The sequence below is a fragment of the Peromyscus maniculatus genome, chromosome 19, assembly GCF_049852395.1.
Source record: "Peromyscus maniculatus bairdii isolate BWxNUB_F1_BW_parent chromosome 19, HU_Pman_BW_mat_3.1, whole genome shotgun sequence".
Classification (NCBI taxonomy): Eukaryota; Metazoa; Chordata; class Mammalia; order Rodentia; family Cricetidae; genus Peromyscus; species Peromyscus maniculatus.
In genome coordinates this window covers 25,627,879-25,746,983 of record NC_134870.1, presented here as the reverse complement: position 1 = coordinate 25,746,983, position 119,105 = coordinate 25,627,879, and the positions used below count along the sequence as shown (strand labels likewise).

Here is a 119,105-nt window from a genome sequence, read left to right as displayed (position 1 = left end):
TTTTTTTTTTTTTTTTTTTTTTTGACAAGGACACACAGCAAATGGCAAAGTTGATCACCTCTCCTCGTGGACCCCAAAAAGAAAATTGTAGCCAGTCACCCAGACCCTATATGTTAGAGGTTCTGAATGATGGGGGAACGTTCTGTAGGCCCAGGTCTTTGTGAAATGGAATGAAAGAGGCACAAGAATGCCTCCAGGTCAGAATTTTATTTATTTTTTCTCAATGATAACATTCTTGTACATACAAAGCAATGTGGGAGCTGTGGACAGCTCAGCCGGTAATGGTGCTTGCCCCCAGGCCTGCTGACCTGAATTGGATCTCTGAGGTTACATGGAGGAAGGAGAGAAGCTACTCCCAAGTTATCCTGTGACCTCCACCCACGCACAGGTATACATACAGGCACATACTTACACAAATGTAAGTTTGAAAAAGTAAATAGCATGTATTTAACTGATTCCATTTGGGGAGATATTCTAAAAAGCTGTTTCCTGGTGCTGGAGAGATTGCTCAATGGTTGAGTACACACTACTCTTAGAGAGGACCAGAGTTTGGTTCCCAGCACCCACGTCAGAATCCCAATGACCTGTGATTCCAGCCCCAAGGGACCCAACACCTCTGGCTTCTCCACTCATGTACACACTCTTCCCCCAGAGAGATGTATACATAAAAATAAAATACTTTTTTTTTTTGTGATATATATTTTTTATTTTACAATACCATTCAGTTCTACATATCAGCCATGGGTTCCCCTATTCTCCCCCCTCCCACGCCCTCCCCTTACCCCCAGCCCACCCTCCATTCCCACCTCCTCCAGGACAAGTCCTCCCCCCAGGACTGTGATCAACCTGGTAGACTCAGTCCAGGGAGGTCCAGTCCCTTCCTCCCAGACTAAGCCAAGTGTCCCTGCATAAGTTCCTGGTTTCAAACAGCCAACTCATGCAATGAGCACAGGACTTGGTCCCACTGCCTAGTTGCCTCCCAAACTGATCAAGCCAATCAACTGTCTCACCTATTCAGAGGGCCTGATCCAGCTGGGAGCCCCTCAGCCTTTGGTTCATAGTTCATGTGTTTCCATTCATTTGGCTATTTTTTTTCAATAATTGAGTAAAACTGAAATTGATTATATGCCACAGTCATCCTAGGGAATAAAATACTTTTTAAAGAGCTGTTTCCAAAAAAAGGTTTTAAGCTCTTCCCAACTTTTACAATTAAAAATAAGGGTGTATGGGCTGGAGAGCTGGTTAAGTCAGTGCACTGGATGACTACAAAGAAAACAGTGTCTTAGGGATGCAGCTGCACATAGGAACTCATAGTGTTTATGACAGCATACACTATACCTGAGCAAGCTCAGATGGATCAAATCCCAGCATAGAAAGAGGAATTGGGGGCCTGGAGAGATAACTCAGTGGTTGACTGAGTGGTTAACTCAGTGTTAACTCAGTGGTTAACAGCACTGGCTGCTCTTCTGGAGGACACAGGTTTGGTTCCCAGCACCCACATGGCAGCTCACAACTGTCTGTGACTTCAGCTCTAAGGGATCCAACATCTCACACAGAAATACATGCAGGCAAAACACCAATGCACATAGAATTAAGCAGCAGTTCAGCTGAGAGCCATTGGGATGAGGACACAGAAGCTTCCAGTCTGAGAAAACAGGACCAGCTGAGGGATTGGCAAGGTGAGATAGCTGTGGCTTGTTCTGTCTCTGATTACCAGCATTGACCCCAATAACTCGCCTCAGGTTTGATTTTATTAATAAGAACTTTGAAGATTCATGCTATATCTGGCGCCCAACGTTCGTGTTACGAATTCATGAAAAAGCTGTTTGCCTGTGACCTTGTGAGCCCCAGCTCAGGCCCAAGCTACACTCAGCCGGTAGGATTTACTGAAGGAGACAGAGGCAGTAGGATCCTGAGTTTGAGGCCGGCCTAGGAGGCTTGGGAGAAGCTTTGGCCAGGACTGAACCACAAACAGTGGTGGGACCATGGAAGCAGTGGCTACTGCTCCACGTTGCCAGCTCCTTCTCATCGTGTTGGTGACTGCGGTGATGCTGCTACCTGCGATGAAGGGTTTAATGCTGCTGGTTCAGAGAAGAATTGCCAGGACCATCGTGTTACAAGAAAGCATCGGCAAAGGTCAGTTTGGAAAAGTTTGGCAAGACAAATGGTGGGGAAAATTGCTGTGAAGATTTTCTGTTCTAGGGAAGAATGTTCATGGTTCTGAGAGTCAGACATTTATCAGACTGTGATTGCTCCAAACCACAGAGGAGGCAAAAAATAAAAAAGTCTGCAGGAAACCATGACCATGCCTAACAGTGACTTTGAAATCTTCAAAAAGATGACAGGATCCTACAACGATGATTCCACATGGACTATGATAAAGCCATTAAGCCGATTAACACCATGGAAAAAACGACTTTGGACTACAAACTGGTCAGGACAATTTCGAGAGGACTAGTTGAGATGGTCCAGCCTGACAGACTACTCGAACAAGGACTTGAAACAAGCCCTGAACTTTCCTATTATGCAGAGACTGGACAAATGATACAGGACTTGACGATTAACCCAAAAATTTTCCTTTCAAGATTCCCTAAAGATATCTTCACCACTAGAAAGCAAAAAGAAAAAGAGAATATAGATATGAGATAGATCATCAAATCTACTCTGAGAAAAAAGATAAATAATAGGATAAATAGGTAGATCACTGAATCTACACTGAAGAAAAAGGGGGAGATATAAAAATGACAAAAGGTAGACTACTGAATCTATTATGAAAAGAAAAAGAATATGGATGATAAGATAAAAAGGGAGATTATGGAATCTACTTTTTAAAAGGCACTACTTGTTTTAAATAAGTAATGAAAATTTTTTGGTCTGAGTTTATCAAATGTTACTGGACTGGACATTATATATATATATATATATATATATATATATATATATATATATATATATAAAATGGAGTTTTTTGTCTTAATCTGTCAAATGTTAATGGACTAGACATTGTTAATGTAATCTTGACTGTATATTGCATATACTTATTGGAGATAGTTTTTCTTGTATTAGTTATAAGTTTTTTTAAATTTTAGATAAAAAGAGCCGGGCGGTGGTGGCGCACGCCTTTAATCCCAGCACTCGGGAGGCAGAGGCAGGCGGATCTCTGTGAGTTCGAGGCCAGCCTGGTCTACCAAGTGAGTTCCAGGAAAGGCGCAAAGCTACACAGAGAAACCCTGTCTCGAAAAAACAAAAAAAAAAAAAACAAAAAACAAAACAAAAAAAAAAAAAAATTTTAGATAAAAAGAGAGGAAATGTGGTGGTATTGTGTTCCCCAAAATATTGTGTACCCTAGTAAATTTATCTGGGGTCAGAGAACAGACAGCTACTAGATACAAAGGCTAGAAAATGGTGGCACTCACACCTTTAATCCTAGCATTCCAGAGGCAGAAATCCATCTGGGATCTCTGTGAGTTCAAGGCCACCTTGGAAACAGCCAGGCATGGTGACTCATGCCTTTAATCCCAGGAAGCAAGCCTTTAATCCTAGGGAGTGATGGTTGAAAGCAGAAAGGTATATAAGGCGTGAGGACCAGAAACTAGAAGCATTTGGCTGGTCAACCATTTGGCTGGTTAAGCATTTTGGCCTGGTTAAGCATTTGACTGGTTAAGCTTTCAGGCTTTGGAGCAACACAGTTCAGCTGAGATTCATTCTGGATGAGGACTCAGAGGCTTCCAACCTGAGGAAACGGGACCAGCTGAGGAATTGGCAAGGTGAGATAGCTGTGGCTTGTTCTGTCTCTCTGATCTTCTACTGTTCACCCCAATACCTGGCTCAGGTTTGATTTTATTAATAAGAACCTTTAAGATTCATGCTACATCATAGAAGTGAATAAACAAACAAACAAATAAATAAAGGAATTGGGCACAAAATTCCACCCTTAGCTGTGGAGCTATTGGCAATTGTCCGCTGAGAGGAGAGGATGGCCCCTGGCAAGTCAATCACCTTCCAGTGGAAGATCACATTTCACATCCAAGAATATTTGGGCAGCACAAATTTTTCTTTTCTTTTTTTTCGAGACAAGGTTTTGTTGTTGGGGTTTTTTTGGCTCTCTTTTGTGGGGGCCGCCACCCAGCTCCCAAGTAAATCACACATGGAGGCTTATTCTCAATTATAAATGCCTGGCCTTAGCTTGGCTTAGTTTCTAGCCGGCCTTCCTTAACTTTAAATTATCCTGTCTACTACCTTTTGTCTCTGGGCTTTTCCTGTTCTCTTACTTCTGTAAATCTTACTCTTACTCCATGGCTTGCTGTGTAGCTGTGTAGCTGGCCCCGGGGTCTACCTCCTTCTCTGGCTGCTAGATCTTAAAATTCCTTCTCCCAGATTTCTCCTTCTATTTATTCTCTCTGCCTGCCAGCCCCACCTATCCTTTCTCCTGCCTCGCTGTTGGCCATTCAGAGCTTCATTAGACCATCAGGTGTTTTACACAGGCACAGTAACACAGCTTCACAGAGTTAAACAAATGCAACATAAACAAAAGTAACACACCTTAAAATAATATTCTACAACAGGGTTTCTCTGTGTAGCCTTGAAGCCTGTCCTGGAACTCACTCTGTAGACCAGGCTGGCCTTGAACTCACAGAGATTCTCTTGCCTCTGCCTCCCAAGTGCTGGGATTAAAGGTGTGAGCCACCATATTCATTTAATTTTGAAAAAATATTTTATGTTTATGAGTGTTTTTCCTGAACGTATATCTGTGTACCAAAAGCATGCCTAGTGCCTGTGCCTAGTGCCCAAAGAGGTCAGAATAGGGTGTCCAGTCCCCTAGAACTGGAGTTACAGATGGTTGTGAGCTGCCATTGAAGTGCTGGAAATTGAAGGTCCTCTGGAAGAACGTCAGAATTTTTAACTGCTGAGCCATTTCCCCAGCCCTTATTTTACTTACATATTTATTTTTATATTTGAGACATCTTCTCACTCTGTAATCCAGGTTGGCCTTGAACTCACAGAGATGTACCTGCCTCTGCCCACTGAGTGCTGGGATTAAAGGTGTGGTGTGTGTGTGTGTGTGTGTGTGTGTGTGTGTGTGTGTATGTGTGTATGTGGTGTGTATATGTGTGTGCGGTGTGTATATGTGTGTGCGTGTGCGTGTGCGTGTGCGTGTGTGTGTGTGTGTGTGTGTGTGTGTGTGTGTGTGTGTACAAAGCCAGAGGAGGACATCAGGTATCCTGCTCTATCTCTACCTTATTTCCTTGTGACAATGAACCTGCCACTCCTCATTTTTTGGCTAGTCTGGATGGACAAGGCCCAAGAGATTGGCCTGTCCATTCCCCCAGTGCCGGGTTACAGGCAAATATGGCCATATCCAACCATTATAAAGGTCTTTTTAAAAAAAGAATTTATTATTATTTTTTTTTTTATTTTATGTGATTTGGTATTTTGCCTTGCATGTATGTCTGTGTACTACTTACGTGCCTGGTGCCTGTAAGCCAGAATAGGATGTCAAAGTCCCTGGAACTCAAAGTACAAATGTTTCTGAGCCACCATGTGGGTGCTGGGAACTGAACCTAGGTTCTCTGTAAGAACAATAAGTGGAGCTGGGCGGTGGTGGCGCACACCTTTGATCCCAGCACTCAGGAGGCAGAGGCAGGTGGATCTCTGTGAGTTCGAGGCCAGCCTGGTCTACAGAGTGAGTTCTAGGAAAGGCACCAAAACTACACAGAGAAACCCTGTCTCAAAAAACCAACCAACCAACCAAACAAACAAACAAACAAAAAGAATAATAAGTGTAATAAGTGCTCTTCTTCACTGAGCCATCTCTCTGACCTCTTGCCCAACTTTTACATGGATTCGGAGGATTTGAACTCAAGTCCTATGCTTATATAGCAAATACTCTTACACACTGAATGATATCCCCTGACCCTGTTTTTGTTTTCTCCCCCCTTTTTCTTGGGGGGGGGCAAGTTATCACAGTGTTACTGGAAAATTTTTGGAGCCTCACCTCACCTGTTACCTTGGAAATTGGGATCCCCTTATGGGGGTCTTGGGATCCTGGTCTTGCCTTTCAATTTTTTTTAGATTTATTTATTTTATTTTATTTTATATGCATAAGTGTTTTGCCTACATGTGTATATGCATCATGTGCTTGCCTGGTGCCCAAAGAGGCCGGAAAGGGTATCAGATCGCCTGGAACTGGAGCTAAGGTTTGTGAGCTACACTGGGACTTGAACCCAGTCCTCTGAGACACCAAGTGCTCTAAGCCCCTGAGCCATTTCTCTGGTTTTGTTTAAAAAGGATTTTTTTTGTTTGTTTTTTTTTTGTTTGTTTGTTTTTCAAGACAGGGTTTCTCTGTGTAGCTTTGTGCCTCTCCTGGGACTCACTTGGTAGCCCAGGCTGGCCTCGAACTCACAGAGATCCGCCTGGCTCTGCCTCCCGAGTGCTGGGATTAAAGGCGTGCGCCACCACCGCCCGGCCTTGTTTAAAAAGGAATTTAATGAGGGACTCAGAAAAAAAAAAGCTTGAGAACAATTTTATTAGAGCTTAAAACAAAAACCCAGGGCAGGAAAGACATGAACTGGAGCAGGTGCCCAGAGGGCGATTAGAAGGAAAAGAAAAAGCGGGGCCACGGAGTTAGGGCGGCACCGAGGTCAACCACGCGGCAAGAGAGGCGCTTTAGAGGAAGGCTGAAGCCGGTGTCAGGGAAAGCCTGCTTAGAAAGGGAACTCTGCCTGCCTGTGGCTCTGAAAATGACTTCATCGGGGCTGGGCTTTCTGGGAAGGAAAAGTGCATTACCTCCCTGAAGGTATAATTATTCTTCCTATCTCTTTAGCCTGGCTTACAGAAACTCTATCTTCCTGAGGGCAGTCCCTTAATCAGGTGATTGCTTAGCCTAACTGGAATGCTAGGTCTCCAAGTGAACCCGAAAATCCATTTTCTTGACCAAGAGGAATGAATGAGTTTTCCTTCAGTGGGCCTTCAAGGCTACCATAAAACCACCAGGTGGCCCAGACTTGCCTCAAACTCCTGACACTCCTCCTGAAATTACAGGAGATTGCCCCTTTACCTGTCATTCACTCACACACCGTTCCCTGAAGACAGGGTCCCCTCGAGCAGCCCAGGTGGGTCCTCGAACTCATGATCTTCTTGTGTCAGCCTTCATGGTGCTGTGACTGTGGGTGTCACAGGCCACTGCAGCAGCAGAGCCTCCAGGGTGACGGTCGGTCGTGTTGCTACTGTCCTTCTTCACTTTGTTGTTGTTGTTTGTTTTTCGAGACAGGATTTCTCTGTGTAGTTTTGTGCCTTTCCTGGAACTCACTCTGTAGACCAGGTTGGCCTCAAACTCACAGAGATCCGCCTGCCTCTGCCTCCCGAGTGCTGGGATTAAAGGTGTGCACCATCACCGCCCGGCCCCATTTTTATTAGCATATATTGTGCAAACAACGCATTTCTTTGTGGAATGTCCATGCGAACATGCAGCGCACTTTGACCACCTGACCCTCTCTCATTCTCCCCCGCCTGAGTCCATCCTTTTCCCTAACAGCCTCCCTTTAGCCCTAACAACATTTTTTGAGACTCCACATACAAGAGAAAAAGACGACACTTCTCCTCTTCCTGAGTCTAGCTTATCTCCTTTAAAACAATGGTCTCCAGTGTCCTCGACTGTTCTTCGAGAGACACGACTGGTTCCTTCTTCCTGGTTGAGTAATATTTCATGTTGTGATTCTTACAGAACTTCAACAAAAGACCAATCAGCTTCTGCACAAGCCACTCATGTATCATTGTGGGTTTGTGAGATAAATCCCTCTTGCAAATCAATTTCAGTTCCTTTCACTGGGGTATCAGTTCATGTATTTGAGTGTTCAAGTAGTGTACAAAGGTCTTCTTTCTTTAGTGTTCATTTATTTATTTTTGTTTGTTTGTTTGTTTGAAGCAGTGTCTCTCCATGTAGTCCTGGCTTACCTGAAACTCACTCTGTAGACCAGGCTGGCCTTCAATTCACAGAGATCTGCCTGCTCCTGAGTGTGGACTAAAAGCCTATCACCACATTCAGTCAGAGGTCTTTTTTTTTTTTTTTTAAAGTTTTTATTTATTTTTTTTTTTATCATGTATACAGTGTTCTCCCTGCGTGCCAGAAGAGGGCACCAGATCTCATTATAGATGGCTGTGAGTCACCATGTGGTTGCTGGGAATTGAACTCAGGACCTCTGGAAGAGCAGCCAGTGCTCTTAACCTCTGAGCCACCTCTCCAGCCCCCAGAAGTCATTTTGTTTCATTTTGTTTTGTTTTTTTGAGACAGGGTTCCTCTGTGTAGCCTTGGAGCCTTTCCTGGAACTCACTCTGTAGACCAGGCTGGCCTCGAACTCACAGAGATCCGCCTGGCTCTGCCTCCCGAGTGCTGGGATTTAAGGTGTGCACCACCACCGCTGGCCGGAAGTCATTCTTAAGGATGCCTGCAGTTCTTTCTTTTTCACCTGGATCCAGAGACCTCTGTCGGAGTTTGTGGGGCAGCAGTGAGGCCTAAGCAAGGGGCTGGGCCTTGAAGTCCTCCCTCATATGCCCAGGTGTTCTCTGCGGGCACTGGGGGCATGGAAAGGGGTAGGATTACATCCGGGCCTGGATTTGGAATGTAGCTTTTCCTAACCTGCCCACCTTCTACCACCAACCTTGCTCCCCTCCCCATTTCTGGAGTCGCTGACTCCCAGAGAGGGAGGCCTGAGAGCTGTAGGGGGCTTTTTGGGAGCTTAATCATCATTACAAAGGCCTTCCTGACTAGGGTGGCAGGATCCCTGGAGGTTTGAACAGGCTTCCTCCTCTGGGGTCTTCAGGCCCTCTTTGATCTCAGTCCACCCTGAGGCAGGGCCTCCAGAGGTGGCTGGGTATTGAATAACCCTGGTCCTCTGGCCTAGCTTTTACCTCATTCTGGATTACTTTGTGACCCCAGTGGTTGTTCACACCAGCGGCTTAGGAGGAAGATTCTGGTACAAAGGAGAGCAGGCTGCAGGTCCTTAACTGCTCCAAGCACCTGGCCTGCAGCCTGCAGCTCCGCCTTAACCCTGTGTCCCGTTTGCCCAGCCCCTCAGAGTTTCTCCTTTATCTCATCTCTAGTTACCAGCTCCATACCCTTCATCATCAATCCTTGTCTCTCTCATAATTCATGACACCCCTGAGGTCCCAAAAGGATGGTTTTCTTTTCTTTTTCTCTTTTCTGAGACAGGGTTTCTCTCTACGTAACGGCTCTGGCTGTCCTGGAACTCCCTTTGTAGACCAGGCTGGCCTTGAACTCACAGAAATCCACCTGCCTCTGCCTCCCGAGTGCTGGGATTCAAGACGTGTGCCACTACGGCCCGGCTGAGGATTGTTTTCTTATTCTCTTTTTTTTTGGGGGGGGAGTGGCGGGGGTTGAGACAAGAGTTTTTCTCTGTAGCTTTGGAGCCTGTCCTGGAACTTGCTCTGTAGACCAGGCTGGCCTCAAACCCACAAAGATAGCCCTGTCTCTAACTCCTGAATGCTGGGATCAAAGGCGTATGCCACCACCACCTGGCTTTATTCCCCCTCAATTCAGCCAGCTCTCTATCCTTTCTGGTACTGCTATTAGCCAGCTTTGACCTTCAAGGGAAGGTCAAAGGTCATCATTGCTGTGAAAGAGATCTAGCAATGCTTTCTTAGTTCTGGCCACAGAATTGGCCTATTCTCACGTTTCGAATCCTCTTTTGTCAGGTTCTGCCTTCCAGGGTGTCCAGATCTGGATCTGACCCAAACAACCCATTCTGGTAGAGCTGTGGGTAGGAACAAACAGGACTTGGCCCCACCATTTGCAAGTTATTTGACTATGGCAAAATCTGGTAAACTTTTTCCGCCTCAGTCTCCTTATCCATAAGTTGGGAATAAAGATAACACCCATCTCTGCATCCTTCGGTGAGAATGAAATTAGGTAAAGACATACATGCCTAAAAGCCGGTGCTGGGAGGGAGGGATGGTTCCCTGGTGCAAAACATTTCCCTGTTCTGCTGATGAATCCCCAGGGAGGCCTTGGGTGCCAGGGTCAGTCAGCATTCAGGGAAACCTGCTTACATGGCTGGCGAATCCCATGGTTATTTTCTAGTTTCCTCTCTCCAGGCTCCCTAGGAATACTGTCCAGGCTGGCTACTTCCTGCTCACCCCTCTCTACCTCCCACTAGTTTATCTCCTCCCTAACACATACGCTTAGGAGGCCCATCTGCAGTTCCTTCTCCCAGCATTAGATGCCAGAGGAAATTCCAATATCTTGGAGACTGTTGTTCCAATAATCTGATAGCCAAGGAAACACAAATGTCTCTTTAGAATATCTTTAGTCCCGCCAGGATGGCTTCAAGGTCACATCTTGTTCTCATGGTTGACTTTATCCCCTCCACTAGACCGCAAGGGAGGTCTGCCCAAGTCTGCCTGTCTGGTTCACATGTTGCTGAGTACTGGAGAAGGGCTGCGATAGTGGAGAAGGACGTCTACATTCTGTGTCCCTCGCCTCGATGAGTTTAGCCTGTGACAAGGGCCCTTCCAGGAAAAAAAGACGGCACCGTGGCAAATCAGTATCTGTGTGTGCGTGTGTAACTGTGACGACCATTTAACACAGACCACCCAGGCGGGATGTATGTTACCATGTAAGGGAGAAAAGCGGGCTAAAATGTAAAAGGAAAATAGCAAAAAAATAGCAAATATAAGGCAATGTACCCTATGTTAGGGGATCAGTCTTTGGGTGTGAATTTGTTAAACTAATATCAACATAAATAATAAACACTGCAGCATCCTGGCAGAAAACTTTGGTGTACCGTTTCTCTGTTATGAGAACCTGAAAACAAGCCCAGTGGAGTGGAGACTTCGATGATTTGGAAGGACACTGGCATGGCATGGGCACAGTAGATTACTTACAGGTTGGTATCACTGGGCTCTAGACTCAGTCCTTGTGGGGTCTGTGTGCTTAGGTGCTCCATCAGCCTGCATTGCCTATATCTGGCTGGCCTGATGTTAATCTTCTTCTGGTTTTCAGGGCACCAGAAGACAGCACCCAAGGGCACCCATTTCCACAATTGGACATGCTTAGTAAATGAGTTTGCAGCAATTGCCTGAGAGAGCCTGCAAGTCAGTTTTCCCAGGATACCTGACTCAGTCCCATCCTCGGAGAGAGCCTCGTCAAAGCCTGAACACCCTAGGGAAGTGCATGTTACTTTTCTCCTTCATTCTTTCCCAGTATCCCAGATAACAGCTCTCCAACCACCTTGCACTGACCACCCTACGCAGATATAGTACCTTTAATTCCTAAAAGTAGGCTCTTAGCTCAGTGACAGAGCACAGGATGTGAGAGGCCCTGGGTTTAATCCCAAGTACACATTCAAAAACAGAACACTAAAATAGCAATGAACTACACTTGATGCCTAAGTGTATGTTGAAAAAGCAGAAGATAGAAAAGAAGGTTTTTTTTTTTTTTTTTTGAGCAACCCCTTAAATTGTACATATGCCACTGTGAGCCTCTTAAGCATGATTCTCCCCATGTTGTGTCTTATCCTTGCCCCAGCACCGCTCTATTGAATCCATGCCAACATAAAAAAATCTCTTCTTTCTGGACAGTGGTGGCGCACACCTTTAATCCCACTACTCAGGAGGCAGAGGCAGGCAGATCTCTGAGTTTGAGGCCTGCCTGGTCTACAAAGTGAGTTCCAGGACAGCCAGGGTAACACAGAGAAACTCTATCTTAAAACAAAACAAAACAAGCAAACAAACAAAAAACTTCTGGATAGGAGATAGCTCAGAGATTAAGAGCACTGGCTGCTCTCCCAGAGATCCTGAGTTCAATTCCCAGCACCCACATGGTGGCTCACAACCATACATAATACATAAATACATCTTCAGTGTTCTGTTTGCATGTATCCCTGCAGGCCAGAAGAGGGAGCCAGATCTCATCACAGATGGTTGTGAGCCACCATGGAATTGAACTCAGGACCTCTGGAAGAACAGCCAGTGTTCTTAACCTCTGAGTCATCTCTCCAGCCCCCATAAATAAATCTTAAAAAAAAAAAAATTGATATGAAGCAGAAGTGGTGGCCAGGAATTGAACTCATGACCTCTGGGAAAACAGGTAGTGCTCTTAACCTCTGAGTCATCTCTCCAGCGCCCCTGAAATCCTTTTTGACAGCGATGTTAAGAATCTTGGCTTCTGGGGCTGGAGAGATGGCTCAGCAGTTACACTTATTGCTCTCTAAGAGGAATGAAGTTTTGTTCTCAGCACTCACATCAGGAAGTTCACTGAAGCCTATAGCTCCAACTCCAGAGTATTCAACACCTTCTGAGAGTCTTAGGAACCTGATCACAGGTGCTCTCTCTCTCTCTCTCTCTCTCTCTCTCTCTCTCTCTCTCTCTCTCTCTCCACACACACACACACACACACACACGGGGGGGGGGGGGGAGAGAGAGAGAGAGAGAGAGAGAGAGAGAGAGAGAGAGAGAGAGAGAGAGAGAGAATCTGAATCCCATCTTCTGACAGGCAAGGTGGCCAGCACATCTTTGATTCTAACACTTGGGAGGCAGAATCAGGCAGGCCTCTGTGAGTACCAGACCAGTCAGAGTTACACAGTGAGACTCTGTTTAAAATAATAATAATAATAATAAAATAAAATCTTAGAGTGTAGGTCTCTGAACTCATGGGCCAAAGAGACAGTTCATGGTAAAGTCCTTGCTGAGCAAGCATGGGGACCTGGGTTTTGATCCTCAGCACCTAGTAAAATTGGGTCAACCTCAGAGCTGGGGCAGAGAAAGACAGATGTCAGCAGGTCTTAATGGCCCCCTCGTCCAGCTGAAATGGCAAGTTCCGGTTTAAATGAGACATCCCCATCTCAATTAAGATGAGAAGCTGGAGAGATTGTTCAGTGGTTAGGAACACATCTTGCTGTTTCAAAGAGTCGGAGTTCAGTTCCTTATCCTCAAGGCGGTGGCTCACGCTTGGTTGTAACTGTAACTTCAGAGGGACTCAATGTCTCTGGCTTCTGCAGGCATCTGCACCCATGTGCACATACTAAATAAGACAAAGAGCGATAGGCGACACCCGAAGTCGACCTCTGGCTTCTATATGTGCACATACAGGTAAGTAGTGTGCACACATCAGTATCACACACCACCACCACCACCACCACCACCACCACCACCACCACCACCACCACCACCACCACCTCAGGCTGCTGCGTGGGGCAGCCCCATGCCCTACCACCATTAACAGTATTTTAAGACAGTTTTATTTATTTCCATCTCATTTTAAGTTAAACCAAAGCACTGGAAGACAGTCTCCTCGAGTCACAGCTGGAGAATGTCCGCCAGGGCCGACTGGACTCGGTGTCCTCAGGAAAGAGCTCCGAGACTAGTCTGAAACAGGACAACAGACTCCACGGCTGCGTCTGCCTGCTTGTCCATTTGAGGATAAATGCTCCCAAGGATGCGGTATGAAGCCCAGGCTCTTGATCTGGACGCCAGAGGGAAGTGTGGAAAAGCAGATGCATGAGCTGGGAGCAGCCACCAGTGATCCCAGCCGAGATGGTGCAGGGTGACCGCCCTGGTACCAGCTGAGAGCTACAGCCGGCGAAGAGCAGCGCCATCTAGCGAAGCCCAGGAGTCAGCACCGAGCCGATGAGGTCACTCCCGGGAGGCATGCCGGGAAGGCGAGCCGTGAGCACAATTTACCAAAGGGCAGAGGGAGGGATAAACAGTTTCGGGGACTCCACCTACCTGGGTAATGTCCTTTAGGGAACTCTGACCACACCAAGTGTAGAGCCTCCCAAATTGGGGTATTGGACGTCCAACAGGATGTTACCAAGAACCTTGCAGTACCATCCTCATCATCCAGTGTCCTCTGGCAATTGCCTGGATCACCGTGATGGGTGTCGTTCAGCTAGCAATCGGGTTCGCTTCGCTATTTCTTGCCCAGCAGCAGGAGGAGAAATCTTTGTAAAGATTCTGTTGTTCTTGGGAACAACGCTCTGGGAGTCTCCTGTGATACAAAGATCAAACATCTACGTCAGACCTCCCAGCTTTTCACCACCAGGCCCCTGGAACTCACATCCCATCTCTCCTTCAATTTGTGGACGCGCCTTCACTTGCACCAAACTCACTATTGGGGGTTGTTAAGTGTGCAGGTTCTGGGTCGCTAACCCACACCCACCAAACATGTTTGCAAACAGGTTGCCATGGTGCAGAGCCTTTTGTGGGGGCTTGAGAACACCAAGGCTCTCCTAACTGTGTGCAGGTTGCCTTTTCCAAAGGACACAGCTGTTCCTTTAAATTGAGTTGAAAGGTCAGCCCCATCCTGCTCTCTTGAAGTCCTGGGCTTGCTCCTAGAGCAGTGCTCAGTAGGTAAAATTTTATCTGTCAGCTTTTCTGCCCAACTAGAATGTGCACTCTTTTTTTTTATTCAATAACTATATTTATGATATTCATTAATTACATTAATTGTATTGATTTATTACATTAATGATATTATGTCCTGATACTACTATCAGTTTGTGGGGCTTTTCCATCACACAAAACAGAGATTCTGTACTTAGGAAATCATTGCTCTATATTCCTTTCTTCTCCATCTTGAGATAACGTCTAATCTTCCTGTCTCTAGAATGTACACTCTTAATGGCGGCACTGGGATTGTCTTGTATACAGAGTGAGGTGCCTGCCACAGAGAAGGGATTCAATAAATCCTTGTTGAGATGGAATGAATGATTATCTGGGCATATTCTAAGCTTAAAGCTGTACATATGAGGACCTGGTCCCAGAGGTGAGAAAGTGATTTGTGGATAATGGACTCTCAACAGTTTCCTCAGCTGTCATTCACAGGGGTCTAGTTTGGGGAGACACTTCCTTCCAAGGATGCCTAGGACAGCTTAGGTCCACGATTCCATTCTCTTCTCCGTGACATCAACGCTTTATCCTTCTGTACTAGGGGTTTGGAGTCCAGGCAATTGGTGATGGTTTCTTTGTACTCCAGCAGCACCTTGTCTCTGGTTTTTGATCTATCAGAGAAAAATCAAACCTAGTCCAGATAAATCACTCAGTATAGCCTGGCAGAATGAAAGCTAAAAGCCAGGCTCAGGTACGAGCCAGAATCTGCCCAGCCCATAGGGCTGTTGCCAAGAGTAACAAGTCCGTAGATGCTGCGTGAAGTTAAGACAGACTACTGCTATGTCCTCAGCCTTCCTTCACCTGTCTTTAAGGATGTCACCATTTAGTTGAGGATTATGGGCAAGATTTGAATTGGGCCTTAAAGAGGACAACAATACCAGTAACAGGGTTGTTTGTTATTTTTGTTTTTGGGAAGCAAGATCTCATGTAGCCTAGGCTAGCCTTGAATTTCCTATGTAGCCAAGGATAACCTTAAATTTCTGGTCCTCCTATCTCCATCTCTCAAATCCTGGGATTATAGTGTAGCACTGCCACACCCTGGTGGTTGAACCCAGGGCTTCACGCATGCTGGGAGAGCACTCTACCAACTGAGCTACCTCCCCAGCCAGCCTCCCCACCCCCATCTTAATATTTTGAGAGAGGGTCTCACTCTGTAGCCCAGTCCAGGCCATCCTGGAACTCACTCCATAGCCCAGGCTGGTCTTGAGCTTGTGGCAACAATTCTCTTACCTCAGCTCTTCAAGTGCTGGGTAGTTACAGATCATACAAGATGTTTATCGTGTACCAAACACTTTTCTCAGCACTTGGCATTTAGTTGCTTACACATTTCCAACAATCCTTTGTGGTCAAGGACACGGTTCTGAGAGGGCAAACCAGTCCACACCCTTGGAGAGATGTCTATAAAGCAGAGTGTTTGGGAAGGGGATGTAGGTGGGTTGAGTGAGGATCCACACTCAGTTCAGGGCAGACAATAGTTGTTTGGTAGAAGGGCCGGGGTGTGCTTCGGAGTTCACGGTAGATGTAACACCTCCGGCCTGGCAGGCCAAGAGGCCTTGCTTGTTCCTCTGGGCTCTTGTTGTCTGTGTTTCTGTCCTAGGGACTCAAATGCTACGGCTCAAGGAACTAGTCCTGGGAACCCTGACTCTGAGGCAGTCTGGCTGTGGAAAGTTAAGTTTCTGCCTTCTCTGAGCTTCAGAGCCCTCTCTTCTTCCTCCTTTCCTCCCTCCCCTCCTCTTGCCCCCCCCCCCACTTCCTTTGGTGAGGACTCATGCATGCTGAGCACAAACCCTATGACAGAACTACACCCCAGAGTCTCCTTCTGGAAGGAGCATTGCTCAGGCATTCCCATCCCAACCCACTGGGCTCTATTCATAGCTCCCGGGCGTGATTGAGCCCAGAGGCAGGTGCAGCTTTAATTAACTCGTCCTTTCCTGAAATAGCTCTTTGCCCGGCCTCACAGGTGTCCCTGGAGCACAGGACAGGCACAGAACAGGGACAGGAGGCTCCCCTCTGTGCTCATGCTGAGCAGGTGAACTGTCTGGCCCTTCGTGGAGTCCTGATTGGTCCCCTGGTGGGCCTCCAGCATGTGGACACAGCACCTCCTCCTCGCTACCGTCTATGTTCACTCCTTCTTTTACCCCTCAAAAGAGAGGGTCTTCTCTATGCCAGACATTACCAGGTCCTGAGGTACAAACCTGACCAGCTGGCTTTTAATTTAACTGGCCACCAGGTGTCACTAGTGCCGGTCACATGGCATCTCAGACCTTGGAAAGAGGCAGGCAGATGGGGACATGGGAACTGGACCAGCCCTGTTCCACCAGCCCGAATCAGAAGCAAGTGGCTGGAGTGGAAAAAAAAACAACACCCGTTCCCCTCCTCCCACGACTAAGACACCCTTGTGACTTCCTTAACTGCCCAGCTGGCCCGGGGCGGCAGGGATGCAGCAGCTCAGGTTGGTTTGGAATCTTTCTGCAGCCTCGGCCTCACAGAGCTCACCAGGCTTCCTGCAAACCCTTTGTCACTGCCTCTTGCTCTCTCAGCCAAGGCAGCGGATGTGATCAGAAGCATTTCCTAACATCCAGCCCAAGTTTGACACTCACTTTAGCCTCTCTTAGGCATGCTCTCCAGGGTCACAGGGGAAAATTCTTCTAATGTTTAGAGAGATTCCTGGGCTACACGGAGTTTACTTGTCACCAGTTTATGACTAAAGACACTGCGTGTCGGCTTTGGGACCACACTGGCGAGTGAACAGGTTAAGTTCTCTCCTCCTATGGCTTATGGTCTGTCCAAAAAGCCAAGGACCGGTGGGCATGGTGAGCCATACTTATAACGAGCATTTAGGAGGTTGAAGCTGGAAGAATAAATTTGAGGCCATCCTGGGTCACAGAGTGAGGCCCTGCCTAAAACAAAGAGGAACTGAAGGACAGTTCAGTGATTGAGCATTTGAGCTCTGTTCCCAGCACCCAAATCAGGGACCTCATAACCTTCTATAACTCCAGCTCCAGGGGACTCATTGCCTCTGACCTCCTCAGGCACCAGAACTCATGTGAACATATCCATGTGCAGATATGCACATCTACACATAACTAAAAATAATAAAAAATAACCTTTTTTTTTTTTTTTTTTTTTTTTTAATGGCAGGCAGTGGTGGCACATGCCTTTAATCCCAGCATTTGGGAGGCAAAGGTAAGTGATTCTGAGTTTGAGGCCAGCATGGTCTACTAAGGGAGTCCCAGGACAGCCAGGGCTACAGACAGAAACCCTGACTCAAAAAACAAAACAAAAAAAAACTCAAGAAACAATCAAAGCCTGCTATGATGGCTCATACCTGTTGTCCCAGAACGTGGGAGGCTGAGGCAGGAGAATAAGGAATTCAAGACTAGCCTGGGTTACAGACTGAATCTTAGTACAGTTTGGGCTACATGAAAACTTGTCAAAACAAGCAAACAAAACCCTAATAAGCCAGGATGGTGGTATACTCCATTAATCCTAGCACTGTGGGCGCAGACACAGGGGGATCTCTGTGAGTTCAAGGGCAGCCAAGACTATATAGTGGCCCTTCTCAAAACAAAAACAAAAGTCACATCAAAACAGAACAAACCCCAGAAGGGAGTTGGAAAGATGGCTCAGTGGTTAAGAGTGTCGCTGCACAGCCATGGGCACCTGATGTTCAGGTCTTAGCATCCATGTAACAAGCCAGGCACGGTCGCTCACGTGCCTACAACACCAATGTTTGGGGGACAGATATGGGAGGATCTATGGGACTTTCTGGATGCCAGATTAGGTGAAAATGTGAGCTATGAATCCATTTCTTGGAAGGAATGAGGCAGAAAGTGATAGAGGATGTCAGATGTCCTCATTTGGACTTTGTACACAGGCATATTCACACGGGCATATCACCCCCCCACACCCACACACCCACACACACACACCATAAAAACAAGTTGGGTGTGGTGGTGCAAGCCTGTTACCCCAGCATTTGGGAGGTAGAGGCAAGAAGCCTGGGGGGTGCTTCTTGGGGAAAATCTCTCTGTAGACAGATCATGGAAAGTTTGTTGTTATAGAAAAAAAAATGTGGCAGACAGGCTCCATCTCAACAGGCTAAGTCACTTTATTGGAACAGTGAGGGGCCTCAGCCTTCCTGCAGGATGAAGGTGGAGTTCATTTAGAGGACCTGAGAGGCAGGTGTATACACATACACACATACAATGAGTAGTTACCAGGAAGTTACAGCTATTTTTTTTGTGTGTGTGTGTGTGATTTCACTAGGAGCAGGGTGGTTTCTTTTCCACGTGGTCATATTGTTTGTACAGGTAGAGCAGAACAATCAGGCTGGGGCTAATCCGTTCTTTATGGCTAGGGGCTATTGCCCTGCATAGCCTGACTCAGTTCCTCATGACCTAAGGCTGTTACCCAACATCAACACTGAGTTCCATACCCGGCCTTTTTTTACTTTGGATTTTGAGATTGTCTCCCTAGGTTGCCCAGGCTGGCCTTGAACTCACTCTGTAGTTCTGACTGACCTGGAACCTGAGCTTCTCCTGCTTTAGCCTTCTAAGTAGCTGGGGTTGTAGGTCTGCACCTCTAGGCCTCAAATGTATGAGTGTGTGTATGTGTATATATATGTATAAATATTTACTTATATACATTAAAACCATATATAGTTTTTTCTACCTCCTGGAGATTTTTAAAATTAAATTTAGGCCGGGCAGCGGTGGCGCACGCCTTTAATCACAGCACTCGGGAGGCAGAGCCAGGCGGATCTCTGTGAGTTCGAGGCCAGCCTGGTCTACAGATTGAGATCCAGGACAGGCACCAAAACTACACAGAGAAACTCTGTCTTGAGAAACAAAAACAAACAAAAAAAAATTAAAATTAGCAATTACATTATTTATCTATTAGGGTGTGTGTGCACACAGGTGTGGAGGTCAGAGGACAACTTTTGGGAATCAGTTCTCTCCTTCCACATGTAGGGTCTGAGATCAAACTCAGGACTCAGGCTGTCAGGCTTAGTAACAAGCTCCTTTATATACTGAGACATCTTTATGCCCTCTCCTGCACTGAGACAGGAGCTCAGGAAGTCCAGGCTTTTCTGGAACTTACCATGTAGCCAAGGATGACCTTGGACTTCTGATTCTGGCACCTGAATCAGAAATAATAAATGTAAATGTGGGTTAAAATCATTAAAAGCAAATAAAAACTCCAAAAAACTAGAAAGGAGACCAAGAGTGGGTAGAGGTACTGAGGAAGTGTGGGGGGAAGGGCAAAAGGAGCCTTGTGAAGGGTGAAGTGAAACCAGAAAGGAGAATGAGGGGCAGTTACAGGAAAGGGTAGGAAGAGGGAGGGGGGAGATGAGGATGCAGAAATTTGCTAAAATACACACATTTTGTTTGACAATGCTGTAAGGAAACCTGCTAAGGGCATTCACTGGGGAAGACTACTCAGACATGGGTTCAAGCCAATAGCAAGTCCCAAAGCAGCCCCCAGCTTTTCCCAGGGTGAGTTTTTAAGAAAGAAAGAAAGAAAGAAAGAAAGAAAGAAAGAAAGAAAGGAAGGAAGGAAGGAAGGAAGGAAGGAAGGAAGGAAGGAAGAAAGAAAGAAAGCCATATCCTGAGTTGACACACTTCAATTAACAAGGACAGTTAGCCAGAAGCAGAACTACAGAAGTCATAAAGATTTAGAGACTTTTCTAGAACTATGGAGTTTGATAGATTGGGTCTTTGTTTTCATTTTGACTGGTGGAGTCACATGCTGAGTTTTATGGCCTGAATGGTACTTCCATCATGGAATCAGTTGTGCTAACGTCTGGGGTCCTGACCTTATACACACACATACATACATACATACATACATACATACATACATATTACATATATATAGTGATAACTCAAAAAAATTAAAATTAAAAACAAGCAAATATCACATGGTCTGAAAAGAACATCTAGAAAAGGCAGAAGTTAGAGGTTAGAGGATAATTTAGAGATCAGCAGGAGCTGAAGGAAGAGAGGAATAGAGAATTATTACTCAATGGGTATCATGCTTCTGTCTGGGGTGATGAAAAAACAATTACTAACAGTGGTGATGACTCAATCATACCACAAATGTAATTTTTCTTGGTTTTTTTTTTCCTTTGTTTTTTGAGATAGTGTTTCTCTGTGTAAACCAGTCTGGCCTGGAACTCACAGAGATCCACCTGCCTCTGCCTCCTGAGTGCTGGGATTAAAGGTGTGCGCCACCACCCGACTCCACAAATGTATTTTATGCTGCTATCACTTCTTGGTCTTTTGGCTAAGGTCAAGAATAATTATGCTATTTAATTATGCTTTGTAGTCGAGTCTCACTGTCTTCCAGCCCCAGCCTCCTAAATGTTGGAATTAGGACATAACATAATTACACCTGGCAAAGGCCACACAGCTAGAAGACAGAATCACAAGAAGTCAGGCTGGATCACAGGTCCCACAGGGTCACTGGTATTAAAACTTCCCGAATGTTGATATCCTACTAGGATTAAGAGATGCTGAGATTGTATGGGCCAGAGTGGCTCTGAGAGGCCAGAGGCCACCAGGATGTTCACACTGTGTCAAAACAAAGCTTCCTCTGAATGGGTAAATGAGGTTATTTTTCTTCCAAGAATATCAATGGTGAGTGTCAGAGAAGACAGAAAAACTGGCCTGGAAGCCAGACGGTGGTGGCGCACGCCTTTAATCCCAGCACTCGGGAGGCAGAGCCAGGCGGATCTCTGTGAGTTCGAGGCCAGCCTGGGCTACCAAGTGAGTTCTAGGAAAGGTGCAAAGCTACAGAGAAACCCTGAAAAAACAAAAACAAAAACAAAAAAACACTTGAAAGTAGCAGCCTGGATGCTAGACAGCAACTTGAAACCAACTTTCCTCCGTGGCCTTCCTCTTGTTGAAACCAACTTTCCTCTGTGGCCTTCCTCTTGGCTGATGAGATAGTCAGTCTTGGACAAATACAAACTCCTTGCCTGTCTATATGTTGAGGATAGTTACATGCAAGCCCTGTCTCTCAGGCCTGGCCTCAGGATCCTACTCAAGTCTCCAGGCTTCCTGTATTTATCATTGGACCAGGTTAGGGATTTGATTGTATCCCCAAGGAGATGTGCTAAAGTCACATCCTCCAGTATGTATGTCTGTGTCTGTTTTTGGTTGTTAAGGGCACAGTACAAACTGGGAGATTTCAAAGAAAACAGGTTTATTTTCAGTTTGAAGTTCTGGTCCAAGGTTAAAGGCCCTCACTCAGTATTAACTTTCTTGCTGGCAAAATAGCCAGACAGGACATTATGGGGCCAAAGACAGGAGACATGTATTTATTTATTTGGTTTGGATTTGTGAGACAGGTTCTTATTCAGTCCAGGCTGTCCTAAAACTCACTTATATAGCCAAGGGTGACTGTGAACTTCCTGCTTCCACTCTTCAAGGAGTATACCACAACGTCTGGCTGAGACAAGAGACAATGTGTATCTCCACTGGCCTTTTTTTCTTATAAACCCAGCAATTTTAAATAATAGATGCTCCACCCTAATGATCTTCTCTAACCCTAATCACCCCTGAAATGCCTCATCTTTATACATCGTGGTTAGACTAAGTCCCCACCCCCTTAGTACCTTACAATGGGGATGGAATTCCAACCCTAGAAAATACCTATTAAGGTAGTGCAGCCTTCGATGGACTATTTTAAAGGAACTGATTTTTTTTTTTTTTTGTTTGTTTGTTTGTTTTTCGAGACAGGGTTTCCAAGTGTAACAGTCCTGGCTGTCCTGGAACTCACTATGTAGACCAGCCTGGCCTCAAACTCACTGAGATCCGCCTACCTCTGCCTCCCAAGTGCTGGGACTAAAGGCGTGTGCCACCACCGACCTGCAAAACTAAAATTGTAATGTGTTTGAATTTGTAAAGACTGCGGGACTTTTAAAGTTATTTAAGATCATGGGGATGAGTAAGAAAGGAAGGGTTGTGGTTTAATAGTGATGTGTTTGCGTGTGGTTGACAAGGAAGGAATCAGTTGTATGGGTGGTTTTGTATGTCAACTTGACACAAGCTAGAGTAATCAGAGAGGAAGGAGCCTCGGCTGAGGAAATGCCTCTGTGAGATCCGGCTGTAAGGCATTTTCTCATTCAGTGATCAGTGGGGGTGGGGGCAGCCCATGGTGGGTGGTGCCATGCCTGGGCTGCTGGTCCTGGGTTCTATAAGAAAGCAGGCTAAGCAAGTCATGGGGAGCAAACCAGTAAGCAGCACTCCTCCATGGCCTCTGCATCAGCCCCTGCCTCCAGGATCCTGCCCTGTTTGAGTTCCTGTCCTGACTTCCTCCGATGATGAACAGCAATGCTGAAGGGTAAGCCGAATAAACCCTTTCCTCCCCAACTTGCTCTTTGGCCACGGTGTTTGGTCCCAGCAATAGAACCTGACTAAGACACTTGGTCTCCAGTACTCCTTGCTCCTGACTACCAGGCACATCTAACTGTTCCTAAGGAACCTGGTTCAGTACCTTCCGTGGCACGCATGTACTCCATTGCCCAGAATAATGGATGAGTACAGGGGGACGGAGCAAGTAGAAAACAGTGCCCAGATGGAGGCAATGTCAAGAAGTTTTCTTCTAACTGGATATTAAAAACAAAACAAACAACAAGCATATCTATTTGTCTATTTATTTACTTACTTAGTGTGTATGGTATTTTGCCTGCATGTATGTATATCTGTACCACTTTCATGACAGGTACCTGAATAGACCAGAAGAGGCATCTAGTCCCCGGAAAACGGAGTTAGAGATGGTTGTGAACCACTGTGTAGGTACTGAGAATCTACCTTAGGTCCTCTGGAAGAGCAGCCAGGACTCTTCACTTCTGAGCATCTCTCCATCCCATCCTTGATGAATACTTTGTTGTTACTGCTCACGATGTAGACTAGGCTTTCCTGAAACTCAGTGCAATCTTCCTACCTCAGCCTCCTTGGTGCTGGGATTATAGGCATACACCACCACACACACCCCCTTCTGTGCTATTGCATACAGTTGGCATAATACAAATAATGTTCTTCGTTCCACGTAGTGAATGAAGGGAAAACAGAGTAAAAATCACCTAGATTCCTACTGCAAGGAGTCATCACGCCTCTCCTGCTGTCATCTACCATTTTTATGTCTTTATGTAAGCTAACTGTGGAAGGGAAAATGTAGGGGGTTCCCTGCAGGTCAAGGAACTTCTTTTAAAAATCCAGAGACTTTCCAGGAAGCCAAAGTGTTCCTGGGAGGCAAGGGGCATCTTTGAGTGTCTGTCTTTCCCTGTGTCTGCTTGTGATGTGGGGAGGACCCAGGAGAGGACTTTCTTGCCTGGGAAGGAATGAATGTTTGTCTAGGGGTGGCAGCAGCCAGATTCTCCCTGTGCCAGGGAAACTACATGAGTCACGGTCCTGGCATTTTTCATCTGCAACTCACGGGCTTCAAGGGCTCACTCGCTTGGGTAAAGTTATTGTCCCTCTCTGAGCTCAGATCACCCTCATGTAAAAGGAGGATAAAGAGCTGGCTGGATGGCTAGCAGGGAAGAATTGCTTCCTGTTGAGCCTAAGGATGTGTTAGATCCCTGGTACCCACATGGTTAAAGGAGAGAATGAATAATTGTTTTAGTCCCCCCGCCCCCAACAATAAATAAATAGCTGTAGTTGTAAAAACAAACAAAAAATCAGGAGAGAATTAGAGCCACCTGCCTGGGGACCAGGGGGAACTGAGTGAAACAGGATTCAGAATCTAGAGTGCTCAGGTACCGCCCACTCTGCCATTCTGAGCTAAGTTACAGGCACGTCATTTCCCAGAACTGAGCACCCCTCCTCTTCCAGGCTTCTTACACCAAATTCTGCTCAGAGCCGGTTGGTTTCAGGAAGTAACATGCCATTTACCCTACCCCCTCAACCTCTCCTGCTCCACCCCTCCCCTCCCAATATCCCAGGCCTTAGTAATATCGGGTTTATGGGCATCTGGAAATCCGGTGGGGTTGTGTGGAGTCCTGCAGGGTGTCCACTGGAGTGCGTTACATCCTGGGAGTTTAAGAGGAACCCAGAGTGGTAAGTGACTTTCTGCACGCCCTAAGTTTGGGGGTTCAGCAAGGTCACCGGAGGGGCTGTCTCGTTTCCTCTCCTATAGTCAGACCTGGTTTATTAAGGCTGTCAGGGTTGGGTGGGGGAGGTGCTTTGACAGGAAACACACTTCTCCCTAGAGTACCCAAAACTGTGATCTCGTAAGGGACCGGGGCTGCGGTTTTACTGAGGAAGCTGCAGTTGTTTTTAACATTTCATTTTTAGTCTACACTTCAGGAGGCCACTTGCCAGTAGCTACTGTACGGCTCTTCCCTGTCTCCCCTGCTCCAGGAACACCTCAGTCTAGGAGGCTGAAGGTAGGGTTAGAAATGCGGCAGTACTACCCTGGTACTCCACAGGGGAGCAACCCTGGGTGGGCAGGCTGACATAGGACACTTTAAGGTCTACGTCTTGGGTTGTCACTTTTTTCTTTATCACACCGGTGGGCTCAGTAGGGGCATGCATGCATGCATGGGTTCTGTTTACAATATACCCTTCCTAGACTGGTGCTGTGGAATGCTATGCACCCAGGACATCTCCTAGAGGTGTCTCCAAGAGTGGCCTGTGGGCATAGCCGGGAATCAAGGGATGGGAGACCTCGGGAGGTGACCAGTCTGGACCTCAGTCTGTGAAGGGCAGGAGAGGACCAGAAACAGAGATGTGGATTTCTTGATGCCCACAGATGCCATATTCCAGCCTGCATCCATCCATCCCACGTCCCAGAGGTCACCGATCCAAACAGGCAGCCTTGTTCTTGCTGGTGGTCAGCCTCATGATCCTTTGGGGGCTTGGGGATCCCCCAAATCACACACTCCGGTACCTGGTGCTCCACCTAACCTCCCTGCAACTTGGACTACTGTTGAAAGAGGTCTGCTGTCTGGCTGAAGAGCTGTGCCATGTCCACTCCAGGTGACCCTCTGCAGTCCCCATGGAGACTGGGTACCCAACAAGTATCACACCCTTGACTCCTAACTTTGGCCTTCCCTGAACCTCATTGGCTGAGTTGGGCTGGGATTTGAGGCTGGGCTGTGCTCTGCAGGTATCAGGGCAAATACTGGAAGGCTGTACGCGCTTGCCTGGGCTGTCCCATCCGCCGCACGGCCCTGCTGTTCCTGTCCTTCTATTTCTACTGTTCCCTCCCAAATACTACTGGCCCGCATCTCTGTTGGATGTTTGCCCTCCTGGGACTCTCACAGTCCCTCAACATCCTTCTAGGCTTCCAGGTAGGACCCAGAAGAGGTGGGTGGTTTGGGTAGATGGGACCGTGACTAGCGTTGACCTGTCTGAGCTCAGTGCTGGGATTGAGACTAAAGATTGGAGGAGCTGGGTGTAGAGCTGTGAGACATGGGCTGGTGGGTTCAATAGCAGCACTGAGAACAAGTGGGCAGCAGATTGGGAAAGCTTCCTGCAAGAGAAGGGCTCTGGCGGTCCTGTCCCTCTCGGAAGTCCCTCAGGCTCTTCCCGCTGTCTATAGAGCCTGGCCCCAGCGGAAATCTCTGCCATCTGTGAAGAAAAGGGCTTCAATGTTGCCCAAGGGCTAGCCTGGTCGTACTACATTGGGTACCTGCGGCTGATCTTGCCAGGTAGGCCAACGTCTGCATCTTCATTTTTAGATAAGACACACGGCTTCTGCTATACTTTTTGCTATGCTTTTTGAAGCATTTCCTTGTCTACCAAAAAATAATTATTCCTAAAGCATCCCCATCCATGTGAAGGGCATTATAGAATTCTAGTGTGATCTTTGAGACAGATGTTTTAAAGTCCTGGGTGTTTTAAGACACCCTATGTACTGAGCTGGTGGTGCACTGGGAGGCAGAGGCAGGTGGATCTCTGTGAGTTTGAGGCCAGGCTGGTCTACAGACCGAGTTCCAGGACAGCCAGGACTGTTAACACCAAAACCAAAACCAAAATAAAAAACACAAAAACAAAAAACACCCTATGTGTTTGAAGATGAGCTTGAATTTCTGATCCTTCTGCATCTACCTCCCAAGTCCTGGGATTACAGGTGTGAGCAGTGCACTACACTTGGCTTATTATTATTGTTTTGTAATTAATTAATTTATTGTCTTGAGGATTGGATATGGGGCCTTACACATGCTTAGTAAGCACTCTACCACTGTGTTGTAAGATATTTGTACACTGTGTGAAGATGTATTGCTGTGATTGGTGTAATAAAAAGCTGAATGGCCAATAGCTAGACAAGAGAGATAGGTGGGACTTTTGGGCAGAAATAAACCATAACACTTCTGGCAACATGATAAAATATAGATTAATGGGGCTGGAGGGATGGCCCAGTGGTTAAGAGCACTGACTGCTCTTCCAGAGGTTCTGAATTCAATTCCTAGCAACCACATGGTGGCTTACAACCATCTGTAATGAGATCTGGTGCCCTCTTCTGACCTGGAGAAAGAGCACTGTACACATAAAAAAAAAAAAAAAAAAAAAAAAAAAAAAAAAAAAAAAAAAAACTTAAAAAACAAGAACTTAATAAAAAAGGATGTAGATGAATATAAATGGGTTAATTTAAGTTATAAGAGCTATTTGGGAACAAGCCTATGCTTAAGGCCAAACTTTCATAATTAATAAGTCTCTGTGTCATTTTTTTGTGAGCTGGCTGCCCCCCAAAAATCCGAGTACACCTCTGAGCTACACTACCAGCCCCAGGGTATCATTATTATGCCTGGTGTATAGTAAATCAAATTGTGATAAAAGCTAGTCAGTGCTTTGCCTGAGGTCATGTACAAATGCTTGCCTTCTTCTTCCTTCCCTTAGAGTTTTTTCTTTTGTGTGTGTGTGAGTGCGGGTGTGTGCACAGAGGTCAAAGGGCAACACTTAGAGTCTGTTCTCTCCCTCCACCTTCTCCAGGCAGTCTCTTCCTTTTCTTCTCTTTTCCTTTTAAATATTCTTTTTTTTTTTTTAAGTTTTATTGATTTACTTTATATATGAGTGCTCTGTCTGCATGCACGCCTTTATGCCAGAAGAGGGCATCAGATCCCACTAGAGATGGTTGTAAGTCACCACGTGGTTGCTGGGAATTGAACTCAGGACCTCTCTGTTTTTTTGTCATGTTCCCCCCCCCCCCCCCCCCCCCCCGGCCCAGACAGGGTTTCTTTGTGTAGCTTTGCACCTTTCCTGGAGCTCACTTGGTAGCCCAGGCTGGCCTCGAACTCACAGAGATCCGCCTGGCTCTGCCTCCCGAGTGCTGGGATTAAAGGCGTGCGCCACCAAATCCCCGGCAAGGCAGGGTCTTTCTTGTTTCTGGGGCTGCATAGCCAACTCCCCTGTCATTGCCTCTGATCTCTCGATTGGAGTGCTGGGATTATAACACTCTGCCACATTCTGGCCTTTACATGGGTTCTGGGGATCCAATTCACAGTGTCAGCCTTTGTAGCAACTTTTACCTGCTGACAGCCTGGTCTTCTTTCTTTTTTTAAAGATTTATTTATTTAGGTTTTTTTTTCCCTTAAAGATAGGGTTTCTTTGTGTAGCCCAGGTTGTCCTGGAACTCACTCTGTAGACCAGGCTGGCCTCGAACTCAGAGATCCACCTGCCTCTGTCTCTCGAGTGCTGGGATCAAAGGCGTGCACCATCACCACCTGGCAAAGATTTATTTGTTGTAACTTGTGTCTGTGAGTGTGTGTCTATGTGAATTTTGTGTGCTATGTGCTTGTAGGTGCACTATGTAGCCCAGGTAGTCCTTAGACTGGTAATTCTCCCCCTGCCTTAGTCTAAAAGCTAGGATTATAGGTGTGTGCCACTACAGCCAGTTTCCTGTATCATTCCCTTCCCTTTTCTTCTTTTTGTCTTTTGAAACAGAAACTTGCTAGTATCCCTGGCTGGCCTGGAACTCATGTGTAAACCAGGCTGGCCTTGAACTTGTGATCCTTCTGACTCAAGTACTGGGATGACAGACATGTGCCACCACACTTGGCTTTCCATGAATGCTTTTTTGTTTTTTAAAATTTACTTGTATAGGTGTTTTGCCTGCTTGTATGTCTGGGTACCATGTGAGTGCCTGGTGCCTGCAGAGGCCAGAAAAGGCCATTCATTGGCTCTCCTGGAACTGGAGTAACAGATGGTTAGCAATCATGAGCCCAGGTCCTCTAGAAGAGCAGCAAGGGGGCTGGAGAGATGGCTCAGCAGTTAAGAGCACTGGCTGTTCTGCCAGAGGTCCTGGGTTCAATTCCCAGCACCCACATGGCAGCTTACAACTGTCTGTAACTCCAAGATCTAACACCCTCACACAGACATACATGAAGGCAAAATACCAATGCATATAAAATAAAAATAAATGAATTCTTTAGAAGAGCAGTAAGTACTCTTAACTGCTGAGCCAACTCTCCAGCCCCCATGAATGCTTTTGAAAAATATTTATAACATGCCAGATCTCTCTAATGTTCCTTTTCTCTTTTAACTCATATACTACATGGGGTCATTATCATTCACATTTCATTTTAATCTTATTTTATTAAAGATTTATTTTATTATCTATTTGTTTAATTTATTAAAGTATATTTTTATGCACATGGGCATTTTGAATGCATGTTTGTCTGTGTGCAATGTGTGTGTGTGTGCCTAGTAGGCCAGAAGAGGGCATCAGAGTCCTTGTAACTGGAACTACAGATGAGTGGCCACTACATGGGTGTTGGAAATTGAACCCAGGTCCTCTGGAAGAGCAATCAGTGCTCTTAACCACTGGCTGGGTCTGACCTGGGTCTCAGTTCTAGATTAGGTGAGAGACAAAGTTAATGAGATGATTTCTTGGGCTTCTCCATGGCAGGACTCCAGGACCGGATCCGAACGTTCAATCGGCTACATAACAACATGCTACAGGGGGCACAGAGCCGAAGGCTATATATTCTCTTCCCCTTGGACTGTGGGGTGCCTGATGACCTGAGTGTGGCTGACCCCAACATTCGCTTCCGAGACATGCTGCCCCAGCAAAGCCTAGACCGGGCTGGCATCAAGAATCGGGTTTATTCCAACAGTGTCTATGAGCTTCTGGAGAATGGGCAGCCAGTAAGTGTACAGAACTGGGCTTGGGGAAAAGGCCCATCTCCCTAGAACCCTGGATCCCTAGCCACACACTGGTAAGAACTCATAACTCTTTTCTGAGCCTGGCTGCACAGCTGGTCCAGGACAAGGCAAGATTCAGTTATGAACTACATTGAAGAGTAATATTTATGGAGCATTTACTGTATACCAGAAGCTAGTCTGTGTGCACCAAATAGCCACCTCATTTAAGCCTACCACCAACCTGTGTGTGGTGATATTGTGTTCCCCAAGATATTGTGCACCCTAATAAACTTATCTGGGGTCAGAGAACAGAACAGCTACTAGACATAGAGGCCAGAAAACAGTGGCACACACGCCTTTAATCCTAGCATTCCAGAGGCAGAGATCCATTGGATCTCTGTGAGTTCAAGGCCACACTGGAAACAGCCAGGCATGGTGACTCACGCCTTTAATCACGGGAAGTGATGGCAGAAAGCAGAAAGATATATAAGGTATGAAAATCAGGAACTAGAGCCTGGTTAAGCTTTTAGGCTTTTGAGCAACAGTTCAGCTGAGATTCATTCCGGATGAGGACACAGAGGTTTCCATTCTGAGGAAACAGGACCAGCTGAGGAACTGGCAAGGTGAGGTGGCTGTGGCTTGTTCTGTTTCTCTGATCTACCAGCGTTCACCCCAATACCTGGACCCGAGGTTTTTTTTTTTTTATTAATAAGACCTTCTAAGATTCGTGCTACACCTGTGGGGCAGGGAATGCTGTGATCCCTACTTCTACAACGAAGGAAAGTGGGGCTCAGGGACACAACAATCAAAGTGTGAAATGTGGGAGCATTTGAAGAACTGAGTTGGGTGTGGGAAAGCCCAGAGCAAAGCCCAGCCCCAGAGCACTCCCCCAGACTCCGTTTTCATCCAGATTACCATGCTCTAGGATCATGGGGGAAGGATCTGTGAAGAGTGTTTAGGGTACCCCAGGCCTTTGGCTAGGAAGGGGGCAGTCATGTCCCAGGACTCTTGTTCTGCAGACTGAGGGAGTGGAGGGCCATAGCTCATGGCATCAGGCCCACAATTCGTCTGTCAGGGTCCTGGCTCAGTCTAATGTTGTTCTCACCTCCTCCAGGCAGGCACCTGTATCCTGGAGTATGCTACCCCCTTGCAGACCTTGTTTGCCATGTCACAGGATGGGAAAGCTGGCTTTAGTCGGGAAGATCGGCTTGAGCAGGCCAAACTCTTCTGCCGGACACTTGAAGACATCCTGGCCAACGTCCCTGAATCTAGAAACAACTGCCGCCTCATTGCCTACCAAGGTGAGAGACTGATAGGCTTGGAGGGCAGAAATCAGGAATTCCAGTACCTCACAGTGGATCAGAGAGCAAGGAAGCAGAGTTTTCTGGACTTTGCCACGTGGTCAGGAGTCGTGCATGCCCATTTCCTCCCCTGGTAGACATCTTTTGCCACCCAAATGTGGCCAGCCTTGCCTGTGCCACTCCCTGGCTAAGTGGCCTTTAGGCAGGTCTTTCAGAACATCATTTCTAAAAGCAGGAAGGTGGGCATCTATGACCTTGACAACCACTCCCAGCTCTGGGTCCCCCCCAGAAGCTGTGGGGTAGATCGGGAGAGGGTAAGGAGGCTGAAGGATCGCCCTAGCAGTTCCTAAGGGTACATGCATCCTTGTTGGGAGTGTGTAAGGTCCCCACCTAACCCCCACCCTACATTCCCTGTTCCAGAACCCAAAGATGGAAACAGTTTCTCACTGTCTCAGGAGGTTCTCCGGCACATTCGTCAGGAAGAAAGGGAAGAAGTTACCATGAGTGGCCCCCAGACTTCAGAGGTGTCTCGTTCCTCTGTGCTGTCCCAAGAGCCAAGACTCCTCATCAGTGATATGGAGCAGCCTCTCCCGCTCCGAACTGACCTCATCTGAGGCACAAGACAGCCTGGTCTGAGCTGCTGCTGATCCTTCAGCCTCCTTACAGTGGTTTCCCTCAATGGCTGGAGGACCTCACAGAGATTTCACATCTCCAGATGAGTCCCATGTTCCTGGGCAGGCCATTTTGCCTCTCTGAGCCTCAGCCTACTCCCCTGTTGAATGGGATTATAATGGGTGCCCTGCCTATTTCACAGGGTTTTTGTGAGGACTAACCATGTAGAAATTTAGTGTCAATTGCCAGGTAAACTTAAGAGTTAGGTCAAAGGCCCAGCGAGACAGTTGTGTAGGTTGATCTGCTTATGAGGCCCCCTGACAGTAGGATCAGGATCCACCCCTGGTCCATGAGCTGGCTTTTTGGAGCCCAGTGGCTGCGGTGGGACACCTCGCACAGCCTTGAGGCAGGGGGAGGGGCTTGGACCTGCTTCTATTGAATGGACCAGGCTCTGCTGACTTCCCATGGGAGGCCTTACCTTCTTGTAGGAGGGGATGGGGTGTGGGGGGGCTGGAGGGGTGGGAGGAGGGAAGAGGGGGATCTGTGATTGGTATGCAAAATAAATAAAAAAAATTTCTTAATAAAAAGAGAGAGAGAGATAGGCCAAGTATTTCCCGTGGATGCTCCAGCATTCTCTGTTCCTTGTTGACCTGTCTGGGTGGGATCAGCAGACCAGCTTCTGGTCATGTGTGTTCAGCGGGAGCTTCAGTAGATGAATGGAGGGAGGGAGGAGGGCAAGTCAGGAGCATTTGTGCTGTTAATTATATGCAGTCGCAGTGGGCCGTCCAGCCAGACCGCCTTTTCTGTGACCGTATCTAGTTTTTGGGAAGGGTCCCTTCTCCTTTCCCCAGCCCCGGTATCTGTGTGACGCTGGCTTACTTACTCTCTGTGGTCTCTTTTATATCCTGTCCCTTGTACGTGGTCCTCTGAAAGACACTCCTCGTACTACCCAGTTTGAGCACACCGTCTTTGTGCGGCCAGGCTTCGATGGCTGAGGCCCGGGAGTGCATCACCTCTGACACCCACGTGTGGCTGCGTACGCTTTCTGCACGCCTCCTCATCCTGCTACTGGGGAATCGCGGACAGGTGTCATTTCAATCCAGACAGAGCCCACCGGTCACACTGAGGGCACACCCCACCTTTGCTTTCAATGGCCTTGCCTCCAATGGCAGGCAGGAGGAGCCGGGCTGAGTGGAGTTAGCACACCGATCTCACAAGTGCTGCACAGCTGTGTCTCGGGGAAGGGACCTTCCAGAGAAGCAGAGGCCACTGGACAGATGTTCACAGATGAGAAAGTTGTGAAAGGATCAGTGAGTAGCTAGGACGTTCCCTGGGGACACTGGATGACAGTCACCTAGCCTACCTTATGCCATTGTAACAGCATTGTGGTGGCGCTGTCACCCCCATCTGGGAGGGCAGACAGTTCATCTTACCAGCTCCACCCAGGCTTCCCACATGGCCGCTCTCTACCTTTGTTTCCATCACCAGGGCTCAGGATGCCACTATGTAGTTGTTTTTGTTTGTTTTATGTGTATGTGTTTTCTCCAGTACCGAGGATCAAATCTGCAGGCTTGTTCACATAGGCAAGCACTCTACCTAGGCCCTCATCTGTTTCTCAAGTGTCACTTTGGAGAAATCATACACACATGTCAGAGGAGGCCAGTCGCTCTGAGGACGGCAGAGCCAGGAGAATCAAGTGGCCCGGGGTGGGGGTGGGGGGTGAGCAGTCCCTTCCCTTTCTGACTGTCATGCCATCTTGACCCCAACACTGAGGAGTCTCTATCACACACAGTGTTGACTCCTTCTCTAGCAACCAGCCCAGAATCAAGGGCCTCCCTAGCTTGACTATGTTCAACCCACCAGTCCCCAGGGTGGTTCCTAGGCCGGTGTAGCTCAAGTTCAAATCCTGGCCTCATTGCTTGGTACCTCCTGTGTCCACCATGGTTGGTGGGTTGTCCTTTTTTGTTTTGTTTTAGACAGTTTCTCTGTGTAGCCCAGGGAGTCCTGGAACTCACTCTGTAGACCAGGCTAGCCTTGAACTCATAGAGATCAGCCTGCCTCTGCCTCCTGAGTGCTGGGATTAAGGTGTGTGCCATTACCTCCGGGCTCACAGCTGCCTCTTAAGCAGTGAGAAGGAGGTGAGTTCATTCTCTGTACAGATTTTGACCCCACTCTGCTCCTCCCCCACTTCCCTGATTCCCAGCCTCTCTCCTTCTGTGGGGTTCCCCTGAGGCCAGGGCCTTAAGGTTGACTTCTCCTTAAGATCTTCCCCAAGGGTCAAGCAGCGTAGGTGTCTTCATAAATGTCTTCAATTTTTTTTTTTTTAAGAAAGAGCCTCATTATGTAGCCCAGGCTAGCAGGCTAGCCTAGAATTCTTGAATTCAGAGATGCATCTGCCTCTGCCTCCTGAGTACTGGGATTAAAGGCATTCACCAGCACAACTAACCACCACCCCCCCTTTTCATTTTTTTTAACTTTATTTTAATTTTATGTGCACTGATGTTTTGCCTGCATGTAATGTGTGAAGGTTGCCAGATCCACTGGGACTGGAGTTACAGACAGTTGTGAGCTGCCATGTGGGTGCTGGGAATTGAACCATGGTCCTCTGGAAGAGCAGTCATTTGCTCTTAACCACTGAGCGGTGTCTTCAGTACCCTGCCTCTTTTCTTAATAAACAGGGTATCATATAGTCTAGGCTAGCCCTCAAACTTGCTGTGTCATTGAGAATGACCTTGAACTTCTGTCTCCACCTCTCAAGTACTAGATTAAAAAGCTGTGCCACTGCCCAGTTTATGTGGTTTATGTTTGTAACTGCACACGAATGAGGTGCTGAGGTATCAGAGAAAAGGGTGCCTTTCCCGAGAGTCACCAGGAAGCCCGGCTTAGTTTTCCTGGCCCCAGCCCACATTTTCCTGGCTCCAGGATGAACTATGCTACTTCCCAACAGTGATGGACCCCTTCACGCCCCCTCCTTTCCCAAACAAGTTCCATAGCGTTCATTTTCTTTTCCTGTTTCCCCACTAGCTGGAAAATTCTGGATCTGGAAGTGATTTATAATGAATTTTAGGCTTGTTCCAACAGGCCCACCCTTACTCAGAAAATAAGAGGTAATAAGAGCTCACAACCCGCCCCCCTTCCCCATCACTCTCAAGGATGTCAAGGCAGAGTTGGGGGACAAATCAAGGCCAGTCTTGGAACTCTTACATGGAGATTAAGGATTCCAAGGGCTTTGGATGTCATCAACAAGGCCTAGGCTAACAGCCAAGGTGCCCTCCAAAGGCTGGAAGGTAACAGAGGTGCCTCTTTTGACAAGTCCCCAGTGTCTCAGAGAAGACACCCCACAGTTCCTCTCGCCTTAGCTCTCCCTGGATCGGCAGTGCGGACGCAGGGCCTTCTCTGTAGACCTCTGATATTCCTGCTCAGGGATGGAATCTTCACTTTGCTCCAAAAGGGATGAAGATGAGAGGTACGGGAAGGGAACAGGAACTCTGAGGAGGATCTGGAGATCCCTGAGGGGAAACTTTGTAAGGGTGGCCTTGGCACCATGTGTGTGGGCAAGGTCCTCAGGGTGGTTTTCACTTCTCTTATTGCCGTGGAGCTTTCTGAGGGTTGCTCTAGCCAAGTCCAGAGGCCTGTCTGCAGCTCTGACATCCAGGTTCCACTTCACATTCCAGTTTCTTGTTCTGAGACCAGTCAGGCTAACTGCATATCACCCTCCTACAGATACGTGATTTCATCAATGCTGGGCCTGTGCCCACCTAGGACAAGGCCAGAGCGAGGAATAGGAAGTCCCTGCTGGGTTTCTCTGCGACTGTCCTGGAGGTCTAGCAGCCGCCAGTGGATGAGGTAAATGCCGTTCTCTGGCTTTAGGGCTGGAGGCTCTGTAGGGAGGGTGGCATGGCCCTGGTGCAAGGCCGGCCCGAAGTGAACTGCCAGGACGATGCAGATCGCTAGTAGGACAAAGGCAGTGATGATGACCGAGAGCAGTGGCAGTCCGTCCCCTCGAGGCGGTTCCCAGACCTCACCTAGCATCTCCGGGAGCTGCTTTTGAGGCTCCTGTTCCAATGAACCATTCACCGGCGGCGGAGAAGGCTGGGGATAGTGGGCATCCTGGGGGAAGAGGAGAGATGGCAGAAGTTGGCATGGGCATCGACATACAGAAAAAGGACAGAGGAGACGAAGTGATCTGAGAGACAGAAATCCCCAGAGACAGTGACAGAGGGGAGAGAGGACGAGAGAGGCTTAAACACACTCAAGAACAATAAACTGAAAGACAAAGAGGGCGAGCTATGGGGGCGGGGTGGGGGGGTGGAGAAGTAAAGACAGACAGAAATGAAGACAGACAGAATGACAGAAAAACTGACCCCTTAAGAGACAGGGTGTTAAAATCATTCAGAAAGGGCAAAGGGAGAGGCTTTGTTATAGTCTGGCATACTAACTACAGTTTGCCCCCAAAGGTCTCCTCTCATTGCTCCCTCTTCCCAGGTCTCCGGCAAGAGTCACAGATAGATCTGGGGTTGCACTGGAAATCTGAGTACTCTTTGGGCTGCTGCCCCCCATCCTGGGCAGTGGGCAGTGAGCAGCAGCTGCTTTGAGATGTTCTGGGAAAAGGCAGTCATTGTCTAGTCTCGGAGGCTCCCCTATTCCAAGTCACTGGGAAGCAGAAGAGTGGTACCCTGAGCAGGGGGATAGAAAGAGAAGACGTGAACCCCAGAAACTTGGTGTGAGGTGGGATGTATACCCATACCTCCATCCCATAAGTATGTCTCATTCCCCCTGGGGCTTGGGGCCAAGTTCTAGAGGCCTAGATAGGGCTGGAGTCTGGTGTAGATTCCTGGTTATGCTCAGGATGGGTTGAGATCCTGCACCAGTCTACCCTTGCCAGGACCTCTGAGTCTCTCTACCGTTATGCCCTCTATGTGGAGGACTAACCCATGTCATTAGTGTGCCCCTACCCTGCTGGATATTGAGTAGGGACGAGGGATCTCAGTGAAGGAAGGGAAGCCCAGGGTCAGTGAGGTGGCCCTCCCTCCAGCCATCATTCTATAATACACTGGGAGTTGGGGGCCCCTCTAACTCTGAGCCTTCGGCCTGGCCCACTCTGCAGAAGGCAGCTGGAGCCACGAGAGGCCGATCAGACAAAACTCTCTCCTTTAGTCCCTCTGTCACACTGTCCCTAGATCCCAACTCAGTACTTCTGCCCACGCAGGGGACGAGCTGGGGGGCTTGGGGGAGGGGCTATCATAGGCCTCCAGGCAAGGACAGGAAAGCAACTCCAGGTGCCCAGAGCGGGAAGGAAGCTTAGGTTGGGAAAGGTGTAGGGCCCTGTAAGGGAGTCAGGCCAGGCTGGCGGGAAGGGGCGAGGAAAGGGTCTACCTGGTGCATTGTCCGGGGCTGGAGCAGCGTTCCCTTGGGACTGGATAGCAGCTGGGCAAAGGAAAAGAGCTCACTGCCCTGGTTCAGTCCCTACCCGGAGTTGCCACGTCTGCCGCGCTCCTGGGCACACACCCTCTGCACACACCCTCACCGTGCTTTCCCGCACCTGTGCTTACAGGAACTTCTAGGCTACCCAGGGCCAGCCTCCAGCTCTGAGAGTACCTTGATCTTCCTCCCAGGCACTTCCTTTTATGCCTCCTGCTGCTCAGGAGCCTAACTTGCCCTGCCCACTTCTCCTCCAGGTTTCCAGACACCTGGCCGTCATCTGCTCCCTCCCTAGCACCTGCCCGCTCTCGTTTCCTGAAGCTAAGGTCCTTTGCTCTTGTTCTATGTACAACATTTCAAGCATGACAGTATAGACCACATACCCTACACAACATACTGGATATCATGCCTCTAAGTCTCTGTAGTCCAACAGCTCTGCCCATCCTTTTTTTTTTTTGCTTTACCACATTTCTTTCTCTTTCTTTCTTTCTTTCTTTCTTTCTTTCTTTCTTTCTTTCTTTCTTTCTTTCTTCCTTCCTTCCTTCCTTCCTTCCTTTTTCTTTCTTTCTTTCTTTCTTTCTTTCTTTCTTTCTTTCTTTCTTTCTTTCTTTCTTTCTTTCTTTTTTTTTTTGGTTTTTCGAGACAGGGTTTCTCTGTGTAGCTTTGTGCCTTTCCTGGATCCTGCTCTGTAGACCAGGCTGGCCTCAAACTCACAGAGATCCACCTGCCTCTGCCTCCCGAGTGCTGGGATTAAAGGCGTGCGCTGCTGCTGCCGCCGCCGCCACCACCACCACCACCACCACCACCGCCCGGCATTATTTCTAAAATGTTAAGAACTAAAATAGTTTTCTGAATGTATTTCTTGTGTGAGTGTGTATGTGCAGATGCATGGTGTGTGTGTGGGCACCTGTGTCATGTGTGTGTGGAGGTCAAAGGACAACTTTGTGGAGCTGGCTCTTTCCACCTTTATGTTGGTTCGGCCAGGCTTGCACAGTAAGCATCTTTATTTGCTAAGTCAGCCATTACTGTTGTTGTTTTGAGACAGGATCTCTCTGTGTAGTCCTGGCTGTCCTGGAACTCAGCCTGTAGACCAGGCTGTCCTTGACCTCAGAGATCCTACCTGCCTCTGCCTCCTGAGTGCTGAGATTAAAGGCATGTGCCAGCACCCCCTGGCAAAGCCATCTTTTTTAAATTTTATTTTATTTATTTTAACATTGTGCATTTTGTAGAGTCTTATCTAGATTTATTTGTCTTATTTTGTGTATATAAGTATGTGCATGTATGTCTGTACACCATGCATATATCTGTTGGCTGAGGAGCTCAGAAGAGGGCATCAGATCCCCTGGAACTAGAGTTACTGATGGTTGTGAGCCACTGTGTGGGTACTTCAAACAGAACCCCAGTCCTCAGCAAGACAGACAAGTGCTCGAAACCACGGATTCATCATCTCTCTAGCCCTGATTTTTAGCCAACACATAGTCATTGTATGTACATATGGAATAATGTAGGCGTCCTCCTCCCGTCCTTTGAGACAGGGTCTTACTGTGAGGACCTGGCTGACCTGGGACTCCTGCTCCTTCTGCCTGCAGAGTGCTGAGATTGTAGGTCTAGGCCACTGTGCAGCCAGTGGGACGTTAATGCAGAACACAGATACGGAAACCCCGGCTGACAGGGGTAGCTGCTACGTCTATCACTGCAGGCGTCTCTTTTGCAAGGGTGGAGAGGTGGAGTAGTGGAGTGGGTAGGGGTCTCTCCGGGATAAACCACAAACCTGCTAGACAAAATTCTAGAAGAGCTGGATCACTTCACTGTAAAGATTTGTCCTTTCTCTGTGCTGACAACAAGGACCTGAAACGTCCCCAGGGAAACAGAAGTCCCAGGCTGGTGATACGGCTCCTCTGATAAAGGTGCTTGCTCCCGACACTGATGACCTGAGCTCGGTCTCAGGATCCACATGGTGGCAGAAGAGATCCTGACTCATGCAAGTGTCCTCTGACCTACACACACTATGGAATGCACCCCCTCCCAGTACACACCAAAAATAAATGTTTTATAACATATAATAATATCTACTAGAGATCCGCACTTCCTTACCTCACCACACATTTTTTTTTTACCTTATGATAACCAACCAAACATGTTCCTTTGCAAGGCACTCTTTCCTTTCTTTTTTTAAAAAAGATTTATTTATTTATTTTTTGTATATGAGTGCTCTATCTGCACATATACCTTTGTGGCAATGAAGACAACAGATCCCACTAGAGATGGTCGTGAGCCACCATGCGGTTGCTGGGAATTGAAGTCAGGACCTCTGGAAGAACAGCCAGTGTTCTTAACCACTGAGCCATCTCTCCAACCCCTTCTCTCTGGGTTCTGTTTGCTTTGTTTTATTTTTGTTCTTTGTTTGTTTTTTGAGACAGGGTTTCTCTGTGTAGCTTTGTGCCTTTCCTAGAACTCACTTGGTAGCCCAGGCTGGCCTCGAACTCACAGAGATCCGCCTGCCTCTGCCTCTCGAGTGCTGGGATTAAAGGCGTGTGCCACCACTGCCCGGTGTTCTTTTGTTTTTTTGAGACAGGGTTTCTTTCTGTATCCCTGGCTGTCCTGGAACTCACTTCATAGACCAGGCTAGCCTGGAACTCACAGAGATCTGCCTGTCTCTGCCTCCAGAGTGCTGGGATTAAAGGCGTGCGCCACCACAGCAAGGCACCTCTCTAATTTTTTAAATTAATTAATTTGTTTTTGAGATAGGGTTTCATGTAGGTTAGATTGGTCTTAAACTCATTATGTAGCTAAGAATGACCTTAAACCCCCAATCTGCCTGCCTCCACATCACTCAGTGCTAAGATGGTAGGCATATACCACCATAACCAGTGTTCTGTGTTTTGTTTGAAACAGTCTCACTAAGTAGCCCAGGCTGACCTCAAACTCAATATTCTCCTGCCTCAGACTCCTGAGTACTGGAATTACAGATGTGCACTACCCCTCCTGGCCTAGTTTTTCCAAGGTAATTTTTGGTCCCAATTTGCTGCCCATAACCAGCCATTCCTCATCCTGCCGCTGGAGGCAAACTGACCTCTATTCACATGGAGACCAGTAGACTCCCAGAGGATCCCCTCACCTACTGACTCGAAGCAGTAAGTATTAGCTTTTTGGTTTCTTGTCTCTTAGCCAAGCTGCCCACACCCTGTCACCTCCACTGAGTCCAGGGCGATTGACCTGACCCTCAGACTACCGAGGCCTCTTGCTGGTGAGTCATGAAATCTACGGATCATTTCCCAGAGCAATTGAAGGTTCTGGTGATCTACTTCCTACTTTGGTCCTCTTGGATCTTAGCCAGAGGGAATCTGGACTCTGCCCCAAGTCAAGACTTTCACTTCTGAGCTTGGGAGAGGAAGAGTGTGGACTTTCTGGCCCCGGGCTTCTCCATCATTTTCCCGTGTCCATACTCACCATTACAACTACCCCTCTCCCCCTGCTGTCTAAGCCTAATCATCTGGCCTCATTAGTTGGGCATCACCCCTTCCTGGAACGTATTCTTCAGCTCCTGAGGCCGGAATAACCTTTCTTTTCCTTGAACTCGATACAAGTGTGTTTCTTACCTGTTACTAACATGTGCTTTTCCTTGTGTATCTCCGTGTATATGATGTGTGTGGACTTTTGTGGGTGTGCATGTTCATGTGTGTGAGTGTGGGCATGTATGTGGAGACAGAGACAACCTCGGGTGTCAGGCTCACCTCCCACCTTGTTAGAGGCATCTCTGTTGCTCACTGTGGCATATGCCAGGCTCACTGGCCTGAAGGTTCCGGGGAACTCTGCTTCCCATCTCACCTAGGAGCACTGGGTATAGAACCCCACCACCGCACCCAGCTTTACATGAGTTCTGGGGATTCGAACCCAGGTCCCCACTGTTTCTAACACTGTCAAACGTCATCTGAGACAGGACGTTTGAGGCCATCCTGGGCTCTAGAGTAAGAGTCTGTCTCCAAACAACAAAGTAAAATAAACGAAGCCACAAATGTACATAAAGTAACAATAATATTTAGAGAGGAAGAGGTCGTGAGTTTGAGAAGGAGCAGGAGAATACCGGAGGAGCGGGGAGGAAGAGGAAGGGCGGGAACGATGTAAATACAGTACTCACCTATGAAATTCTCAAAAACAAATTTTTAAATAAACAAAACAAAAAATACAGGGTTTTGAGAGATGGCTCAGCAGCTTAAAGTTCTTGCTGCTCTTTCAAAGGATCCATGTTCAGTTCCCAGCAGTCACATGTCAGCTATCATCTGTAACTCTAGTTCCCGAAGATCTGACGCCCTCTTCTGGCCTGAAAGTGCACTCCATGCATGTGGAATACTATACATGCAGGCAAAACACCCATACACATTAAAAACACAAATAAATAAATCTTTAAGAGAAAAAAACAGATAAGAAACAAACAAAACCAAAACCAAAACCAGGGTTTTGAGAGAAGGCTCATCAGTTAAGAGCACTTGCCGCCCTTCCAGAGGACCTGAGTTTGGTTTCCATCACTCATATCAGGTGGCTCTCAACTACCTCTAACTTGGCTCCAGGGAAAGTGATACCTTTTCCTGGCCTCCATGGACACCCATATACATGTGACACACACAGACACACACAAATACACATCAGTGACAATAAAATCTTTAATTTTTTTAAATTCGAATTCAATTTTATGTGATGGGGGTTTGCCTGTGTAGCACGCACATGCCTGATGCCTAGCCTTGGATTCCCCAAAACTGGAGTTAGAGATGGCTGTGAGCCGCCATATGCATGCTGAGAATTGAACCTGGGTCTTCTGCAAGGGAAATCACTGCTCTTAGCTACCATGCCATATTTCCAGGCCCTAAAAAGCACTTAGGAGGCAGAGGCAGGTGGATCTCTGTGAGTTTGAGGCCAGCCTGATCTACATAGTGAGTTCTAGGACAGCCAGAGCTGTTATACAGAGAATCCTGTCTTGAAAAACCAAAAAGAAAAGAAAAAAGAAAGAAAGAGAAAAAACAGACCTCTCTCAAACAAGGGCCAGGATGTAGTTCACTGGAAGTGTGCTTACCTCTCTTGTACATGGCCCTGAACCTCCAACATCATGAAATAAATACATAAATAAATAAGAAAGCCAGGTATTGTGACCCACACGTGTGATCTCAGCACTTGGGAAGTGGAGGCAGGAGGGTTAGGAACTCATGGGTGGCATCATCCCCGAAGTGAGTTACAGACCAGGCTGAATTATACCAGGTCCTGCTGTGGAATAATCCCTCTGTACACTGTGAACATGTATTACTCTCATTGGTTAATAAAAAAGCTGCCTGGCCGATAACAAGGCAGAATAAAGCTAGGCAGGAGATCCAAACTGAAAATGCTGGGGGGAAGAAGGGTGGGGTCAGAGAGACTCAAGCCAGCCACCGAGGAAGCAAGACATGTAGAGGAAGGTAAAGCCATGAGCCACGTGGCAATACATAGATTAACAGAAAAGGGTTAATTGAAATGTAAGAGCTAGTTAATAATAAACCCGAGCTATTGGCCGAGCATTTGTAATTACTACAAGCCTCCATGTGTTTATTTGACACCAGGTGGTCAGAACAGGAAAACTCTGCCTACAAGGTTCTGCCTAAAAATCAATCATCAGTCAGTCATAGGCAGGGAAGGCATGATGTTGTATGCCTTTAATCCCAGCACTTGGGAGGCAGAGGCTGGAGGATCTGAGTTTGAGGCCAGCCTGGTCTAAAAGGTGAGGTTCAGGACAGTCAGGGCCACACAGAGAAAAAACTTAAATAAATAAATAAATGGAAGTAGTATTGTATGTCAAATATCTCTGTTCTTCATTTTTTCTCATACTCTTAAATGTTTTAGACTTAATTCAATAAGTATGTGCCGGGGCCTTGCTATATGGTCAGTTTTGTGTAGCAATACTGCTGGCCTGCAGTCTTCAGGAGAAAGTGAGAGCCTGGGGCATGCTATGGAGGGTAAGGACAAGGCATTGCCCAGGCACAGGGAACACCTAACCTAAGTGGACGAGGGAGGCAAGGGGAATGCCTGGCATGTGATCCTCATGGTGTGTGTGTGTGTGTGTGTGTGTGTGTGTGTGTGTGTGTGTGGTTTGTGGTGTGTGGTGTGGTATGTGTGTATATGTGTGGTGTAGTGTAGTATGTGTGTGTATATGTGTGGTGTGTGTGTATGTGTGGTGTGTGTGTATGTGTGGTGTGGTGTGTGTGTGTGTATATATGTGTGTGTATGTGTGGTGTGTGTGGTGTGTGGTGTGGTGTAGTATGTGTGTGTATATGTGGGGTGTGTGTGTGTGTATGCATGTGTGTGTGTGTGTGTGTGCGCACACCAGTGCAAGTGTCCGTACAAAGACCAAAAGTCAAGCCACAGAGATTGTTCCCCAGGAGCCATCCACTTGTTTTTGAGACAGGGCCTTTCATAGGAACCTGGGGCTTACCAATCAGTCTAGAGGGCCAGTGAGCCCCAGGGGTTCCCCCGGCTCGGCCTCTGCAGTGTTGGAACTACAGGCCAGCCACCTTGTCTGGATTCTTATGAGGGTGTTGGGATGGAATTTCGAGTCTCCAGCTTGCAAGCTAGTTCTTTATCCACTGAGAGCTTTGCCCAGCCCACCTCTTGTTTTTCTACCAGGAATAAGGAGATTGCTTGTAAGGCCTCCCTAAAGGATGCTGGAAGTCCCATCTGGACTGGGAGCCGTGAGTGGGGAGAGGAATGTAGAGAATTCATAGTCTGCAGAGCATGGGCCGCTGGTGGGTCGAGCTTAGGGCTGGGTCCTCGGAGAGGAGAATGTGTCCAGAACAGCAGGCTTGGGGAAAAATTCAGGTGCTGTAGGGGGGGACCTGAGGGATCCCTCAGAGAGGAAGGTGGCACTGGGGGCACACTGCCACCATTGGTCATTGTACACAGCATCCAGGGAGACCAAAGAGGCCCCAGCTAGTGCTCATCATAGCTCTGCGGCTCAGGCTCACATCCTTGTCTGGGCTGTGTGCTCAACTGGGGCCCCTGGAGCCGGTCCCAATCTGTTTCCTTCTATTCTTTGACAGGAAGCTCCTGGAGAGCCAGCCCCCGCCCGCCCCCCATCTCCTCCCAGCACTCTCCCTCTCTTCTCCATTATGGACAGAGAATACACTGAGACGCCTGCCGGCCTCACGCCCAGCTGATATGGGGACCAACGGGGCCATGCGGCTGGGTTCAGCAATCCTCGGTTTACTCCTGCTCCAAGGTAAGAGGCACTTGCTGCTTTTGTCCAGCATCCCACCCCACCCCCCATGTTCCCATCCAGGGCTCTGTCTGAAATAGGGAAATTCCAGAACCTTTCCATAAAGCGGATCAGCTGGCCTGGAGGATGGGAAATACCGCCCTGGTAAAACAGATACTGTTAGCTCAGTTATGATGTTTTCTAGGGTTCCCCCATAGAGTCTGGCCCCTGAAAGGTGGGAAGTGGCTGGCTTGATGCGTGACAGAACCTGGAAAATTCCTTTTAAGGGGTACACAGGCCAGAAGAAGCCTGTGGCTGTCCTGTCAATAAATAGTCTTGACTGATCCGGCCACCACAGTCACCTTCTCTGAAAGGTTCTAGCACAAAACGGTCTGCCCCTTGGACTTCACAGGTGACCTTCTCTTTTATCCTTTCCTGTGAAGAATTACAACCTGTGAATCTGAAATGCTGACTTTAATCTCAAATCACAGCAAGAGGGCTTCTGGTTAGACAGGAAGACCCGTCTACCAAGGAGGGTACACACAACACTGGGACTGGATGAGATGGCCTCCTCCGGCAAGGTGCCCGAAATAAAACCCCTCAGACATGGCTGGTGGTCATGAGTGGGGCCTTGCGGCAGGATCCTCTAATTAGGGAGCCATTGCTGGGAACCATGAGAAGTCCAGGACACGCTGACTCACAGGCAGCATTTCCCTTTGTCACGCCCCCAAGCCCAGTCCTTTGTGGTAGACTCACGAGGCTGCGCTCCACGCAGTGGAAAGATGGCCAGCGTGCTTAGGGGAAAGGGTCTGTGTTCCAGAAAACGTTGCCTGCTGCCGAAGTGAGGCGTTTCTTTACAAGCCCACGGGCTGGGGTCAACGCTGACACCCCTCTGTGCCCACCAACTCCCACGGGATAGAGCCAGAGGTTAATCCTGGGGACCTCTGAGAAATCCCATAGGCCTGGACTCTCTCTAGCCAGGCCACGCGATCTTGCCCACACTCTCCATGCAGGAGCTCACAGCATTTGTCTGCCTCGTTTTGGCCGCTGCCAAGGAACTGTTTGGCGCAGACTCATGCCGACAGTGGGGATGGAAAGAGTCAGCCAGTCTTTAGATTCGGAGAAACCACGAGAACGGTGCAAATTTTAAAATGTGAAGTGCTGATTGGACAAGGGCTGTCAGGAGCTGTGTGTCTCATGTGTATTTTCTCTCCCACCCCAGCAACTTAGGAGGCTCACTGTGTGTGTGTGTGTGTGTGTGTGTGTGTGTGTGTGTGTGTGTGTGTGTGTGTGTGTGTGTATGTGTGTGAATGTGTGTGTGTGTGTGTGTGTGTGTGTGTGTGTGTGTGTGGTGTGTGATGCTGAGGAGCCAATTAATTTAGCGCTTACACAGAATTATACCTCTATCCTCTCTCACTCAGACAGCGAGTGAAGCCAGAACTTCAAATCCCCCCACCCCGACTCTTTTTTTCTTTGTGGTGCTGGGGATTGATCGTAGGGTCTCACACAGGCTAGGTAAGTGCTCTACCACTGAGCTGCATCCCCAGGCCCTGCAAGCCCATGGTTTTCAACACCCTTGACCCTGCGGCTCAGGAAAACAGGGGTGTGGGCGGGGTCAGCCTGGAAGGAAACGAAGCAGGTAGGGATTTAGGAAGCGGAGATCAGGAAAATTAGAGATTCTTGTGGCCATGACTCTTCGGATGTCTGGTGTCCCCTGGTCAGAGGCACTGGCCTTACAGGAACACACATTCCTCGAGTCCCTCCTCTGCTCACAGAAGTCTTTATAGGTGACAGGTTGGGAGGAGCGGGGTAGGAGGCAGAGAGTTCGGACCTTTAAGGCTTGACGCCTGGGTCTTGGGAACGCCTCGAAAACGTGTAGATCATTCTCTAGATAGGTTCAGAAAAACAGGTGCACTCTGACTTCCACTCCTGAGAGGATTCATAGGACTGGAAGCAGCTGTGTTCAGAGACTGGCTGGAAAGGGTTCGCCCAGGCTCATCCCTTGCTAGAAAGGATTCTCTCTAGCCTGGGGTTCCTGTAATATTTACTTCCTTCTGGAACCACTACCCACAAAGGAACAGGGATGTAGGAGATCTTGACCTGGGAGAACACATCCCAGGGCTGGGTAAGCTTTGGCTTGGAAGCAATTCCACACTATCCAAGCGATAGCTCCATGAAGGAAGGTAGTAGCTTAAGGAAAACAAACAGACCAGCAGGCTGCCATAGCCTGGGGGTGGGCCCCTGGAATCCAGCTGCTTCAGTCCATCGGGGCCTGGGCCTGATCCTTCCCTCATGATGAGAGGCCAAGAAGCAGTGGGGCCAGAGCAGCAGCGTCAGTCCCAGCCTGTGTGGAGGGAGCGGCCCCAGATGGGCGGTTCCATTTCCCTATGTTGTTTTCCTTTTTCACATTGTTCAGAGTTTTCAAACATGATTTCATTGTGGAAAGTGAGCAAACATAACCTGACCTTCCAGTCCCCCTACACACACACACACACACACACACACACACACACACACACACACACACACACAAGCATACACATACACATATCTACTCAGAGGCCCACAGACACACATGTGGACAAACAGAATAGCTAACAAGGGCTCCAGCTTTGGCTGCTGGTAACCACCTCCACCCTGTGTTTGGCCCAGAACAACTGTGCCTCTGCCTGTGAGAGTCAACCGGCCCCTCCTGTTAACGCTTCCTCTCCTCCTGGATATACCTCAGAACTTGTTTCCGGTACAGGCCTCTACCTCCGGTGGGGGAGGAGAAAGGGGAGAGAGAGAGAGAGAGAGAGAGAGAGAGAGAGAGAGAGAGAGAGAGAGAGAGAGAGAGAGGCCCCACCCCATCTCATTCACCTTCCCCTCCCCTCCCCTTGGAGTCAAAATGACAGTCTTCACAGGGGAAACCAATGGGCCCCGAAGTGGCATTACCAGAGACCTAGCGTTCTGGGTGTTGGTCCAGACGGGTCGTTAGTTTAAATAACCATCCCTTAGCCTTGTGTCAGGTTGGTGGGATGCCTAGAGAGGATCGAGACATAGTAAAAGACTCTAGGACTCTGAACCATGAGTGATGACGAGTGAGTGATGTGGCCATGATGGTGACAAGCCGTTTTTGTTTAATCCCCTGCCAAGTGTGCTTGCCTTCCAGCAGGGGGGTCTTAGACAGCCAAAAGACCAAGGTTCCCTCGTGAGCTCTGCTTGGCAGAGTTACCAAGGTAGTCTATATATTTGGTTTGATTTTTCCAGACAGGGTTTCTCTACGTAGCCCTGGCTGTTCTGGAACTCACTATGTAGCCCAGGCTGGCCTCGAACTCACAGAGATCTGCCTGCCTCTGCCTCCCGAGTGCTGGGAACAAAGGCTTGGTCACCATGCCCAGTCACAGTCTATGCATCTTTGCTTTCTCTCACAGGCTACAGCTCTCAGCCTACGACAACTCAGACCTCTCAGGGTAAGATTCGTGGGGCCGACCCTAGGTTTGTGCCTAAGAGCTTAGAAAGGTATTAGAGGGGGGAGCTCTGGTCTCTGGTTTTCTTTTCTTTCTTCCTTTCTTTCTTTCTCTTTCTTTCTTTCTTTCTTTCTTTCTTTCTTTCTTTCTTTCTTTCTTTCTTTCTTTCTTTCTTTCTTCCTTCCTTCCTTCCTTCCTTCCTTCCTTTCTTTCTTTCTTTCTTTTTTTTTTTTTTTTAAGACAGGGTTTCTTATGTGGCCCTGGTTGTCCTGGAACTTTCTCTCTGTAGACCAGACTGGGTCAAACTCAGAGACCCACCCTGCCCCAACAGGGCTGGGACGAAAGGCGTGCACCACCAACCACGGGGCCCAGTCTCTTTTTCATTGAACGCAAGTGATGAGATCTTGGGCCACAGGTCTCTGGGGCTCAACTGGCCTCGTCTAACATGGCTTGAAGAGGGCAGAGGTGACCAGTCAGAGGTAGAGGAGGGGAGAAGAAGACAACAAAACAAAACATGAAAACATAGCTTCAGAGAGGAGAAGGGCACAGAACCGTTGAGGGACAGAGGTAACAGACCCTCCATTGATGTGTTTCAGGGCTCTTCAGGAGTCCGAGCCCGCAGACAGTTTCTCTCAGCTCAGGTGAGTGAATGAGTGTGGCTGCTGAGAAGCCCACCTCTACCCTCCCATGCCGGCCCCAGCCATTCGGACGCACTTGGAGCTTGGGGGTTCTCAGATGGGCAAAGGGGTATGACATCACCAGGCCCGCCCCACCTGCCTCCTCTCTCCGTCTGCTTCTGTTCTTGCAGGAGACAAATCTTCCTCAGAGCCTGGCAGCTCAAGGCTTCTCCTGAGCACCGCTACCCCAGGTACTGAGCTGCTGAGACTTCAATAGTGCCTACAAGGGCCTAGGAGGACCCGGGGAAGTGCCAGTCAGCTCTGCAGGAGAATGTAGACTTGTGGCAGGAGGGACAGGCAAACAGGGCCTCACGCTGGTGATCCCAAAGCAGGGCAGCAGGTGTCACGGGACCCACACCAAGGTCAACCCACTTCAGACATCAGCTCTGGGGGGTCCTCCCCACAGGCAGGGGCCTCGAGAACTGACCTGGGAAGGAGGGAGATGAGCAGGTGGAGGCTGTGGGGTGGAAGGTGGGAAGGACGTGTTCCGAGTAGAGCAAACTGCGAAGACCAAGGCTCAGAGGTCTGGCTCCTCCAGAGAATGGCTCCTTCAGAAATTGAAAGCAGGGATGAGAAGGAGGCCTGGGGCTGTAGCTCGGGCACAGGGCTTGCCTAGTGTAAGAGAAGTCTTAGATTTAATCAACACACACACACACACACACACACACACACACACACACACACACACACACACACAGGAACAGAAAGAAAGGAGGATATTTTGGACTAAGGAACCCTCCCTGTGCATATTCTGGCTGATGCTTTGAGGGGGTCATGTGTGCTTCCCAATCCACAGAAATTCTAGAGAAGGCCTCTCAAGGCTCCTTGGGATCCAGTCAGCCTGTAACGCCCAGGTCAAGCACCACGGATCATCACTCCTTTTCCTTGCCCGGCTTGATGTCGTTCCAGCCACAGAAGCACACATTGGGACTTAGTGAGTACCCAGAGCAGGCGGCGGGAGGTGATGGACCCTGGATATGTCTGGATGGGTTCCTTCTCCCTTTAGCCAGGTGGCCTAAGTGCTGGGTGGAGGTTCTTGAGTCTAGAAGCTACATCAGTGGTGCCCTGGTTTGGAAGATTGTAAGAAACCACTGGAAAGAGGTCGAAACAGGAATCTGGGCCTGCTCATAGCCAAGGCTGAACAACCCTACATTTGGGCCTGAGAAAAGAGTGGGCAGGAGAGGGAAATGGGAAGGGGACTCCCAAATACAGGGTTGGGAAAGGGCTAGACCCTTCTCAGGGTATGCTGGGAGGGATGGGGACCCTCCATCTTGGCCATTTGCTTCGGGTGCAGGCACAGGGACCCCAGACAGCAGCAGCAGCAGCAGCAGCAGCAGCAGCAGCAGCAGCAGCAGCAGCAGCAATGTCAATGACACAAGAGAAGGTATGTCCAGTGTGTGTTCCCAGCAAAGAGCCATATCAATGACCCTTTCTTTCTGATCACGTTTGGATCCTTGCACGTTTTAGACTCCAGGCTTAGGCAGGAGGCGAGCAGAGATGAGGAAACAGGACAGCAAACAGGTCTGGAGTTTGTGACTTTGGTTCTCTCCCTCCACCACGTAGGTCCTAGGGATTGAACTCAGGCCGCCAGCCTTGGTGGCAAGCACCTTTACCTGTTGAGCTGTTTAGCCAACCCAGTATCATTGTAAGAGGAGCAGAAACCTACGCCCCTTACCTGGCAACCCTGCTCTTTGGGTCGGTGCCTTCTTTTCCTTCCATCTTCACTGGTTTGCGGAACATAGATGACTCTGCTTTGCCCAGTCTGTCTTCCCTGCTTCCGCAGCATAAATCCTTTCTTTTGGGCACCAAGTGGTGCTGGGAAGCACCTTGGACCTCCTGGAGTCCTCTGAAACCAGCAATGTAAACAGCCGGCAGAACTATTCCTATAGAGAGGAGAGCTCTCCAGCCTCTGTTTTCAGGGGTCGGTCTAGTCGGTGGCAGGAGGTCCTTTTCAATGGGCTGTTAGCCTCTTCAGGCTCTTACCTCAGGGGATGGGGGAGAGGCTGGCTCCCTTTGCCAGTTCCCGCCAGCACCCTTCACTGATGCACCGACACCCACTCTGTTTCAGAAGTGTCTCTGAATGCTACTCCCAGTTCAGGGACCGCAAGCCTGCGGACCGGGGAAGAGGTGACTGTCATGCCCAGCCCCACGTCAGAGTCGGTGCTAACCGTGGCAGCCTTTGGTGAGAGACGGCAGGGAGGATGGGGCGTGAGAGGGGACTCTACCTCAGGACGGACTTAGACTCTGGATAGGAACGCGAGTTCAGATCTCATCCATTCATTCTGGGGTGGACTTGCTGGTGAGCAAGGCCCTCGTGGGAAGAAGTTTTCACTGACCTTCTGGCCAGTTTTTCTTGGATTTAATGGGCTCCATGCTAGGAGTACCGGCTAATAGAGTACTCATTTTCCCCTGAGAAGCAGAATTCACTTGAGAAGCACACACACACACACACACACACACACACACACACACACACACACACACACACTCTACTATACTTACCAGGGAAGGGAACTCTAGACTCACCCTTATTGCCCCACCTCTCCCTCCCTGCTCCCACCTCTTCCCCCTGCTCCCCATCTCTTCCCTGCTCAGGTGTTATCAGCTTCATTGTCATCCTGGTGGTTGTGGTGATCGTCCTCGTCAGTGTGGTCAGTCTAAGGTTCAAGTGTCGGAAGAACAAGGAGTCTGAAGGTAATCGTCTTGACGTGCTGGGTTCCCTTGACCCCTGTGTGGACTGAGCCAGAGCAAGGGGCTCAGGCTGATGCCAGCTGGGCTGGGGGCAGGAATGGCAAGAAGCAGCAGCAGCACTTGATGAGATGGGAAGGCGGGCTCGGGTGGGCTTTGAGGGGAAGGCTGGGCATCTGAGTTAGAGCATCTGACCCTAACCTGTGCCCTTGGGGAAGGCTGGGCATCTGAGTAAGAGCATCTGACCCTAACCTGTGCCCTTGGGGAAGGCTGGGCATCTGAGTAAGAGCATCTGACCCTAACCTGTGCCCTTGGGATTTCACAGATCCACAGAAACCAGGGAGTTCAGGGCTATCTGAAAGGTAAGACTTTAGAAGCCTATGAGAGGACTCTTCTATCTAACCTGAAATCCTCCTCCTGCTTCCCCGCCACATACCACACCCATTCACACCACGTGCAGACATATGCCCCACAATCCTGCGGTCTTCCCTGAAGCTGGGCCAGGTTGGCAGGCTCAGGTGAGCAGAGATAAGGGAGGTTCTTTAGCACCAGGGCTCAGCTTCTGTTGTCTCTTAATGAAAAGTGCAGGAATGCAGATTCTGATGTAAGATACATCCTCTCTAAGCTCAGGAAACTTTGAAAACCTACCGTGAAGCCAGGTGTGGTGGCTCACACCTTTAATCCCAGCACTTAGCAGACAAAGGCAGGCAAATCTCCGAGTTCATGGCCAGCCTGGTCTACAGAGAGAGTTCCAGGACAGCCAGGGCTACTTAAAGAAACCCTGTATTGAGAAAACAATAAAAACAAACTTACTATGTACTGTACACAATGGCATTCAATTTATGATATTGTCTCAAATCTTTACAGTAATGCTTTTTATTTGTTTGTTTGTTTTCAAGACAGAGTCTCACTATGTAGCTCTATCTGTCTGAGAACTCACTATGTAGACCAGGCTGTCCTTAAACTCACAGAGATCCACCTTCTCTACCTTCCAAGTGCTAGGATCAAAGGTGTGTGCCACTATGCCTGGCTTTTTTTTAATTAATTAATTAATTAATTAATTAATTTTATTTTACAATACCATTCAGTTCTACATATCAGCCACGGGTTCCCCTATTCTCCCCCCTCCCACATCCTCCCCTTACCCCCAGCCTACCCCCCATTCCCACCTCCTCCAGGGCAAATCCTCCCCCGAGGACTGTAATCAACCTGGTAGACTCAGTCCAGGCAAGTCCAGTCCCTTCCTCCCAGACTGAGCCAAGTGTCCCTGCATAAGCTCCAGGTTTCAAACAGCCAACTCATGCAATGAGCACAGGACTTGGTCCCACTGCCTAGTTGCCTCCCAAACTGATCAAGCCAATAAACTGTCTCACCTATTCAGAGGGCCTGATCCAGCTGGGGGCCCCCTCAGCCTTTGGTTCATAGTTCATGTGTTTCCATTCATTTATGCCTGGCTTTTATAGCAATTCTTTAAGGGATGTTTGACCTTATTTTATTATTATTTTTTAATCATTTGTTTAATTTTATTTTATGCTCATTGGTGCGAGTGTCAGATCTCCTAGAACTGAAGTTAGAGACAGTTGTGAGCTGTTATGTGTGAGTGCTGGGAATTGAACTCAGGTCCTCTGGAAGAGCAGCCAATGCTCTTAACTGCTGAGCCATCTCTCCAGCCATCAACTTTATTTTATACATTAAAAAGTTGTTGGTGATGGAGAGACAGTTCAGCAGCTAACAGTATGTACTTCTCTTCCAAAGGTTCTAATCTGGGTTCCCAGCACCCACATTGGGCAGCACACAGACTCCTGTAACTCTAGCTCCAGGAAATCCAATGCTTCTGTCCTCCAAGGACACCCATACTCCTGGGTACACCCGCCCCCACCCCACTCAACACACACATACACATACATTTAAAAAATTTTAAATTTAATCTTTTTTAAAAACTGGGGCTGGAGATGTAGCTCAGCTGGTAGAGCGCTTGCCTAGGATACACAAAGTCCTGGGTTCTAGTTCAATTATTGCATAATCCAGACCTGGGGGTACACAGCTGTAATCCCAGTACTTTGGGAAGTAGGAGGCAGGAAGATTGGAAATTCAAGGTCATCAGTGACTACAGATGTAGTTTGAGGCCAGCCTGGGCCATATGAGACCAATCTAAAAATCAAACAGACAAATACCACCCAAATAAAACAAACAAACAAACAAAAAACCCTGAACACAAGACAGGCTGTAACTTTGTCAAGATCAAACAACCAGTAGACAGTAAACACTGTCTTGTTTTGAGGAGAGTCTCACAGGGCCGGGGTTGGCTTTGAACTCACTGTGCAGCTGAGGATGGCACCGAGCTCCTCATTTTCCTATCTCTTACCTGCCAAGTGCTGGCTTTATAGTTGTATACCACCAACCCAACTTGAAAAAGAACAAAAACACTTTAAATACAAGTCCCCTGGATTTCAGTGTACATTCTCATTTTACAATGATCTGTCCCTAAACCCAGTTTTCTGAAACGAAGATTGACGGTACGGTACCCCCAAGTTCCCTTTACTCCCCATTGCTCTGTCCCCTCCTCTCTGTAAACTGGATCCCTTCCCGTCTCAGCTGCTCCACGGCCAATGGAGAGAAAGACAGCATCACCCTCATCTCCATGAAGAACATCAACATGAATAATAGCAAAGGCCGCACCTCAGCAGAAAAGGTACAGTTTTAAATTTTTCTTCCTTCCCCAGATTCACCCGCCTCCACTCCTCCTCTCCCCTCCCACCCCAACCCTATTTTCAGGTTCTGGTTCCTTACCCAGAAAGGCTAACGCCATGATCAAAGACCCAGGCTCTCTCCTCTGCTCTCCTACCTTGCCCCTCCCAAGTTCATCATTCCTCATCGTGTATGTTTTTCAGATTCTTTAAAAGTGACCTTGAGTTGCCATGGGTCCAAGTGTGATGCAGATGCCCACTGACCATGAGGAAGAAGAAGAGATGAGATTGTTGAAGGCAACAGACCACATATAAATTATTTTGTTTCATGTCTGCTCCCAGCTCTAAAGGATATCGAATTCCTCTAGATCCAGAAGCAGCTTACCATATGAGAAACTGTGTCCCATGTGGAAGCCACTCTAGACATTTGGCCTGCTCTCCTTCCTCCTCAGAAACTAAGGAATGAGGAGTCAATAGAGCAAGAGCCAAGTAATAAGGTAGACTGGTCCATTCTACTCACATTAAAATTATTTTTCTGGCCTGGAATCCAATTTCTTTTAAGATCTATGTTGCCCTCTCCCTTCCTTCCTTCCTTCCTTCCTTCCTTCCTTCCTTCCCTCCCTCCCTCCCTCCCTCCCTCCCTCCCTCCCTTCCTCCCTCCCTCTCCCCCCCCATATACATTTCTTAGTAGCATTCTAGCAACTTTGGTGTCTTCTCTCCTAGGCCAGACATGCCTGCGTGTTTCTACCTCTGTAGGTAGCTCTGAAAATTTGTGTGGTAGGGGGAGTTTTTGTTAGGTTTGATTGATACCTGTCTTTTTATTTACTAATTTAATTATTTTCATATGTGTGTATGTGTGTGTTAGGATTAAAACTCAGCATTCTACTGCTAAGATAAATGCTCTGAGATATACTTTATGTTTTGAGACAGTCTCACTGAGTTGTCCAGGCTAGCCTTGAACTTACTCTGAGTTAGGTGGACCTTGAATTTAACAATCTCTGGGTCTTAGCCTCCTGAGTATCCGGGATTACAAACCTGTGCAACCAGGTCCCAGCTTTACTTACCTAGGTAAGGTAGAAGCACTGGGCAGCCACCTCAACAGAAGAAGCAGACTGTAATGGGTGACCAGTTATCCCCAACAGTGAATGGAATCAGCCATAAGATGGCTCCGTGGGTACCGGTGCCTAATGTGGGAGATCTGTACACTGTGTGAGGATGCATTGCTGTGATTGGTGCAATAAAAAGTTGAACGGCCAATAGCTAGGCAGGAGAGATAGGTGGGCCTTCTGGGCAGAGAGAGGACTCTGGGAAGAAGAAGGTGGGGTCGCCAGCCAGACGTGGAGAGGAAACAGGAGGTACAAGATGGAAGAGAGGTAACTCCATGTGGCAGAAGATAGAGTAACATAAATGGGTTAAGTTATAAGAGCTATGGGTTGGCGAGATGGCTCAGCGGTTAAGAGCACTAGCTGTTCTTCCAGAGGTCCTGAGTTCAATTCCCAGCACCCACATGGTGGCTCACAGCCATCTGTAACAAGATCTGGCGCCCTCTTCAGAAAAAAAGAAAAGAAAAAAAAAAGAGCTAGCTGAGACAAGCGTAACTAAAGGCCAAACTTTCATAATTAATAATGTCTCTGTGTCATTATTTTGGGGCTTGCTGTCCTGAAGAGAAAGCTTGCTACAGGTGCCTGCCACCAAGATTGGTGACCTGAGTTTAGCCCCCAGGACCCACAGGTGGAGAGAACCGACTCCTGCAGATTGTTCTCTGACTTCTACAAGTACCCACACATATAAACACACACATTCACAGGCAAGCAAGAAATCCTTTTTAAATTAATTGTTTAAGGGCTGGAGAGATGGCTCAAAGGTTAAGAGCACTGGCTGTTCTTCCAAAGGTCCTGAGTTCAATTCCCAGCAACCACATGGTGGCTCACTACCATCTGTAATGAGATCTGGCGCCCTCTTCTGGCCTGCAGGGATGTGTGTAGGCAGAACCCCGTACACATAATAAATAAATCTTTAAAAAAAAAATTAATTGTTTAAAATTAAAATGTAGGCCGGATGGTGGGGGCGCACACCTTTAATTCCAGCACTTGGGAGACAGAGGCCAGAGGATCTCTGTGAGGTCAAGGCCAGCCTGGTCTACACACTGAGTTCCAAGACAGCCAGGGCTATGTAGAGAGACTCTATATAAAATTAAAAAAAATAATAATAATAAGAAAGAAAGAAAGAGAAAAAGAAAAAAGAAATCTCCAGGAAAAAGAACATGAGAAAGACGCTCATTTTGACAAATGTGCTCAGGGCTGACAAAGACAAGTGTCCTTTGCCTGCCTCAGAGTAACCTGCCATCATTCGGTCCCGGCTATGGGACACTAGAAAGGTTTACAAGGGCAGATAACAGGGCTTCATACACCAAAGACTCACCCGATTTGCCCTGTTCAGCTGATACGTTTGTTTCTTAGAAACAGAATCAAGGATCTCAGGCACACTGTGATATTGATGTAACCAACCGTCTTATTAAATAAGAAACACAGAAACAATGCAAAAGAGAAAGCCGAGAGGTCAGAGCTCAGAGCTAAAATCTCACCCTTTGCCTGCGGTGTCCCAGCTTCCCGAATGAGCGCTCTATTCCTGTCTGTTCGTCTATTTAAAGTATTTTGTTCTGCCTTCTCATTGGTTGTAAACCCAAACACGTGACTGCCTCGTCACTGTCTGAATGTACAGCCCCCTAGGTCTTAAAGGCATATGTCTCCAATGTTGGCTATATCCCTGAACACACAGATATCTATGGGATTAAAGGCGTGTGCCACCACTGCCACACTCTTGCTATGGCTCTAATAGCTCTGACCCCCGGGCAACTTTATTTATTAACATACATTCAAAATCACATTTCAGTACAATTAGATTACCACCACATTTCCCCTTTTCTATTTTAATAAAAAGAAAAAAAGCAAAAGGTTAAACTAACAAAAGAAAAACTATATACAAAAGTACAATAACTATATACAATATATACAAGTAATAAATACCTAAACAGGTATTTGACAAATCAGAGAAAATAATTCCATTATCTATCCTATTTTGGTAATTCCAAGATGTATCTAATGTACTTTCTATCCTAATTAATTTTCAACTATAACTAACTAATCTTCAACCATAACTAACTAATCTTCAACTCCCTCAGAGACCCAAGAAGGGAATAATATTAGCTAACAAAAATAAAAAACAGGAAGTGCATGCAAGCAACTTCCAAAAAATTTGTGAGTTGACAGAAACAGCCAGCTGCCTGGGCAGTCACCTGAGGTTTCTCCACAGTGTTGGGGCATCATCTTCAGCCTATAGGCTTAGTGTATCTGACAGACTCATTTGTGAAGTAGGATGTACACAAGGTCAACAGTTCAATCTCACATTGGGTGAGAGCAGTCCATGTACCAGAAACACCTGAATTCCACTAATGTCCTGTCATGATTCAGGATTTTAAATTCTGGAAATTGTTGACAGTTTTTTAATTCAGCTGTCCATTCTTCTTGGCTGTGTATATATGGCTTCATCTCAGCATCCTCTTCTTCTCCACATCCCTCTATTAAATGCCAGTCTACTTTCGAGAGGCATGAGCTTTCAGCTGCTGTTCCATTGTACAACAGAATCCATCCGCCCTCTGCCTGTTAAGCTGCCTTTGAAGAAAAGGGCACTGTACCTTTTCCGGATGCGAAGGCCACTTCAGGGATGGGGCCATATTGTCCTGGCCTCAGAAGATGCCTTTTGATAAAGCCATAACCACACTTGTTTTGGCAAGAATCAGTAGTCCCTTGTTTCGTGTTCTGTCTGTCCATTTTGTCCTGTTGATTTGAGGATACTTTGTTGTCCAGTGGCTAACTTTTGCCACAAGGAAAGTTGACTCCATATGCAGTTTCTTCAATGCCCATATTTTCTCTGAAGTAGATTAGTACTGCCAGGGGCCGACATGTCTCAAAAAAGAAAAATTTTCTAAGTTATTAAAACATTTTAAATGCCATATTCTGTAGATCTCTGAAGGGTTTGAAGATAACCTGTCTAAAACATCTCTGCTCAATTTTTAAAACATATCTAATATGACTACAATTTCTATTGTAATGTTTAACTACTAACTTTCATTTCTTTATATCCTAATAGTTGGTAATAATAACATTCAAGGATCAGAAATTTGCATTACATTGTTAAATGAATGGTATAAATACAATTAGAAATATACATATAGCATTTTCTAACAATATCAGTTTCAAATTTGTATACAATATAAAACAATCCAATCCAATGTAAAGTATTTAAAATTAGTAATTGTCTTTTTCTTTTCTTTCTTTTTCTTTTTTTTTTTAACAAGAACCTTAAATCTAATCTCCTTTGCTTAGCCTTTTTCCTAACCCTTGACAATAACTTGTAACCAACCCCCCTAAACACTGAAAATCATCCCAGACCCAAAACTCATTAAAAAGACCAAAAAACCACCCACCCCACACCACCTCTTTGGGAATGTGGGCGACGTAGTCTTAAAATTGCTTCCTGCTGGGTATGGGCGAAGTTTTCTTTATCCTGAAAGAAAAATTTTAGGTTAATTGTCAAATTCTAGGAGAGGTAACTATATCCTTCATTATCCAGTCTGTGTATAATGCCAAAGTTCAGGGTTTATCTCAAGTAGTCTTTGAGACTGGATCATCTCAGCTAGTCATCTCAAAATTGCTCTGAGCACCTTGTAGTTCAAAGCTGATCTATGGATGATGTTTGTCAGCTTAATGATATTATTATTGTCCACATGGAATTGTTGTTGTTGTGGGGCCCCATCTTCTTTCTGGAGACTTCAGTTGATGTTAGGCCTGGCCGTGATTTCCTGCAGAAAACTGATAAGAGACTCTAACACAAAAACATATATATGCAGCTAGCCTTTTTTCTAGAATTAGTTAGTACTCTATATGACCATTCATATCTAAACAAAGTTTAAAATGTATATATATATATATATATCTTGTAAATTTTGATATACTTTAAGAAAAGTTTAAAGAATCAGAATAGAATCAAAAGAGTTGAGATTAGTAATAGAATAGTCCCTTAATTAGTTTTGCTTTTGTCCTGTACCATAGCAGAAGATGGCTCTTATTCTGGCATGATACAGGGAGTTTGCATTTTCCTTTTAACAACATGCTTGATTTTAAAGAAGGAGAGAGCCATTCTCCAACTCCAAAGTCAGCTTTAAATTTTAATTGAACTGGGACTGTTAGAAAACCAATAGTGTTAAATCTTTAGAGAAAAGCAGAAACAAACATTTAGGAAGACATAAAATTTTTTTAGATAATATATACCCATACACCGTTTCACTCTGTTTCTTGGGATAGATGATTTGTCCCATTTCTTCAGTTGTCTCATTTGTCCAGTGTTCTTCAAATTCCTTAACCTTCATTCTCCTAAAAGACAAAAACAAAAACCTTTCCCCAAGACTAATTTTGGGGATGTTTCCTTTTGACAAGTTATTATCTGATTAAATGAAAAGGCATGTGTTATTGATACCAGTTAGTTTAAATTGGATGTTCATGCTGGTTGATGAACTATCACCTCCTCTAATTAAGAGGTCTCTCTTGTTCAAATCGAACCTTTATCAATTTTGATGGTACCCACAGCTTATCTTCTCCTGTAGAAACAAAAGCAAAACCTCGTCCCCAATGTAATACATACCCTGGTTTCCATTCTGAGGTCAGCACATCCTTAAAGTATATAGGCTGATTTAATTCTGTAGTTTTTTCTATTATCCAATGTCTCTCTGCAGCTGTTGTTCCTTTCTCATTGGCATTCAGAAAATTCATACACCAAAGACTCACCCGATTTGCCCTGTTCAGCTGATACGTTTGTTTCTTAGAAACAGAATCAAGGATCTCAGGCACACTGTGACATCACTTGATTTTTTTAAATTTACCTTTTTTTTTTTTTTTTTTTTTGGTTTTTCGAGACAGGGTTTCTCTATGTAGCTTTGCGCCTTTCCTGGAGCTCACTTGGTAGCCCAGGCTGGCCTCGAACTCACAGAGATCCGCCTGCCTCTGCCTCCTGAGTGCTGGGATTAAAGGCGTGCGCCACCACCGCCCGGCTTAAAATTTACTTTTATGTGTACGGGTGCTTTGCCTGCATACATGTCTATGATCCACTTGTTGCCTGTTCTCAGAGAACAGAAGGTGTCAGATTTCCCCGGAGTGACAGGTGGTTGTGAGCTGCCTTCTGGGTGCTGGGAGTCCAACCCAGGTCCTCTGCAAAAGCAGCCAGTGTTCTCAGTGGCTGGGCCTTCTCTCCAGCTCTGCGGCATCCATTTCTAAAAAAGAGAGGGAAAACGGAAATATATGTTTTCTTGGGAATAGCTATGTGCTACTGTGGTGTTAGTTTGGAAAGAAAAGGGAATAGTTGTATGTGTGTGTCTGCAGAGTATTTAACTTAGAACCCAAAAAGAATATCATGTACTTAATCTGCAAAAAAAAAAAAAGCCATTTTCTTCTGCCTTAAACTTCACAAAATGGTATGAGAGAGCGAGAACAAAAAGTTTCATTCTCCCCACCCCCATCTCATTAAAACTATAAAAAAATATTTTTTCTCTCTTTTTAAAAATTATTTTTAGATGTATGGGTATTGTGTCTTCATGTATGTCTGCACCATGTGCAGTGCCCACAGAGGTCAGAAGAAGTCAGATCCCCTGGAGTTACATATGGGTGCTGGGACTCAAATGGAGGTCCTGTGGAAGAACAGTCAGTGCTCTTAGCCACTGAGCCATCTCTCCACCTCAACCCCCTCAAAACTATTAGAATGAAAGTTTGAAAAGATTGAGTTTGATTGGAGAGATTAATCCCAGAATTTGGGAGCAGAGGCAGGCAGATCTCTGAGTTCAAGGCCAGTCAGCTCTACATACCTAATTCTAGGCCATCCAGGGCTACATAAAAAGACTATCTCAAAACAAACAAACAAACAAACAAACAAACAAAAAAAAACCCAGGTAGTGGCGACTCATGCCTTTAATCCTAGGACTTGGGAGGCAGAGCAGGAGGATCTCTGAGTTCGAGGCCAGTCTGGTCTGCAGAGTGAGTTCCAGGACAGCCAGGGTTACACAGAGAAACTCTGTCTCAAAAAACAAAACAACAACAATGATGATGATGAAGAAAACCAGGTTTACACTCATAATCTTAACACTCTAAGGGGCTTGGGCAGGAGAATGTTAAGTTGGAGGCCAGCCTAGAGCTACATTGTAAGTCCATGTCTAAAGAAAAGGGCCAGAAGATATGGTTTATCGGTTAAGAATACTTGCTGCTCTTCCAGAAGCCTGGAGTTACATTTCCTGCACAAAGGTCATGCATGCATCCACAACCATCTGTAACTTCAGCTCCAGCAATCTGACCCTCTTTTCTCTGCAAGCACACTTGTGTGTGCACACACCGACACATACCATCTAAAAATTAAAAGACAGGGGGCTGGAGATATGGCTCAGTGGTTGGTTAAGAGCACTGGCTGCTCTTCCATGGGACCCAGGTTCAATTCTCAGCACCTCAGGTGGCAGCTCACAACTGTCTGTAACACCAGTTCTAGGGGACCCAACACACTTACACAGACATACATGCAGACAAAAGACCAATGCACATAAAATAAAAATAAATTTAAGAAGATTTAGAGACAGCACACATCTTAATCCCAGTACTCCAGAGGCAGAGACAGGAGGACCTCTGAATTCAAGGCCAACAAGTTCTGGCCAGTCTGGCTGCACAATGAGACACTGTCTAAAAATAATCCTATTCTAAAAAGAAAAGATGAGTAGGAGCCAAAGACAGTCTCAGGTGACTCCAGGCAAGTCTTCAACATTCTGTGGACTTCTTTCTCTTTGTGTATTAGGAGAATGAGCTGTACCATGCCTTATTCACCTCACACTTTACTGGGCAGGAAGAATGGGGAAAGGTACTTGGGAAGCAAGACTGATCAACAATTGTAGCAGACGGCCTAGGGTACCACCTCCCAGACCACAATTCAGAGCCAAGGCATTTGTTCACAAGCTGTGGGCTGCTGAGGACACGTGGCTGGCTGATGGTTGGCTGGCAGATGGGAGGGCCTCGGTTTTTCTTCTACATGATTGTATTCCCTTACTTGTTGCAGAAACATTCATTAATAATCATTTGATATATATATCTCACTGTCTCAGAGCCCATTTCCTGGAGTACTCTTCATATATATAATATATACATTTATATTATATATATATACTATAAATACTATGGTATTTATTTAATTTTGAAACAGGATCTCCCCTATCCCAGGCTAGCCTGGAATTCACAATGTAGCGGAAGATAACCTTGCCTGCACTCCCAGGCATAGATATGGACGACCATGCCCAGTGTCATGCAGTGCAGGGGATCAAACTCAGGGATTCATGCAAGTTAAACACACGACCAAACGAGTCACATCTCTAGTCCGAACACTACAGTACTTTTCTTTCTTTCTTATGTGTATATGTTATGTGTACTTACATGTGTGAGTACACATATTTGTGAGTGGGAATGCACATGGGTGCATTTGCTTGTAGAGGCCAGAGGTTGACAGGCCATGTTTTCTTCACTCACTCTTCACCCTATGTATTCAGGCAGGGTCTCTCACTTGAACCCAGTGCCTCTTGGTATGGCTGGTCTAGCTATCCAGCTCACCTCAGGAAACACCCATCTCCTACTTTGCCAATACTGGGATCACAAGCAGACCCCCATGCCTGCCCAGCTTTTATATGGGTGCAGGGGATCCCCAACTCTAGTCCTCAAGCTTATGTGGCAAGTACTTTTACCCACTGAGTCATCTATGACCCCATACTACATTATTGGTTTTTTTTGTTTGTTTGTTTTAGAATTTTAGATATATTGTATTTAAATTGCACTTCCAAAAGCACATGCTTTACTGTCCAGCTGCAGTTAAAAAAAACTATCACTGGCATAGAACTTTCCAGGTGACATAACAATGTCTAGAAGTCTTGAGTTCTGTTAGAATTGCTATCATTCTGCCATGGACACTCGGTTCAGCTGCTTAGCATACTGGACTAATCAGGTCAAGGACATGGGTGGATTTCACTCTGGTTAACTCATATGACTTCTTCATTACAAAGCCACAAATTTTCCCCTGACTCTGGATAATGTACTACAAATGTGAGCTGTTAGTCATAAGGTATTTATATATGGGAGGGGGAGGAATGACCTGGTATTAATATCTTTGAGATTGCAAGGCTCTTACTCTGCTGCTGACACTGCAGTACTACACTAGCCGTGATGATGTTCCTGTTGCTAAGTAACAATACTCGGGGGAGGGGTCCAGGATGAACTCATTTAACACTAAATCCTGCTCTAAGCAAACTATGTTGGTGGGGGTGCTTTGGTGGGATCCTATTTTGTATGTAAATACAAGAGTCCCGCTCTGACAGGAAATCCGAGTGCAGCCCTCTGCTGCTCCTGTAGCTTCCCTAAGCCTACATCTCTTCCTTGATGTCTAGACAACAGGATGGTGACCATTTACAAGACAACTTCCTCCCTTTTCTTATACAAGACTACACAGTTCTAAAGCAGGAAGTTGGCTCTCTCTCTCTCTCTCTCTCTCTCTCTCTCTCTCTCTCTCTCTCTCTCGTGTGTGTGTGTGTGTGTGTGTGTGTGTGTGTGTGTGTGTGTGTGTTAGAATGTCTTATTTCTTTGCTCACCCAATAAGAAAGCAAGCAACACACCAGCTCAGGTACAAAGGCCCTAACCAAAAGAAGGAAAATTTACCCAGTATCTTTCTTCTTTCAGGCCTGGATGGGGCAAACCTCACATCAGCATCTCTAAAAACAAATATTTTAAACGTGGTGGATAAAACTGATAGGAAACTGGCTGCAGGACCCCTTGCTCTTACTCTGGCACATATTTCCTAAAGCCAGGCTAGTCCTATTAAATTATAAAAACAAACAAACAAACAAACAAACAAACAAACAAAACTTGTGGTCCTGATTGCCAGCCACCTGGATTTGTGAATATTCTTTTTCCTGCAACTTTCACACCTATTTCCTCCCTGAGAACTGGCTTAGAGATCCCAGTTCTCTTCCCTTGTTTCCCTCCAAGAAGTTTTTTTTTTTTTTTTTTTTTTTTTTTTTTTTTAAGATTTATTTATTATGTATACAGTGTTCTGCCTACATGTTTGCCTGCAGGCCAGAAGAGGGCACCAGACTTCATTTCAGATGGTTGTGAGCCACCATGTGGTTGCTGGGAATTGAACTCAGGACCTTTGGAAGAACAGCCAGTGCTCTTAACCGCTGAGCCATCTCTCCAGCCCTATTTTTATTTTTTAATTATGTGTATATGTGCATGTGTAAGTGGTTGTGCATGTGAATGCAGGTGCCCATGAAGGCCAGAAGAGGATGTGGGATGCCCTGGAGCTGGAGTTATAAGTGGTGACTTAGGAGCCACCTGACATGGTGCTGGGACCTGACCTCTCCAGAACAGTACATGCTTTTAGCCTCGGAGCCGCTTCTCCAGCCCACCTCTAGGACTACTTTGCTCTTGCTACTGGTTGCTTTCCCTTGGCTCCTCCACCTCATGCAAACACAGATGTTGACTGACAGTAATGATTGCTGCTGCTAAGCGATTGGTGAATATAAGCAGCAACTGGCACAGAAGTGTTCTCAGTGTTGGGGTTTGGAGTTCTAAATTTGTCCAAGTGATAGAATCAGAAACAGATGAATCTAGAAATGTCAGTAGAGGCATAAAGGAGCCAATGGGTACATTTTCATGGTAGTTATCTGAGAAGGTTGCAATGTCACTACCACCCCCTTTTTTCTTTTTTCTTTTACTGGGAGGTTTCAGAGAATGGGGAGAGAGTGCTCCTCAGGAAGCCTCAGCTTTCCAATTTTGCCCAACACTCTTAAACCTAGACTCTGAACCCAAGTGATTTCATAATTCATGGTACTTCTCAGTCTAGCCAGAAACTTGTGAGTTGATGGTGCTCAGACATCTGTGATTGCGCCGTGCCCTGGGAATCCAAGGCAGTACACTATCTCAGCTGGCCATCTTCTAGAAGCAGGCTATCTACAATCCCCAAAGCAGAAAACCTTTTTATGGATAACCATCCGATGCATGCTCCCGATTGGGTCACTAGTGGACCCTTCAGGACAGGCTTCTGTCTTCTTGTCTGTGAGCCTAGCCTTGAAGCACTGAGCCATCTCCCATGCCCAGTTCCAGTCTTCTGTTAACATACTGTTACCTGAAATATATGAGCTGGTCATAGGCCCAGGGCCTCCGAGTTGGAACTTCAGCTTATCTCATGAGTTGGACGCTTTTGTCTTTAAGAGTATAACAAAATCCACCTGGTTGTGACACACAGTCCTTCCCGTACTGATTCACTTTGTCATACTTTTTTGTTTGAGACAAGGTCTCATTGTGTATCTCAGGCTGAACTCAAACTAGGATCCTCCTGCTTCAGCCTCCTTCTGGGTGCTGGTACTACAGATGTGTTCTGCCACACTTTTTTTTAAGACAAGGTCTCCTGTATCCCAGATTGCCTTGACCTCTTGATTTTGCTGTTTTCTCTCTTCTGCTGAGATAAACATGTGACTCACTATGCCTGACTTATCCTTTGATCATTTTTTGAAATCAGGAGTGAGTGGAAAGATCATTAGCTTTAGAAGTTGGAGCCAGGTGCTAGGACACAGGGGAAATCAACTTCCTATCCCTTTTTGGTAGTGTTATTCTTTTTTTCCCTATTCGTAGTAATAATAACTGCCAGATATACAGGCATGGAGACCTAGTTAGACATACTGGAGACTTTATGATGTGCCTAATACGGACTCTACACTGCTTGGGTTCAGGGCTAGGCATCCCCACGTTTACCTCATTTTCCCAACAGCCTAAGTAGCTGGTGGTTGACAGCAAAATTGAATTAGTTTTCTTGAATTAGATCTAAGTGAATTCCAGGTACTTTTTTTTTTCCAGATAATTTTCTGAAATCCTGATCATTTTGCCCTTTCGTAGACCTGATTTTTGACTTGGTGATTAGATTAGGTTTAGTGATTTCAACCTCATCACCTTCCTCTGAGGATGAGTACGGGAGTGAGGAGACCAGAGATTCCACGGTGAATCATGTGAAAAAATTGCTTTGATTCTTTGCTAGACTCCGTGGGAAACACAAGAACCGCCCCCCCCCCCCCCATTTCCTCTTTACAAACCCCTTAGTGCTGGCCCTTCAGAAAACGGGCCAGAGAAAGGACTGGGACAGAGGAGAGAAGCCTCAGAGGCTCATGAGTAGATGGGGATGAAGTAAAAACAAGGAATGGCAAAGACAGGGCTCTGATGCCAGTTCCCAAACTTACCCTCCCCATAATGGTCCCTCTGATACCTAAGGAGCTCAGATGGGAGGAACCAAAACTACTAACTACATTACGTTCACCCTACTTTTCTTTCTTTTTTTTTGCGGGGGGGGGGGCATTAAACTTCCCAGGGTTGAGTTTAGCCTTCCCCAAACCTATCTTTCTATCTCCAGGGCCTAGCATAGATTTTACACAGAATAGGCACTGCTCGATTCTCAAGACGCACATTCCTGGGGGTGTAAATGTCGCCGGTTGGCCTACAGCGTGCGAAGCCGTTGCCCCGTAGGATCTTCGTATGTTGTCAGGATCAGGCAGGGGAGAAGCCACTATCCTCAGCCACAGATGAGTCTGAGTCAGAGCCAGCAGCCAGGCCGCCGCCGAAACCAGCCAACTAAACCCTACAGTCCCCCCTCCGGGGGTCCAGCCTCTGCACACCCCTGCATCTCTGCGTCTCTCGCGCGGGCCCCGCTGGGACTTGTAGTCGCGTAGCTCCGCAGCCCACTCGGACTAAACTACAATGACCAGCGTGCCCCGCGCTCGGCGCCCCTTCTCTTTCAGCCTCCGGGACTTGAGAGGCTCCGCCGACCTGCTGACCGAAAACCGACATGGCGGCCACTCTGGGCAGCGGGGAGCGCTGGACCCAAGGTACCAGGTCCCCGACTGAAGGGTGGGACAAGGAAGGCAGCATTCGGAGAGATGAGGGATGCGGGGTCCTCGGATCTTAAGGCCGGGATCCTGGGCCAGATGGAGGCTTGTGGGAAGATGCTCAGCCTGAGCGGGGTTCGGGTAGGGCCCAGGGCAGAGGCCGGGAACGCTGGCTCCGGCAGAGGCTGTGGTCGCCCGTCATCCGCTACGACTCGTTTCCTCAGAGCCCCCAGCCCCGGCCCGGCCATGCCCCATCCAGAGCCCGCGGCTGCCGGCCAGGCTTGACCTCCTGTGATTCAAAGGCTCTTAGGATGCTGAGTTCCGTAGCTTACCTGCCCTTTATGGATAACTGCTCTGCGTATGGCCACCTGACTCTCAGCCCCGGTTTGATCTTGTCCCTCAAGGCCTCATCAAGGCCAGTAGGCTGTCTGTCCTTTTCCACCCTACGGCCAGGCAGAAAGTTTGGATCCCAATACCTATCATGTGTCCTGCATTATGCTGATTCTGCAGGGGGAATTTGACAGACGCGGGTCCCCGAGCTCACAGAACTGTCAATCCACTGAGAGAGTTTGACCGGTTAACAGCCTTTTACAAAACACAGCCAGTAAGTTCCTGGGTTACCCACAGCAAGGTTGGGGGTTTGGGTTGCACACTGACAAGGTACCCAAACACAGCTTGGGTGTCAAAAGAAGCTTCGTGGAGACAAACGTTACATGTAAAGATACGAAGGATACCTTAAAGGAAGAATGTTGAGGGGGTGCCACTGGAGGATCTTAAGTAGGAGAGAAAGATGTTTTTAAAGCCTTTCAGGTCTTCTGACAAGACAGGAGTGGCCGGTCCTCGCTGGCTTGTTCTGTACATTTTGTAGGTTCAGGACTTGCTGAATCCTCTTGCACTAAACTGTAATGTTTTTGTGGATAGGAATTGGTCTCACCTGTACAGCCCCTGATATGCCTAGCCCAGTGTCTTGGTTCATATTAATCCTACAAGTGTTCCTTTAATTAAAAAAAAAAAGATTTATTTTATCTTAGTTATGTGTATGTGGGGGAAGGAATATGTGTCTGGGAGTTCAGGTGCCTTTTGAGGCCAGAGGCATCAGATCCACCTGGAGCTGGAGTTACAAGAGGTTTGAGCTGCCATATGGGTGCTGGGAACCAAATTCAGGTCCTCTACAAGAGATCTTAACTGCTGAGCCATCTCTCCAGCTCCTGCAAATGCTAGTTTAAAAGAATTAAACTACTCCATTCCTTTTTGTTTGTTTTGTTTTGTTGTGGTTTTGTTTGTTTGTTTTTGAGACAGCATCTGTCTATGCTTTAAATTTTAAGGCAGGAGACATTGCAAGCAAAGTATTATTTTATGAGCAATGTCACCTCTGTCCATGCAGCACAAAGAAATGGGCCTCTCTCTACACTGCACTAAAGGAAAGGTATTGGGTAGAGATGCCTCACAAGCCCTTCTTCTGTATCTAAGTTAAGAGCATTTGTTGAATGAGTACTGTAAGTATGGTGAACATTTGGGGCTTTGTGTTTCTGGCATTTAAAATTTGTTCTTGGGTACACACTGTATTTTCTGTGTAGTATCCCAGGGAAGATGTTTGTTGGAGTTTTAAATGGAAACTTTGAAGTCTCCATGATGTCTTTAGTCATCTAAAGACACTACTTCACACTTCTTTGCACTTATCTACAAGCTGCCTCACAGAGAGCTAAGGCAAGTAGCAAAACTGTAGAGCTGGGCATAGCAGCATACGGTTGTAATTCCAACACTGGAGAAGCCGAAGACCAAGGATTTGAGGCCCGCCATAGTGAAACCCCGTCTCAAAAAAAGTGAACCCCAGTCTAAGTTGGTTTGAACTGGAGGTTGATTGGCTGTTGTTTTGCAGCTTACTTTGATGCCATTAGAAGAAACAAATACTCAGAAGACAGACGACCTGGCAGCCATGATCCCTGTGCATGCTGTAACTGCATGAAGGCACAAAAGGAAAAAAAGTCTGAGAATGAGTGGAGTCAGACCCGGCAGGGAGAGGGGAGCTCCACTTATACAGAGGAACAGCTACTTGGGGTACAAAGGTAAGCCTGTCGTACAGTGGTTCTCAAACTTTCCTAATGCTGCAACCCTTTAATACAGTTCCTCAGGCTGTGGTGACCCCCATCATAAAATTATTTCCTTGCTACTTTTATAATTGTAATTTTGTCACTGTTGTCTGGATGTCTGAATCATATGCAGGATATCTGATATGTGACCCCGTGAAAGGGTCATTCAAGCTCCAAAGGGGTCACGACCCACAGGTTGAGAACTGCTGTTGTAGTAGGAGTAAATAAGGGATTTTTATATAAAGTGCTTAGGAGAGTGTCTCAGGATGTGCTATGTAACTGCTGACCTGTGTCATGACCATTTTTCTTTAGTTTTATTTATTATTTTCTGTGTGTAGATGTTTTCCCTGCATGTATGTCTGTGTACCATGTGTGTACAGCCCTCAGAGGCTCAGGGCCTTGGACGCTGGAACAGGAGTTACAGGTAGGCAGTTTTGAGCTCCATGTGAGTGCTGGGAATCAAACCCGGGTCCTTTGGAAGAGCAGCCAGTGCTCTTAATCACTGATTCATCTCTCCAGACCCCATTATTGTATTATTGAAGGACACCAGCTTCTTGACTTTAGATGAAAGACTGGGTAAGAGTGGAGCATTGGAATATAATGGGAGTTGTGTGGTTTGCTTTAAGAGGAGCCGAGAAAACAAAGAAGGCAGGGGCTGAGGATGTAGCTCAGTAGTAGAGAGAGCTTTGCCTTGTATGCGTGAGGCCCTAGGTTTGATCTCCAGTACATTAAAAAAAATTAAAAAGATGTCTTTTAGCCAGTGATAATCTAGGTTTGTAATCCCAACTAGCCAGGAGACTGAGAGCGGAGGTTTGAAAGGTTAAGCCCAGTCTGGACTACAAAGTTAGTTCAAGGCCACACTAGGCAACTAGGAAGACTCAGTCTCAAAATAAGAAAGTGAAAAGAGGACTGGGGATATAGTTCACAGGTGGAATGCCTGCCCAGCATTGCAAGACCCTGGGTCCCTGCCCCCCAGAACCACAAAACAAACAAACAAAAAAGAATCTACAGGGTAGGCATGGTGGCATAAGTCTGTTGTCACAGAACTGAAGCTGAAGCAGGAATATCTGGGGTTTGAGACTCTGGGGAAAAAAAAAAAAGACCAAAACAACAAAACCCTACATAAGAAGGATAAAGGAACTAATACAAGAGTAGCTATAAATGAAACTGAAAATAGGAAACAATAGAGAAAAACCAAGAGTTAAATTGACTCTTTAAAATGTCAACAAGATTGATGAAGTTTTAATTATACTGCCCAGGGGGGAAAACAATACTCAAATGACTAAAATCAGGAATGAGGCATGCCTGCTTGTGCAAACCTATAATCCCAGCACTCTGGAGCAGGAGGAATAGGCAACTTCCAGGGTGGCCAGAGCTACATAGGGAGCTGTCTGCTCCTCAACACACAGACATACACGAAATCAGGACCGAAAAGAGAGGACAGCACTACCCTTTTTTTATTATTAATTTTATTTTTATGTGTCTGTGTGTGGATGTGTGCACATGAGTGCAGATACCCACAGAGACCGGAAGAGGGCATCAGATCCCCTGGAGATGGAGTTATAGGCAGCTGGGAGCCACTTGATGTGGGTGCTGGGAACTATAGCGTAAGCAACCCTCTCTCTTTGTTGTTGTTGTTTGTTTGTTTGTTTCTATGTGCTGGGATTAAAGGCATGCACCACTATACCCTAGGAGACTTTGTTTTGTTTTGTTTTGTTTTTGTTTTTTGGCTTTTCCAAGACAGAGTTTCTCTGTTTAGCCCTGGCTGTTCTGGAACTCACTCTGTAGAACAGGCTGGCCTTGAACTCAGATTCACCTGCTTCTGCCTCCTGAGTGCTGGGAGTAAAGTTATGTACCACCACTGCCCAGCAGCCCTGGGAGACTCTGTCCAAGAAAAAAAAAAAAAAGGAAGAGAGAGGAAAATCACATGGAGATGGAAGGGACCCAGAATAGCCAATACAGTTTTTAAAAGAGATCAGAGTTGGATGAGTAATGCTTTAAATTTTAAACTTATTTCAAAACTGCAACAATGAAGACCATCTGACAGATGTGAGGACGAGCATGTAGCTCAGTGGAATAGGCTGAGAGTCCAAAAATAAACCTCGTGTTTATGGGCCCTTGATTTTTACTGTTGTTGTGTTTAGATAAGATTTCTCTGTAGATAGACTGGTTCCAAGACAGACTTATTCCCAGTAAGTCTTCTACCTCAACCTATCAACCACTGAGCCTAGCTCTGGTTCATTCTTTGTTGACAAAGTGCCCAGACATTTTAATGGAGGAAAGAACAGTCCTCAGCAAATGTTCAGACAACTGAATATTCACATGAAAAGGACGAACTTGGACCCTAGTCTCACAGACACAGAAAACCAATCAGGGCAGGTGTGGGGAGTGATGCTATTTTAAATCCAGCACTCAAGAAACAGGGATGGGTGGATCTCTGTGAGTTTCAGGACAGCTAGGGCTACACTGTGAGACCCTGTTTCAGAAAGAGAGAAAGAGGGAGGGGAAGAAAGAAAATGTAATTTTAAAAATAAGATGAAGAGTGAGAAAGGAAAACATCTGATGTTGATCTCTGGTCTGGATACATACATACACACAAGAAGTCATTCTCCACTACATGGAGAGTTGGAACCCAGCCTGGACTACATGAGATTCTATCTGGAAAAAAATAAAAAAGACCAAGTATAGTGTGTATGCTTTTAATCCCAGCACTTGGGAGAGAGACAGAGGCAATTGGATCTTTATGAGTTGGAGGACAGACTGGTCTACATAGAAAGTTCCAAGACAGCAAGAACTACATGGAAAGACCCTGTCTTAAAAAAAAAAAAAAAAGACCAAAACTGCTCCCCATCTCCCCAAAGTGAGAACCGCATAACAATTTTGAAAGATAGCCATAAGGGCAGATGTGAGAGCATACATCTATAATCTCAATGTGTGTGAGGAATGGAAGCAGGAGGATTAAGACTTCAAGGCCAGCCTTAGCTACATAGTGAGCTCGAGGCTGCCCTGGGCTGCTTGAGATGCTGTCTTAAGAAAACCAAAGAAGAGAGCTAGCTAATTCTTTCAGCTTTGCTGTTCTTTGATGCCTTTCAGGATCTTAGCCTGAACTTTGACATAAAGGCTAACATACTTGTGCCCACTGATGTGAATATAGGAGGGGTGGAAGGTACACCCAGGAGCTGCGTGAAGTCCTGAGGTCTGGGGAGGAAGACTTGGATGTTTCATAAATGGGTTCACTATTTCTCTTAGGTTTGTTTTGGGGTTCACAGGTTGGAGAAGTATTGTTTAGCTATTTAGTTATACAAATAGAGCCTCTGTAGATATACGTACTTTTAACTTTTTCCTTTTCAGAATCAAGAAGTGCAGAAATTACTATGAAATCCTGGGTGTTTCTCGCAATGCCAGTGATGAAGAACTTAAGAAAGCTTACAGGAAGCTTGCCCTGAAGTTTCACCCTGACAAGAACTGCGCTCCTGGAGCAACAGATGCCTTCAAAGGTTTGCCCTTGAACTCATGTCTGTCTGCCCTTGTGGTGTTGGTGGTAGCAATTTTGTTTGGTTTCAAATCTTATATTTATTTATCTTAGTAGGGGCACATGTGTGGAGGTCAGAGAACAGCTTTTGAGAATCAGTTCTCTCTTTCCATTCTGTGGGTCCCAGGAATCAAGCTCAAGGTCATCAGGCTTGGCAGCAAGCACCTCTTACCCTCTGTCTTAGTTAGGATTTCTATTGCTATGAAGAGATGCCATGACATGGCAACTCTTATAAACGAAAACATTTAATTGGGGTGGATTACAGTTTCAAGGTTCAATCCATTATCATGACGGGGAGCATGGCAGGGTGCAGGCAGACATGGTGTCGGCTACATCTTGATCAAAAGGTAACAGGAAGTGGACTGAGACAGTGGGCAGTATCTTGAGCATATATGAGACCTCAAAGCCCTCCTCCACAGTGACACACTTCCTCCACAGTGACACACTTCCTCCAACAAGGTCACATCTCCTAAAAGTGTCACTCCCTTTGGGGGCCATTTTCTTTCAAACCACCACACTCCACTCCCTGGCCCCCAAAGGCTTGTAGCCATATCATAATGCAAAAATGCATTCAGTCCAGTTTCAAAAGTCCCCATATAGTCTATGACAGTCTCAAACTTATTTAAAAGTCTAAAGTTCAAAGTCTCTTCTGAGATTCATGCAATCTCTTTTAAGTGTAATCCCCTGTAAAATAAAAATAAAAAAACAGATCACATACTTCCAACATATAATGGCACAGGATATACATTACTGTTCGAAAACATAGGGAAGGGAGCATTGTAACTAGAGTTTCCCTGCCTTGCCCACAGTCAGGACAAATCTGTCACCCGCCAGTCCCACAGCCACTCAGACCCAACCAAGTAAACACAGAGACTTATATTGCTTACAGACTACATGGCCGTGGCAGGCTTCTTGCTAACTGTTCTTATATATTAAATTAATCCATTTCTATAAATCTATACCTTGCCATGTAGCTAGTGGCTTACCGGCATCTTCACGTGCTGCTTGTCGTGGTGGCGGCTGGCAGTGACTCCTTCCGCCTTCCTGTTCTCTCCATTTTCCTCTCTGTTAGTCCCGCCTATACTTCCTGCCTGGCCACTGGCCAATCAGTGTTTTATTTATTGACCAATCAGAGTACTTTGACATACAGACCATCCCACAGCAAAGCATAGTGAGGAAATATTGGACCAAAGCAAGATCAAAAACCAGCTAAGTTAACTCCAAACTCTGAATCTCCATGTCTGTTGTCAAAATGCTCTTCAGATCTCCAATTCCTTTCAGTTTTGTTGATTGCAACACACTTTCTTGCATTGGGCTGGTTCCACTCCCTGTTAGCAGCTTTTCTCAGCAGGTATCCCAAAGCTCTGGCATTTCTAACATCTTGGATTCTCCAAGGCAATCCAGGTTTCACCTTTACATCTTCACACAATAGCCTCTCTAGACGTCCATGCAGGGACATCCCTGACACATGCCTAGCCTTAGCAGCTTTCCTTAGTCTCAGAGGCAAATCTTGTAACTCCTTTCTTCTATACTTAACTCTAAAGCCAGAACCACATGGCCAAAGCTGCCAGGTTCTGCTGCTTGCTGGGGCTGGAACATGGTCCCTTTGTTCAATTACATCTTCACCAGCTTTCTGGTTTTGATTGTTAACCTTTACTGCCTACTTGGCTGTCCTTGAACTTGCTCTGTAGACTAGGCTGGCCTCAAATTCAGAGATCTGTTGCCTCTGCCTACTGAGTACTGGAATTAAAGTTATGTACCACCATGTCCAGTTAGATTTTTTTTTTTTTTTTTTTTTTTTTTGGTGTTTCAAGACAGGGTTTCTCTGTGTAGCTTTGTGCCTTTCCTGGATCTTGCTCTGTAGACTGGGCTGGCCTCGAACTCACAAAGATCCACCTGGCTCTGCTTCCCGAGCGCTGGAATTAAAGGTGTGTGCCACCACTGCCCGGCAGTTTGATACATTCTTATCAACTGATGATTAACACAGTTCCCTCCTGCCTTCATGTACTTACATTGATTTTTTTTTTTTTTGAAAAAGTTTTGCGCTTTTTTTGTTTGTTTCTTTGTTTGTTTAATAACATCTTTTGTGGGGTGGAGAGTTGGCTCAGCAATTAAGAGTACTTTATTATTTTATGTGTATGAGCGTTTTGCCTGCATGGCTCATCTGATTCCCTTTGAAGCCAGAAAAGGGCATTGGATCTCCTTGGATTTGAGTTACAGATGGTTGTGAGCCACATTGTCGATGCTGGGGATGGAGCCCAGGTCCATGTCAAAGACATAGGCAAGAGCTGTGTAGAAAACTCCGCCAAGGGCCATGAGGGTCAGTCCAAGTCGTCAAGCACTGTGAGCTTTGTCAAGCATCGACTTCAGGACGCTTGGCATCATCATCTCCCCTTTTCTTCTAACTTGTGAAGCATGGGATTCAACTGTCAAGGCTGCAAACCTTTGGTCAGTTGTCCGATGACAACTGGGAATAAGGAAATAAAAGGCGACACTGTAAGAATGCTGATGCCCAAAGTAATAAAAAAGGACCAAGAGTTGGTACATGGGAGCATATAGCCAGGAAGAAAGAGTCAGTAATCTTCTCCATGGTGGAGGAAGAAACAGGAGTCTGAGCTGTGTGGGAGATTCTTTGGTGAAGGGAGGCCATATCCATGGATGAAGCAGAATTATTCCAAATACCTTGTTAGTGTACCTGAACTTGACCCCAGTCATGTTCTGTGTCATTATATGGAATAGGGGTCACACTAATCCTTTTAAAAGTAGAGTGACATTGTACGTTAAATCTAACCTGAGTGTTGTTTAACTGATTTCCTATGAAGAGAACAACTTCCTCTAAGTGTTGATATGATCCCAAAGACCCCTATCAATTTGTTCCTGTAGCATAAGTGCCACAGAAAAGTAGGAAAGTTGATCAACATGAGTGACAGTATGAACATGCTGAACGAGAGCAGCTGTAGACATTATAAAACTGGCCACAGTACCTATTAGAGCTGTGATCCCTAAGATTAAGGCAGCAACAAAACACTTAGGTCACAAGAGAGCAAAAGAGATCTGATCTAGGACTTGTAGCCCAGGATTATCATACCAAGGAGTAGAACCCTTAACAGGCAGAAGGACGTATGGTGGCTGTCTAATGAAAACGTAACATCATAGGAAGAAGCAGCAGTAATGCAGTTAGTAATTATACAACCCAAACAAGAAAGCCTAAAGGAACCATGTCGGTCATAAGAAGTAAGAGAACCTTGAGGTCCTTGATGAAGGATAGCAGAGGAACCTCCAACAGAAGCACAAATAGGTTAGTAACAACCAGGCCCATACAAAGGGTGATACAACAGAACTTTACGAGGAGAGCAGAGAGGAAATAAATCCTTTTGTAAAGGACATTTACGGAGAGAGGTAGGAATAAAGTTGGAGTGGGCCAACCACAGGTATACCAAGTTTGAGGGAATATGGATTGAGGGTCATAAATACATTTTCATTTCTTAGATTCAAAATGTTTTATAATCAAAGCTAGAATTATTAACCGACCAGACAGTAATGGTAAAAGAGGCATTAAAAGGATGATAATGAGGGCCAGCTGGTGGTAGCACATGCCTTTAATCCCAGCACTTGGGAGGCACAGCCAGGTGGATCTCTGTGAGTTCAAGGCCAGCCTGGTCTACAGAGTAAATTCCAGGACAGGCACCAAAATTACACAGAGAAACCCTGTCTCAGAAAACCAAAAAAAAAAAAAAAAAAAAAAAAAAGATAATGAACAGAATTATTTGCAAAGCCACAAGAAAACCATTTAGGACAAGTTTCTCTGGAGGAACTATGTGTCCATACATTATCCAGTGTGGAAGGATCAGGACAAGCAGGGTATCCAGAAGGCAATGGCACATCAGTAGTCTCATATTTACTATCCTTGAGGGCAGGAAGCATAATTTGTAGATCCCAAAGATATATATGTTTGTTAACAGAGGTAATAGTTATTCTACCAGGGGAATCAGCAAATCAAAGCATGTTGGATAAGCAAAAACTAACCAGTAACTGGGGAAGCAGAATCAGTGTGAAAACAGATGGGCAATGATCAGAAACACCTTGGTATATAATATTATCACATTCCCGATGGAACAAATACTCACTGCTCTCTCCTCCCATAAGATCCACAGCATCGGCTATAACTTTAACAGAAGCGAAGTCCCATGTTGTAAAATGAAAAATAGGAGGATCAGGTAAATAAGCCCAGTATGTGGCTGCATCACAGCCAGGAAGAGCAATAGACCTCAGTTGTAATTAGAGATACCCCAGCAAAAAGCAGATTTTCTGGTGTGCACAGCAGCGCCTAAGTTTCGATCAAACTTTCAGTACGATTGCTGAGCGACTTCAGTTTTCCCCAAGTTGGTACTGGCTGCTACCTGGAAGCCAGGGCAGGAACACCAATGAAGTTTGTTAAGAGCCGAGCCAAAGATTCAACTGAGCAAGATGGAGGAGGAGTGCCTGTTTGTGCAGAAGCAGGGGGAGGATCACGAGTGTTGTCTGCTGAGTCGAAGTGTGAGAAAGTGGTTGTGGTGGATCAGAGGCAATTCCACAATAAGGCCTGATGAGTGGATCCCGGATCCAGATAAGTGAGTCTGCATTCTGTGGAAAAACACAAACATACCCTCAACCCAAAGCTGGCAATATATCGGCACCTTGACAGGTTCCTGTAATCACGCCATTTTACCAAAGGTTTTGGGGGAACGGAAGACTTAGGCTCCCAGTGTCTTAAGAACATAGGGGAAGTCCCCACTTCCTCTCTACTAAGATGATTTAGAACAAAGAGTGGGTGGGGAGTGGTATTTAAGTTCACCTCTTGTAACCTAAAATCACATGCTTTAAGGGTCTGATGGGCTTTTCCCACAATGGCCTGACCATGTAGGTTATAGGGAATACCCGTAGTATGTTTTATATTAAATGTCAAACAAATTTGTAAATGTTTTACTAGTATAAGCAGGAGCATTGTCTGTTTTTAGCTGTTGTGGCATACCCAAATATGAAAAACAAAAAAATGTTGAAACATATCTTTTGTAGCCTCTCATTGTACAGAGGCAACAGTAATATGGGAGAAGGTATCCACACACATGAACAATAGAAAGTTTGCCAAACGGAGGAACATGAGTAACATCCATTTGCCAGAGATTGTTAGGCCCGAGTCCTGGGGATTTACTCCCATAGGCAGAGAATGATAGGTTTCTGGACAAATGGCACATGGACAGACCATTTGCCGGACAGTCTCCCTTGTTAGAACAAGTTGATAGCATAAAGCATAGGAGTTTTGATGATGAATTTTATGACTAGCAACAGCTTGTTCTACAGCTGATCAAACATAGGGCCTCATAGCAGGATCAGCCAGCCAATTACTCACTGTCCGGGACCCCTGCAGATTAGAATGTGTCCAGAAATGACTTACAAAGTATGGGAGGTTCTAGTGTAAAAAAGTTTGTAATTTAGGTAAGAGTGAAGATGTAATGGATTTGTTTAGAGCCAGAGTAGCGGTTTCAATAGTCAAGAGAAGTTGGACTACATATTGTTGATAGACCCCAGATCCAGGGTACTACCTTCTCGGTTGGGTGCCCCAAGAACCCAGACTCCGGTCCAGTTGATGCAAACAGCAAGAGGTTTATTGATGTGGCTGTACAGTTGGGCTACCCTCCTCCCAAGAGCAAGAGTAGTGCCTACTGCAGCCACATGGGTACTTTTAAAGGAAAAACCCACAAAAGCCATAAGATTATAATTCCCATACAATTTCATTTCGATTGATTTATGTCTAGAGGCTAATTTCACAAGATCATGGCCTGATCACAGGGTGGGTACAGTCACACCCGCATGCACATTAATTAATTAATTTATTTTTTGAATTACACTCATGATATTAATCACATTTGTGGTATTCATAGATTACATTTGCAGTATTCATTCAAATATATATATTTATATATTATATATAATATATATTAATAAATATATATATATATATATATATATATATATATATATATATATATAATTTTAAATGTCGAATGTCATTTCTTGAAGTGGGTAGGAGGTCTTAATTACAGGCTTACAGCACAATGGGAGGACCCCGGAGGGCAGAAGTTCGCTACTGATGTTTTACAATCTTACATCTAAGCTGTTAACGCCCATTATTCAGGATATACATACAAGGAACTTCCCTTAAGCATTCAGGAGGGTGGAACCTGGCAGGGAATTAGCATTGGGAGGATATCAAGGTCAAGGTCCGCAAGCAAGGTAACAGTTACCCAAAACGAGGGCCAGGGCCCTGCAGATCCCCCTTTTATTAAAAAATGAGCTTCTGACTTGGGTTGCGTGGGACGTCAGCAGGTCACCTTACCCGTCATGGAGACGCCTGCCCAGGCCACACAGGTGCTCTGTCTTAGGTTGGTGAGTGCCCCCAGGCATTACCCATCTCTGAATACTCATTATCATACCAGCTCAATCGTGTATGAGCTGCATGGTTAGTTGCTGCCCAAGATCTCAAAGTGGCACTGGGCTTGCAATCTGTGTGTTCGATACAGAAAAGACCAACAGAGGTCCTAACCCACCCATAACCAGTAGGCTAAAGGCAACTGAGCCATTCCCTTCCTTATCGAGCCATACTGTACGTTGGAGTCCTTGTAAGATAGTATCCCAAAAGCAAATGGAACTTGAGTTGATAAATTTATAATTTTCAAAGCCAATCGAGATGTATATAACTACTGAATTAAATTTATCATGCCCAATAGAATGAAAGATTAACTGTAGTAGCTACTTTTGTTGCCAGGGTCTCCACTGTGCTAGCTGTAGTAAGCATTTATGAAATGGTAATCCCAGAAACAGTAGTAGCAGTGTGCGCCATTGTTATAACAGCAACAGCGGCAGCAGCAATGTCAAATTCTCTTCTGGATTGTGTGGACATCCACTGGCATGGATACAACTCCAGGAACACGAACTACCAAGGCCTGTTTTTCTTGATCTGAGCATGACTTTGGCTGGCAGCTCTTCTGGAGAATCCAATCTCATGGCTACAGTTCCTAGGCTTACATTAATGCTTGCCAAAGCTGGCCATATTGGGTTCTCAATCTCCATTGGCATCAGAAGGGTAGGTTTTTTCATGATATTCCATTAGGTCTCTGTCATGTTGGGCTTCAGCAGCAGCCACAGGGCACGTTCAGTGCTTAGGAATCCAAAGAGGAACCTCATTGTCCTGAGGAAAGACATAAACCAAACTCAGGGGCCACACCAACACTAGATCGGGTCTCCTCTGCGTGCTAGTAGAAAGATCCTTCCATGAGGCATCTCTTAATAGAAATCTCTTTACATTGTTACATTGTGGCAGGGGTGGTTGGGTAATGGCTGAGTCAGTTTGCCCTTGGAACTAGCTTTTTAGTTCCCCATTCTCCTGGGGCTCGGGGGGTGTAAGCCTGAAGGGTTAGGGTCTTTCATTGTGAATCAGAGTAAAGAGTAAAAGGACAGTTTTGTGGTTTAGTGAAAGCAAAATTTACAACAATTAGTTCTGTCCTTTGTGGAGAAATTTCAGAAGTTTCTTGAGTAAAGATTCCATCATTAATAATAGTCACAGCCTTGCCTTTTGCTGATCCATCAATAAAGACTAGAGCTGCATTGGGCAAAGGCTCAGTAGAACAGTATAAGGGAAAAGGAACCTGTTGGTTTTTTAAGAATTGCTATAAAGGGTGACTAGGCAAGTCATATAAAATCTGGCCTGTAAAATCAATTAGCACAATCTGCCAAACTTCTGAATGTAAGAATCATTCAGTCAGTTGTTCATTATTATAAGGCACTATGATACTAGAAACATCCCTACCTATTATTTCCTTGCATCCTATTATTTCCTGTGCTTGCATCCTTTGGAAATCACAAGGGCCACCAGAGTAACATAGGAGGTAACAGTTTTTCTAGGAGTGACAGGTAGATGGATCCATTCCAAGGGACCCTTCTGCCATAGCACACCCATGGGTGTATGAGCAGTAGGCAATACTATTAGATCCCATAGTTCCCATGGTTCATCCAGTTTTGTGCTCTGTAGTGCTGTTTATTAATAGCCTGCTACACAAATGGCAGTGCATTTTTTTCTTCATCAGTTAAGGAACGTGGAGACCTAGGGTTGGAATCACCTTTGAGAATATCAAACAAAGGCTTAAGCTCCTCAGTGGTTAACTTAAGAAAAGGACGAATCCAATTAACTTCTAAAATGTTTTGAAAATCATTTAATGTAGTTAATTTGCTTAAATCAAGATTTAAAGGTTGATGGTCCATGTTATCGGAATAAATAATTCTCCCTAAATAGAAGACAGGTGGCTCTACTATATTTTCTCAGGAGCAACTGACAGGTCAAAACTGGTGAGTTGACTAACAGTAGTTTGTAAGACATTTTGTAAGAAAGCTCGATCTGGGTGAGCTAAAAGATTATCATCCATATAATGGACCAGATATATGTCTGGATAAGTGAGTCTAACTTTTGTAAGTGCCAAATCAACAAATTTTTGGCATAATGTAGGACTATTCTTTATTCCTTGGGGAAGAATTTTCCAATGAAAGTGTCTATAAGGCTGCTCTAAATTTACAGAGAGAAAACTAAAAGCAAATCTTTTTCTATCTACAGTAGCAAGGGGGGTAGAGAAAAAAAAACAATCCTGTAAATCTGTAGCTATTATATTATACCCTTTGGGGATCATAGCAGGAGAAGGGAGGCCAGGCTGAAGGACTCCCATGGTTTCCATGGTTCGATTGATTTTTCTGAGGTCCTATAATAGTCTCTATTTTCCTGATTTAAAAAAAAAAATATTGTAGCTGGCCATGGTGGCACATGCCTTTAATCCCTGCACTTAGTAGGCAGAGGCAGGTGGATATCTGTGAGTTCGAGGCCAGCCTGGTCTACAGAGTGAGATCCAGGACAGGCTCCAAGCTATACAGAGAAACCCTGTCTGGAAAAAACAAAAACAAAAACAAACAAACAAAAAGAATTGTTTTGCAATGACCCCAATTAAAAATCCTAATACCCGGGCTAGAGAGATGGCTCAGAGGTTAAGAGCACTGGCTGTTCTTCCAGAGGTCCTGAGTTCAATTCCCAGCACCCACATGGTGGTTCACAACCATCTATAATGAGATCTGGTGCCCTCTTCTGGCAAAAAGGCATACATGGAAAAAGAACACTGTGTATGTAATAAATAAAGTGTTAAAAAAAAATTAAATGTTTAAAAAAAAAAAAAAAAACATACAACGACAAAAAAAATCCTAATACCCTAGGCCATGTCTATTCTGTTTATTTTTTGGTTCTATTGGATATAATCTTCCTTGGCCATTTTTTTTCTAATCCCTTTTGGGGGTCATATCCCATTTGTAACATCTGAAAAGAGACAGTTTTGTTAGGGCTCACCAAAAGGAGGCCCATTTGTTCCAGAATACCACATCCGCATAAAGCGAAGGGGAGTGCTGGAATTACGAAGGGAGTAAAAGTTCCCAGTGTAGGCTTGTGAGGTTTTAGCAACTTGGGGGGCCTGTCCAATTCCATATACAATGGAAGGGCTAGAGGTAGTAGACCAATTTTGTGGCCAATCCTTTCCTGCTATATAAGAGATATCAGCCCCTGTATCCACAAGCCCATGTATTTCTTTTTCTTGTATTTTTAACGTTTTAAAAGGCCTTGACCACTGGGTGGTGGTGGCACATGCCTTTAGTTCCAACACTCAGGAGAGCCAGGCGGATCTCTGTGAGTTGGAGGCCAGCCTGGTGTACAGAGCAAGATCCAGGACGGGTACCAAAACAACACAGAGAAAACCTATCTAAAAAAAAAAAAAAAAAAGGGCCTTGACCTTTTTACTTCTTGTAACCAAAATATGTGATCCTGTGAGCCAAAGCCTTAGTTACCCTCTGTGGGATATTCAAAGCCGAATGGCCTTAAGAAAAGCAGGATAAGATTAATAATTGAGTAGGTCTCTCACCAGAATGAATTTGTATGGTTTTTACTGATGCTTGAATCCTGACCTTGATTTCCCCTATTTAATCAGAGTCGATGATCCCAGGAATAGCACGGGTCCCTTGAAGGTTGAATTTCTACCTAGAACTAATCCCACTTGACCAGGGAGTAGAGGTCCATAAACTCCTGTACGGATGGTTACATTCGGAATGTCTGGGGGTTATATGACTGAGGTCGTGGAACCTAGGTCCAGTCCTACACTCCCTGGGGTTGTCTGGAGTAACTGTTGGATTGTCCAGTGTCGTCCTGGAACAGGAAGGGATTGATCACTGTAGTCTCCTTATTTGAGGGACCTGAGGCTGGCCCCTCTGGAAGTTTCCTGAGGGGACAGCAGGAGGCTGTGCTAAATTACCTCCCTGAGTTACCATAGGCCCCCGAGGTGGTAGGGGGGTCCCATTTTTAAGAAATTTAGATCTACAATCTCTTTGCTAATGAAATCCTTTCTGGCACCAAGGACAGAGGAAATCTGGAGGATTTTTAATTGGTCCAAGCTTCATATTAACAGGAGAAGGCCGAACAAGTCCTCCTTGATTTTCATTAGAACACTGTCGCTTGTATGTCCTTTCTGACCACAGGAAAAACAAGCCCTCCCCCCATTTCCTGGTGGGGCTGCCTCTGAGGGATTGAGTAGTTGTTTTACCTTGGAGGACAGCAGCTCAGCTATGCGCTGAGCAAAAGAGGAGCTGAAATCAACACAAGCCTTCAAATCATCTGGAGTAGTTCCCAGTCCTCTAACAGGTTTTTACAATGTCTTGCAGGCATTCTTGGCTTTCTCATAGGTCAGTTGTTTAATAATTATTTCTGTAGCCTGTTCCTGAGATAGGATTTTCATCACAGCATCAGTGAGCTGAGAAATAAGTGACTCATAAGGTTCATCCCCTTTTTGTTTTATATTAACCATCCCCTGGGAAGAAATATCTGAAGTAAGCAAATTTTTCCAAGCAGCAATAACCAAATCAGAAATTAAAAGCAAAACCTTTTTAGGTATTTTTAGCTGTTGCCTAGGATCAATCCATTGGCCTACTCCCAATAGCATAGAGAGATCTATATCCTCTTCTCTCTTTCTGATACCAACTTCCTTTTTTGCTTCTTCCTCATATTCTATCTTCCATAATAAGAAGTGTCCTGGTTAAGCACATTTTAGCCAATTGGTGCCAATCATTAGGAGTCATCCAGTAACAAAATTCTCCAGAAGTGTTATAACATAAGGTGACGTGGCACCATAACAGGCAGCAGTCTCCTTTCATTCTTAAAAAGCTTGTGAGGCAGTGGTTCCCGTAAAGGTTCAGCATTTTCATCCTCTTTGTCCCCATAAATAACAGGGAAGCATCTTAAAAGAAGATCTCCAAAGAAAACTGCTTCTTGGGCAGTGCCAGAAATCCCTAAGAGTCCTGAGCTATGATGTTTAAGTTTCCCTCTTTTCTTTCTAAGAGGAGGAACAGATGGCTTGTTATAAGGTGGAGGCCAATCTTTATCATAATGTTTTGTAGCTTCTTTTAAATCAGAGGCATCATGAGGCTCTAAAAGCTCCTTAGGAGCATCCTCAGTGTCAGATTCTTCTGAATCATTATTTAACAGATCAATTAAATCTCCATGCTCTAATAAAGGAGGCTTAGAAGGACATTTTATGGGAACAGGAGTCTTAATAGTTCATACCCTTTAACGAGAGATTCTTTTGGAACATTGTCAGGGAGATCTGTCCCTTCTTCTGCAGACAGGCTTTATTTAATAAGTCCCCACAAAGAAAATGCTTGAACAGGCACCTCTTCAGGGCCATGTTTAGTGTACCAACATCTTATATCTTTTCCAACTTTTTTTCAAACTTCTAAGTCTAAAGTTCCGTGGTCTGGAAACCAAGGACTAGTCTTTTGCACAAACTGCAAAAATTCTGACAAACTGTGTTCCTGGGCTTTAATACCTTTCTTTTTAGGGAATATTTAAGGATATCAATATACATTTGTTTCTCAGAGGAGTTAGTCTGTTCCATTTTTATACTTCTTGCTTCTCACTCTTCTTATATCAAGAGGTCCTGCAGCGGCCTTAGTGAGGTCTTTCTTCACAGCTAGTGGGGAACTCACCCTATCTCCAGATCCTATGTTAGGGTGCCAGTTGCCAGAGTCCAGCTCTGGATAAGGGCAGGGTCTGAAGTGGGTAGATGTAAGAGCAGCAACGGAGAAATCAGACACAGGACACTTCTTAGTTTCATTTCACAGGAGATAGACAGAGAGGAAGCGCATCTCGGTATGGCAAGACCTCCTCTGATAATCTGCATCTCCCACGGGCTTTATTCATACACAAAATCATTTCCTCATAGACTTTAATCATTGATTAAAAGTCTTTTCAGGCTGCATCCTTTTTCTAAAGTCTTCCGTGATTACATAAGCATATCAAAGTAAAAGAAACAATGAACAAACAGCAAGTTTCATGAGAACTACAATCTAGCGTCATTATAAAATCAATTCTTTTAACTCAATATCTTTCTCCTTAAAATTGGTGTCATAAAGCCTTGCAGTTACAGAAATATGAGACAGGATGTCTCTATTTAAGTTTGACTAAGTTAATAGATCAGAAGTTATTTCCTACCACCTGTTATATCAAGCTTCTCCTGTATTATTCTATTAATCTGCTATAATGAATATCTGATCTTTCTACGGAAATCTAATTCCTCGGTTCCTTGTTTAAATTCCTTCTTTTATATCTGGCATAAGACCACCATCCTTTCCCTTGACCTCTGAAATACAATGCTCTTCTCTTCATTCTTCCTACAATCAGAGAAGTCCTGATCTGACAAGTCTGCTCAGGAAACCAGGCAGTTCACTGAGCCAGAATGTTTCTCTTTGTGTCTCGGTCATAAACTCCTGTTTCAATATGGTCTCTGTCTTTATCATAATCCTGCAAAGAGTCAGAGAACATCAAAATTCCTAGGACTGCTTACTTTGCCTTTGGGCGGGTACCAAGGCTTGTCAAAATCTTTTCCTGTCCATACTAGTTCCGTGTTTCTGAGGTAAAACATGAAAGCCTAATAATTGTGTTATAGTTTGTCAGCTTCTAAAATTTCCCTAAGTTTTTCTTCTTTAATGATTTTTTTCCAAATCCTATGCCTCATGCTTACTAATACCACTTAAGTAATAGGTTCTATAGAAGACTCATTTCTTTGAGCTAATTCTCCTAGGAAACCACCATAAATTTTATTCTTACTAAGATCAGCTTTTTATAAGAATTATTACATTATCCCAGCTCTAGCCTTTGGTGAGGGGCCCTTAGCAGCCAAGAATTCAAACATTAAACATGTCAAAGACACAGGCAAGAGTTGTGTAGCAAATTCCACCAAGGGCAGTGAAGGGTCAGTCCAAGTCATCCAAGCACTGTGAGCTTTGTCAAGCAGTGCCTTCAAGACGCTTGGTAACCCCAGAGATCCAGTGTCCTCCTCAGACCCTTGCAGGCACTCACACATACATACACATAAATTTAAAAAAAAGGTTTTTTTTAAAGATGACCTTCTAGATATCAGAATGAATGAATCAAGTTGGGGTGTTCCTTGTGGGACTTAGAGGTTGGTAACTGTTTTCACATGAGTTCTAGGCAGCTTTTTGTCTCCTGCTTGGATTACTAGGGACTGCCAGTGGCGATACCACTAACCTAAATCTCCAGCCCTTAGTTGAGAGTAACAGAGTAATAAAATGCTAAGAATTAATCAGTTGGGAAGCCCACCACGCTGCCACCCCAGAGCGCAGACACTCCAGGAAGCACAGAGACCACACTGCAGCCCAGCACCCCCTGGGCCCTCTGAGACATGAGCGAGTAGGTGTTGGAGTGATGGGAGAGAAAGAAGCAAGCACATAGGCGGTGGAGAAATGGAGGACAGGCTGTTTGTGCGCTGTAAAGTGAGGCAGAACTGGAGACGTGAAGGCAGTTGCTGTGCTTGCTCCTTGGGAAAAGGTGAATAACACTGCCCATCAATTGAGCCAGCAACAAACACAAATGCCAGTGAGCCTATGCCTGCTTCCTTTGAGAAAACTGACCACTGTATGAGTCACTGTGACTCCCAGAGCCGCATCCTAGCCCAGGAGGAAGAGCAGTACCTGCAGACCGGAGACCCACAACAGACCGGACGTGTCCTGCTGTGTTTACTTCTCATCATTGGCCTATCTGATAATCTCTGTGGCTGTGGTGGCAGTTCAGCCTTGAGACTGGACGACTCTATATTGAACTATAGTTTTACCGTGCTGTGTCTAACCTTGGCCGGAGACTTATTTCTTTTGGAAGCTTTGAGTTGGACAAACACTTGAAGACACCCAGAGGCCCCACCCGCTACAATGCAGGGGGGGGCAGGAAGATGACACCTAGAGACCCCACCCAACGTGTGGTCCACTGCAGCACAACCACTATGATGTGCAAGTATGGGGCGGCGAGATGGAGAAAGAGAAGAAGTGTTTGAGTACTATGAAGAGAGGCGGATCTGAAGATGCAAGGTGGAGAGGAACAGCCTGATGTGAGGACCCTTCAAAGACACCTGAGGCCATGGTGAAGTCCTAGCCCATGCTTCTGCTGAGGGCCATGTCTGGGTCCGTGGCCATGCAGCAGTAGGGGTCTGTGTTGATGTCTAAGGCCCATGTCACCAACAAAGGCTTTGTGGATGCCCCTGGTCTGGACTGCTGCCTGGACCATGTTGATATCCAAGAGCTGCATAGAGTTAGTTGGTCCCGCCCCTCATGAAGAGCATGCCTTGCACCTCACCTGGGCAGCAGAGTAGAGCAGACCCTGTTGGCAGGGACAGAGGTGAACCAGCCCTGCCCCTTGCTGCCAGCAGCGTTGGATAAGCTAGTCAGGGTAATGCTGGAGAATTCTCTCTGGTGGTGAGGATGAGGAAGAGCTGGCCAACCCAGTTATCACCTGGGCCCAGAAACAAGGATATGAGTTGGCCCACTCCAACACTCACCTCCATCTGTGATCGGCTGGAGCACGTGAAGGGGCCGGTCCTGCAAATCCAAAGCTGCAGGATCTTCATGACACAGGGCAACAACGAGGAATCCGAGAGGAGTCCCAGTGAGGACCCAGTATTGCTAGTGTAGCAGAAGCCAAAGGCCTCAAACCAGACCATGACTCACTGCAGTGAACACTTGCAAGTAAAGATGTATGGACTAAAGGGTATGCTGTGTAATTCACTGTGACACGCTGCAGCTTCCATGACAAGATTTTTTTTAATTGAATTTAATTTTATTTTGGTGGGGAGGTGGCAAGGGCAGAAGGCAAATATGAAGGGATGGGGAGCTGAATAGGATCGGGGTGCATAATGTGAAATCCACAAAGAGTCAATAAAAATAAAAAGTAAAAAAGAATTAATCAGGGTCTAAGCATGATGGTTCACACCTTTAATTCCAGCAGTGGGGAGGTACAGATAGGCAGATCTCTGTGATTTCAAGGCCAGCTTGGTCTGTATAGTGAGTACTAGGCCAGCCAAAGCTAGATCATGAGACCTTTCTCAAAACAAAATAACAGGCTTAGGGATTTAGCTCATGGTAGAGCGCTTGCCTAGCAAGCACAAGGCCCTGGGTTCAGTCCTCAGCTCCGGAAAAACAAACAAAAAACAAACAAAACAATTGATCAATCCAGGTAGAGGGCATATAGGTTATTTTTTAAAAATATTTGTTGCTTTTATTTATGTGCATGGGGGGGGGGAGGGGAGGTGGGGAGAATGCAAATGTTTGTGGTTATCCTTAGAGGCCAGAAGAGGGCATCAGATCCCCTGCAGCTGGAGTTATAGGCAGCTGTGAGCCACTGGACCTAGGTACTGAGAACCTAACACTGCTCCTGGAACAGTGGCAAGTGCTTTTTATTGCTGAGCCGTCTCTAGCCCTGGGGTTTGGTTTTCAAAGTTTTATTATGTAGCCCAGTGTTAGGGAATGTTATTTTAAGATGTGTTACTTTTGTTTATGCTGCATGTGTTTGACTCTGTGAAGCTGTGTTACTGTGCCTGTGTAACACACCTGATGGTCTAATAAAGATCTGAACAGCCAATAGCAAGGCAGGAGAAAGGATAGGTGGGGCTGGCAGGCAGAGAGGATAAATAGAAGGAGAAAACTGGGAAGAGGGAGCTAGCTGCCAGAGAAGGAGGAGGACTCCAGGGGCCAGCCACCCAGTTACACAGCAAGCCATGGAGTAAGAGTAAGATTTACAGAAGTAAGAGGACAGGAAAAGCCCAGAGACAAAAGGTAGATGGGATAATTTGAGTTAAGGAAAGCTGGCTAGAAACTAAGCTGATCTAAGGCTGGGCATTCTTAATTAAGAGTAAGCCTCCGTGTGTGATTTACTTGGGAGCTGGGTGGCAGGCCCCCCAAAAAGAGTAAGAAAAACCAACAACAGCCCAGGGATGACCTTGAACTCCAGAATCGTCCCATCTCAGTCTCCTGGATGCCAGGATTACAATTGTGCACTACCAGGCCCAGCTTATATGTCTTTATTGTACTAAAAAACAAAACCCCATGAACCTTTCTGTATGTCTGATGTTTTGAAAAAGCTTAACTCTTTTACATTTATTTGTGTGGGTGTGGGTGTGTAGGTATATGAGGGCCAGAGGGCAGTTTGCAGGAGTTGGTTCATTCCATGTGGTTCCATGTAGACCATGTAGGTTCCAAGGATTGAGCTCAGGTCATCAGGCCAGGTGGCGTTTGCCTTTACTCACTGAACCATCTTGTGGGCACCTGAGAAAATTTTAAGTTATTCTTGGGGCTGGAGAGATAATGTTTAAGAGCTCTGGCTATTCTTGCAGGGGACCAAGGTTCAATTCTCAGAACCCATGTGGTACCTCACAACTGTCTGTAACTCTAGCTCCTGGCAATTCAGCAACCTCTTCAGGTCCCTGTGGGCACCGCACACATGTGGTACATATACATACATTCAGGCAAAAGCCCATACACATAAATGGAAATGAATTTTTTGTTTGCTTGAGATGATGACTCTCTGTAACCCTGGCTAGCCTGGAAGTCACTCTGCAGACTAGGCTGGCCTTAAACTCAGATCTATCTGCGTCTGCCTCCCAAGTGCTGGGATTAGTTAAAGGTGTATGCTACCATACCCAGCTAAAAATAAATCTTTGAAAAAGAAAGAAAAAGTCCCTGAGTACCATGAGGCCAGCCTCTCTGTTGTGAATCTAGTTCTCACAGCCTTGCTAAGGAAACTCGGAGATAATCCACGATCTCTTTATATGCATATGGAAGTCTCAGAAACCAATGCCATTTCTTTGGGAAATCTGTTATATTTCAAGGATTGTGCATGCTTAAGCAACCCTATGCTTAAGCAACCCTATTTGGGTGTTTTTGTTTGTTTTTCTGCTTAGCTGGGTTTTCTTATGCAAATATTAATAGAGTTTTGTAGAAGAATCATAACAAAGTGCTCCTTCTGACTTCATTGACACCAGCAGGCTCCAAAGCTACACAGAAAACTCTTGTCTTGAAAAACCAAGAAGGAAAAAAAAAAAAAGACTGTTTCCTAGAATGTGCTGAAATAAGACTTTGGTGAGCCCTTTGGGGTTTTTGATTTTTGTTTGTTTGTTTGTTTGTTTGTTTGTTTTTGTGGTTTTTCGAGACAGGGTTTCTCTGTATAGCCCTGGCTTCTGAGATTAGAGGGATGTACCACCACCACCCAGCTTGAAACAGTTATTTGTTTGTTTATTTTTTGTTTCCTGAGACAAAGTTTCTATGGAGTTTTGGCTATCCTGGAACTCACTCTGTAGACCAGGCTGGCCTTGAACTCAGAGAGATCCACCTGAGTGCAGGGATTAAAGGTGTGCACCACCACTGCCTGGCTGAACACATTTTAAAAAAAATTTTATGTTTGTGCTTGTCTGTATGTACACTCTGTGTGTACAGGTGTCCACAGAGGCCTGCACAGGGTGTCAAAAACCCTAGAAACTGTCATTACAGGCAGCTGTAAGTAACTGTGATGCCGAGGACCAAACTTGGGTCCTTTACAAACGCAGCAAGTGCTCTTTACCTCTGAGGCATCTCTCCAGCCCCCCAAATTCCATTTTTGAATAATAGGAACGTTATGCATTTCTCCAACATGTCTGAAATTATTGGCAGCTTGAGCTGGGGACAGGGTCCCAACTTCAGCATATCTGGGGTGACCGAAGAACTCTTAGTTAGGGACTAAAGCTCACTTCAGTAGTGGCCCTACTTGTTGGATTCTAGTGTTGTTTCCGTTTTACCACGATTGTGAAAAATCTCTGGGGCAAGTCCTGGGGGAACATTGTAAGCCTGAGAACCTCTCTTTGGGATTCTGTGAGGCTGTCTAGCACCGACTCCAGGCTTCCTGCTGCTGCCGCTGCCTTAGTCACCCCCAGCCACAGCCAAGGATGTGCTCATGTGCGGCTTCTTGTTGGTTGCAGCAATAGGAAATGCCTTTGCGGTCCTGAGCAATCCTGACAAGAGACTCCGCTATGATGAGTATGGAGATGAGCAGGTGACTTTCACTGCACCTCGAGCCAGATCTTACCATTACTACAGGGATTTTGAAGCTGACATCTCTCCAGAAGAACTATTCAATGTCTTCTTTGGAGGACATTTTCCTTCAGGTTGGTATCTTTATTTATTTATTTTTTTTAAGTTTTGCCTGCATGTATGTCTGTGTACCTTATGTCAGTTAGGTACATGACTTTAATCCCAGCACTTGGGAGGCAGAGGCAGGCAGATCTCTGTGAGTTCAAGGTGAACCTGGTCTACAGAGTGAGTTCCAGGACAGCCATGGCTGTTACACAGAGAAACCCTGTCTCGAAAAACCAAAAAATAAAATAAAATAATTAAATTAGTAAAAGTTCTTTAGAGGCTAAGGGAGCTGCCTCAGTGGTTAAAAGCACTGGCTACTCTTGCAGAGGACCAAGATTTGATTCCCAGCACTCACATGGTGACTCACAACCATCTGTAACTCCAGTTGTAGGAGACCTGACACATTCTGGCTTCTGCGGGCATTGCATGCATGTGATGCACAGACATAAGTGTAGACAAAAGACCATACACATTGAATTAAGTGATTTTTAAATGTCACAATGAATCGCTGGGCATGATGATTTATATATATCCATAGTATTCATGTATACACAGCAAGATATATAAATAAAATGTGTACACACACACACACACATACATATAATTCCAGCACTTGATGGGTGAGGAAGCAGGAGCAGCAGGAGTTCACGGTCATCCTTCAATACATGGCAAGTCTGAGGCCAGCTGGACTACGAGAGTCCCTGTCTCAAAACAAAATAAACTGGGTGGTAGTGGCACATGCCTCTAATCCCAGAATTTGAGATGCAGAGGCAGATGGATCTCTGTGAGTTTGAGTCCAGTCTGGTCTACAGAGCAAGTTCCAGGACAACCAGGGCTACACAGAGAAACCCTGTCTTGAAAAAACAAAAAACAAAACGAACAAACAAAACCCCACTACCACTACCAACAACAACAACAAAAAGAAACCCAGAAAGGGTAGCTGGAGTTCAGTGGCTGAGGTTACTGGCTGCTCTTTCAGACGACCCAGGCTTGAGTCCCAGTACTCACATGGTGACTCACAAACATCTGTGACTCCAGTTCCAAGGGATTGACCTCTGCAGGCATGCATGTGGTACACATACATACATGCAGATTAAAAACACTCGAGTCTTTTTGAGGGGAATGGGAGGAGGGGAGAGGGGACACTGTAGTTGGTATGTAAAATAAATGGAAAAAAAAAAAGTTAATAAAAATTTAAAAAAAAAACACTCAAGCTCATAAATAAATCTTTTATTTATTTGTTTATTTTAAGACAAGGTCTCTCTGTGTAAACCTGGCTGTCCTGGAAAGCTCTGTAGATCAGTCTGGCCTCAAACTCAGAGCTCTGCCTGCCTCTGCCTTGAGTGCTGGGATTAAAGGTCTGTGTAACCATACCTAGCAACATAAAATAAATCTTTAAGTGAACAAACAAAAATACATAAATTTGGGGTTGGAGAGATGGCTTAGCAATTACAAGCACTTGTCCATATAGAGGACCTGGGTTCAATTTCCAACAGACACAGCAGCTCACGACCATCTGTAACTCCATTTCCAGGTGGATCCTGGTGATGCCTTCTTCCGGCCTCCATGGGTACTATGGGCATATAGTACACAGACATGCAAACAGGCAAAACACCCTATCTTAGTTATTATTCTAGTACTGTGAAGAGACATCATGCCCAAGGCAACTCTTATAAAAGAAAATGTTTAATTAAGGGGCTTGCTAATAGTTTCAGAGGATTAATCTATTATTATCATGATGGGAAGCAGACAGGCACAGTAATAGAGCAGTAGCTGAGAGCTTTACATCTTGATCTATACACAGCAGTCAGAGAGAGAGAAATTGAGCCAGGTGTGGGCTTTTGAAACTTCAAATCCTGGGAAGGGGAGGGAGGCAGGAAGGGAGAGAACAAGGGAATCTGTGGCTGTTATGTAGAACTGAATAGTATTATAAAATAAAATAATAATAATAAAAAAAAAGAAACCTCAAATCCCAACCCCACTGACAATCTCCTCCAACAAGACCACAACTACTTAAACAAGGCCACACCTCTTAATCCTTCCCAAACAGTTCCACTAACTGAGGACTAAACATTCAAATGTATAAACCTGTGGGATCCATTCTCATTCAAACACCACATACCCATATACATAAAAGGAAATCTTTTTTAAAAAATCATAATGAAACCCATTTTCTTTACCATCAGTATGTGTAACAAAATAGAAATCCAGAAAGTATATCACAGACAGCTAGCAGTTGAGAAAATTCAGTGCCAAGAAAGTAAGTTGAATTTTTTGTGTTGCTAGGGATGCAACCGGAGCCTCCAGCGTGCTAGGCATGTATCCCATGCTGAGCTGTACCCCAACTACAAATTGGACTTTGTTTTGTTTTGTTTTTCGAGACAGGGTTTCTCTGTGTAACAGCCCTGGCTGTCCTGGAACTCACTCTAGACTAGGCTGGCCTTGCACTCAAACAGAGATCCACCTGCCTCTGCCTCCTGAGTGCTGGGATTAAAGGCATGGGCCACCACTGCCCAGCAATAAATTGAATTTTATGAGTGGCTATTAAAGATGCTAGTGACTGGGCCAGAGAGATGGCTCAGCACTTAAGAGCACTGACTACTCTCCCAGAGGACCCAGGTTCAATTCCCAGAACCCACATAGCAGCTAACAACTATAACTCCAAGATCTAACACCCTCACACAGACATGCATGCAGGCAAAACACCAATGCACATAAATTAAAAATAAATAAATTTAATTTAAAAAGATGTTAGTGACTAATACTGGACACAGAAGCAGACGTAACTATGTCAGATAGGACTTATGGTCAAAATGCTATCTTCTCGCCTTTTGCAGTTTTCTCCCACAAACTTGCAAAGTCCATGAAGTCAGGAGAGCCTTGCACATCCCATGCCTGGCTGGCCCCCCAGCTCACCTATTGCCTTTTTTTTTGCTGGGTCAGATAGACAAATGCCTGTCTTTAGCCTCTTTGGGAACAAGACTTTGAAAAGGGCCAAAAAGGAATTACCATCTAATAAACATTCTCTCTCTTCCTTTTTCCCTCCCTCTCTTTAATGTCTGTTTTCCAGGAAATATTCACATGTTCTCAAATGTGACAGATGACAGTCACTATTTTCGCAGGCGACACCGCCATGAGAGGACACAGACACACAAGAGAGAAGAAGAAGATAAAACTCAGGTGCGTGTGCAGCCGAGATCATGCACATGGGCATACTGAGCCTGCTCCTATGGTATATAATCAGCCCTAGAAGTGCAATTGAGCTTTGTTTGTAAAATGTACTTTAAGCAATGGTAAGAGCTGGATAAGTGACCCACATGGGCCAGAATGTTGGTAATCCTCCATCCCTGATCCTTTTTTGTGTTTTCATAGGGTAAGGGTTTGTTTCTTTCTTTTTCTTTCTTTCTTTCTTTCTTTCTTTCTTTCTTTCTTTCTTTCTTTCTTTCTTTCTTTCTTTCTTTCTTTCTCTCTCTCTCTCTCTCTCTCTCTCCTTCCTTCCTTCCTTCCTTCCTCTCTCTCTCTTTCCCTCCTTCCTTCCTTTCTCTCTCTCTCTCTCTCTCTCTCTCTCTCTCTCTCTCTCTCTCTTTTAAGTTTTTGTTTTGTTTTGTTTCATGGATCTTAAAGGTACTTATTAATAAAAACAAACCTGGAGCAAGGTATTCGGGTGAATGCTAGAAGATCAGAGAAGCAGAATAAACCACAGCCACCTCACCTTGCCAGTTCCTTAGCTGATCCTGTTTCCTCAGACTGGAAGCCTCTGAGTCCTTATCCAAATGGATCTCAGCTGGAACTGCTGCTCAAAAGCCTAAAAGCTTAACCAGGCCTTAAATACCATTCTGCTTCCTGATATCATTTCCTGAAATTAAAGGCTCTTATTATCACACCTGGCTGTTTCCAGTGTGGCCTTGAACTCACAGAGATCCAGGCAGATCTCTGCCTCTGGAATGCTAGGATTAAAGGCGTGTGCTACCACTGCCTAACCTCTATGTTTAATATTGTGGCTGTTCTGTTCTCTGACCCCAGATAAGTTTATTAGGGTGCACAATATTTTGGGGAACACAGTATCACCACAGTTTTGTTTTTGAGACAGGTTCTCTCTGTGTAGCCCTGGCTGTCCTGGAGCTCATTATGTAGACCAAGCTGGCCTCAAACTCACAGAGATCTGCCTGCCTCTGCCTCCCAAGTGCTGAGACTAAAGTCATGTGTAGCTAGAGTTTTCCTGCCTTGCCCACAGTCAGGACAAATCTTTGTCACCCGCCAGTCCCACAGCAGCTCAGACCCAACCAAGTAAACACAGAGACTTATATTGCTTACAAACTGTATGGCCGTGGCAGGCTTCTTGCTAACTGTTCTTTTATCTTAAATTAACCCATTTCTATAAATCTATACCTTGCCACGTGGCTGGTGGCTTACCGGCGTCTTTACATGTTGCTTGTCCTGGCAGTGGCTGCAGTGTCTCTCCCCCAGCCTTCCGCTTCCCAGAATTCTCCTCTCTCCTTGTCCCACCTACTTCCTGCCTGGCCACCTACTTCCTGCCTGGTCACTGGCCATCAGTGTTTTATTTATATAGAATGATATCCATAGCAGTCATGTGCCACCATGTCCAGCTTGTGGGGCTGTCTTGATCAAACTTTATTGCAGAAAATAAGAATCCCTTTCAAAATATTCAGAACTAAAAAGAGTGTTAAGTAAGAAACCAGGAGAGGGGGCTGGAGAGATGGCTCAGAGGTTAAGAGCTCTCACTGCCCTTCCAAAGGACCTGAGTCCAATTCTCACTGACCATATGGTGGCTCACAGCCATCTGTGATGAGATCTGATGCCCTCTTCTGGCTTGCAGGGATATGTGCAGGCAGAACACTGTATACATAAAAAACACATAAACGTTAAAGTTTAAAAGAAAAGAAAGAAAAAAAGAAACTGGGAGAGGCTCATCGCAGCTCAAAAGGCAACAGCCCCGCTGGGATGGACCCAGGTGTCCAGGCTTGGTGGCACTTTGACTCCTGAGCTGTCAGGTGGCTGCACACACTGTACCTATTCAAAAACAACAAATACTGTGCCCCACACGGTCTGGGGAGAATGGGGTCGTCTCTGATAGAGTTGGATGTCATCAGTTCTGGACAGCTGTGGCAGAGGAAGAGCTGCTTCACAGCAGCCGCTGGAGCCCCATCCGCGTCTGGCGGAATTAGAGACGCAAGGGACAGCGGTCATCGACAGTCCAGGCTGGGGGGCTTCCCTTACCCTCTCGGCAGAGAAGTGAGTTGTTTGGTTCTAAGCTGCAGTCCAGCCGTTTGGGAAACCTTGGCTTTGTGGGTGTTCCTGTGCCGTGCGTCAATAGTCTGCATTTCCTCTGGGATGTCTGTATGCTCAGACACTTCATTTTTTCTTTTACAGACTCCATATTCCGCATTCGTTCAGCTGCTTCCAGTTCTGGTGATTGTGCTTATTTCTGTCATTACTCAGCTGCTGGCTGCTAACCCCCCCTATAGTCTATTCTATAAATCGTAAGTTGAAAATTCCAATTTTTCCTTAGTATCAGACTTGGCCAGGTGGTGGTGGTGGTGGTGGTGGTGGTGGTGGTGGTGGTGGTGGTGGTGCACACCTTTAATCCCAGCACTCGGGAAGCAGAGGCAGGTGGATCTCTGTGAGTTTGAGGCCAGCCTGGTCTACAGAGTGAGAATTCCAGGACAGCCAGGGCTACACAGAGAAACCCTGTCTTGGGGGAGAAAAAAAAAGGAAATAAAAAGAAAAGAAAGATGAAAGACTTAAGGTTTTGCTGATTCATGCTGACATTTCATTTCACCTTCCACTGTGGAAAATGCTGACCTTATGTTTCAAGGAATAGCCATTCAAAGTTTCTCTAGTGATTTCTGTGGAGGTACTAAGTTTAGGTGCTTGAAAACACCTGCACTAAACCAAAAGGAGCAACCAAGCAGTAATAATGTAGACTTAAGTGGGTAGCAGCTGCCTGTGCCTAAGGAGTGCGGTTGTTTTTACAGAGTGACACCCTCTGGTCAACCGAGAAACAGGCAGGATTGGTTCAGAAGGACCAGCAGAGTGGTTTGAGGTTCCTAATCAATCCCTCTCGCCATGGTGAAGTTAGGAAGAACTCCGGTGAAGGCAGGGGTGGAGGCTCATACCTGCAGTCCAGCATGGAGGAGGCAGGCACAGAGGACTGCTTGGTTCCAGGCCAGCCTGAGCTACAGTGAGAAAGAGCGCCAGAGAAGAGAGATGGCAGAACAGAGAGAGAAGAGGAGAGGGAGAGAGGGCAGGTTGTGATGATAGATTGATAGATAGTGACTGGAACCTAGTGACTTTTCCAATTTTTAATTGAAAGGAGAGTGGAGAGATGGTTCGGAGGTAAGGAGCACTGGCTGATCTTGCAGCAGACCCAGGTTTAATTCCCAGCATCCACACGGTGGGTTACACCATCCATAATTCCAGTTTCCGGGGATCTGATGCCCTCTTTTGGCCCCTGTGGTCACCACGTATGCAAATAGTTCACAGACATTCGAGCAGGCAAAATGCTCATACACATAAAATTAAGATTAATGAAAATTACAAGGAGGGGTGGCACATGCCTTCAACCCCAGCACTTGGAGACAGGGGGTCTCTGAGTTCAGGGCCAGCGTGGTCTACAGAGTAAATTCTAGGACAGCCAGAGCTGTAATGCAGAGAAACTCTATCTTGAAGAAAAAAAAATTACAAGAAGGGACATTAGTTGTTAATAAGGACATAGAGTCAAACTATGCTATTGTGTTTCTTTGCTTTTGTTGAGAACAAAATTTATTATGATTCTTGTTGAGGCATGTAGATTATATATAAATACAGATTAGGAATCTTTTTTAATTTTTCTACTTAGTGTTTTCAGTTGCTTTGGTCAAAGTTTGGTCCCTAAGTAAGCATCAAGAGCATCAGCTGGCGACTCATTTAGACCCTGTTAGAGAGTAACTTGAAGCTGCACGTGGTGCACACTCCTTTAATCCCAGTACCTCAGAGGCAGAAGTGGTGGTAATAGACCCCAGCCTCAGGGCACTATCCTCTCAGGTGGGCGCCCCAGAAACCCGGATTCCAAACCAGTTGATGCAATCCCATGAGGCTTTATTTTAATCATTTGAGCAAATGGGCCCCTCTGTTATTCAGTGAGAGGAGCCCTGAACAATAATTGCAGGCATCTTTCAAAAGAGAAAACTATAAAATTAACATAGCATTCGGGGCAATACATCATTGGCTAGTTTAAAGATCAGCACTGGGGAGGGGTGTACAGCTATGAGGACTTTCCATGGGGGCTGCTTTTCTTCCTAGAATAGTCACAGGATGTTCTGTTAGACCCAAATAATGTCACAAGATCATTCTGCTGATGCCACAAGACATATCACAAGAATATTTCTGCTGAGGCTAATGGTTTGGGGACCTGGTTTGGGGGCCTGAGGCTGGTACTCGTTCCTCTTTCTCATGTTTAATTCTTTCAGTGGGGCGCTATAAATTCCAGGCCAGCCTGGGCTACAGAGTGAGTTCTAAGACCAAAAGAAAGAAGAGAGAAAAGTAAAGTTCAGGTTTTTGTTTGTTTGTTTTTGTTTTGACAATCTCTCACCGTGTAGTTAGTCCAGCTGGCCTCAGATTCACAGCGATCTTCCTGCCTCAGCCTCCCAAAGCGGAGATTAAAGTTGTGTGACCACCTGGTTCTAGTTTTTTCCTTTGGTTTAGTTTACTCTGTTTCTTTGGGGCGTCGATCTTGCTATATAGCTCTGGCTCGTCTCGTATGTTTGGTTCTCTTGCTCCCAGCTTCTGAGTGCTAGGACTACAAGATGTGTACTGAGATATTCACGCTCTTGTTGTTTGCATACGTGGATGGTGGTCTTTTGTGGGACTTCTCCAGGGCCCTAACATGTACCACCAGATTGAAGTGCTAGGACAACATGTATGTACCACTGGATCTGGCTTTTGTTTTTTTAAGTATCCAGGAACTCTTACATGTTTGTTTGTTTGTTTTGTATGTATAGGTGAATGTGAGGCCAGCAAGATGGCTCAGCACATAAAAGCACTTGCTGCCAAGCCTGGCAGACCTGAGTTTGATCCCTAGGACCCACATGGTAGAAAAAGAGAATGGAGTCTCTCAGGTTGTCCTCTGACTTTCACACGTGTGCTGGGGTCTGTGCACACCTGCTCTCACATGCGTACAAAACAAATACATAAGGCTGGGCTCGGTGGCACATGCTTTTAGTCCCAGCACTTGGGAGGCAGAGGTAGGCCCATCTCTATGTGTTCAAGGCCAGCCTGGTCTACATAGCAAGTTCCAGGTCAGCCAGGGCTACAAAGTTAAGACCATATCTCAAAAAACAAAAACAAATAAATGTGTGTGGGGTGTGCTAGTGCATGTGTGGTCAGAGGACAGGTCAGGGAGTTAGTTTATGCCTTCCACCTTATTAGGGCCGATGTCTCTTGTTTCTGCCACTGTGTTTCATATCCAGGTTAGCTGGGCTTTGTGCTTCCAGCCAACCCTCTTGTCTCCTTCCTTCCCACCTTGCTGAAGACGTGCTGAGGTTACAGATGCATGCTACTTTATCTGGCATTTACATGGGTTCCAGGTACCAAACTGAGGTCCTCAGGCTTACTCGGCTAGAACCTTTACCTGAGCCATTTCCCCAGTGCCACCACCTCCCCCGAATTAGTTTGTTTGAGACATGGTCTCATGCATGCAAGGCTAGACTTGAACTCACCACGTAGCTCAGGATGACCATGAACTTGTGATCGTCCTGCTTCTACCTCTCCATAACGGGTGTGCCACTACTCCTGGTTTGATTGAGTGCAGGGGGCGGGGATCCCAGGGCTTCATGTAGGCTAGGCAGGCATTATACCAACCGAGCCACGCCCACACCCCAGACAGACTTCTAAACGACTAGTCAGTCTACTTCACACCCAGAAAAACCATGTAAGAAAGGTGAGTCGTGGGCTGGAGAGATGCTACAGTAAAAAGCACAGGCTGCTCTTGCAGAGGTTCTGAGTTCAATTCTCAGCATCCATGTGTCAGCTCACAGCCATCTGTAACTGGAGTCCTATTGGGATCAAGTACCCTCTTCTGATACACCTTACCAAAAAAGAACGAAGGAAAGGTGAGTCTTCGGAAAGAATGAACTCTAAGCTACATTGGAAATGGTCAAATTGCTTGTTTGATGCCACAGTGATGACTGTGTTCTACTTCACTAATGGACTGACAGATGTTGGGAGATGGTGGCAGTTGTATTTAGAGACCAGCCAAGAGTAAGATTGTCAGGTGGTATGAACTGATGGGAGCCTCTCTCTGTTTCAGAACCTTGGGCTATACCATTTCTAGAGAAACACAGAACCTGCAGGTGCCTTACTTCGTGGATAAGAACTTCGACAAGGCCTACAGAGGAGCTTCTCTTCGTGACCTGGAGAAAACAATAGAGAAAGATTATATTGATTACATCCAGACAAGCTGTTGGAAGGAGAAACAGCAAAGTAAGTAAGGCCACGCAGGCTGTCGGGAGGTCTCCCCAGCCTCCTGACCCCTCCTCTGCTGGTGAACAGAGGCAGAGGACAGACAGACACACACACACACACACCCCTCAGCTACTACTGCAAAGAAGGGACGTTTATCAACATGTGACCAGGACTGGAAAACATAGAAACTCAGCACCACTGTACTCTCCTCTTGTACTTTCTTCTCTCTGTCATCTGCCCCACAGGGGCAGGCTTACTACATAGCCAGCTGACTTACTGCTCACTGCATGCATCAGGTTGCTCTCAGAGGTCTGCCTGGCTCTGCCTCTAGGCTGCTCGTATGTAGCCATGGATTGTGATATTCCTGAGGACTTGATTATAGGTACGCCCTGTCTCTGTTCTCTTACTACCTGCCTTTTTTTATTCTTTTAAAAAATTACTTTGTTTATTTGTGCAAGAGTGTGTACAAATGCCCCGAAGTATGTGTGGCAGTCAGAGGACACTGGGTGGGACTTTGTGCATTTTGAATGTTGCTCTTCCTGTCGATGTCCTAAGGTCCCTAACCTCACCAGTCCCTGCCCCCATTTTGCATCCCAAGCTTCTTCATGAAGTTCTCGGTGCTATCTGCTTTCCTTCACAGTCCCTAAATCCCACATTCCCTAGAGAGAAATCTGATTGAGCCAGCCTCCCTTATTGAGTCAAGTCAGAAGTTTAGAAGTTGTTGGCATGAGCCAAACAATGGTGGTGCACGCCTTTCATCCCAGCACTCGGGAGGCAGAGACAGGTGGATCTCTGTGAGTTCGAGGCCAGCCTGGGCTACAGAGTGAGTTCCAGGAAAGGCACAAAGCTACACAGAGAAACCCTGTCTCAAAAAAAAAAAAAAAAACAGAAAAGAAAAAAAAAAAAACACAAACAATAACAACAGAAAAAGAAGAGATCGCTAGCATGGAGTCTGGTGTCCCCATACTTCTTGTTGCTTGTGGGTACAGAGAAGAAGAGTGACCTCCTGGGTCTGGCTTTCCAGTAGATGTGTGTGAAAGATCTTTCTTCTCTCTCCCTCACAGGAGACAGTGTCTCCCACTTGGCTTACAGCTCCATGCGTTACTGGGGAGTGCTGGCACCAGTGGTAGCCCTAGTCTCAGCCAATAGGTTCATTTTAAATCCCAAATTAATTTCACATACACACACACACACACACACACACACACACACACACACACACACACACGCACACGCGCACACACACCACACACTTGCGAAGTAACTGCATCTTGGCTTTGCAAACTGGACTTTGGTTGATTTTTTTTTTTTTCAAAGCAAACGATAACTCATCTTCTAGGCTTTATTACTGGGTGTCTATAAACGTGTCCTTGTAAAATTAGCTCTTTGGTCACGGTGCTTCTAAGCCCTTGCTGACCCATCACGTACTCCTACCCCTGCTGAGTTAACCCGCCCTTCCTGTGTGTTTTAAAGCACTTTGCTCTTCCGGCCACCACAGTACTGATCAATAGCATTAGTGATCCATAGGTGCGTTCCCTCTGCAGGCCTGCTGGCCCTAGGACAGGCTGTCTTACTAATTCTGTGTCCTGGGCTGCAGGCACAGTCCTGACCTCAGAACAGGTGCTCAACACATGTTGTTGGAAAAGATTCTCATACTGGAAAGCTGTGCACTGATGAGGAATGTGAGTAAGGGATCAGTGGTCATGTCTTTTCCTCCCCCTCAGGGACTTTGCCTCTGCCCTCTATTTCTACAGGGCAGAGCCTCGCTGCCTTCTCAAATAAGGGGCAGTCAAGCAGAAGGAAGTGGCTTTTACCCATCTCATTGTTAAATTATTTTGTTTGTTAGTGCTGGTTTTTCTGAGTCAGGGTTTCACTATGTAGCTCTGACTGACCTGGAACTCGATATGTAGACCAGGCTGTTTAAATTGGGTTTCATCTTTTAGAAATCAGGAAAAAGCTGGGTGCACTGGTGTAGGCCTGTGATCCCAGCACTCAGGAGGCAGAGACAGGAAGAGTTTGAGTTTAAGGTCAAGGGTAGCCATAGCTTCATAGTAAGACTCTGTCTTGGGGAAAAAAATCAGGCTGGTGAGGTGGGTCAGTGGGTAAAGGTGGGTCAGTGGGTACAGGCAGTCAGCGGGTACAGGCGGGTCAGTGGGTACAGGCGGTCAGCGGGTACAGGCGGTCAGTGGGTACAGGCAGTCAGCGGGTAAAGGCGGGTCAGTGGGTACAGGCAGTCAGCGGGTACAGGCGGGTCAGTGGGTACAGGCAGTCAGTGGGTACAGGCGGTCAGCGGGTACAGGCGGTCAGCGGGTACAGGCGGTCAGTGGGTACAGGCGGTCAGTGGGTACAGGCGGGTCAGCGGGTACAGGCGGTCAGTGGGTACAGGCGGGTCAGCGGGTACAGGCAGTCAGCGGGTACAGGCAGTCAGCGGGTACAGGCGGTCAGCGGGTACAGGCGGTCAGTGGGTACAGGCGGGTCAGTGGGTACAGGCAGTCAGTGGGTACAGGCGGGTCAGCGGGTACAGGCAGTCAGCGGGTACAGGCAGTCAGCGGGTACAGGCGGGTCAGCGGGTACAGGCAGTCAGCGGGTACAGGCAGTCAGTGGGTACAGGCAGTCAGCGGGTAAAGGTGGGTCAGCGGGTACAGGCAGTTAGCGGGTACAGGCGGGTCAGCGGGTACAGGCGGGTCAGTGGGTACAGGCGGGTCAGCGGGTACAGGCAGTCAGCGGGTACAGGCGGGTCAGCGGGTACAGGCGGGTCAGTGGGTACAGGCGGGTCAGCGGGTACAGGCAGTCAGCGGGTACAGGCAGTCAGTGGGTAAAGGCGGGTCAGCGGGTACAGGCAGTCAGTGGGTACAGGCGGTCAGTGGGTACAGGCGGTCAGTGGGTACAGGCAGTCAGCGGGTACAGGCGGGTCAGCGGGTACAGGCGGGTCAGTGGGTACAGGCGGGTCAGCGGGTACAGGCGGGTCAGCGGGTACAGGCGGGTCAGTGGGTAAAGGCGGGTCAGTGGGTAAAGGTGGGTCAGTGGGTACAGGCAGTCAGCGGGTAAAGGCGGGTCAGTGGGTACAGGCAGTCAGTGGGTACAGGCGGTCAGTGGGTACAGGCGGTCAGTGGGTACAGGCGGTCAGCGGGTACAGGCAGTCAGTGGGTACAGGCGGTCAGTGGGTACAGGCAGTCAGTGGGTACAGGCAGTCAGTGGGTACAGGCAGTCAGCGGGTACAGGCGGGTCAGTGGGTACAGGCAGTCAGTGGGTACAGGCAGTCAGCGGGTACAGGCGGGTCAGCGGGTACAGGCAGTCAGCGGGTACAGGCGGGTCAGTGGGTACAGGCGGGTCAGCGGGTAAAGGTGGGTCAGTGGGTACAGGCAGTCAGTGGGTAAAGGTGGGTCGGTGGGTACAGGTGGGTCAGTGGGTACAGGCGGGTCAGTGGGTAAAGGTGGGTCAGTGGGTACAGGCAGTCAGCGGGTACAGGCAGTCAGCGGGTACAGGCGGGTCAGTGGGTACAGGCAGTCAGCGGGTACAGGTGGGTCGGTGGGTACAGGCAGTCTGGGTAAAGGTGGGTCGGTGGGTAAAGGCGATTGACACCAAGCCTGACTTGAGTTCAGTCCAGCACCCAGGAGTAGAAAGAGAGAACTGACTCCCCAAAGTTGCTTTCTGACCACCACATACATGCTATGATTCATGCATGAGGGTGCACACACTCAAAAATAAAGGGAATTTAAAAAAAGAAAGGAAGAAAAAGAAATCAGGAAAGAGTTTGGTGTATAGTCCAGACTGACCTCAAGCTCACAGAGATTCTCCTGCCTCTGCTTCTAAGTGCTGGACTTAAAGATGTTCCCCATCAAGGCCTGCCCCAGGAAAAAATTTAGGAGCAAAAATCTATGTGGATCTAAATCACGTGAAAGCCACAGTAATGTGTCCTAAGCATCCCCTTTGTATTGGGCATAGGAATGGTTTGAATTTATTGCTTTGTGTAAGAACTACATGAAAATCTACATTTTGCATTCTTAACACACACACACACACACACACACACACACACACACACACACACACACGCTCTCCGTATACTTGTATCGTATTCTACTCTGTGGCATTAAGATGCTGACATTGCAGGAAGGTGAAGGATTTTACCCAAAGTTGTAGAAGTATTTGCTCCGCCCATGACCTTGGGCTACACAGAAGAGTGGAGTCTGAACTTCTCATCCACATGAGGTGTGTTCAGATCTGTGACCCTCTCCAGGTAAAAGTGAAAATTCTATGAGAGCCAGACCTGGTAGAACAGACCTGTAATCTCTTGGGAAACTAAGGCAGGAGGATCACAAATTCAGGGACTACCATGGCTACAGAGTAAGTTCAGGGCTAGCCTGGGCAACTTAATAAGCCCTGTCTCACAATGTTTTGCTTTGTTTGGTTTGGTTTTTAAGAACTCAGGTTATGACTTAGTGGTATAGTTTATGTCTAGCAATGTACATAAAGTCCTAGGATCCACCCTCAGTTAAAACACACACACACACACACACACACACACACATACACACACACACACACACACACACAAATAAACAAATCCATTGAATGAGCCTGATGGGTGCAATTCACCAGTTCTGAATGGAGGTTGTCAGCACATACCCTGAAACAAATCTATTCCTAGCATTTAAACCCAGTGGTTCTGTGGAGCCTCCACACCACCCCAGTGCCATTTGAGAGGCAGCATCTGTCCTCTGAATCCAGCAGCAAGTGCAGCCAGGAAGGTTAAATTTAGCACTTTGAGGTTGTAAAAATAAACTCACTGAGAACAAAGTTCATTCTTGGCAAAATACCAAATGGAAATTTTATCAAGGGTAGCCATTGTCTTTGAAAGTCTTTATTATTCCTTTTATTTGCTCTTCCCTGGAATGCCTAGTATGGGTGATTTTTTTTTTTTTTCATGAGTATTCCTTCACTATGGGTGATAATTGTCCTGTGAACTCTTGGATAGATATAGCTGCATATTATACATAGTGCCGGGAAAGTGCTCTCTAGGCTGGTCCATTCGAGCTGAGGGAGCACTGGCCTTGACTGAGCACTGCTTTCCACGCCCTTGAGCAGGATAGCAGAGTGGGTAGAAAGAATCCTAGACTTTGAAGGGGTGGGAAGAATTCATTTCCTACTGAGAGGTTTTGTGTGTGTGTGTGTGTGTGTGTGTGTGTGTGTGTGTTGGGGTGGGGGGAAGCTTAGCGCAGTGCCTGGAACACAGTGAACACCTTATTCCTGGTGATCCATGCTTGAACAGCCTTATACAATAGACTGAAGGGCAATGTTCCATGGGACTGGGTTGTGGGAAGTTACAGTTGAAAAGGATATTTTGTTTGTTTTCTTCTCTTGTTTTCTCCCTTTTACTCTGTTTTTTGTTTCTCAGTTTTGTTTTCTCCTTTGTTAGGGAGAAAAGGTATTTATTGACCCTGCTCCTCCCAAAGACTTTTTTCTTTCATTTTACTTGTAAGTTATGAGTACTGAGGCTGGAGAGATGGCTCAGTGGTTCAGAGCACTCACTGTTCTTCAGAGGCTTCCATTCCCAGCACGCATGTGGGGTGACTCACAGTGTAATGTAACAAGTTCCAAAGGACCCAGCACCTTTCTCTGACCTCCAGGGACTCGTGCGTGCCTGTGCATGGTGCACGTATATACACTATATGAGGCACTCATGCATACACATAAAGTAATCTCTTTAAAGATTCATTCATTGTATTTATATGTGAGTGTTTTGTCTGCATGTATGTCTGTGCACCACATGTGTGCTTGGTGCCTGCAGAGGTCAGAAGAGGGCATTGGATCCCCTGTAACTAGTTAAGGATGGTTATGAACCATCATGTGAGTGCTGGTAATTGAACCCAGGTCCTTGGTAAGAGCAACAAGTGTGGGCTGGAAAGATGGTCCAGAGGTTAAGAGCACTGGCTGCTCTTCCAGAGGTTCTGAATTCAATTCCCAGCAACCACATGGTGGCTCACAACCATGTATAGTGAGATCTGGTGCTCCTTTCTGGCGGGCAGAGGTACATGCAGACATAACACTGTATTTATTAATAAATACATCTTTAAAAAAAGAGCAACAAATGCTCTTAACCTTTGAGCCATCTCTCCATCCCCTAAAATATTTTTAAGTTATTGAGTATTAACAGAATTTGTTAAAATATTATATTCTTTGAGTAAACCCTTGGCTTGTGCCTCTTCATTGCTCCGAAGCAATGTTGTCTGACCAGGTTTCAGTGAGCTTTGTGCAATCAATCCATGTCTCCTGTGACAGGGATCTTCCTTCAGCTTGTTATAGTGGCTGTCAAGACAGAAAACACTAAGTATCATTAGTCTCTAATGCCTTCAGGATGACGACTTCAGAGAATGACACATAAAAGTCAGTAACAAAATAGCATAAGAAGCTTGCTCCAGTGAAGAGCAGAGCCACGGAATCTGTTCTGGACACTGGGGTAGCCGTGACTCTAGAGATACAAGGTGCAGACGGGTTTCACAGAAGTCCCTACAGAGCCTCCCCCTGCCAAAGAAGCCCTAGGAAGGGGTGCTGAGCACCTCGTGGGGTGCAGGAGCAAAGACTTAACATTTGGGTGCAGCACACAACCCTCTGCAGAGCCTCATCACCTGCACGGAGACCGTGCCAAGGCAGGCCCTGGCACGCAGGCACTGTGGGCACCCGCACCAAGGGCAAGAGCACATTGTTCTGCAGCCCGGGAGACCCACTGCCTGCCAAGCCTCTGCTGGCTGGAGTCCAGGCCTGCAGTCCCGTTGTTCAGGGAGGGTTGCCATGCCTAGCCACCTCACCCTGGAGTCCTGCACTTCACCTGCACTTTGGGCCTTCCTTGGTGTAAACAGAATCATCGTGAGCAGAAATGCCAGGCGGTGTTTGGTGTTGATAGACATTTATTCAGAGGTCCGTGCCCATTGTTCCTTCTGGCTCAAGGCTAAGGCTAATTCCTGTGCCCTGGTAGTTTGCCGATTCATCAGACAGGTGCGTCTCGTTCCACCAAGAAAAACAAAACCTGTCAGCAAGATGATTAAGAATGGAAGGCATATTTCAAAATGATTAAAATGAATTTTCACAAGCATGGTCCTTTAACAGCTGCCTGCTGTAGGCAGCTCTCAGAAGCCACCCAAGCATGCCATCCTGCTAATATGTGGCACACATGACATGCCCCCGAAGGTGCATGTCAGGAGTTCCCCGAGAAGGAGGAACTTAGAAGAGGGTAAAAACTCAGACCAACCACCATGGAGTTGGGAAACACAGCAGAGATTATATTCCAGTTAAAAATAGCATGCCTACTCCATCATGAGGAGAAAATGAAATTTACTTAGTCAAGGACGCAGAGGCCACTGGGCCGAGATGATTTCATTTTAGAAGAGCCGTTCGAGTTGGGGACCTTCTGTGCGGTGAGGGGTGAAGAAAGCCGCAGCCTGACCCTCTGCAGATGCTCACCTACCAGAGGACCCCGTGTCGCGTGTGGCTCAGGGGCCTGCGGTGCTGGGGAGAGTGAAGCAGCTGTCTGTTCAGATGACAGGACCAGGCGACGGGGCTCCAGTCCCCATCTCGGTGCGAGGCCATGGCACCCTCCTCTTCTGCACATGCGCGGGCCTCCCGAGCCTGGGGCCGGGTGTTGTGCTGACAAGAGCTAAGCCTGGTGCTCTTAGAACAGCACAGACTGCAGTCGGGTCCCAGGCGGCCTTCACCCTCAGGACCTGGTGCTGTGCCCAGCAGGTTCCTCTAGGACGGAGGGTAGCAGTGCCCGGATGGAGCAGAACAAAGTGGCGGGAAAGTAAGGTCGTTTGAGTCTAGAACTACCGAAATGAAAGCGCTCAGCCTTGACGACCCGTCTCCTGTTGTCTCTTTCAGAGTCGGAGCTGACCAATTTGGCGGGGCTCTATAGAGATGAGCGACTGCGTCAGAAAGCAGAGTCAATGAAACTTGAAAACTGTGACAAACTTTCCAAGCTGATTGGCCTCCGGAGGGCTGGCTGAGAGGACGACGGCCCGGCTCAGGATGGGGGTTTCTTACTTGTTACTATTTACATTGCAAATTCCATTTTATAATACAAGTTAGGAAATGATGAACACTGACCATCTGCTAACTTTGTTGGGCAGAGCTGCAGGACATGGAGCCCCGTTGTCACCAGTTCCATCCAGTTCTTCCGGGCCTGGCTCCCAGGGCAGGCCCAGTCCATCTAAGTTACAGGAATGGTGAAGTTTGGACTCGCTCCTCTGTGAATGTAGGTCAGGGCATCCCAGAGAAGACCCACATTTCTTCCTTCATCCTGCCTGCAGCAAAAGCCCACCCCCTAGGCGTTTCTAGGCTCAGCCAGTGCACCTCAGAGTATTCATGGTGTCTGCTGAGAATTACACCTCTCCCGGCTAGTCTCCATCCCCCAGTGTTCAGTTTTCCACTCCCTAAGGAGAGTAGAGAGAAATTGAACTGTTCAGCCAATAGTTTGGTGTTATCCAAGTCTCTGCTGAGGCAGGAGCATTAGCAAACTGCCTGATTTGTGGTTTCTTTTCTTTTTTTTCTGAGAGAGGTAGCCCAGGCTAGCCTGGAACTCATTATAGAGTCCAAGCTGGCCATGAATTTGCAGTGATCCTCCTGCCTGAGTGCTGGGATTACAGGCCTGAGCTGCCACACCCAGGGAGGTTCCTTTTAATTCTTTAGTCATCTCTTTCAGAGGATCTAGAAAGTAAAACATGTTGAGCAGGCTGGCCATGGTAGCACACCTTTAATCCTAGCACTCACACAAGCAGAGGCAGGCCAATCTACGAGCTCAAGGCCAGCCTGGGCTACATAGTAAGTTCCACACCAACCAAAGTTACATAATGAGATCTTGTCTCAAACAAACAAACAAACAAAAACAAAAGCCCCGTTGAGCTGCGGCACAGCTGAGTGGACAGCGGGACAGCAGGAAGCAGGGCTCAGGAAGAAGGTGGCGTATAAGAATGCCAGCTCCTCCTCAGCGCAGGCTCCCTGTCCTTTGGAACTAGCAAGCATTCTGTCCCTTTCCCTTGAAATCGGCATGCAGTCTGGTGGGCTGTACAAGTAGGCACAGAGTGCAGTCCTCAAACCCGAGATGAGGCTCAGGCATGGAGACACAAAGGGAGGGCCCTGTCCCTGCTCATGGAGGCTGCTGTTAGCCTTGGCAGTCACTTTGACTGACTCAGTGGCCTGTGCATTTCTGTACAAGGTGGTCGATCTTTCATTCATTCAATGTTTATGGAGTGCCTACTACAAAGCAGTGGCTTTCACACGTGGTTTGTTTTGCTTTTGTTTTACTTAAGCCTCCTGACAGTTTGTGAAGCTGGGGTATTACCTCTTTTATGAATCAGAACGTGATAAGTGGTTGGCCTGGGTCATGTGACTAGGTGAGGAAGTGCAAAATGTGAGCAATCATCCTATTTCTCAGGTGATTCTAGCCAAGTTGGCAAAGCAGAGATTTTTTCCCTAGGATGCTTCTGTCCTCAGGACACCTCCGCTCCCACTCCCCAACCCCCAGGACCAGCTTGCATCCTTTCCATGGCAGGTCTGTGTCCCTTCAGGACTGCTTACCCACTGGTCTTTTAGAAGCAGGACCAGGGCTGGAGAGGTGGCTCAGTGGTTAAGAAGAATGCTGGCTGCTCTTCCAGAGGACTCAGGTTCAGTTCTCAACACCCACATGGCAGATCCCAGCATCCTGTAACTCCAGTTCCAAAGGATCCAGCTCCCTCTACTGGCCTTCACAGACACTGAATGCACATAGTGCACAGACAGACTTGTAGGCAAAATACCCATACACATTTTTTAAAAAGCAGGACCCTTTGATACAAAACCTTCAGAGGCAGAAAAAGCAGCTCTTTCTAGAACAAAGTCATTGATTGCTCTGGCTGTGTGATGGTGCCTTTCTGTGGAGGGCAGTGTCAGATCTGAGTAACTGAGCTGCCCAGATTATCATGAGACTGAATGAGGGGACCAGTAGGTTTATGTTCCGTGTCTTTGGATAGGGTCTCATGTATCCCAGACTGGCCTCAAAGTTGATATACAGCCAAAAACTTTGAACTTTTTTTTTTTTTTTTTCTAGACAGAGTTTCTCTGTGTAGTCCTGGCTATTCTGGAACTCACTCTGTAGACCAGGCTGGCCTCTAACTCAGAGATCCTCCTGCCTCCATCTCCCAAGTGCTGGGATTAAAGGTGTTTGCCACCACACCCGACCCCTTGATGATGATGATGATGATGATGATGATGATGATGATGATTTGTTTGTTTCAAGACAGGGTTTCTTTGTGTAGCTTTGGCTATCCTGGAACTTGCTCTGCAGACCAGGCTGGCCCTGAACTCAGAGCCTCTTCCTCCTGTGCTGGGATTAAAGGTGTGCACCACCACTGCCTGAAATCCTCCTGCCTCTACCTCCGGAATGCTAGTGCCACTCCTGGCTTTCGTGGTGCTGGGGAAAGAACCCAAGGCTTTGTGCATGCTAGCCTATTAAGCTGCATCCCCAGACTTATCTTCTAAACTCTTTTTTTTTGAGACAGAGTTTTTCTGTGTAGCTTTGCACCTTTCCTGGAACTCACTTTAGCCCAGGCTGGCCTTGAACTCACAGAGGTCCGCCTGCCTCTGCCTCTCCAGTGCTGGGATTAAAGGTGTGTGCCACCACTGCCTGGCATCTTCCAAATTTTTTGAGAACCTCTTTAACCTATGAGCAACAGGGAATTTACTTTGTTAATGTGCTAGGCATAGTGAAACACACCTTTCAACCCAGCACTCAGGAAGCAGAGGCAGATGGAATACTGTGAGTTCAAGGCCAGCCTGCTCTACATAGCAAGTTCATAGTGAAACCCTGTCTCAAAACAAACAACAGCAATACCCATATGTTGTAAAATGTACCCATGAACCCAACAAGCTTATGGAAAGTTCCTAGACATGGAAAAGTGCAAAGTGCTCCTCTCTTAGCCTCAGCCTCGGCTAGAAAGTAGACCATCATGAAACTGGTGTGACAGGGTAACACCCTCTCCTAGATGCCCTTGAATAGTTTATGGATATCATGGCAGTGATGAATTATCTGTGGTGATGATACCAGAGTCAATCTAACTCAGCTCCATTAACTGTCACACCAACTGTCTGTCCTTATAGCCTGGTGGTACTGTTTTGTTTATTTCTGATAGACTACAGTACTCATTTTCTTGTTTCCTCAAAAGAACTATATTTGCTTTGAGGGGTAGTTTAATCTATTTGGCACTATCTAGAATTGTGTTAAACTCTTAATTCCTTGCTTATAATTTAGATACATTGTCCATGTGTTGGTAAAATAAGCTCTGTACTCTTGCCTGTGTCTTTTATGAGATTTCCTGGCAGTGTAAACCCTTTAGATATGGCTTTTCTTGCTGTCAGTGTGGCTCGCAGTTTGAGATTCCAGAATGGAGACTGATGGGAGTGAGGTTAAGAAACAGGGCTCACACAGGACCAGAAACTGACATTCAAATGAGGTGCTCTCTTTAGTAGAGAAAAGCCTTCTCCCTGGAAGGAGCAGTAGAGCTTGAAGGAGCCCATGTCCTCGTTCGTCTGCTCAAGCCAGGAAAACATGTAAGCTTCACTGATCAGCTCCAGGCCGCACAGCTTGGGAGAAGTGACCGGTAAGAAAATAGTATCACTATGCATGCTTATGGGAACTGTTGGAAATGCCAAGAAATGCCAACCCCTGCTGGAAACAGGATCCAGCAGGCCGGCTGAGCCGCAGGCTGCTTTCATTCTCCTCTTCACTCTCCTCAGAACTAGTGCTGCCAGGAGCTCCTTGAGACCCACCCATCGTCTCTGCATGCACTGCTCCTCCCAGGAGCTGGCATTTACTTCGTATTCATTTAAGCTATTAGATTGGTGTCCTAATAGATTTATTTTGGGAAGAGGCCAAGTTACTCTACATCGTAATGTGTGGGCCTGCACTGTTGATACCTCATGCAGTGGTCACCGAATAACTGTGTACACTGAGTCTCCGTTTGCATCACATAGTCTCGGTGTTTGGAGGTGGGAGTATTCTGTGACCAGTCAGGAGTGATGACCCTTGTGAAAATGCCGAAAAAGTTGGTCACCTGATCCACTGCATCTGAAATGAGTGTGTTTTAACAAAGTAAACATTAAACAGTTTTATATACAAAATGCAACCTATGGCTTTTCTCTTTGTCCTTTGACCACAGTCCTTGTGCTTGGAGCCACTTTGGACTAAAGGTGTTACTGTGGAATAGTTTGTCAGTGGAATAGTTCTCTGGGTCAGAGAACAAATAGAGCACACACCTAGCACAGTAGTTCTCAACCTGTGGGTTGAGACCCCTTGGGGAGTCACACTTCAGATGTTCACATACGATTCATAACAGTAGCAAAACGACAGTTATGAAGTAGCACAAAATAGTACATAATACTAACAGGACGAATTCCAGATTTTTTTGATGGGGAGTGGTTTTTGAGACAAGGTTTCACTGTGTAGCTCTATCTTAGAACTTGCTCTGTAGACCAGGCTATCCTCAAACTCAGAGATCGCCTGCCTCTGCCTTCCAATTTCTGGAATTAAAGGTGTGTGCCACCGCCACTTGGCTAAGGATTTTTTGTTTTGTTTTAGATTTATCACGTTTTTTATGTGTATAGGTGTTTTGCCTGCGTGTGTGTATGTGTGCCATGTGTGTGCAGTGCCCTTGGAGGCCAGAAGAGGGTGCCAGTTGTGAGTCATCATGTGGGTGATGAAACAGAACCTAACCTGGGTCCTCTGCAGAAGCAGCAAGTGGATGCTTTGTTTTGGAGGAAGGAGTTTGGAAACAATTTGTATATAAAATCTCAGCAAGAACAATGTAAAATGACAACACCCTTATATTAAGAGTGAAAATAAGCCCGCTGCTGCTGCTGCTGCTCAGGAGGCAAAAGCAGCAGCCAATCTTTGTGAGTTTAAAGTCTACACAGTGAGTTTTAAGACAGCCAGGGCTACACAGAGAAATCCTGTCTTGGAAAAAGAAAAAAGAACCTGTTGATAAAAATCAGTTCCTATCCTGAAATAAATGTATAAAACATCGTGATACCCTGAAGCCAAATGCCGAGGAGCGACCTAATCTATTTCTTTTCACTGAAGATGGCAGCGGCGGCGGCAGAGGCTTGGAAACAGCACAGAAGAGAGGAATGAACCCACAAAGAGTGTCTGGAGGTGAAGGGCACAACTTCACCTGAACCAGAGTCACTTCTGAGGATTCCTTCCGGACTTCAGATAGCAATGGCAGCCACCACAGCCAGTCCAGATCAAGACTAGGTTTAGCATCAGAAACATCCGTGTGACTGAGCTCTTTTCTGGCTTTGTTCCCAGTGGCCCATATTTAGCAAAGTCTTGGTTTAAAAATACCATTCATGGTATTTAATATTTCATGGTCCAACAGGGTACATCTCCTACTTGGACCAACATACACATGAAACTCAATTCAGCTAAGTCTGTGTTCTAGGTGGGCTGGGTCAGAGAACAAATAGAGCACACACCTAGCACAGTAGTTCTCAACCTGTGGGTTGAGACCCCTTGGGGAGTCACACTTCAGATGCTCACATACGATTCATAACTGTAGCAAAACGACAATTATGAAGTAGCACGAAACAGTTTTATGGTCCGGGGTCCCCACAACACGAGGACTGTATTAAAGGGTGGCAGCACTAGGAAGGCTGAGAACCACTGTCTCACTGGTTTTCATTTTGAGGTTATTTTTAGAAGAGGGGGTCTCGGGAAGGCCAGGCTGGCCTTGAACTCATCTTCTTGCCTGGACATCCCTAGTGCCCTTGAAAGTCTGGGCTTTTACTCCAGAGCATCCAAACTTCTGACTCCATTAGACTCACACTCCCAAACCACCGTCCACTTCTACAGTCAGCTTCACCCCCTTGCCTGGTATTTCAGTGCCTTGTTTCCATCCCCAGCACTAAAATCATCGGAGTGTGGTGGTGGTGGTGTGTTCCCCCAAAATATTGTGCACCCTAATAAACTTATCTGGGGTCAGAGACAGAACAGCCACTAGATACAAAGGCTAGAAAAGGGTGGCACTCACACCTTTAATCCTAGCACTCCAGAGGTAGAAATCCCTCTGGATCTCTGTGAGTTCAAGGCCACATTGGAAACAGCCAGGCATGGTGACTCACACCTTTAATCCCAGAAAGTGAGCCTTTAATCCCAGGGAGTGGTGGTAGAAAGCAAAAAGGTATTTAAGGTGTGATGACCAGAAACTAGAAGCATTTGGCTGGTTAAGCTTTCAGGCTTTGGAGCAGCACAGTTCAGCTGAGAGCCATTCGGATATGAGGACACAGAGGCTTCCAGTCTGACAAAACAAGATCAGCTGAGAATTTGGCCAGGTGAGGTTAGCTGTGGCTTGTTCTGTCTCTCTGATCTTCCAGTGTATACCCCAATACCTGGCTTCAAGTTTGTTCTTTATTAATAAGAACTTTTAAGATTCATGCTACATCCAAATTCTAATCATAGATAACATTTTGTTTTGAAGATTTTGTTTTGTTTTTTTGAGATAGGGTTTCTCTGTGTAGTCTTGGCTGTCCTGGATCTTGCTCTGTAGACCAGGCTGGCCTCAAACTCAGAGATTCACCTGCCTCTGCCTCCTGAGTGCTGGGATTAAAGGCGTGCACCACCGCTGCCTGGCTTGGGTGGGGCTGGCCACAGAAGTAGAGGTAGCTGATCCCCTGAAGCTAGAATTGCATACAGCTGTTTTGTAAATTGCCTGACGTGAGTTCTGGGAACCAGATGAGCAATACTTGGTGTCATCTCTCTAATACCACTACCCAGCTGTGGGGTGTGTGTGTGTGAGAGAGAGAGACAGACAGGGAATTTAATCTAGGTACTTGTGTGTGCTAAGTAAGTGCCCTGCCACTGAGCTATGTCCTATATATATATACTTGAGACAGGGTTTCTCTGTCCTGGAACTCACTCTTAGACCAGGCTGGCCTCTAACTCACAAAGATCCGCCTGCCTCTGCCTTCCTAGTGCTGGGATTAAAAGCATGCACCACCACTGCCTTTAAAAAATAATTTTTTAGGGCTGGAGAGATGGCTCAGAGGTTAAGAACACTGGCTGTTCTTCCAGAGGTCCTGAGTTCAATTCCCAGCACCCATATGGTGGCTCACAACCATCTGTAATGAGATCTGGCTCCCTCTTCTGGCCTGCAGGGATACATGCAAACAGAACACTATATACATAATAAATAAACAAATCTTAAGAAAAGTATTTTTTTAAATTTGAGACAGTCTTGCTAAGTCACCTAACTTGGCCTGAACTCATGGTCTTCCTGCCTCAGCCTCCAGGCAGCTGGGATTACCAGCCTCGAGCAGCAGAACCAGCTCTGTCCATCTTTTCTGACTAACCTTGTTAATCTGCTGCGGCCAGTCCTGCCCCAGGAACCTTACTGGTCCTTCTTTCCGGGAACCGCTTCCCCTTTTGCCAAGAGCTTCCCTGTTGTCTTTTGTTTTGTAGATAGTGGTGTTTTAGACATGGCTCTGTGGTGGTTTGAATAGGAATTGGCCTCATAGACTCATGTGTTTGAATGCTTGGCCCATAGGGAGTGGCACTATTAGGAGGTGTGACCTTGTTGGAGTAGGTGTGGCCTTGTTGGAGGATGTGGGTCACTGTGTGTGTGTGTGTGTGTGTGTGTGTGTGTGTGTGTGTGTGTGTGTGTGTGTTATGGGGGCGGGGCTTTGAAGTCTTACATGTTCAAGCTGTGCCCAATGTGGCACAGTCTCCTGTAGATGAAAATATTGGACTCTCAGCTCCTTTCACAGGCTTCTAGAACATGTCCACACACGCTGACCAGCTTTGGAGAAGTACCCCCCTGAACTCCTTATTTGTCTTTTTCTTTGCACTGTCATAACTATACGACTACTAATTATAGTTGATTACTGACACACTCGTCCAGTAGACGAAGTTCTAGCCTGGTTTTGACTGAGATGAGCCTTGAGGGAACATGCCACTTTCGGAAAAGAGCTGCTCTAGGAGAGTCTGATGAATGGGTGACTCCCAGCTAGAACCCCAGGAGAGTGTGAACGATGATTGCTGCAAGTTCAAGGCAAGCCTGAGCCACAGTGCAAAGTCAGCAGGAGAGACATATGGAGACTGTCTTAGTTTGCATTTCTGTTACTGTGAAGAGACACCATGACCACAGCAACTCTTACAAAGGAAACATTTAATTCGGGCTGGCTTACAGGTTCAGATGTTCAGTCCATTATCATCATGGTGGGAAGCATGGTATCATGCAGGCAGACATGGTGCAGGAGAAGGAGCTGAGAGTCCAATATCTTCATCTGCAGGAGACTGTGCCACATTGGGCACAGCTTGAACATGTAAGACTTCAAAGCCCCGCCCCCATCACACACACACACACACACACACACACACACACACACACACACACACACAGTGACACACATCCTCCAACAAGGCCACACCTATTCCAACAAGGTCACACCTCCTAATAGTGCCACTCCCTATGGGCCAAGCATTCAAACACATGAGTCTATGGGGCCATACCTATTCAAACCACCACAGAGCCATGTCTAAAACACCACATCTACAAAACAAAAGACAACTACAACATAGGTGTGGTGGAACAGGCCTGTAATCCACTTTGGAAGTGGAGACTGGGTCAGGAGTTCAAGGGTAGCCTGGGCTATACAAGACCTGTTTCTCGGTGGAACAGAAGAGGGAACCTAAGTCCTTTGACACTGTTCCTGTTGAAAAGGGAGAAGAGCTGGGGAGAGCAGGGAAGGGGTGGAGCTCATTGTCAGAGTCAGTCAAAGAAACCTGGGGGTGGGGTCTGTGTCTCCGTCCCTGTAGCCAAAAGAATACAGCAGAAGGCTGGGTGTACTTTTCTGTTCTCTTCCTTTTCTGTAGGAGTTAGACTTTTTTTTGTTTTTTTGTTTTTTGGTTTTTCAAGACAGGGTTTCTCTGTGTAGCTTTGATCCTTTCCTGGAACTTTCTTTAGAGACCAGGCTGGCCTCGAACTCACAGAGATCCTCCTGCCTCTGCCTCCCGAGTGCTGGGATTAAACACATGCGCCACCACCACCCGGCAAGGTTAGACATATTTTTAATTATTGTTATGTGTATGAGAGCTTTGCCTGAATAGATATCTGTGTACCATCTGTGTGCTTGGAGCCTGCCAGAGGCTGGAAGAGGACATCAGATCCCTGAGACTTAAGCTGCATGTGAATCCTGGGACTTGAACCCTGGTCAAACGGGGGACTGGTTGTCAGAGCCTCCTGCCCTTCCGGGTGTTGTCCCAAATACATTCAAGGAAGCCTGTTCAGACTGGTGTGAACACTGAGTAGCAAGGACATGAAGCGACCTCTCAGGAAGATCTGAGAGAGGAGACACAGCAGAATTCATGGAGGCATCCTAGGGGGTCACTGCCGTGGGGGACACTGGAGCTTTTTCTGGGGTAACTCAGATGAACAGCCTCATTTACTAGACAAAGTTCTGTGCATGCTCTGTGTGGAGGCTGCAAACTTCAGGGCACCTTCACACATACTATCCAATGCAGTGACCACTGGCTACATGTAGCTATTGGAATTGTGGGCTGAGGATGTAGCTCAGGAGTAGAACACTTTCCTAAAATGGAAATTCTAACTAAAGTTGTTTTTTTGGTTTTTTTTTTAACAAACAAGCAAAAAAACAAAAACAAAAACAAAAAAAACTTTAAAACTTTAAAAATCCTTAGGCAGAGCCGGGCGGTAATGGCACACCCCTTTAATCCCAGCACTCCAGAGGCAGAGGCAGGTGGATCTCTGTGAGTTCGAGGCCAGCCTGGACTACAGAGTGAGTTCCAGGAAAGGTGCAAAGCTACACAGAGAAACCCTGTCTCGAAAAACAACAACAACAAAAATCCTTAGGCAGGGGGCTGGAGAGATGGCTCAGTGATCTGAGCATGCATAGCTCTTCCAGAGGACCAGAATTCAATTCCCAGCACCCACATCAGGTGGCTCACAACTACCTATAACTCCAGTTCTGGGGGATCCAACTCCTCTCCTCCATGGGCACCTGCACACATATGCACACACATACAACAGACACACACACAAATTACCAATTTTTTTCAAAAATTAAAAACTTAGCCGGACAGCTGTGGTGCACGCCTTTAATCCCAGCACTCAGGAGGCGGAGGCAGGCAGATCTCTGTGAGTTTGAGTCCAGCCTGGTCTACAGAGTGAGTTCCAAGAAAGGTGCAAAGCTACAGAGAAACCCTGTCTCAAAAAACCAAAACCAAACAAACAAACAAACAAAAAAACTCAGGCACTTGGGCCTGGGGAGATGGCTCAGAGGTTAAGAGTACCGGCTGCTCTTCCAGAGGACCCGTGTGGCAGCTCACAACTGTCTGTAACTCTAGTTCCAGGGGGTCTGACCCCTTCACACCAGTGCACATAAAATAAAGTGAAATGAATGATTTTTGAAAGACTTAGGCACATGCCTGGAGAAATGGCTCAGCGTTTAGGAGCACCTGCTCTTTCCGAAGGCCCAGGCTCAGGTCCCAGCGCCCACAGAGAGGCTCACAACCATCCCTAATTTCAGTTCCAGGGAATCTGAGCCCCCACTTGTGACTCCCCACAGGCACTAGGCACAGACATTGTGCACGAACATACATGTAGGCAAAACACACTCACAAAAAAATAAATCTCAAAAGATTTTTTTTTTCTGAAATTCTTAAGCCCATGGTAGCAGTTTGAGAACCAGGTATGGCTAGTGACTCCCTACAGGACAGTGTAGACTGTAGACTTTGTCCACAGCAGGGTGTTCTATTGACTGCTTCTCTAGCCAACATCCCCTCTCTGTTTTGTTTTGTTTGTTTTGTTTTTGTTTTTAAGATTTATTTATTTATTATGTGTACAGGAGAGGATGCCAGATCTCATTACAGGTGGTTG

General features: G+C 46.3%; 4 protein-coding genes, 3 long non-coding RNA genes and 1 other non-coding gene across 12 annotated transcripts; 4 read left to right on the top strand and 4 right to left on the bottom strand.

Annotated features, from left to right (window-relative positions):
- Nucleotides 1-3,290: 3,290 nt before the first annotated feature.
- On the top strand, nt 3,291-11,432 carry LOC143269548 (uncharacterized). Its single transcript, XR_013046034.1, has 3 exons — nt 3,291-3,767; nt 9,712-10,901; nt 11,018-11,432. It is a non-coding gene; the product is annotated as an uncharacterized LOC143269548 (long non-coding RNA).
- An 11,173-nt stretch (nt 11,433-22,605) lies between these two features.
- Sting1 (stimulator of interferon response cGAMP interactor 1) lies at nt 22,606-32,023 on the top strand. Of its 2 annotated transcripts, XM_006991036.4 has the most exons (9): nt 22,606-22,752; nt 23,134-24,470; nt 24,708-24,799; nt 25,165-25,391; nt 25,522-25,705; nt 25,957-26,065; nt 29,263-29,501; nt 30,613-30,799; nt 31,220-32,023. In XM_006991036.4, the coding sequence occupies exons 4-9, from the start codon at nt 25,165-25,167 to the stop codon at nt 31,411-31,413; spliced, it is 1,140 nt and encodes a 379-aa protein (XP_006991098.1). In that variant the 5' UTR covers nt 22,606-22,752; nt 23,134-24,470; nt 24,708-24,799; the 3' UTR covers nt 31,414-32,023. The 2 variants fall into 2 exon arrangements, with proteins under 2 accessions (XP_006991098.1, XP_076411089.1); XM_076554974.1 differs by lacking the exons at nt 22,606-22,752; nt 24,708-24,799 and having other exon boundaries at nt 24,279-24,470; nt 31,220-32,020.
- A 2,988-nt stretch (nt 32,024-35,011) lies between these two features.
- Smim33 (small integral membrane protein 33) lies at nt 35,012-41,913 on the bottom strand. Its single transcript, XM_076555505.1, has 2 exons — nt 41,901-41,913; nt 35,012-35,652 (listed from the first exon to the last, which is right to left on the bottom strand). Exons 1-2 carry the CDS (start codon nt 41,911-41,913, stop codon nt 35,129-35,131), a joined length of 537 nt encoding a protein of 178 aa, XP_076411620.1. The 3' UTR covers nt 35,012-35,128.
- Nucleotides 38,576-38,638, bottom strand: LOC121824213 (U7 small nuclear RNA). Its single transcript, XR_006066027.1, has one exon. It is a non-coding gene; the product is annotated as a U7 small nuclear RNA (small nuclear RNA).
- Nucleotides 41,914-43,959: 2,046 nt separating the features above from the next.
- Nucleotides 43,960-54,092, top strand: Ecscr (endothelial cell surface expressed chemotaxis and apoptosis regulator). Its single transcript, XM_016009294.3, is given in 12 exon segments — nt 43,960-43,986; nt 43,988-44,069; nt 47,459-47,497; nt 48,091-48,135; nt 48,303-48,362; nt 48,968-49,105; nt 49,466-49,555; nt 50,240-50,353; nt 50,767-50,865; nt 51,185-51,221; nt 53,455-53,551; nt 53,751-54,092. Coding segments are annotated over 12 exon segments (837 nt in total). The 3' UTR covers nt 53,760-54,092.
- Nucleotides 54,093-55,571: 1,479 nt separating this feature from the next.
- LOC143269546 (uncharacterized) lies at nt 55,572-66,492 on the bottom strand. The gene is made up of 3 exons (XR_013046030.1): nt 64,797-66,492; nt 59,665-59,871; nt 55,572-59,484 (listed from the first exon to the last, which is right to left on the bottom strand). It is a non-coding gene; the product is annotated as an uncharacterized LOC143269546 (long non-coding RNA).
- On the top strand, nt 62,685-108,281 carry Dnajc18 (DnaJ heat shock protein family (Hsp40) member C18). Of its 3 annotated transcripts, none has more exons than XM_016009292.3 (9): nt 62,685-62,738; nt 66,457-66,543; nt 68,423-68,609; nt 71,985-72,130; nt 90,570-90,755; nt 93,797-93,906; nt 96,118-96,227; nt 100,034-100,206; nt 108,064-108,281. In XM_016009292.3, exons 2-9 carry the CDS (start codon nt 66,504-66,506, stop codon nt 108,186-108,188), a joined length of 1,077 nt encoding a protein of 358 aa, XP_015864778.1. In that variant the 5' UTR covers nt 62,685-62,738; nt 66,457-66,503; the 3' UTR covers nt 108,189-108,281. The 3 variants fall into 3 exon arrangements, with proteins under 3 accessions (XP_015864778.1, XP_042119669.1, XP_076411088.1); XM_042263735.2 differs by lacking the exon at nt 62,685-62,738 and adding an exon at nt 67,054-67,147 and having other exon boundaries at nt 66,451-66,543; XM_076554973.1 differs by lacking the exons at nt 62,685-62,738; nt 66,457-66,543 and adding an exon at nt 67,195-67,320.
- Nucleotides 105,513-107,930, bottom strand: LOC143269547 (uncharacterized). 2 transcript variants are annotated; one of them, XR_013046033.1, is made up of 3 exons: nt 107,650-107,930; nt 107,018-107,215; nt 105,513-106,497 (listed from the first exon to the last, which is right to left on the bottom strand). It is a non-coding gene; the product is annotated as an uncharacterized LOC143269547 (long non-coding RNA). The 2 variants fall into 2 exon arrangements; XR_013046031.1 differs by having other exon boundaries at nt 107,654-107,930.
- Nucleotides 108,282-119,105: the final 10,824 nt, after the last annotated feature.

Excerpts from the sequence above, each read along its gene's own strand:
- Dnajc18 (XM_016009292.3), top strand. The coding sequence starts at position 66,504 with ATGGCGGCCACTCTGGGCAGCGGGGAGCGCTGGACCCAAG. Across the intron at positions 72,131-90,569 it reads AGCAACAGATGCCTTCAAAG|CAATAGGAAATGCCTTTGCG; the intron begins GTTTGCCCTTGA and ends TGTTGGTTGCAG. Across the intron at positions 93,907-96,117 it reads AAGAAGAAGATAAAACTCAG|ACTCCATATTCCGCATTCGT; the intron begins GTGCGTGTGCAG and ends TTTCTTTTACAG.
- Sting1 (XM_006991036.4), top strand. The coding sequence starts at position 25,165 with ATGCCATATTCCAGCCTGCATCCATCCATCCCACGTCCCAGAGGTCAC. Across the intron at positions 29,502-30,612 it reads TTCTGGAGAATGGGCAGCCA|GCAGGCACCTGTATCCTGGA; the intron begins GTAAGTGTACAG and ends CACCTCCTCCAG. Across the intron at positions 30,800-31,219 it reads CCGCCTCATTGCCTACCAAG|AACCCAAAGATGGAAACAGT; the intron begins GTGAGAGACTGA and ends TCCCTGTTCCAG.